Genomic DNA, 121,896 nt, shown 5'->3' with positions numbered 1-121,896 from the left:
ATTGCTCACATTCACTGCAAAGATCTACTGTGACAAGATATGATCCAGTTCACCTGGAGGACTCCACCTTCATGTAAAACCCCAAAGGGCTTTCAGGTTATGTTCAAATTGATTCTGCACCCCGATTACTAGTTTGCTGATGGGAAAAGTCATTTGCTTGAGGAAAGCACCTGTATTTCTTCAGCTCCTGCTCTCCTGCCTCAAGTCACAATGCTGTTCTTGATACTGCCTCTAGTGCAGGGGCGGGCAATTATTTTGGGCAGAGGGCCACTTACTGAGTTTTGGCAAGCCATCAAGGGCTACATGACAGGCAGCCCAGGGCAGATAAATATTAATTTTCTAAAATTTTTAGGGGCCCTGTGGGCCGGATAGAATGGCCTGGTGGGCCACATTCGGCCCCTGGGCCGCATTTTGCCCACCCCTGCTCTAGTGGGTTTCACAGAAAAAGGGGCTTGCGCTTCCATGGAGGTAGAAGGGAATTGGGACAAATCTGCTAGGCACATCACCCTTTAACCTTGCCTTTGATAAGCTAAATCCATTGAAGCCGTTGAGTTGTTTATAAGGTATGGTTTCCAATCCTATTGCTCATTATCCTGGCTCTTCTTTGAATGTTACCCTAATTTTCAACATCCTTCTTGAAGTGTGGGTACCAAACTGGACACGATATTCCAGCAGTGGTTGCATTAGTGCCAAATAATGAGGTAATATACTATTTGTAGCTGATATTCCCTTGATCACATATCCAGAGAATATCCCCTATAATCACCAGTTCTTTTTCAGTCACTGCTCCCAGGATAGTCTCCCATCCTGTAGGTACAGCCTACATTCTTCCTAGATATATGATCACATTTAGCTCTGTTGGAACATACTGTTCCTTGTGCCCGGCTCACCAAGAGGTCCGAGTGATGCTGCTTTACTGACTTGTCTTCTTCATTATTCACCATCGCCCTGTCTCAGTTTCAACTATATCAATAACAATTTTATGTTTTCAGCCACGTCACTGATAATATGCTAAGTAGCAAAGGGCCAAGAACCCAACTTCATGGCACCAAACTAGAAATACATTGATTGGTTCAAGAATGAGTCCATGTTTGCAATTATTCTGAGACCTGTCAGCCAGTTTTTCATCCATGTAATGTGAACTGTGTTGGTTTTGTACCATTCCAGTCCCTTAATCAGAATGTCATGTGGTGCCAAATCAAATGCTTTCTATCAATACTATTAACTGTATTAACCAAATATGTAATCCCATTATAAAAAAGTTGAGATCTATTTTTCATAAACTCATCTTGATTGGCATTTATTATATTGTCCTCTAGTCTTCATAATTTGAGCCTACTACTCCATTCTGTGGCTCAGGAAAACTGTCTGGTTGAAAGGCCAGTAATTATTTAAATCATCCCATTTTTCATTTTAAGATATTGTCATGTTGGTTCTGTTCTCAGGAACTGTCCCAATGCTCCAAGATTTATTGAAATTCAACACTTCAAAGAGCTCCTCATCTAGTTCTTTTAAAACTCTTTGATGAAGATATCTAGCTCCACTGATGAAATAACTGTACTTGTGAGGAAGATGTAAATATTAAGCAAAGAGTCAAGACTTTTTCCTGTTAGAAAGAGCACATTATACAAGGAGAGACTTAAAATTCCTTTATTCTATAATGAGAAACTCTGAAACAATTATGAAATGGATGATCTTATCTTGAAAGAAAGGGTTGGTGCTGTGTTAAAGAATTAAAAGGACATCGCCCAACTTGGTGTTGTATCAACTTCAGAATAAGGTGGAAGCTTTTGCAGGTATTATACATGCCATAGAGTCTACCTGGGATTTTTGTGAGTTTACAGCCTTGTGTTTCCCCATCGAAACAGAAAAGATAGATTTCCTCTCCTCTGAGGCTGTGTGAAAAGGGCCTCACAAGCAGGCAATATATTGAAGAGAAATGCAAAAAAGACTGCTTGTACAAAAGGATGTAGGTACCTTTAAGTTAGACATTGTCTACCTATTAGATGCCCTGCTTCTGGAGTGGAACCCAAAATTCAGAGTCACTCACCCAGGCTGCCTAGACATTGCATGGAGAGAGAGAAGCGGGGGTTTCAAAAACTCATGTGCTAAGTGAGGAATTGCTTCGAGGTAGACAACAGGAAATGCTCCACTTCCCAGAGCTAACATACCCGACCCGGGGCAGCAGGGAAATAGCTCTATCAAGATCCACAGTATTGCGTCTTTCCAGAGAATGGGTATTTACAGGTATTCATTGAGAAAACTCAGCCAGGGTCACTTTTCTCAAAACATGGTTGATATTGGAGTCCCTATCTTCTATGTAAGTGCCTAATGGTTATTGCACTTGCCCAGGAAGTGGGACAGTTGGTTGCTATGAACTCCTCATCCTGAGGACAGTCAAACTCACATATACTCGCTCTCAGGACAGCATGCTAAACACCAGATCATAGGAATTGCTGGGGGCACCCTCCATTCCTCCAGAAGAAGATGCATAGCCACAGTACAACCAAGAATACAAGAGCCCAGGAAATCAGAGTGAGCCAACAAGCAAGTAATTATGTTGCCTAGTGATTAGGACACTCACCTGGTAGGGAGGAGTTACAGGTTTCATTCCCTTAGCTCAAGATACTTGCTCATCTTTGCCAAATGACTGGATTGGATTATTGCTGATTGGATACAAAACAGCATGAATGGTGAGCTAAGGGAATGAAACCCAGAACTCTTCCTTACTACCTGAGTTTATTGAAATGTAACAATGCAGGGAGCAGACCCCTTCCAGCTGAATACCCTCACATCAGCCATGTACAAAGGCATGCTCCTCCTCCTCACTTTCCTCCAGGCTGTGAATCTTGCATCCTTTGCTGCACAGGGGCCCCGCTTCAAACAGAAGAATAGACTTCCCCAGGACCTAACCTATACCCAGCCAGGTGGCAGATGTGAACCTGAACTCTTGAGGAGGGCCTAGCTCCAGGTCTTTTATCTCTTGGATGAGCGCTCTAACTTACTAGGCTACTATATAAAAGGTGGGCAGTGGCACCACAGGCAACATTTTTTAATGGAAGTGGCCAACGTGATTGTGTTTTATGCTGAACTCAATGCTGTTGGGGGGTGTTGAGATGGGTTTGAGCATACCTATGAGACTGGGTCCCATAGGAGCCTTACACAAAGCCCTGCCTTGCTTCTGGATCCCTGTGGGATGCTGCCAGAGACTAGGCACCTACATGTTTAGTCAGGGAAGTTCTGGGCATGGGCAGAAGCAGAACTGTAGGAACTTTAAAGTCCAACAGGAAGGCATCGAGTTTGCTTTGGCAACTGGGACACCTTCCAACCCCCTCCAGAATGCCCCATATCCTGGTGATTGGTGCATTGTCCTGGGGATACCCCTACGTTCTGGGTGGATTGTTGGATTTTTTTGGGGGCGGGGGGGAGGGGGGGAAGTTACCTCTTCTCCAGCTATGTTTTGAATGAAAGGACTAAGCCCTCCGCAGTTTTTGAATAAAAGGCTTGGGGATTCCTTTCTCCAGGAGGGAAGTGTCTCTGCAGCTCAGAGTGAAATGCCTAAATACTTTGAGATATACTCCCCGCTGTAACATTGCTTGTGGACTAGCTTAGGCACCACCCAGCTCAACATGCTGATAGCTGTGGATCCCATTCTCAGGCATCATGCATTGTATAGAGCCAAGGGGATTCTACTGTAGCGGCAATGGCTGCCTATACATGTGCTTGGAAGTGCTGGAGGGGAGGGCATCTTAGAGTGGCTCCTGGGCAGCTGCTTTAATTAAGACGGCTAACCGTCGTGTGTATTAAGCCTTTCATGTTTCAAAATCATGGTGGGGACACTTTAACTTAAGCCCAAACAATGAGGTTTAGGTAATGCAGCCCTGCAGCCATTTTGAAGTGCACGGAGGCTTAATACACATGACAGCGAGGTGACTTGTTCACGTTCTAATTAGAACGTGGAGCAGACTTGGTGAATGGAGTATGCTCTGACGTGTTCCAGTTAGAACATGAATGAGCACGTCTATAGGCAGCCATGTCCTTTGGTGGAGTTAGTCCAAGTAGAAAAATAGGCCAAGCCCAGATAAGCGTGGCTGTGCGTGTTCAGTTGTTGTCTGTGCTGCAAGAGAGCAGCATGGAGAGGTTTTTTGACCCCTGGATATCCAGGGATCAAAAAAACCTACAGGAAAAGAAAAAGCAGAGTGGTGCACACAGTGGCAGCATGCGCTGCCCAAAGCTGGAGCCTGGCTGGCCAGGGCCGCATTCCACTAATGGCCAGGATCTGTGCAGCAGAATTTCCACTGCTGCAGCCCAGGAGGACCCCCATGACCCCAGGTAAGGCTGCTGGGGCCAGCCCAGTGCCGGGGCCAGCCTCCCCTACCCCACCTGGGGTAAACTGCCGCATGCCAGAGCATGTGTGGCACAGGCGTTCCTTGGGGACAACTAGCAGCGGCACAAGGTGCACTGTTGCTATTTGTGCCTGGGGGACGAAACATCCACATTCATCTGGACGCAGCTGTAGAGAAAATACCACTCCCTCCCCACAATCTCCCTTAAATAATCTCTGTTGTAATCAGAAGGTTTCAGATAGAATTGTCTCAAGAGGGACATGGTTATAATGGGTGGCTTGTATCCTGACCCAATAACCACACTGATGAAGGCATGCTGTTATTGCACATAGCTGTTTGACTCAGGTGTTGGAGAGTCTACCATATCATTAATCTGTGGTTCACTAGTTCATACTCACTTTTGGTGGGCTGGAAGTTTCCCATTAAAGGCCCAAAACATTTTGTCAAAAGCAGAACTGAGCCTGATGAATCTCACTTTCCTGCCCACCGACAATACAGCCCTTTCTGCGCACCTGAGTGTCCACCCTTCCAGATGAGACTTGTGAGGCTGCTTCTGATGAGGAGACAGACATCCACCGACCCTATCATCCTCCTACAACCCTGCACCAAGATCCCACCGTGGATCAATCCTGGCAATTGACCTCCTCTCATATATGGAAATATTCCTTACACAGGAAGCTTTACAAACACAAACGGGAGGAGAACCAAAAGAATGGCTTCTGAGGATGGCCTGCTGCCATAGGCAAAGGGATTCCTTGAGCAATACAGAACGAATTCCTCACGCTGTTGGGCCAACGGATTTCCCTGGAGATCTTTGGCATCTGTGGATTAAAAAGGCCTGCTGTGCAAGCTGGAAAAATCCCATTTTTCCCCTTCTCATGGGAGGTTGCAAAGTAAATGCCAAACGTTTCATAGGGTTTCACAAGTTTTTGTAATGCTCTTGCAAATGGGATAAGGTCTGCTCCTTTTTTAAAAATAATTCTCTAACCTGATCTGAACATGGCACCAGTTTGTACGTATGTTAGGGTATTCTCAGTGGACTGGATCCAGGGGAATTTATGAATGCGGTCTTTTCCAGCAGTCAAAGTGAATACAGCCTCCTTATGAAATGGGTCATTTTAACTCCAAGGCACTGTAGCTATCCCTTAGAAGTATGCATAGCAGTTTCAGCTAAGCTGCATGGTTCACATGAATTAATCTACTCTTCAGAACGTTTAACCAACCAATTAGATTACTATCTCAATCTAAGCATTTTTTAAATTATAGCTTAAAACTTTTCTCCTTACATAATCACTAATCTTATTTATCACACAGCGTACAGTTAAACAAGAGGTACTGTAGCAGCAGCCCTTGTGCTCAGTTATTAGACGGCATTCTTCTTTTCTTTTGTGCTGCTCTCCAGGTTCTCAGGGTTTTTGTTTTTTTTTTAACCTGCCTTTCACAATTTGCTCATTTCCGATAACTCTCTTAAAGTCCATTTCCTGTATTCCTGCAGATACCAATTTTCTTCTCAAAATAAGAGGTTTGCCTCTGTAAACCCAGACTCCCTTTCCTACAGGCCTAGATTTATGATGAAAATAGCTTAGTGATACTTTTTTTCAAACTCACTTACAAACTTAGATACTTTGGTTTGCTGGCTTTTAGTTAATAACCTGTGACTTTTTTATTTTATTTTTAAAGCTGGACTTAAACTGCTGTAAAATCTTTGAGGCTGCTTCCCATAACAGCGCCCTTTGGAGATGAGTATGAAAAGTGAAGTTTCAGATGACTTCTGCTGGAGGTAGAGATATTAATATTAGTTACATAGTTATGCCTCACACATTTCATGACACAATTGATGTCATATTGCTGTTCCTAACATCATTTAAATGAGTATTCATCTTCTTTTGCCCATAACTATAAACAAAATAATTATGTTAAAACAAAATGAGAAGAGCAGCGGTAGGTTAAAGAATATAGACACCGATTATTTGCTATTATATTTTTCTGTGACTAAGGACCAATCTGACTTTATTAGAGTAAAAAGCGGGGTAGAGATGCACCTTGTAAACCAGGGGTGGCCAACGTGTGGCACAAGTGACAAAAGTGACACAAGCTTTCTTTTTGCGTGGCAGCTGGCAGATCAGGGAGGGGATAGGTGGCACAGCAGCTGATAGGGCAGAAAGCAGAGGAACACACTGGGCAGGGAGCACAGAACATGGAGCACAAAGCAGAGCAACAGATTGGGCAGAGGAAGGAGATCAGAGTGGCCCTCAGGGCAGGTGTGGGACTAATTTGTGGCATGCCTACAAAAAAGGTTACGCCCCACTGTTACAGACTCACTCAGAGAGGCGGAAGTTTTTGCAAACTTGAGCTCCCTCATCCGATGCTCTATAGAAGTCAGAATGGGCTTTTTGTGGTCAAAACCTACATTTTTTTTTTTACATGAAGGTAGACTGTCTTTGCCCAGATTCCCACTCAAGTTTGGCGCTGGAACAGGTGTCCACCCATTCTAGCTTGCAGTATAGGATCCTTATTTTGTAAAAGTTAATTTTAGAGGGAAAATGTAAGTGAGGAGGGAAATCTGATTTTAAAAGCACGCTCTTTCAAACAGTATCTATGACTAAAATGTGTAAAGTAAACACATTTTAATTCAATTCATAAGTCTTCCAAAAAAACCAACAACAAACCACCCCTAGGAGCTTAACTACAAGTAGACAAATTAAAAATACTATAGCAAATTTATTTTTCACTGTGTTAACATTACTTTCATTCACTGTCATTTCTGTTCTGATACAAAATCTTTCACTGGGAAATTAGAAAAATAAAGTCCTGTACACTACAGGTGCTGGTGCTTTGGAATTCCAGATGTAGTAATCTGAAGAAATCAATTCCCGGGCTAAAAAAAAAAGAAGACAGAAAATAAGCATCATGATGCAGCAGCTTACACTGCGACATTCCTTGAACCCAATTAAGAGACTACTAATCCATTCTGACAAATTTACAAAAAAGCGTAACAGTCTCTTTAAAATGTAATACCCATATTATTATTTTCAAACAATAATAATGAGTCATTTAAAGTCTCAGCTTCAATCACCTTTACTAATATATCAGTCATCAGTTGATCATTCAAACAGGGGTTAACTCAAAAGCAGGTATGTGGTTTGGATTTTGTTCAATGAATATAAATTGCATGCTCAACATAAGTACATGCAGTAGGAAAAATAAGATGCTGTGTTGCAATTTATGACTGAATTTGACTTGTCAGACCACAAACAGCAAGGCAGCAGAGTTTCCAGAAGGAATTCTCAAACTTCTGTGGATATAGTTGCAACAAGTTACAAAACTTCGAAAGCAGGCAAGGTAAGTGCCTTTATTAGCCACAGCTGCTCACACTTAACAGGAATCAAATATGTGCATTACAGTAGGACTTTGTTGGTGAAAATTCAGGAATCGTATGCGTTTGACTATTTGTGAAGAATGCTGCAGTGGTTAAAGCACTAGCCTTGAACTCAGCAGGCTCTGGTAATATATAGACTCCTGTGACCTTAGGCCAGTTTCACTGCCCCTCTTCCTTCAATTTCCTCATCCGTACAAAAAGCATAATGGCATTTTACTAACACAGTGGGGTATTGAGCGGATTTACATTCAAAAGTGCGAGATGCTCAATGCTATGATAATGGTGATCAAAGAGGTACCTAGAGAAAAGAAACCATTTAACAACCATTTAACTTCCTGTCCTGAAGCATTGTTTGGAGAAGGTGCATACTACAAAAAAGTTTTAAACAGATCTCATTTAAGGTAGGAGCTAAGTACAGCAGGTAGCCTAAGATCATGATGGATAAATATAGCCTGTAATAGGTCAGAAGACTATGATGTTTGCTGTAAGAGCAGGTAAAATATTTCTAATTACCATGTAAATCATAGAGTCGTAGAAAATGAGGGTTGGAAGGGACCTCAGGGGGTCATCTAGTCCAACCCCCTTCTCAAAACAGGACCAGCCCCAACTAGATCATCCCAGCCAAAGCTTTGTCTAGCTAGGTCTTAAAAACCTCCAAGGATGGAGATTCAACCTCTCTGGGTAACCTGTTCCAGTGCATTACTACCCTCCTAGCTAAAAAATTCTTCCTAATATCTAACCTAAACTTCTCTTGCTGCAACTTGAATCCACTGCTCCTTGTTCCGTCATCTGCCACCACTGAGAACAATCCAGCTCCATCCTCTTTGGAACTGCCCTTCGGGTAGTTGAAGGCTGCTATTAAATCTCCTCTCAGTCTTCTCTTCTCAAGACTAAATAAGTCCAGTTCTTTCAGCCTCTTCTCATAAGTCATGTCCCCCAGCCTTCTCACCATTTTTACTGCCCTCCACTGGACTCTCTCCAATTTGTCCACATCCTTTCTGTAGTGGGGGGTCCAAAACTGGGCACAGGACTCCAGATGTAGCCTCACCAGTGCTGAATAGAGGGGAGTAATCACTTCCCTTGAACTACTGGCAGCACTCCTACCAATGCAGCCCAGGATGATGTCAGCCTTCTTGGCAACTGGGGCACACTGTTGGCTCATATTCAGCTTATTGTCCACTGCCACCCCCAGGGCCTTTTCTGTAGAGCTGCTGCCCAGCCAGTCACCCCAAGCCTGTCCCGGTGCATGGGATTGCTCCATCCTAAGTGCAGGGCTTGCACTTGTCCTTGTTGAACCTCATTAGACTCTGTCACGGCGGGGTCCTCACGGAGGGCCGTGATCTCCTTGAGGCCCTCTCACCGCGCTGCTCTGGCCCGAGGGCACCCTCCATTCTCGCCCGCCACGTCTTGATGTAATATGTAATAGGGAGGCTGCCTTGTGTTTCCTCGGGCCTGTCAGCTCCTGGACCCCTCGTGGGTCTCCCCGTATAATGGGCGCTACCCAAGCGCCCTAGCCTTATGGGCTATGCGTGGCTCCTACCTCCCCTGATACCACGCCCCAAGCCTCGCAGATGTAAAGGACGTTGTTCGGTCTATACGCCCGCTTCCCGGGCCTCCTCTCTAATGTGGCCCACTCTGGGCTCCCTGTCTCGTGCCCAGCCTCTTGCTGGGACTCCTGTCTAGCCCACTCTGGGCCTCCCCTGCCGGTGTGGTTCTGCTTCGGGACTCTCCAGCGGGCCTCCGGTCCTATGGGCCAACCGCACGGACACCCTCCCTGACTCTGGCTCCCCGCGCTGCTACTCCCTGTCTTCTCAGGGGCAACCGCAGCGCCCTGCCTTGGTCTGAGGGGGACTGCCGCACTAGCCTGCAGCCGGGCTCGCTATGCCCGTGCGCCCACACTGGGCTACTCAACAAAGCACAATGGCGTTCCCCCTTTCTGGGGCTCGCCGCGCCCACACTGGGCTACTCAATAATGTACAAGGGCGTTCCCCCTTTCTGGGGCTCGCCGCGCCCACACTGGGTTACTCAATAACGTACAAGGGCGTTCCCCCTCTCTGGGGGCTCGCCGCGCCCACACTGGGCTACTCAATAAAACACAATGGCGTTCCCCCTCTCTGGGGGCTCGCTGCGCCCACGCTGGGCTACTCAATAAAACACAATGGCGTTCCCCCTCTCTGGGGCTCGCCGCGCCCACACTGGGCTACTCAATAACGTACAAGGGCGTTCCCCTTCTCTGGGGGCTCGCCGCGCCCACACTGGGCTACTCAGTATGGCCCCGCTCTCTAGGGCTGCTCAGTATGGCGCTCCCCCATTCTCTGGGGCTCGCCGTGCCCACACTGGGCTACTCAGTAATACCGCCCCTTTCCTGGGGCCGGGGGCTATGTTCCCCCCACACGCAATCCGGGGTCTCGGTCCCCGTCCGCAACCTACGGGTTGCGCCCGCGACCCACTGGCCACGCTCCTTGCCGCCAGCTGCTCGCGCAGTGGCGTGCAAGCTGCGCCTTCGGGGTCTATGTTCCCCCACATGCAATCCGGGGTCTAGGTCCCCGTCTGCAACCTACGGGTTGCGCCCGCGACCTACTGGCCGCGCTCCTCGCCGCCAGTTGCTCATACACTGGCGTGCGAGCTGCGCCTTCCCTGGCGCTATGTAGATAATGCGCCCTCTTGGCGCTAGGGCACCCCACACTCTCTGGGGTCCCTATAGTTGAGGCCTCCTCCAACCCCTACAGCCTCACCCAAGCCTCCGGGTGTAATAGCACAAACACAAAGCAAAACCACAAGCCCCTAGGCTGTAACACAAATGCAAGCCGCCTGGCCATAACTCATCATCATAGCTCAAGCCTCCAGGGCTATCATGAGCGGTACTTGCCACATCCTCACTCTCAGAGCTCCTGCCTCCCAGGCTGCTGGCAGAGAACTGCCAGCCTGGCCTCAGCCCTGGGCTTTATAAGGGCCAGGCTCTGCCCCCTACAGGCAGCTGGCTCCGCTTGGTTGCTCCGGCAACCCGCAGCTGTGCTCACTTGGTTCTGCCAGGGCTCTCTCCCTGGCAGTTTCTCCTCTCTTAGGAGCAGGCACTAAGGTGCCCTGTGACAGACTCCTTTTGGCCTAATTCTCCAATTTGTCTAGGTCACTGAATCCTAGCCCTACCCTCCAGTATATCTACTACTCCCCCCAGCGTGGTGTCATCTGCAGACTTACTGAGGGTGCGCTCTATGCCATCATCCAGGTCACTGATGAAGATATTGAACAAAACTGGCCCCAGGACTGACCCTGGGCACTCCACTTGATACCAGCTGCCAATAGCTATTGAATCACTGATTACTACCCTCCGAGCCTGATGCTTCAGCCAGTTTTTTATCCACCTTATAGTCCATTCATCTAGCCTGTGCGCCCTTAGCTTACCTGTGAGAATGCTGTGGGAGACAATATGAAGAACCTTCCTAAAAATCAAGATACACCACATCCACTCATTTCCCTACATCCACAGCCAGTCACCTCGTCATAGAAGGCAATCAGGTTGGTCAGGCATGACTTGCCCTTGGTGAATCCCTGCTGACTGCCCCTAATCACCTTCTCCTCGAAATGCTTAGAAATGGATTCCTTGAGGACCTGCTCCATGATTTTTCCAGGGAGTGAGGTAAGGCTGACTGGTCTCTAGTTCCCTGGATCCTCCTTTTTCCCCTTTCTTAAATATGGGCACTATGTTTGCCCTTTTCCAATCATCCAGGACCTCTCCTGATTACTATGAGTTTTGAAAGATGATGGCTAACGGCTCTGCCATCACACCAGCCAACTCCCCCAGCACCGCTGGGTGCATCCCATCCAGCCCCATGGACTTGTACATGTCCAGCTTTTCTAAATAGTCCCTAACCTGTTCTTTCACCGCTGAGGGCTGCTCACCTCCTCCCCAAACTGTGCTGCCCAGTGCTGTACTCTGGGAGCTGACCTTGCCTGTGAAGACTGAGGTGAAAAAGGCATTAAGCACTTCAGCCTTTCCTGCATCCTCTGTCACAAGGCTGCCTCCCCCATTAAGAAAAGGACCTACATTTTCCCTGATTTTCCTCTTGTTGCTGACACACTTGTAGAACCCTACTCACTTCCCTTCATGTCCCTTGCTAGCTGCAACTCCAATTGTGCTTTGTCCTTCCTGACTTCATCCCTGCATGCCTGAGCAATGTATTTTCTACTCCTCCCTAGTTATTTGTCCAAGTTTCCACTTCTTATAAGCTTCCTTTTTGTGATTTAATTTAGTGAAGAGATCCCTGCTAAGCCAAGCTGGTCTTCTGCCATACTTGCTAGTCTTCCTGCACATCGGGATGGTTTGTCCCTGCACTCTCATTCAGGCTTCTTTGAAGTACAGCCGCTCTCCTGGACATCTTTCTCCCTCAGACTGGATTCCTAGGGGATCCTGCCCATGAGTTCCCTGAGTGAGTCAAAGTCTTTTTTTCTGAAGTCCAAGGTCCTTACTCTGCTGCTCTACATCTCTCCTTTCCTCAGGATCCTGAACACAATCATCTCATGGTTGCTGCTGCCCAAGTTACCATCTACCGGTATATTCCTCTAGTAAGTAATCTTGTCAGGCTCAACCAGGCTTACATTCTCAACCAGAACATTTGACTTAAAAGGTTATTTAATGTTTAAGTTTGCAGAAAAAAATGTTTTGCAAAACAATAAAAGTTTACATAGAAATTTTCTATAAACAATTGGAAACTATTCAATAAAACAAGATTTAACATTGGTCGTTTAAGCTTTCTACTTAAAGTTAAAGCCCCCCCCCCCCCAATACAATTTCAATTAAGTAATCAACAATTTTAACTAACTCACACGTATTAATCTTTGGTTTTCCTGATGAAAAGACCTGAACAGAATGCTGGTCTGTATAACATCCAGTGACGGTATAATCTGGGATCCTGAAATATAGCTATAGAAACAAAGAAAATGTGGTGAAATATATATTGTTTCTTTCATGGATAAGTGATGGATACTTACACAGTTCACCATGCCTGCTATACAAATGCTTGGTGTATAAATGGATAAGACTGATAGAAAGTAGTAGCCTGGAAAAAAGAATAAAGAAAAATGCACACAGAAAACAAAAGCATTAATAGCAGCAGATGATGCAAATCAATGTGGTTACCTTGCCAATTTAACTAAAAACCTGATTATTAATGCATCTTCTTGTAAAGACCAAAACTTACTTTTATGTATGCAGTGTTCCCAGTGCATATTGGATCAACTGAATGCTCTTTATTAATAGAACCAAAAGTCACTGTTCCAGAAAGGGAAATTTCCAAAGATTTGGGAAACTTTTGTCCTAAAAACAGAAACAGCCTCAATAAAACTTGAGTAAAATGAGTCAACAGTACACAAAACTAACTCTCAATAAAAAAGATACTGCATTCAGCTTACCTATAACCCAAACCAGCAAGCTTTTCTCCCGTGATAGATCCAGCTGTCCATAGCTAACTTTGTACTCCAAATGAGTGATTGGACCCCTATTGCACAAAACAGGATAAAATGCTACTGTAATTCACACTATACAGCAATTTGGTGACATTTGTTTTATTCAAAGAAGTATTTAATGAGTTGAAATTGAAGCCAATATTAAAGGTGTGCAAATCTGGATCATATTAAACTGAACATACCACCAGTTTATGGAAAGAAATTACAACCAAAGGGATCCTTGTAGTTTCAAAATCATAAATACAATAGGCCTTTTGGTGATTTTATTCCATCTAGTTCAAAGACAGCATTTTCCCAATGCTACGATCAATGTCATGGGCTCTCTCACTTTTTATTATTACATTTGAATAATTACTATATTACAATACAGCCAGAACAGTTGTCAGGCTTAACAACAAACACTGTAGTTTTAATTTTAAATAACTATATTTTTGATAAGTTGATCTGTAACTAGGATTAACAGTGTTTAGGAATGACAAAACCTGGGTGGGAATAAATCTTAAAACTTAATCCACCAGGTGGGTGGTTGCTAGATTTAACATGAAAAATGCTAGAGGGAAATGGCATATTCAAAACAAGTTATTCCAGTTATCCTTCCAGAGCAGCTGTACAGACCTAGATACAGAGTGTGGCTGTCTTGCTTGTTAGGCATGGCACTGACCAAAGTACCCAACATTATATTCCAGATGAAACTCTGGAGTACTTAATATGAGGTTATGTGAAGTTTAGCAGCCAGTGGCACATAATTCAGGGGGTGTGAACTCAGGTGCACTGATTCTTGAAGTTCCCATTCTAAGGTTATTGCACAGGTGGAGAAAATTATTTGGGATGTCTTCTTACCTATTAAAAAAGGGTATACGTGCTTCACAATACTCAAAAGCATTTTTCACGCTTTCATGAAGCTTTAAATTTATTGTTAATTTTAGTTGTGATTCTTCTTCCTTCATTTGGTAAAATCCCAAAATTGGTGGGACGGGCACCTGAGGAAGACAGATTCATTTTAGGAATAATTTTCTAGAGGTTTGCTATAAGCTACTTGAGCAGGAAGTAAATAATTTTAATTTAAATGATGTATTTATGTTGACGAGTATACATTTTAATAGCACTGCAAGGCAGCTTCTTCCTGTAACTTGAGCTACATGGAGCAGTGGTGTGCTAGAAATGGCTTTAGGCAGTGTATGCTTGTTCTACAGCCTAGAGAAAAGATTTTTTTTATTCCTAAGGAAGCTCATTCAGAAGCTCAAAGACTGCAGAGAGGGGAAGGTTATTACCTGGGAAGTATAGTAGCATAAGTCGAACACATCTGAAGGAGGAGTGAAAGGAAATTTGTAAGGCCCACTGAATGCAGAGTCATCCATTCCATCAACACTACTAGCAGTCAGAATTGCAGAGTCAAGGGAGGTCACACAGGGATGGACCAGGATATCTTGGAGCGGAGAGCCGTTGGCAGGGAGGTTCACGCTGATAGTTACATTTGATGCAGCTCCTTCTAAATCACACTGGGGAAAAAAACAAAAACCAGAAACTGTGTTGGCTAGGACCACTTCCAAAATCCAAACCAGATATTTGAAAATGAAAGAGGCGTTAAAAGCCTGTTGACAAATTTGAGGTAGCCTGAACTTGAGAAGCAACAGAAACATGGTCAAATGTGGGCCCTTTTCTCAGTTTCAGAGCTTTTGTTGATACTGCCCTAAGAATTATTAACAAAGATTTGTTAAACTGATATATAGTCCCTAGATGCAACAGCAAACACAGTAACTGATATTATATCACAAACTGCATATAAGCACATTCAATAGTTATTCATCCATTTAATTCAGCTACTCCTACATGTGCTTTATAGATCCAAACATGCTGTCAGTGGCTACAGAGATGTCTCATCAGCTACATCACAGAGAGAACCTGCTGTGCCACCTATTGTCTAGTTCACTTGTGCTAGCTCAGCAAAGCATGATTATACTAGTACTTTTCTTCTGTGTATCCGCTCTCAAAAGTGACCCACAAACCATCCCCATGGACAGCAGGAAGTTCTTTAGCAAGGGAAGACTCACCAGTACCACTGGTAGGAAAAAACCTCAACTCTTCAGGAGCAGTAGGTTTAGGTCAGGCCCCCTGCAAGATGAGCATACCACCAGCTACTGCTAATAATTAAATTATTGTCATGCACTTCACTGGAATTGCTCTCTCCTTATAAAACAATAGCAGCTAAAAACTTGTTCATGAAAGTAATGCCAGACAATTCCTCAGCACACTTTATAATGAAGAGAAGACAATACAACCACTAGATTCAGTTTTAAAAGGGCACATTGTAACATGCTTCATCGTACATTTTGATTGACCTACTTATGTTTCCCCATTATATTACTAATAAAAATCAAACACCTATGAAAGCTATTCAAAAGAATTCTAAACCTGTTTTCTTTTTCCAGATTCCCGATCTTGCTAAATCTAATAGCATCGCGTACGCTAAGAGGAGCAGAAGAACTTGGGGGTCTTTAGGAAGAGGCTAGACATGCATCTGGCTGGGGTATCTAACCTCAGTGCTCTTTCCTGCCCAGGACAGGGGTCAGACTTAATAATCTACTGAGGTCCCTTTCAACCCTAACATCTATGAATCTATGAAATGAGAAAGAGGTAAGATTTAATTAAAAAAACCCACAATTTTTAAAGTACTAAGGTTATTAAAATAACCTTTTAATATTAAAGAATTCTGATTCATTAACTATAATATGTATTAGTTGAAGTAAAGTTGGCTTATCAGCACAACTCCCCAGCCCTTATCCTTATATATGTATACTTTATGAAATTATTTCTTACGAAAATAATGTCTTGTGAAATAGGATGAGGTTCCTACTGGAAGAGAGCGCCAGTTTTAGATCCAAAAATAGTGACTGAAAAATGCACAATGCATGCTAGAAAGTAACAGTAAGCCAAACTCTTTACTCTGATCTAAAGCATTAATTTAATAAATATCTTCTCTGATACACTCTTAGACATTAACACTCTTTTATGTTTGACTGCCTGTATGCCAAGATAAAATGAGCTGAATTTCTACTTTTTTTCCCCTAGTGCATTCATGTGTTAAATAGGTCAGGCAGATTTGTCCTAGAAATATCCTCACCTTGCAAGTTACAGTTCCATAAACCTGCCACATGTCTGCAATATCCCTTTTGTCATATTGCATGGACTTGACTTTTTCAGTGATGCAAACATTAACCTGAGGTTTGCCTTTGTATGTGCTCACTCTCCACACCGGTTGCTTCTGCGTGTGGTTGGTGGAAGCAATCTGGGTGCTATCTAATAAGCCATTCAAATTGGTGTCTAATGGGGTGCCAAGAGGACAGGCTTGCATGAGCAAATTTGGAAGCTGGCCTACTTTCGCATTTATCTCAGCTTCGTTCTTCTGACTGGAGTTAATGAAGACCAGCAATCCTGACAAGACAGCGAATGCTTGTGAGATTCCACTAATGTTAATGAGGGGAGGGCGCGGCTTCAAGGACTGTTCAACCAGGGGAAGACAAACGTATAGCAAACCGCTTTTCTGAAAGGCAAGGACAGGCCAGAGATCTCCACCTCCCACGGGAAGTGCATACACTGAAGTCTTGTTGATTCGAGAACAGCTATCTCGATGGTCCACAAAGCTCTTGTCCTCATCCATCAGCCTAAGTTCAAAAAGCAACGCCTTCAGAAAGACGCTGTCCTCTGGCAAAGTTACGTAGCTTGCCCCATTGAAGGTTTTGGCTCGTTTTTCAACAGTGGGGTAACGCCTGCAATACAGAAGTAGAAATGAATTAGTTTTACTCCTGTTCCCCTGAGCAGAACTCAAAACAGGCTTGTTTTCTTATTTGTATAGGCTGAACTATAATATTGTGCAAATGTGGCCAGGTGCTGCTCCAGGGATGCAGGATTAGAGCCTACGTAATTGCAAATATTATTTTGTATATACCTGAGATTCTTAGAGACGGCTGGATCGTTACTGGAAGCTTGGAACAAAAGTAAAAACTGACTAGTGAATGTCATTTTGCATGTGTGTATGTATATATACATAATATACATTTAATATTCTAGGTATAATATTTTCTGCTACAAATATATATATAAACTATTAAAAAACAAGCATTAATAACTTTGATCCAGCAGATTTCAAAATCTGAACATTTCTAGGACACTAGATCTTACTGAAGACTAATATTCAGACAAGCTTAAGAAAAATCAACAGGGACTAAAGAAGCAAATCAAATAAAAGTGAATTTATACATGACCAGTGCGACATTTCTGTTACCATTACAGTTACAATATTTTGAAGATGGTAGAGGAACACTACTGCATAATATCAATGTCAGTTATAAAAATGTAGTTTTTGAACTGCTATGTCACTATGGAGTTATATAATTCTGTAATCCCAAAACTACAGTCAAATTAAAATCTACAGACCAGTGATTAATTCAATATTAATGTTAATTAGCAACTTTTGCCTTAATATACAAAGGTTTTGAAATACACACAGGTCCAGACTTTCCAATGAGACTGTGCTCATCTGTCAGCCTAAATTTAAAAAGCAATGCCTTCAGAAAGAACTCTTGGTTCAGAGATGATACCTTTTATTAGACCAACTAAAAAATTGCAAAAAAAAAAAAAAAAATGTTTTTCAGCAAGCTTTCGGGCACACATGCCCTTCCTCAGGGAAAATAAAAATGGTAAAAAAATCCCCATAGGTAGAAAATATTTATTTTCTAGCAAATATTTATTGTCTACATATGGGGACTTTTTACCATCTTTATTTTCCCTGACCCTGAGGAAGGGCATGTGAGCCTGAAAGCTTGCAGAAAAAGATGATTTTTTTGCAATTTCTTAGTTGGTTTAATGAAAGGTATCATCTCTGAACTGTACTGAATTAGTATAGCAGGCCTCCGCTTTCATTCACTCCCCTACTTCTTTTCTCCAGGTTCCACCATTTTCCCCTTCATCCCAAACCTGCAGTTTCCTCCTCTTATTTTTGGAGAACTTCAGTCTCCTCAAGTCAGAAAGGATACTAGGAAAGAGGCAAAATACTGTTCCACCAAAACAAGAGCAACTTGTCATATCTAATACTCTTCTATTTTTGATACCTTTCATCCATATATATTTAAGGTCCTACACAATTCTTCCAAGGAAAATGTCTTTGATTTAAAACCGCCCCATTCCTAAATACCTGAAAAACAGTTCCCGATACATACAAATCTTGAGAAATCATTTTTCTTAAAAAAAAAAAAATACTGTACAGTTACAGAAAGATGCTAAAGATAAAAGTGACATCTTAAAAATATATTTTTCAGTTCACTTAGCTCATTTGCCAGTGTGTTTGAGTCACTTTCAGACACCAGTTACTCTTTTACTGAAAAGACCCTCTTTCATATCAAACGGAAGAACAGGGAAAGTAACCTTTAAAAAAAAAATGAGATAAAAGCTTTTTCTTTTTTGACTACTTCATCAGAAACTGTAGATTTTCAGACTTAGTTTCTAAGATGTCAGGGTGACGGTCTCACTGAATAAAATCACCTAACTGGCATCATATTAGTTTGGTATCTGAACCTAGTATGGCTATAAATTTCATTTTTGATTTCTAGGTGAAAGACCTTAAGAGTTCTAGACAGTATTGCTCAAGCTGCTAGGTAAATATCAATGATAATGAAAAATTATGGGTTTTTTTCCTTGTAGAGGTTACTGCTTAAAAATAAAGGCTAGCAAATACTATAAAAATTATGACAAAGGACCAGAGGGACCCACAGACCATAAATATTCGCTATCCTGTCACTGATAATTAAAAGAAAAATCTTACTGACATAACTCTATCCAACCACGTCAATGTATCACATAACTAACTGTTAACTCTTTTTTTAACCATGTCCTTATATTGTTTGTTCCTTAAGCTTTGCTATGGAATTTAGCCATCGCGGTCAGATTCTCTGCCGTTGTGAAGAGCAGATAAGATCGTGTACGTGTAGCCTATTACCCAGCTGTAAATTAAACATAAAGCAGGAGTCTCATTTTCACACTCCCTTGCTTTTGTCTATTATCATTGAAACCGTTGTTTGAATTTCCACGCGCTTGAAATCAAAACCAACCTTTTTTTTTTCTTCTAAAGTTTCTAAAAACAGTGCGTCAAGAAAACAAACTTTCAGTTCTGCTGCCAGCGGCATTTGAGATTGAAAAAAGGATTTGTTCATTTGGTTATGACGGACAACCCAGACTTGCAACGAGCAACACGTGAGAAGCCTCGCAGACCTACACGAGACTGCCCGAGTCGGCAGGGCCCTACTCAGGTACGAGGGTCTGGCCTGCGGGACTGCAGCTTGTAAGACCGGGGCAGAAATGACTGCTCAGGATCGATCTTTTCCTCGTGTGAAGATGGACCGCCGAGGCAGCGTGTGCACATTGTGATGACTCCCTGGGGAAGGGAGGACACTGCTACATTTCAATGGGTTTGGCTTCACTGGCGTGTGACATAAGAACGGGGCCGACGGTTTTGGCAGGCGTGCCACAATCTAGCCCCGCGTCCTCTCCAAGTGCCACTCCCATCCCCTTCCCCTGCCTCATCTGCTGCTCTGCTTTCTGCCTTCCTCCCTGTGCTCTCTGCCCCATCTACTGCTCTGCTTTCTGCCTCTTGCCCTATCTGCCACTGTGCTGCTTGTCCCTCCCGCATCGGCTATAAGCCCCCCCCCGCGGGCTGCCCCGGCCAATGCAGCGTTTTTTCCACCCCGCCATTTCAGGCAGGGAAAAGTGACTGCAGTCACTTCACTTACTGTGGGTTAGGAGAGGGCAGACAGAAAGCTTACACCGGATCAGATGGTGCGTGCTCCCAAATGGGAGCACCTCCTTCCCCTGTATACCTGCGTAGGCGTTCGGTCTGTCCCAGCCCAGGTCTACCCAGGCGCGGCAGGCAGAGCCGCGTAACAGCTACCCCGTCTCTCTGCCGCCAGCCAACACTTCCACTTCCCCTTCCCCTTCCCCCTGGTCTTGCTACCGCACGGTCACGTTGAACACGCTGGGTTCGTTAACGGCGCTAGTAACCGCTAAACACGGTGCACGTTAACTCGGTTAGCTTACTGTCGAATTCGGTAACGCTTAACACGGCGTGAGCTAATCGTGGTAGTTAGCTGCTTAACACGGTGTTAGTTAATTCACACGATAACATGTTTACTATAATGAACCATTGAATACAGTAACACAATTAGTGGACTGCTTAACACAGTAACGTGTTCAACACGGCATCGCTCGCCCACACGAGCCACCACAGCTCTAGCTGCTGAGCGCCGCGCCGCGCCGCACACGGTGTCAACGGCGCTGGGTAACCGGTGACCCCCGTGCTGTAACCGTCTGGCACGTGACGCGGGGCTGGCTCCCCGTGTCGGGGCCCGGGAGCGGCCGGGACACCACTGCCCCCCCAACCCTCGCTTCACATGGCGGCAGCCAGGCACGAGTGACGCCGCCGCCGCCGCCACGGCGCGGGGGGAGCGCTGGCACCGCGCGCGGGAGCTGCCCCGGCGGCCTCACCTGGAGAAGAGCAGGGCGGCGGCGGCCCCGGGCTGGAGCCGGACGAGCCATAGCCCCCGCAGCGCCATGGCGGGGGGCGGGGCAGGGGGCGGGGCGAGGCTTGTTTCCGGCGCTGTCAACAGGCAGGGGGCGGGGCAGGGAAGTCCGTTTCCGGCGCTGTTAGCGGGCGGGGGGCGGGGCGAGGCTTGTTTCCGGCGCTGTCAGCGGCAGAGGGGCGTGGCCGTGCGCGGGCGCGGCTGCGTGAGGAGAGGGGCTGTCATGGCCGCCACGGCTGAGCTCTTCGAGGTGGGGCCGCGCGGGGCCGGGGGCTCTCCAGAAACACCCCGCTGTCGGCTGCGGGGCCACGACGGGGCTGGGGCTGGGCCCGGGGATGGGCGAGGGGCAGGAGGAGGGTCCTGCTCAGGCATAGTCGTCCCCTTGGAGGGGAGCAGCGACATGCCTCCCTTGGAGGCAGAGGCGGCGGGGGGGGGGGGGGGAGGAGCAGCTCGTCTGGTGGGACGAACGAAAGGCCGAAGGGGGACGGGGGTGAGGGCGAGGGGTTCAAAGCGAGCGCCTGGAGCAGAGCACAGCACAGCAGACAGCGCCCGCCGGCCCTCGGACGGGCCTAGGGAGCCCCTGGACATGTCCCGGAGTCGGGGTCGGGTCGGGCGAGGGACCAGCCTTTTTTAGGCCGCGTCACACGTGCCCGACGTGTCGTCGTGTCAAACGGTTAACGACCACGGTGGTCAACGGTTCGCTGGCGTGATTCATACCGTGTTATAGTTGTCACCAATGTGGTGAGCGGTCGCGGTGCTCGGCGGCTAAAGGCACCTCCACGATACCAGGAGGTTTACGGTTTTACTGGCGCCGTGTTTCAGCGCAGATGTTTAATTAAGTCTGTGAAATGGGGAGAGGTGGGAAATCCAGTATTGCCATAGTACGTAAGGTTAAACATTGGCAGTTGAACATACAAACTGGTGGTCTGTGGTTTAAGTTTGCAGTAAAAATAACGATGTAGCCAATTTTAGGAGCGACCGTAAGAAGGCTAGGAAGTGGAAGAGTGAAAGCAAATGCCTCTTACTTTACATGTTGGTCCATATTTTGCATGTCATCAATTCCCCCCACCTGCGTTTCTTTCACCAAGAACCGAAGAGAAGGAAATATAGTTGTAATACTACAGAAATTGTCAAGGAGATTCAAGGACTGTTGTAGTACATTGTTGCTCTTTTAACTGACTTGGGAAAATGTGATTAGATTTTTAGGGGGATACCCATTTCAAATATTACTCTTGCAAACAGCCTCCCATGTACAATAATGAACAATGTGATATACAGTATGATAGCACTGAGTCAAATAAATGTGTAACAGGGAGGGTTGTAGGTTTATAACAAGTACCATGGAGGGGGACACTAAGAGCACACCGGAGAGTGCCCGCTGGCCCTTGAATGAGGCCGTGGAGCCAGTGGACGCTGCTTGGTGAAACTGCCTGGAGACATGATCCGGTGAGTACAGGATAACAGCCCTGTGAGTCCTCCTACGAGATCCTCCTTCTGGGGCAGATATATGGCCAGCTTGGCTAGCACCAGGAGGAGGTTGACCAGGAGGTCCCGGTGCTTGAGGGGGCTGTGGATGGAGAGTGGATAAACAAAAAGGCATGGGGAGTCATGCAGCAGAGGAGGCGGTGAAGGGGTTGAGCCCAGGAAGGATCAGATTGGTACAGACTGGAGGGTTTTGCCTTCCTCAGCAGGGATGTGCCGCCTCTTGAGTGCACCTTAACAACCCTCGTGGTGCCGGGACACTGATGGCCTTGTCCTCCTGCTTTGCCTGTGGCAGGTGCGGGTGTTTTTTGGGCAGTGTGCTTTGTAGTTGTGCAGCAGGGTTGATTTTAGTTTTAGGAACAGGTTAGACAGGGATTTGGATGGCAAGACTTGGATAGGGGTGATCCTGCCTCAGGCAGGGGGTTGCATTTGACTTTTGGAGGTCCCTTCTCCCACCCTCCTTTATTATGATTCAGTGAAATGGTATAGCACAGCAAAAGAGGTCTGATGCAGACTGGACTCTATGGAGGCTGCTACAATGCTAATATTCTATTTTTTCACATGTTTCTTTAAGGGACACCTACAGGTCTCCTAACCATACTGGCTGAGCACCTCATGATCTTTAATTTGGTTATCTTCACAGTGCCACTCTGCCATAGGGAAGTATCATTATCCCCATTTTAATAGATACAAAACCAGTGCATAGAAAAGCTTAGTGACGTGCTCAGGGTAATACAGTAAGTCTGTAGCAGAGCAGGAAATCAAACCTAGGTGTCCAGTTTTCACTACTGCTGTAACCATTGAACCAATAAAGAAATAGTCTGTAGTGCACCTTACTTCGCTATTGCATGGACATGAACTAACATCAGCAGATGCACACATTGCCGTACTCACTGGTAGACCACAGAAATAGTCAATCTGTTATTTGACTCCAAGGTCCTACCTGTATTATTTAGTTTAAATATATTTGTAAATCCTTATTGTTTTGCGTCCATGTTATAACATTGGTTTTATAACATAGGTTTAATACTAACATAGGTTTTTTTGCCTGTGAGACTAAAAAAAAATGCAGTATTAAAAACAGCTCTGTAACTGCTTTCATGTTATAGCTGTTAAAGAGCCATATTTTGGCTCCCCTCATAGTCCATAGTTGTGCCTGGAGTAAATGGTTGTCCTGCAGTCTGGTGACGGTAAGGATCTATTTTGTAGGGTGGTTTGGCCACTAACTTAGGAATTATCTTAATGCTTTGAGTAAGAATAAAACAGGTCAGTCTCACGTTTTCTACACGGCACCACAGGTGTTTTCTACACTACAAGATGCAGTTGGTTGTTACATAGATTCATAGATTCATAGATGTTAGGGTCGGAAGGGACCTCAATAGATCATCAAGTCCGACCCCCTGCATAAGCAGGAAAGAGTGCTGGGTCTAGATGACCCCAGCTAGATACTCGTCTAACCTCCTCTTGAAGACCCCCAGGGTAGGGGAGAGCACCACCTCCCTTGGGAGCCCGTTCCAGACCTTGGCCACTCGAACTGTGAAGAAGTTCTTCCTTATGTCCAGTCTAAATCTGCTCTCTACTAGCTTGTGGCCATTGTTTCTTGTAACCCCCGGGGGCGCCTTGGTGAATAAATCCTCACCACTTCCCTTCTGTGCCCCCGTGATGAACTTATAGGCAGCCACAAGGTCGTCTCTCAACCTTCTCTTGCGGAGGCTGAAAAGGTCCAGTTTCTCTAGTCTCTCCTCGTAGGGCTTGGTCTGCAGGCCCTTGACCATACGAGTTGCCCTTCGCTGGACCCTCTCCAGGTTATCCGCATCCTTCTTGAAGTGCGGCGCCCAGAATTGCACGCAGTACTCCAACTGCGGTCTGACCAACGCCCTATAGAGGGGAAGTATCACCTCCCTGGACCTATTTGTCATGCATCTGCTGATGCACGATAAAGTGCCATTGGCTTTTCTGATGGCTTCGTCACACTGCCGGCTCATGTTCATCTGGGAGTCCACTAGGACTCCAAGATCCCTTTCCACCTCTGTGCCACCCAGCAGGTCATTCCCTAGGCTGTAGGTGTGCTGGACATTTTTCCTTCCTAGGTGCAGCACTTTGCATTTCTCCTTGTTGAACTGCATTCTGTTGTTTTCTGCCCACTTGTCCAACCTATCCAGGTCTGCCTGCAGCTGTTCCCTGCCCTCCGGTGTGTCCACTTCTCCCCATAGCTTTGTGTCATCTGCAAACTTGGACAGAGTACATTTGACTCCCACGTCCAAGTCGCTGATGAAGACATTAAAGAGTATCGGTCCAAGGACCGAACCCTGCGGGACCCCACTGCCCACACCCTTCCAGGTCGAGACCGACCTATCTACCACGACTCTTTGGGTGCGACCCTCTAGCCAATTCGCCACCCACCGGACTGTGCAGTCATCCACATCACAGCCTCTTAACTTGTTCACCAGTATGGGGTGGGATACCGTATCGAAGGCCTTCCTGAAGTCTAAATATACGACATCCACCCCTCCTCCTGTGTCCAGGCGTTTCGTAACCTGGTCATAGAAAGAGACTAGATTGGTCAGGCACGATCTGCCTGCCACAAACCCATGCTGGTTTCCCCTCAGCATAATTTGTCCTGCTGGGCTCTCACAAATGTGAGCCTTGATAATTTTTTCAAATACTTTACCAAGGATGGAGGTGAGACTGACTGGCCTATAGTTGCCCGGGTCCTCCTTCCTCCCCTTTTTGAAAATGGGGACCACGTTAGCCCTTTTCCAGTCCTCCGGGACTTGGCCCGTGCGCCACGAGCATTCGAATATTCCCGCCAGTGGCTCTGCAATGACGTCGGCCAGTGCCTTCAGCACCCTCGGATGGAGCCCATCTGGGCCTGCCGACTTAAAGGCATCCAGTTCTTCCAAGTGACTCTGCACCACCTCAGGGTCTACACATGGAAGTCTGGCGCCTTGCTGCTGCCTCTCTACAATCCCAGTGAGAGACTTGTCGTGCCCCTCGCTTAGGAACACTGAGGCAAAGAACTCGTTGAGGAGTTCAGCCTTGTCCCCCCTATCTGTCACCAATTGTTTCTGCCCATTTAGCAGGGGTCCTATTCCTCCCTGGGCCTTCCTTTTAGTCCCAATATATCTAAAAAACAATTTCTTGTTGTCCTTTACTTGGGTTGCCATCCTCAGCTCCATGGTAGCTTTGGCCCGCCTAACTGCCTCCCTACAAGCACGAGCAGAGGAGGTATACTCATCTTTAGTGATCTCACCCTGTTTCCACTTTTTATGTGCTCCCCTTTTGGCCCTTAGGCTGCCCTGGATTTCTCTGGTCAGCCATGGAAGCCTCCTGGCCCCTTTCCCTCTTTTGCCTCGCTCGGGGATCGTCTTGCTTTGTGCCCAAAGGATCGTTTCCTTTAGGCACAGCCACCCTTCTTGGGCACCCATCCCATCAAAACTCCTACTCTGCAGTGCTTCCTTGACTAATCGCCTGAGTGCATTGAGATCAGCTTTCCTAAAGTCTAGCACTTTCACCCTACTAGTTACCTTACCCACTCGCCGTCTTATGTTGAATTCTATTATAAGGTGATCACTGTCTCCCAGATAGCTACCGATCTGGAGGTCGATCACTGTCTCCCAGATAGCTACCGATCTGGAGCTACATGACCCTATGGGGAAGTAGTTGGAAATTTGTAGTGGAGTTGAGGCCTTTAGACTACATCCCAGGATCGAAACACTTGTTAATATACAATCTCTCTCTGTCTTTTTTGTTCATGAAGGCAAAAAAGTTATATTGGAATTTATGACATAAATGGTTGGTGGAGAAAATCCAGGAAAGACTTGAGGCTTGGCAAGAAAAAAACTGTTGTGGTGAATGTAGGTGGAGGAAGATGATTTGTTGCTAGGTTTGAGGGGGGAGCTACATTTTAACACCTGTTTTCTGTTTGATTATGTGCATTGTGTTGGGCAGGATGACATAGAAATTGATACACCAGGTATGTCTTACAGGTTCCATTCATTGTCAGAAAACAGATTTCAGCATTGGTTGTACTCAAGAAGGTTTTAATGCGAATTGCTTCAGTTTAGCCATTTACATGATGAGCCAGACCCAACGACAATATTACCTGCTTCAGCAGTATCTCGTTAAAATGTGGTTATGATTGAATAGATAGGGTCAAGTTTATTCCTCTCCTTTTGGAGGGAGGGAAGTTCAAAGGTGTGCAAAAATCAACCATTAGAGCTTATTTAAAAACACTAAAGGAGATTAGGTGTTTAAAAATTACTTTTCCAATAACTTATTTTCAGCAGTGTTTGCAGTATTGTAAGGTAAATTTAAATACAAATGTTTAAGTCTGTTAAATGGGGAAAGATTGCAAATAAATTATTGTAATATAGTACATAAGGTTAAACATTTGCAGTTGAATGTACAGATTTGTGGTCTGTGGTTTAGGTTTGCATTGTCAGTACAGTAAAATAACGATGTAGCAATTTTAGGAGCTACAGTAAGAATGCTAGAACTGGAAGAGTGAAAGAAAATGCTTGTTACTTTGTGTTGGTCAATATTTTGCACATAATCGATTTTCCCCACGTGTTTCTTTCACAAAGAACCAAGGAGAGGGAAATGTAGTTGTAATACTACAGAAATTGTCAAGGAGATTCAAGGACTGGTCTAGTACATTGTTGCTCTTTTAACTGACTTGGGAAAATCTGATTAGATTTTTAGGGTGATACCGTTTAAAATATTACTTGTGAAAACAGCCTTCCATGTGCAATAATGAACCTGAAGTCATTTGATAGTGTTTGTGGGCATGAATCATATGCTCTATACCAGGGTGGCTCAGCCCCTGGCCCATGGGCCAGATGTGGCCTGGGGCATTGTGTCACCTGGCCCATGGGGCTCCCTATGGGTCCAGAAATTTGGTGATGGTGGGGTGGGGCTTGCTTCCAAATGTCCAGACCTGTTGAGAGCCCTTGGACCTGTGGACTGACCAATACCAGCATGCAGAGTCAGGCAGGGGTGATGCTGGGCCCCAGGGACCAGTCCGCCTGTGGAGAGTTGGGAGAAGGGCTCAATCCTGGCAAGATGGGGGTGGTGCTAGGTCCCCCAGGACCCAATCCTAGTGGGAAGGGGTCGTCCCAGGGCCCAGTTCTGGCACGCAGGTGAGGGAGGGGGCGGTGCCGGGGCTCCTGGGGACCAGTCCCAGTAGGAGGAGGTGGTGTCAGGCCCTCCCAATGCCAAGGCCCAGTCCCAGTGCAGAGGGTTGGGAGAGGATGGTGCCTGGCTCCAGAATCTGATCCTGGCATGCAGTGCTTATCTAGTCGCTGACCGGCTGTGGGCTGTGCCCTTGGCCTGTGTACTCAAAAGGCTGAGCACCAGTGCTCTATACTGATGTTTATTATACACTGAAATACTCTTGGCAGGACAGATGTACTGAAGCCCAGGTATGCTGCAGTGAAACTGTAGCATTTACATTTTGTGCTCATGTGTCAGGCCACACACATTCTGTACAAAAAGCTTGTTTTAACAAAGTAGCATCCAGCCATATGGCTGGAAAAAACCCTTTAAAATGATTTGTCTGTCTTGTTTAGACTTTAAGATTTATTCGGAAAGGAGCTGCTTCTTTTGTGCACTGCCGAGTTAGTCAGTGCTTAACGAGTAGTATACACTTTTGATGTGAACAGCTCCATGAACACACCTCTATTCACGTTATTCTAACTTTTTTTAAATCCTTATTTTTTTCGGACACTAAATATTATAAGCTAATAAACTTGTGAAGGGAATCATTAATGCTGAGGGACACACGAAAGTGGTAGGATGAATTAAATAAACTGTCTCTGTTGCCACCTCATTGCTTTGCATATGCTGCCTGAAAGTCGCATTGCAAAGTCATTATACTAAAATGAAAAGAGGGAATAGTTCTAGGTGCACACAGACATAACATTTGAAGCAGGTCAAATTGTAGTGGAGTTTGTAACATTTTCTTTGACTGGTATGACTCATCTTGAATACCGTACCCCATTCTGGATGCCACATACCTTTAAGAGGTAGTGGTAACTGAACTGTAAGCTATTTAGGCAAAAGACCATGGCTTGTTATTTATTTTAGAAGTGCCTAGCGCACTTAAGTTCTCTCATTTTCCTTTAAACGAATGAAAAAAATAAGTGTAGAGAAGAGCAACAAGCATGGCTAGATGTTGGAGGTTTTAATTTAAAGAACAACGAAGAAAACTCGCTATGTTTAAAATGGAAAAATCTATACAAATATTTAGTATGAAAATGTAATATTACAATTTACAACCCATTGGATGAATGTAAGAGGAAAGTTAGTTTGCATATTAGGGTGAGCTTTGACAGTAAGATTAATTTTTGAAGGAGTTGTCTTAGGGATGTAAAATTCTAGTTACTAGTTGGAATTTTATAATTAGATTGGACAGAGCACTCATGTTTGCAATGGAAAAAAAACTATTAGGAAGGAAAGTACACTGGATGATTTGCTAGTACATCTCATTGCCACGTTCTGTGAAAAATCAGAGAAATTTGGAGATATGGAACAGTTTAGTTTCCTTGCTTTTGCTTAACTTAAACTAAATTTGAGTTGTTAGAGACCATTTTATTAGGGTAAAAACTGTATGGTGGAAATAACCTGCTAAGTTCTGGGAAAGAATCCAGGTTCTCACTTCAATTCAAACTTGCTTTACACAAAATTGGAAAGGTTAGACATTTACCTTGTAGTACAAGGGAACATCTTTTTATTGTCTGTCAGATGACAATTCAATATGTAAAGTATATTTGACAGTATATTAAAATATATGTTTAGATACCATCTTCTTTACCATTTCATTGATGGGTCTTATGGAACAGTGTAGCGGCCAGAGTTCTGGGTTTTGCCATTTGAAGTTTTGCGCTGGTGCCAGAATAGCTTTGATAGCGTGAACCACAGGAACCATTTTATTTCTTGTGAACTAGCAGATGAAAAGCAGGCTTTTCTAGCTGAAGGTATCAAATGTTTAAATTAGACTTTTTCTTTCTTTTTACTTCTGACTTAATTTTAGTGACTTTAAATCTCTTGGCAGTAGAACAATACAGTATATCAAGTGAGGGAATGGATTATCCACGTGTCCTTAAAGGGTAAAATTGTGCTCTTGAGTTTCAAGAGGCTATTGACTGTTAGTAGCAGTGAAGAGGAAATAATAACTAATGGAGTCATCAAACAAACTAATAATATTTTTTCTACATTTTGTTTTGTTTTGCTGGTAATGTAAAAAAATGCAAGCCAGGGTTCTTGATTTCACAATGAGGTCTCCATCATAAGAAAAACATTGCTGGGTGGAGAGACACCCTTTCCTCCTATTCATGGTTGCTTAACATCTCTGGCAGGTATGGCAGTTATGTGGGAACATGACATTAGTAAATTTTGTATTGGTAGCTGTCTTTGTGCTGTGTCTTTTCCTTTTATGACAGAGGTCACTGTAGTCTCTGGCCATGTGTAGGTGTTTGGTTTCTACCAGGAGAATCCCTTTCTCTCCCAGTAGAAACTGTGAGTGTTACAAGCATTTGTTAAATTTCTCCTGCAGGAAACACGCCTGATTCAAGAGCAAGATCTTCCCCGTTTAGTGTGGAAGAACTTGCTGGTGGGAAAATTTCTCCTGCAGGAAGGAATGCCCACATGCTTTCCCAGTCTTCTTTGCTTCGTTTTATTTTTACCATCCTTTTGCTTTCTTTTTTTCCTCTCTTCTGGAAAAAAGGACAAGAGTCAGTCTCTTTACTTACCATCAACAAGATTTTGGTAATCTGCAGACCATAGTTCAACAGTCTGAGCTAGTGGTTTGCTGTACTGTTCTTAGGATGGCTGACTTATAGCTTAATGTATAAACATGAAAGGTGACGGGGTTATTGTCAAGATTATACTTGGTCTTTATCATCTTACACAGTGCTTTCATAACAATGTGTAAACAGCAACTAAATAAATTGCCTGCTGTAAAGAATCTTTATTCTGTGGCTAGGAGCCTTTTGTGGCAGATGAGTACATAGAACGCCTGGCATGGAGAACTCCTGGAGGAGGTTCCAGAGGTGGAGTAGAAGCTTTCGATCCCAAAAGGTAAAATACAAATGCGTATAATAGGTGGGTTAGTATAACTGGAAATTGTTAAAAAGCTTTTCCATGTTTAACAAAAAGGCTACATGTAGTATCACTGTTTATTTAAGGAGGTCAGAAACTGGGAGAACTGCTAGTATATGACCACAAGCCAGGTCTTTAGTGAACTTCAGAACCCTCTTTTTTTTTTTTTTTTTTTTTAAGTTTAGCAGTGTATAAAGGGTGGGGAGGGAGGTACTAGTGGGGTCATTTTTTCTTTTGAGCTTTTTGAATAAAAATTTCTTAGCTTATTGCTAGAGGTGCACCAGTACATCAGTCCATATTGTATTGGCACCGATAAAAGAAAAATTGACATTATCAGCAATCGTCTTTTTTTGGCTGATGTGGCCAATAATGGTTCCATTAACTGTGGTGTGCGTGCGCGCGGACAGCCTGGCAGCTTGCAGAGCAGCGTCTGGCTGGTAAGTCTGTTGGGGGGGAAGGGGCATGGTGGGGGGGGCAGAAAGAGGCCCCTGCAATGAGGGAGTGGGGCTGGGGTGGCTCGTCCAGAGGGCATGGGGAAGGAGGGGGGTGATTTCTGCTGCTGCTGCACGCACCCCAGGAGGGCATGGGGGCCATGTGCCCCCTGCATCTGTGTGCAGGGCGAGAGCAGCCTGCTGCTGGGGGCTGGGGCCGGGGCCAGGGCCAGGGCCAGCACAGGGCTTTTTGTGGTGGGGAGGCCAGGCTGCGCTCAGGGCAGGCAGTGACAGTGCTGAGAGCAGAGCTACAGGGGGGGCTATAGCCACCCCAAAATTTGCCATAGCACTGCTCCCAGCACCGTTGCTGCCTCCCCCAGGAAGGGTGTGGTGGTGCCCCTAGCCCCAGCTGGTAGTGGCTTGCCCTGTTGCGCCTCCCATCCCCCTCCCCCTCCCCCCGCATCTCCTGGATGAGCCACAGCTCTGTCCTATGCCCCGCCCCAGCTGTGCAGTGCTTGCCCTAGCCTCAGTGCCAGCCTCACTCTCTCCCTCACCATGGGGGGCCTTGATCTGCCCCCTCACCCCTTCCCCCGCAGCAGACTTACCAGCTGGACGCTGTTCTCCATGCTGCTGGGCCACGTATCAGCAATCGGCTTGGTATCAGCCAATATGGGTCGTTAAAAATCGTCCATCAATATCGGTCCAAAAACTCTATCAGTGCACCCCTACCTATGGCCTTGATACCATTATTGATTGATGAAGGTGAAATGTTGGTTCAAGGCGTGATGTTGCCTAACTAGCCCAGCCATTTTTGCTATGTATTGATAGTTTTGGTAAAGATTTTATATCACATTTTCCGTGGAAGAAGCGTGAACGTATTAGTGTGGCAGCAGTATTGTAGCCTGTAAAGTTAGACCGAGGCATGATAATTGCTTGTTGAATACATCTGAGCTTTGATAGGTTGAATGACTCTTGTGCTATCCCAGAACCTCTTGCAAAATACACTTGTCACATTGATCAACATGAGGATGGCTGTGTTGTCTTAAGCAATCTAATTTCTAATATTTCAAAAAGAAATTGTGTTGGGGTTGGTCTTTCTGATTTGCATCTTAGAAATGCTGCTGTTCTTGGAGCCATAAAATTACCGCATATTTGCATCCTTCAGATGTGTGCAATTTGTGGGGGAGGGAGAAGGTGCGTTCTTCCTTTTTTTGTTAGACACCAGAATAATATAGTCTTAGGGTTGGAAGGGACCCCAAGGGTGATCTGATCCAGTGCCCTGCACAAATGAGGGATGCATTATTGCTAAACCATCCCAGACAAATATGTGTCTAGCCTCTTATGAAAACCTCCGATGAAGGAGATTCCGTAGCTTCCCTGGGCAGCTTGTTCCATTGATACACCATTCTCATGGTTGGGGATGTTCCCTGAGGTTTAACTTAGCTCTGTTTTGGTGCAGTTTAAACCCATTGCCCTGCTCTCTGTGACCAAGGGGATCTGATATTTTTCCTTTTTTCTTTGTGGCAGTATTTTGGTGGGGCAACCCCCTGCCCCATTCTCTCCCCCCCCCCACACACACACACTATTGTTCAGACTAAGCATACGTGGTTCTCTCAACCCTTCCTTGTATAGCTTGCTTTCTAACTCTTTATCACTTTTGCCACTTGCCTCTGGATCCTCTGCAGTTTCTTGTCATCTCTGGTTTCTCTAGTAGCTGGATGACTAACCTTGGAGCTTATCTAAACTAACTTTAAATATATACTAAGGTAGGACGTGAGTTTAAAATACACTTATTCTGGAATCAGAGTATCCACACATAGAATTATTCCTGTATAACTTAATTTGTAGACAAGCTTTTACTCTTCAGAGGTAGATGTGTAAGTCAATAGACTTGTCATTAACAAGAACACTCCTGTAACAAGGAGAGCAACACCAGAGGCATCTTCAGCCATTCTAAAAGCATATCGTTCTGAGGTTTGTAACAAGGTGCTATCCCTGGAATTTGCTTGGAATTCATCTTTTCATGCCAGCCTCTAGGTCAGAGGTGGTCAAAATGGCAGATCTTGTCAGTAGCCAGACTCTATTTCCCAGCAACCCCTGTCCACATCTCTGCTGTTGGTTTCCCTGGAGCCCCCGTAGCAGTGGCACCGTGACAGCGCAGGGCCAGTGTTTCCATGGAGACTGGTTCCAGCAGCAGTGGCAGGGCATGCAGCAGGGCGAGGAGCTGCTGTGGGGCTGGGATCTTGCAGTGGTGACAGTGTGGCCTGGAACTGGGGCAGAGCTGTGATCTGCTGCCTGGGTGCCCCTGCCCAGGATGTGCAAACAGTGGATTGCAGCTTTGCCCTGGCTGTGGACCACACTGCCGTCACAGCAAGATCCCAGCTCCGGAGCAGCTCCCTACCCTGCTGCATGCCCTGCCAGCACTGCTGGGGCTGATCTTCATGGAAACCGGACACTTCCCAGGGGCTGCTGGGAAATGGAGTCCGCCACAGGCCTGATCCAGCTCATGGGCCAGACTTTGCCTGCCCCTGCTTTAAGTAGTGGGCAAGGCTTTATGTCCTGTGTGAGTATTAGGTGTGAATTAAATTTGAGCAACTACAGAATTATACTGCATTCCCTCCCCTATGTCTATCTTTCTCATTGCCACTCCTCATTCCAGTCCAGTACAGTCACTACAGTATGCTGATATTAAATTCAGTTTAATTTACTCTGTCATGTATTTTAATGTATTGCTTTTTCTTTGTATTCCCTGATGCACTTCCATATTTATCAGGGTATTTTTGAGTGCAGCATTTGGTACTGTGGTGGTAGTTTTCTTTTATAGCAAAGGCCATTCTGATGGAGAATGGATGCATTTCATTTTTCCCTCCCTGTTTAGAACAGTAATGGTTGTAAATTTAAGTTTGGGAGAAAAGGTATTGTTTTTCTTCTTCATCCTGGAAACCCCGGAAATCAGCTGTATGTTTCACTCCAATCTGCCTGACTATATGACTATATTATCTTGTATCAATTAGTAAACATTAGCTTGATATTTTTTGTTAAAATAAAGACCATTATCGCACTTGTTTGATTTCTAGATTGAAGTGGCCCACTGAAATGAATGGAAGCCATTCAAACCTTCCTGAATTGTTGTTTGAAACTTGTCATTATGTCACTGGAAATTTACAGTCTGGTGAATGAGTGCTACTGCATGCATGACAAGCAGGAAACTTTTTTTATGTCTTAATATTGCAAAGATGGCTTTGATATGCAAGTAATGTTTAAACTTGTGTAGCTTGCAGAGAGATGGCTTCATTGCTGCCTTTTTATGGCTTTGCTAAGCTTTAGCAAAGTGAAAGCAGTTCAGTCCTAGCAGCAGTAAAGGTGCTGACTTTCAAAACCCTGTGGGTATTTGTGAGGCTGACAAAAAAAGTTTATTTAATTCAGTTGCTTCTTAGACTACCTCTAAGCATCAACAGAGGCAGGGACTGTCTCTTCCTGGTGGTTAGAGACTGGCTTGGAAAGGAGGACCAGGGAGAGTCCTCATTCCTTCTAGCAGCTTAGGCCAGTTGGAAGGGTTTCAGTTATAATGGGTACTTGATAGTTAAAGGCTGAAAAACTGGATCTCTAAATACAGTCTGGAATAGGGGTGGGCAAAATGGTGGATCCAGGTGGCAGCTGGCCTCCATTTCCCAGCAGCCCCTGCCCACAGGGCTGGGGCTGTTTTCCATGGAGACCGCAGCTGCTGCGCTGTGCCATGGAGACTGGCCCCAGCCATGCTGGCAGGGCAGGGGGCTGCTCTGGAGCCACTGCGATCTCGTGGTGGGGGCAGTTTGGTCCGGGGTCAGGGCAGAGCTGTGATTTTCTACATGCATGCTCTGGGCAGGGGTGTGCAGGTAGTGGATCATGGCTCTGCTGCAGCTTGGGACCATGCTGTCACTGCTGCAAGGAGCTGGGGCAGAGCCACAACCTGCTGCCTGCATGACCCTGCCTGGAGCGTGCAGGTGGCAGATCACAACTCTGTCCTGGCCCGAGCTACCCCCCGCAAGATCCCAGTGGCTCCAGAGCAGCCCCTTGCCCTGCTCTACCATGTGCCCTGCCAGTGCAGCTGGGGCCAGTCTCCATGACAACTCCAGCCTTGTGCTATCACAGCGCTGGGGTCTCCATGAAGACTGGCCTCAGCCATGCAGGCAGGAGCTGCTGGGAAATGGAGTCCACTGCTGGCTGGATCCGGCCCATGGGCCAGACTTTGCCCACTCCTGGTCTAGAAACAGTACCCTGGAAGGAATCCCAGTTCCCTCTGCTACTTTAACATTGCCTGTGGATGTGAGATCCCCTGAACTTTCATATATATTGATTTAGCTGGGTTAGTCATATGGCTATTCTAGTAACAATTTTATCTGCCTGGTATAACAGAGACTGGGTTCTTGGAAGTATATTGGCTGAAGAGATGGGTGGGATAGCTGAGAAGGGGGAAAATAGAGTAGTTGAGAGAGGGTTTTGAGAGGCAAGTGGAAGAAGAAAGGATAGACCAAATCCAAGGAAAGATTTAAAGTACACACTGTAGGGGGAAATGATATACGGGTGTGGAGGAAAAGTTGAAATGAGACAAAAGGCCATGCAGGAGAAAATCAGCATGCCTTCTTCTAGAAATGGAAAACAATCAAGCAAGGCAAATCCAGAAAGGGAAATAAGTTTTAACAAAAGCAAGATGAGAGAGATCGTAAGGTGTCTTTTGAAAAAAAAAATCCTTTAAAATAGGAAGTTTAATTTAAAATGTAACAGTGAAATATGGTATAATACACAGTAGATTTAGTCATTAAAGAGAAGGAACATAGTTGTGTGTGTGTGTGCGCGTGCGCGTGCATACTAGCCAGTTGCCCATCAAGAATGGGGGGGAGGGGCTGAGATGGAGTGCCGCCACCTGGTGGCCCATGCTGCCGCTGTTCTGCCTCTTGCAGGGAGCGGCGTGGGGGAGCCTCTGTCCGGCTCCCCCATCCCCTGTCCGGTCCTTGGTGCGGCTTCAGAATCATGGCGGCACTCCCCCACGCTTGGAGCAGCCCAGCTGTTTCCGTCAGCCAATCAGAGCGTGAACAAAGCGTTCTGGACAGACAGACAGACTTAGGTTTTTATAATTTTAGCAGCTGTAGATATACAATATTCACAACGTAAGCAAGGTCTAAGCCTCCTAGTCAGATTAATATAATATATATATATATATCTGACTAGGGGGCTTAGACCTCGCTTATGTTGTGAATTTTGGCACAGATATGCAAATCCCTGCTATAAACAGTTTCTTGTCCTATTGGGTATATGAGTTTTTTCCAAGTGGTCATTTCAGCAGGCCCATGATATACAGTATTACAAGGTTTGTACAAGCGTATGCATTTTTAACAAAGTTGAAATGCTATAGAGTTTGATATATTATGTTGATCACTAACCAGGGAAAGCTTCATGTTTCCAGCAGGAGAATAGATTTTTTAAGTCCTGTGTCTAAGGATCTCTCTCTTATAAGTTGCTGTTACCTTAAGGTAAAGCAGGTTTTAGTATGAAAATTATTCATCGTATCATCTTTTAAATCAGATTATTAGAAGAATTTGTAAACCATATCCAAGAACTACAGGTTATGGATGAAAGGATTCAAAGAAGGGTGGAGAAGCTAGAACAGCAATGCCAGAAAGAAGCTAAGGAGTTTGCCAAGAAAGTACAAGAGCTGCAGAAAAGCAATCAGGTAAGAAGGAAGGTGGATAGTAAATCTCAAATTATAAAAGTTACTGAAAAATGTCCCATCATACATAAAGACATTATTTCTCTTTCCACCCATTAGTATATGAATTTGTTGGAATCCACATTTTTCTATGGATAATGTACCCTTTGAAATAATGAAGTTATGGATAAACTGTCCAGAAACATCCAGTGTTTTGAGCACAGTTTTATCAACACGCTAGAATTGAAATGCTGTTGAGCTGCTGTGAAATGCACAAAATAGGAGTTGTGACTATTTTATTAGCTACTTTCTTATTAGTTCAACTTAGTGGTTCAGTCAGACCTTGCTAGGAGGTGGAGACAGAACACATGATTTTTTTTTGTGGCATCATCTTTTGTAGCTAAGGAACTTGCCAGTGTACAGACTTTGGTTTTGATTTGTTCAGGACCCCGGCAGTCATCAGTGCTGAGTTCACAGATCGGTACTGTGTGTTGATAAATGATCAGCTCTTACCTGTAAAGGAAAAAGCTGTATCAGAGTTGTTTTATGTACAAAGTTAACCTACCTGATGGTGCTTACAAGAGCTGTGTCGTCCTTTATTGGTATGAGACCTTTCCAGTAGATGACAGTCCTCTTCCACAGTAACTTTTATTACTTCACATTCCATGTTAGAATGAAAGGAGAACCATTCAGATGTTTTTGTGAAATGCATTTTGTGCTGAAATAGCAACTTTGGGATTGAAAATGTGAGTTTTTTTGATTTTTGGGGCTTCTTGTTTTCTCTCTGGTTCTCAAGAGCCTACAAAATAGAAACCTAAGCAAACGGTTAGGCTTTGAAATGTGTGTTTCCACACACATTTTTTGTCAAATGTTCCAAGCAGCTTTAATCAGGATGTTTATAAAACGCACTGTTCTGTATAGGGTTTTATATGTGCCATTTTCCAAAGTGATAAATGGCATGGTCCATATAGTTTGAGGCTATTAATAATTTTGGTGGGAAGAGGAGAAATGTAGGTCTTTTTTTCTTAATTTTCTAAAAGTAATTGCATAAATCCAGATTTCAGGTGTCAATGTGGGTGCGAGTGATCGGAGAATAAAATTACAAAATATACTTGCTTTTAATTTTAGGGTTTTAATGTGGAACCCTAAAATTTTCTATTTAAAGCATTAAAAATATAAAGTCTGGATGTATAGGGTTTTAGTATACGGCATCATGTCTTTTCATCCCTCTACAAGCAAGAAGTTGGCTCTAATATACAAAGGTAAATCCAAAACCAGACTTCATACCATATATAAATAGCTATGCTAAAAGATGGTCTAGTTGATATAAATGAATATTACTCCACTGGTTTCAATAGAACTGTCAACTGAGCATTAGGCCATTAATCTGTTTTATTAGTTGTGAGAACTCTTTTCAATTCTGATTATCATCAGTTGCCTTGAATCTTCAGTATTTACTATTCGTGAAGCAGCAGGGCTTTATGGCTTTACAGAAATGTGCATTGAACTTTGGCCAGTTAGGAATACTATCTGAAAGAAGTACACCTTTCACAGTCATGGCTCTCTAACTTGTAGAGAATAGAGCATGATTAATTTGGCACCCACATTCATTTGTTTGCCATCAAATCTGTGGTTTAATTTCCCTTTCTTTTTTTGAAAGTACAGTAAATGGAAAACTTGAGTTTTATGTCCTTGTCTGTTCTCCCAGGTTGCCTTCCAACATTTCCAGGAACTAGATGAGCACATCAGCTATGTAGCAACTAAGGTCTGTCACCTTGGCGACCAGCTGGAGGGGGTAAACACGCCACGGCAACGGGCAGTGGAGGCTCAGAAACTGATGAAATACTTTAATGAGTTTCTGGATGGAGAGCTGAAGTCTGATGTTTTTACAAACTCTGAAAAGGTAAGAGCTGTCAGCAGGATGAAAGCAGTTCAAAGCAATAAGTAGGACTGCCCTAATTACAAGCTGCTACCATGACTTACCATGGTCAGACTTCAAACCAGTGAGTGACTGACTTGTTAAAGTTTCATTGTTCTGAAATGTAAATTAACAACCCTAGTCTGCAGATTGCTGATAAAGCATTTGTATTCAGTGATTCTGAATGTGTCAATGTTGGCATTTTTTTTCCATTTATGAAATTATAAGAGATTTGAGAAATGCTGAAAGGGCAAGTTCAGATCATGCACAGAAATTTCTGTTCCTTCTTTTGAAGCCTTTGCACCAGTGCCATTTCATATGCACAATATTTTTTTTTTAAGCAACCTCTCTTTGAGAGTTTTCTGAATGGAGTTGGTCCCTTGGCACTGTGCATATAATCACAGCTTGTCTTTGGGTTCTGTGAAGTCTCACCTTGTCTTCTGATTTTGAGGGGGAACTAGGCATGAAGTCCAGAGCCTGCCAAGAAGGCAAGGTTCTTCTTAAATTGTTAAGAAGGAACTCTTTTTAGTTTTTCATCTTCCTTTTGAAGGTAGCTATGAAGCATAGGCCCTATATCAGCTGATCACTGGAGCTGAGAAGAACAAACTGGAGAAGTGGTGCCTAGATGAAGGAAATAGGGCACGCCCAAGATTTTCCCAGGCATTTTTAAAAAATAAATAAGTGATGTTTTGAGGGGTATCTCAGAATTTTTTTCACCAACCAAGGATTTCTTAGGCTGATATCTTTTTATTGGACCAACTATATAGTAGAGGTAGACAGGCTTCCAGATGCAAGAGATTCTTTATCAGTCTTGCCTTTGAAAGCTTGTCTACCTCTACTGCACAGTTGGTCCAATAAAAGGTGTTACTCTTAAAAAATCTTTGCCTCCCTCATGATTTTTGGACCCTCATGGCTACAACATCACTAACCAAACAGTTTTTCTCAGTGAAGAGGAATTTCAGCATTTGGAAAAAGTGAAAAATTATTTTGTAGGCCCACATAAAAACTCTAGTGCCACCTAAAATGCATTCCATGTAGGAACAATTCAGAGTTTTGTCATCCTTTTACTGCTTAGCTGAACATGTCTCTCAGGGAAATAAATCAATTATTTTGTATGCTTCTACTCTGTAACAGCCAGTTTTATGTTGGTGTTTGCACCTGGGTCTGTAAATATAATCACTGGTTGCTAGTCTGCCTTGGTCAAAATGTGCTAATAAGTAATTCTAGTTCCAAGAAAAATGAACAGTGCTTTAAACTTTAAAAGTTGCATCACAAGAAGACTGATGTTTTCAAGATCTTCTATAAAAGTTATTTGTCAAACTTTAGTGACTTTCTAAATTTGAGACCAGGAAAATGTATATTTTTTTTACTTGCTTACCATTTATTTCCATATACAAGACACCCTCGCTGTTCGCAGGTTTGGCATTTGTGGTTTCAAATATTCACAAATGCCGAACCTGCATATTAAATACATTTAAAGGAGCTCCTTGGGAGCACCACGCTTGCCGCTGCACTCCCGCCGTTGCCAGAGCAGCTGTGCCCCCCACCCAAGCTGCTGGGGGCATTGAGTTCATGAATGCAGACAGCGTTCATGAACGCAGTGCCGTATTTACAGATTTTGTCATTCGGGGAGGATACGAGACTGTTTCTCCCCACGAATGGCGAGGATCTCCAGTAAAGTACTGTTTAATCACTTGGAATTAAATGGTATAGCACTAGTTATGGAGAAATTACTCATGAATCTACTGCAGTGAGAACCAAGAAATTTGAAAGTTTCATGCCATTTATAACTAGAAGTTCTGGAGCACTTTCCATAGGAAAATCTCCAAATGCCAAAATAAATTTAGGCTACAGGTTATAGGCATATTGGGCCAAAGGCAAAAGGAATTGGAACTCTTGGTAGAGGTGATATCTTTTAATAGACCAACTAGATATTTGCAAAATATCATTTATAAGGTGAAGATGGGATGTTGCAAATGCAAATAAATTCTAACACCACTCTGTGAGTTAACAGTAAAACATTTTACAGATATATTGAGGGAAGAGAAATGAAGCAGAGGCCAAATGACTTGCCTTGGGCTGCAAAGGAAGCTGTGAGAGTAGAAACAAGATTTTCTGCTACAAACAATCCTACAGAGGTGCTACGTTACTTAACAGCTTTAATATTATGTATTGCATTTTAACATTGCTTCCAAATTTAAATCACAAATTGAAATAGTGTTTACAAAAATATAGGGAACCCTGTGCAGAACACATGCAGTTTAAGTTTTAATCTCTCTACCTGCAATAATTTCAGTGTCATCCTGTATTCTGTGCTGTACATGTAAAATAATGATGCTTTTTAAAGTTTTCTCATCTTGGAACCTTAACTGCTTTATTTTTGGCATAAGGAGAACACCTAGGTTTCTCTTGCTTTAACCCCCAACAACAATGCTTTGACTTCCTGGGTAATCTGTTTTGTTATCTTTATTGACTTTGGTGGTGGTAGATGATGCTGAGTTGGGTGGAGTAGCAGACATTTTACAGAGCAGAATTAGGATTCAAAGGGACCATAATAAACTAGAAAAAGGTCCAAAATAAACCAGCACTGGTACTGTGTCCAGTTCATAGGACCATAGGAAAGCAGGGCTGGGAGGGGTGACAGGAAGTCATCTGGTCCCACCCCCTACTCAAGGTAGGATCATCCCTGACTAAGCCATCCTAGTCGTGTCTGTCTAACCTGCTCTTGATAATTTCCAGGGATGGAGAATCCATACCTTCCCTGTTCCTTCCCAGTTCAGATGTTTAACTGTCCTAATCTCCAACCTAAATTTTCAGTTACGGGCATTAGTCTTCAAGAAAGATGTGGACAAGTTGGAAACAATCCAACAGAGAGTGACAAAAAGATTTAGAGGCCTAGAACACAGGATGTGAGGATGTTTGAAAGACCTGGGATGATGTAGTCTGGAGATTAGAAGACTGAGGTGGGGATTTGATGAGTCTTCAAATGCATAAATGTTCGTTAAAAGGGTAAGTTGGTCAGATGTCCTCTGTCTCCTGGGGACAGAATAAGTAGCAATGGATTTATATTTTAACAAGGGAGACCCTCGTTTGGATGTTAAAAGCACTTGCAAACCACGGAAGTGTTTAAACATTGGAGCAGATTCCCTTGAGAGGTTGTGAAAGTTTCTCAAGTCCATGCTGGGCTGCTGTTTGTATGACATGATGTAGATAGGCATAGTCCTGCCTTGAATAGGGTTTGGACTAGATAACCTCCTGAGGTCCTTCCAGCCCTGTTTTTCTATTCTCCTACAAAATTCTCCTCTAACTGGAATTTCCCTTGTCTCATTTTCTATTTTTGGGGTGTTAACTTGCCACCTTTCAGCTATCCTAGGTAACTCCCCTGTTTTTGTTTCTGTGATGTTGCATCCGTTTTGCTGGCCTTTTTTGAAACTCTGCATACTGATTATCCTCATCCCCTTCATTTATAACCCTTCTTTTCTGTTGTCTGGCTAGTTTAACAATTGCCTTTCTGTAAGTGAGTAAAACACTTCAATTGTGATTTTGTTTTTTTTTGAAGCTGGACAAAATAATCACCTCCTTAGTTTTACACATGTTGTCACAGATCAGTGTTTGCTTTTTATGCAAGAGTATTACAGTATGTGCTTCGGTTTAATATACTTGCAAGTATCCTTTAAATCCTTCTCTCCATTACTGTTCTCTTCTATTATCAGCATTGTCCTCTTTTTGTCTTTTTATTTATATGGGTAAGGATTTTATATTATCTTGAATTATCTGTTAAAATCACCTCTTGTTAGTCTTTTGCCTATAGTTTTCTAATTTATCTAGGTACTTTTATAGTCTTCAGCTTGTCTTTTATACAGCCCATATTTATTTTAATTTAACACAGTTTACTAAGACTGATTCAATTAAAAATGAAATTTGCCTAGATTTAAGCAGAAACCATGGAAAATCAATTTGTCATGGCTTCTGTCATACATAAGCAAAACCCTAGAATTCAATAAAACTTACAAGTTTCCAAGTTATTAACTAACTTTTAAGTTTACTTGTAAGACAAATGAACAGTTAATACTCAAATTAGACTAACCATACTGGAATAAACATGGATGGATCTAGGATTTTAAAAGGGAGGAAAGGGTGCAGATGGTTTATCATTGTATATTATATAACACCGTTTTCCTCCAGGAAAAGATATCAGAAACTTTACTAGCATGCAAGGGGTTTGCACTATGTTATCCAGGTCAAGATAGAAAGAAAGAATATAACTTCACTGGAATGTGAATGAATTTGCTGTATCATATATTGTGCATAAACATAAACAAATTAGGCAACAATGTTTCTTTAGTCCTGTTTTAATTAGAATTGCACATACATCTCTTTCAAATTCATAGAACAAAACCTAGCCTTCTTGGGCATCTTGAAAGTACATTCAATGATTCACTTCAAGTTCTGTCCACATTTGAGTTCATGTCTACCTGAGTTAATGGTTCCACGCCTCAGTTAATGTTTTTAGCTAGAGTTAAAAACAGTTTGCTTGGCTGTGAAATAGGAGCTTCCTTAGTAGGAGGAGCTAACACATGGCAGAGTTGCAGAATAAAGGGTAGCTTAATCAGCCATCAAGGCCATTAAAAAGGAGAGGGGGTCATTAACACCTGTAGAATGAGGAGCTTAGAAGGAATCAGGTAGATTATAATGAGCCATGAAGTCAATTTATTCCTCACTGCTGCTTCATTAGAAATGCTGTTGCCAGTGCCAGGTAGTTATTTTTAAACTTTTGGGTGGAGCAGGAATCAAGGGGATCTGCCCCTGGGTATCCGTTGTTAATATTGTTCAGTGGTTTAAGATGGCTAGAGGCTAATAGAAAAGAGGTTTCACTGCACATTTGTAGGATGGGGTCCTTTTCGTTTTAAAAGGCTGTTGTAAGGTGTTGCATCCAAGTGGGGATGTATCTTAAGTAAAATGCCATACTGCTATAATATTAAAATCCCACTTTCTTTGATAGGCAACCAAACTTGCATGGTGACTTTGCTGTCGATTCTCAGCATTGCATTGGGTTGGTTGATACAGCTCATTAGAAAACAGCTGCTGTAAGAATAGGATAACATGATGTTATAATGTTTTCAGGGTAGACTTCAGGAGGCACTACTTCACAGTCAGGGCGGCTAGGATCTGGAACCAACTTCCAAGGGAAGTGGTGCTCGCTCCTACACTGGGGGTCTTCAGAAGGAGGCTAGACATCCACCTAGCTGGGATCATTTGACCCCAGCACCCTTTCCTGCCCATGGCAGGGGGTCGGACTGGATGATCTGCTTAAGTCCCTTCCGACCCTACAAAGTATGAAACTATGTCATGTGTCCATACTCCTGTTAAAGCTACTATCATGGCTTTGTTTGTCCAATTCCTTACTTGCTGTCTGGTCCTCAACAATTAAAAAAAAATCCCACACCAACTTGAAGATGGGGCCTGACAAAATTAACTTTATTTCTTTAGCTTTTAAGACTTCAGTTACATTCTGCTCTGTTTTCAGTATTTGAAGAAGTTATGATCCTATAATGTTATAGAAGTTATAGTCCTATAATGTTTAACTAAGTCTAACAAAGCTGTCACTAGAAGATTCTTTGATACCTGTTACAATGATGACTAATAATAAAAAGAAAAAAAATCTTGTTTCACTGTCAGAAGTGACTGACTGCATTCTCTGTAAGGATATTTGTATTGTATAGGCGCAGGGTAAATTTCCTTCCTGTCAAAGTCTTTGTCAAAGTCTTCATCTTGGAGGCATTCATTTTTAGCTCAACTTCTTTTCCCAACACCTTGGGAGGGTTTTGGCAGCTCCAAGCATTCTGTTGTAGCTGCTCTTTCTACTTGAAGAAAACAGGGTGCAGATGTGCCTAGAACTTTTCAGCAGTGCTCTCGAATTGGCCGGGAGGTTTACAAATCACTTTACGCTTGGGTTTATAGTTAGGAGTGAAAGAAGAAGGCATTAATATTTTCTGCACAAGCCAGCTGTGATTATAGATTAAGATGTTACATTGTGATTCTGTGACAGAAAGAGGTTTGTTTTTACATGAAATTAGACTACTAATGATTGATTTTCAGTTTAATAAAACAATGGAAAGAGTCCTGACTTGAGTCCTCCTTTTTTTTTTTTTGTAGACATCAAACAACTTTTAAAAGAGGGAATGCATATCCCTGGGGGTAAAGCAAGGAGAAAGAGATAAACTTATGGTCATAACATTTTAGTAAAACTATAATGTTTTTCACATTAATAGATTAAAGAGGCAGCAGATATTATTCAGAAGCTGCATCTGATTGCACAGGAGCTACCTTTTGACAGGTATGTTGAGATTTAATCATTTTAATACTCTTTACGAGCTGTAACTTTGGTATTTCTCGTTTTCCTCTTTCTGCTTTTGCTTGACTCATATGATTCTTTAAATAATGTGTTGAGATGACTTGTTAGTGTGTTTGCATGTACACATATGTGTGTTTGAGCATGTTTATAACTAGCACAATCACTATTGAGCCTACATCTTAAAAGTTTTGTGCTGGAAAGTTTCTGTGTACATAAGCTTTTGTGCTGGAAACCATTGTAATTTCAGTATGCTAACTTTGATGGTAAGTAATTACCACCATATTTACTCTAATACAAGACAAGACTTTCCTCCCCAGCCAGCATGGGAGAAAATGTCCCTTGTCTTACACTTTCATACAAGGAAACCTTATTAAATACATTGTCTACCATTAAACTGCTGCCAAAAGCAGCAGTTGCTCAGTAATGGAAACCAACTATAAAGTTGATTAAATGTGGCCAATACCAAGTATGACTATAAACTACATGGCTCATATTGGGCAAATATGGGAACCTTTAAAAAAAAAAATCATTAATTTATTTATTTTTTGACCCCTCCCAGATGTATTTTCCCTGCTGTAACAGTGGGAGGGGGACAAATTCAAGACAAACCTCCAATCATTAGATTTTATACCTGGAAAATTATAACAATTTTATAAATTTTCCATTTATAGAATCTAATTATTGGCAGGATCATTTTATAGTCAAGTAAATGCGGTAATTGCTTATCGGTTTCTTACATATTAAGCTTGAATGCAGGTGTTTCATGGTTTGTTTTAATAGAATTAATTCTAAAATAACTTCAAAACAAACTTCTTCAGTTAGCAAGCTAATACTTCTAAATTTCTTATCATATGGGTACTAATAATGCTTTTTTGATTTGTTAACAGGTTTTCTGAAGTAAAATCAAAAATAGCAAGTAAGTTTCCTTCCTAGTGCACTGAAGAGTGAATCTTAACTTGAATTTGCTTGTTTCTTGAATCTAATTTTAATGTTGAATATTCAACTTTTTTTTTGGCCAACATGTTTACTGCATTGTCTGATGGACTGATGGTGCGTGATTTCCACCTTCTCTACCCCCACCCCCATTTTCCCTTCTCCTTATATAGGTAAGTACCATGATTTAGAGTGCCAGCTGATTCAGGAGTTTACAAATGCCCAAAGAAGGGGTGAAATCTCAAGAATGCGAGAAGTAGCAGCTGTCTTACTTCACTTTAAGGTAAAAACTGTGTGTTGTTTCCCCTGCCCCCATCCCCTTGCACCACAAGCTTTTGTGGTATATGTTTTCTTATTCAGACACTTTCTGAATAATCTGAACACACTTTGAATAAATAACTAGTGAAGCTCCCTCTAGACTTAAAAAGAAAATGGGACTCAGAGTTCATACAGTTCATGATTCTTACTACAACTAATCATTTTTTACAATAGATTATCTGCTTTTTATCATTTTTTGCTTCTACTTATTTGTTAATCCTTGGTTATTTTCCCCTGCTATAGGGCTATTCGCACTGTGTTGATGTGTACATAAAACAATGTCAAGAGGTAATATGTTTTATATTTTTCTCTCTCAATTCATTTTATTTATGACTATTTACTATTGCATTTTACTATGGATTTGGAAAAGTTATACTGTAATATTTTTCTAATCTCTAGGGTGCTTTCTTGAGGAATGATATATTTGAAGATGCAGCCATTCTTTGTCAGCGAGTGAACAAACAAGTTGGAGAGATTTTTAGCAGTCCAGAGACTGTATTGGCCAAACTTATTCAAAATATCTTTGAAGTCAAACTTCAGGTATTTTAAATTTTGGCATACTAAAATTTGGTCAAAGAAGGTGTTTACATCTCTGTCCGTCTGTCTGTCTGTCTGTCTGTCTTGTAATATACATTACATAAGAAATAATTTTTAAAAAACAGTAAGGGATCTTCTTAATCTAACGAATGAGATGATAAAGAAGCACAGTGTAGTTGACAATGGGAATAAACAATACAGGAAACCCTCAGCATTCGCGGTTTCAAATATTTGCGGCGCGCCGAATATTCCCTGCACACCGCGAATATTCACTTTGTTACAGTGCGAATGCCGAACCCGTATCTTAAATACACCTATAGGAAACCCTCGGGAGCTCTGTGCTTGCTACCACTAGGCTCCTGCTACTAGGCTCCTGCTGCTGGGCTCCTGTGGTCGCCAGCGCAGCCGTGCCCTGACCCTGCTGCCGGGGGCACGCGCCGTTCATGAGCGCAGTGCCGTATTCACAGGTTACACCATTTGCGGGGATGTCCAGAACGTATCCCCAGCAAATGGCAAGGGTCTCCTGTATACATATCTATAAGCTTCAGTGGGAATGAGTACGCTTACTAATAATTCCATTTCTGCTGAAAACACGTATGACCTACTTCTCCAGACCCATCACCACCTAAAATGTAGAGGGAAGAAGTTAAAGTTAAGTAAATATCTTTAATCTCTTTGCTCTTGGAGTTAGCTTCATGCACAAAACCTAACGTTCAATGTGCCAAAAAAACTTATGCTATGGAATGGAGTCCAGTGGCTAATGCACTATTACTGTGCACATCCCATGTAGCTGAAAATAATTCTTTCCCATTCCACAGATACTTATGTAAGTGAGTATTGTGAATGGGAGTGTTCATACCACTTCCCTATATGTACTGAACTTGCCTATCCTATATGTACCACCTCTGTATTGGTGGAGAAGGCTAAGCTATTCACTGAGTTTTTTGCCGTGGTGTTCCTGAACAGGGGTCAACATGAGTCTCCTAATGGGTTCTTAGATGGGCATCAGAGGGACACCAGCCAACCAACTGTCGACAATGACTTGGCGCAGATGCTTGGATGGATTGGATGTATTTTAGGTCATCAGGCCTGGATGAGCTCCATCCAAGGGTACTGAAGGAATTGGCCAGTGTCATAGCAGAACCACTGGCACACCTGTTTGAGCGCCCATGGGGCGTGGGTCAGGTCCCAGAGGACTGCAAAAGGGCCAATGTGGTTCCTATTTCAAGAAGGGGAGGAAGGAGGATCCGAGTAATTATAGGCCAGTCAATCTCGCCTCCATCCTTGGAAAGGTCTTTGAAAAGATTATGAAGGATCATATTTGTGGGAGTCCAGCAGGAAAAATAATGAAGCAGGGAAACCAGCATGGATTTGTAGCAGGTAGATCATGCCTGACCAGTCTGGTTTTGTTTTATGACATGGTCACAAAACGCTTAGACACAGGAGTAGAGGTGGATGTCGTTTTCTTGAATTTTAGCAAGGCTTGGATATGGTATTTCATCCCATTTTCATAAATAAATTACGAGACTGTGACACAGATGTTTACATGATCTGGTGGGTGGCAAATTGGCTTAGCGGTCGCACCCAGAAAGTGGTAGTAGACTGAACGGCATCGACCTGAAAGGATTTGGGTAGTGGGGTCCCACAGGGTTTGGTCCTTGGACCAGTACTCATCAATATCTTCATCAGTGACTTGGATGTGGATGTGAAGTGTACTCTGTCCAAGTTTGCGGATGATACTAAATTGTGGGGTGAAGTGCACACTCTGGAGGGTAGGGAACGATTGCAGGCAGACCTGGACAGGTTATAGAAGTGGGCAGTACACAATAGGATGCAGTACAACAAGAACAAGTGCAGAGTGCTGCATCTTGTATAAAAATATCCAGCACATCTACAGGCTGGAAAGTGACCCTCAGCAGCACAGAAGCAGAAAGGGATCTCGGAGTCATAGCAGACTCCAAGATTGAACATGAGTCGTCAGTGTGACAAAATCATCAGCAAAGCTAACTGTACTTTATTGTGCATCAGCAGATGCATGACAAACAGAACCAAGGAGGTGATACTTCCCCTCTGTGTGGCACTGGTCAGACTGCAGTTGGAGTACTGCGTCCAGTTTTTGGCGCCGTACTTCAAGAAGGATGTTGATAGACTCGAGAGGGTCCAGAGGTGGGCCACTCGTATGGTTAGGGGCTTACAGGACAAGCCCTATGTGGAGAGACTGAGGGACCTGGACCTCTTCAGCCTCCGGAAGGGAAGGCTGAGAGGTGATCTTGTGGCTGCCTACAAATTCATTAGTGGGACACAGAAAGGGATCGGAGATGCTCTGCTCACCAGGTCGCCTCTTGGGGTAACAAGGAACAATGGTCACAAACTAACAGAGAGCAGATTTAGGCTAGATATCAGGAAAAACTTCTTCATGGTAAGGGTAGCCAAAACTTGGAATGGGCTTCCAAGGGAGGTGGTGTTCTCCCCTACCTTGGGAGTCTTCAAGGGAAGGCTGGATAGGCATCTGGCTGGGGTCGTGTGACCCCAGCACGCTTTCCTGCCAGGGGCAGGGGGTCGGACTCGATGATCTGTTGAGGTCCCTTCCGACCCTAGCATCTAAGAATCTTTTATAAGCATTTTGGCAAGCAAGTATGTGTCTAAAACCTCTATCTTTTCATTTGCTGTGTTTCGTACACACAAGAATGCACGAAGGACCTCTAGGCTTTTTTCTTTTTGACCATCAGACCCGTTGACTCTGCTGTCTTGGGTCTTGTGCAAAACAGTTCAAGAATGTTTCAAGTGCAAGTCATCTGCAATTACTGCAAGATGGTCAAGTCTGTTTCCAAATTAGCCCCTTAAAAAGTTGTATTGATCTAAAACCATTGAGCTAAATGAAAGATCTCTGTATATTTTAGATAAAAACGGCGTATGAATACTTTATGTTGTATGTGAAATGTTCCTGAAAGGACTTATTGTAGAAATGATTAAATGCTGTTGATATTCTTCAAAACTGAAATTATTCCTCCAATTATGCTTCTGATTTATAGAGTTATGTAAAGGACCAGTTAGAAGAACACAAGAAATCAGATGCAGAGCAATATCTTAAGAATCTCTATGAGCTGTACACAAGGTAGCTATAACTTGACCGTCAATATCTTGTTGTAAGTAGCATCTTGTAATAGGTTTGCTTGTTACTGAAACTTTGGGGAGGTCAGACTTTTAAGGTTCCTCAATAATTGAAATATTTTAATGTTTTTCAGTCTCGACAGGCATCCCTTTTTCAACTGAGTCCCTTAGAGAAACTGATAATATACTTCATAGAAATGCCGACTGGAACTTCTTTCCCCCCCACCCCCAAAGAATCAGAGACTGAAATAGTTGTTAAAGTCCATTCTCTTACTGTGAAAAGTGTACCTGTCACTATTTCAGTGCTACCAATTTGAATGTAGTTGTTCTATACATAATCTAATACGAATTATACAAAATGCTTTCATTTTGGTAGTGGCCAGAGGTTCAAATTGGCATCGGGACCTCATTGTTCATTGCAAATATGTAATAATAGAACTTGTATGAATACAACTTTTTTTTCCTGTTTCTTTTGCATAAAGAACTACTAATCTTTCAAGCAAATTGATGGAGTTCAACTTGGGTACTGATAAGCAGACTTTCTTGTCTAAGCTTATCAAATCCATTTTCATTTCCTACTTGGAAAATTACATTGAGGTAGAAATTGGTTATTTGAAAAGTAGGAGCGCTGTGATTCTGCAACGCTATTACGACTCTAAAAACCACCAGAAGAGGTCCATTGGAACTGGCGGGTGAGTTTTTCTTTTTTTTAAGAGAGAGAAGATTTACTGTAACTTAGAGGGGGAAAAAAACAGTAACTGTCATTCTAGTTTATATGATGAGCTGGTTAAAATGTGTTGAGAAAACCATTTTGTTGTTGTTGTTGTATTGTCACTTAATGTCTCCCTACACTAAAGTTTATTCCCTTAAATAAAAATGAAACCTGATGCATCTTTTCATTAAATGATTACATGAGATGAAAGAACCATGTGTTGAATGTCTTGATCAAGTTGAGAGGTTGCCAGGCTGTTGCTTGTGAAAGCTTATGCATTTCTGATTAACTAAATCTATGAAGTACAAACCTACCATGCCTTCTGCCTGACTTCAGACTAATATACCTGGTGACTTCTCTTAAGCTCAGAGCCGCACCAAGGTTTTAGGTGTTTAATTGCTGGAATTTTTGGCATCCAAGTCTGAGTGTCAACCTCAAAATTCCTGCCAAATCCTGTAGTGCCTACATTTTTGCAAACAAAATTACCTAGGCACCTACAATTCTGCTTCAGTACATGGTACGACCTGTTTCCATCTTGTCAGATGCCCACACGCTCAGCCCTCTCTCTCACTTCTGAGTTGTTATTCAACTTCTCAAATATCTAAAACAATAATTGCTCTTGTTCTTTAAGATACTAGCAGTAGAGCTTTATCAGGGCTGGCCCACCATTTTTGGGGGCCCCTTACCCCAAAGAAGCCGGTGGCATCAGTGGGCGGGGGGGGAGGGGGGTGAGCTGTCAGAGAATCCAGCAGCAGTGACGTACCCGGGGTGGGGAGGGTGGCGAGTGGCCAGACGTGAAGCCAGCGGGGGCAAGTGACAAGTGGCCAGACGCAGGGGGCCCCACAGCTAAGGGGCCCCCTGCAGCCGCAGGTTTCACAGGATAGGATGGGCCGGCCCTAAGCCTTATGTAAGAGCCTAAAGTCTATGAATCTGGACATTTCTGTTGGTATCCTTAAAAAAAAAAAAGTATTAAATTGGTTAGGGTAAGCATGTGTTGTTCAGTTTCTCTACCACTCAGGGTTTTGGGAGGGCGGGGGGTGTCCCTCCCATATACCAAAGACATACTCATCTAGGGCAGGTGGGAAGTTACCTATAGATGAATAGGACCAAATTGTAGACACTGTGCTTTCAAGGAAACGTTAGCCCTTGTTAGGAGGAAAAAACCCTTTTTTACACGAGGAGAAAACCTTACACCTGGTTTGGATATAGCTGATGTTCCAACATCCATGTTCTGAATTCTGGATATGAAGAGGGAGCTGGCAGCAGAACAAGTGGCGGAGCAGCTGCAATAGACCCACTTTGAATCTTTTGGCCTTTCTTTTCTCTGAAGACATGCGAGAGAAGGAAGGCAGCTTGGCTTACTCGTCCCTGTCTGTGGCGGTCTTGTTCTTTCCTTCATCTGTGCTGACTGGTATTAGATGGAGGCCTCTTGCTGTTCTGTGCCATACTCTTCTGCTCAATTCTTTCCTTTCTGAGACCTAGTAGTTGCTTCTCTCTCCTCCTTCCTATACAATAATTCCCTAAGACCGCAGAAGCTGCCATGGTGGGAGTAGAACCGAACTCAGGGCCCTCACGGATAGTAAAGTCCTAGAGCAGCTAGGCGGAGAGAAGAGTACAAACTTGACCACCAGAGAGAGGTTCAGATTTGTCTGTTTGAAGAACTGCTGTTGGGGTATAGATTTGATGGATCACAGAAAAGAGATGATTGAGGGAAGAGGAGGAAGAGAACAATTATGAGTTGAGGGGAAGGACGAGTAAATCTGATTTTTTTTTTTTTTTTTTTTTTTGGCGGCGGGGTAGGGGAGGTGCATTTGAGAGTAGATGTATTGAGGTTACTGGAGTGGCGACTCACCACGAAGGTGAATCAGGACATGTTTGGGTCGGGCTGCTTTATAAATGCAGGATTATAGAACTGTTTCTCTCTCTGGCCTCTGACAATCTTGTAAAGAGTAAAAGACTCCAGGAAGCTAAACTCCCACTGTAGCATATGAATTCCATTAAATTTGGTGGAAGCTTCTTATAGTCTGAAGTGGGAAATATCTGGAGCGATTATGGGGCAAGACTGCATGCATCATCAGAGGGGAAATGCATGTTCTTTTACTTGTGCTGTTAAGTTTTTGGGGTTTTTTTATTCCCCTTTGGCAACTTTGAAAAGCTTCACTAAAGTTATATTTTAAGCTTCTAGTTTTATCAGGTTAACTGCTAAAATATTACAAATGCACTGTTAAACTTGAACATTAAAATTGCTTTCATTAGTGTGTTGTATTCCTAGTATTCAAGATCTCAAGGAAAGAATAAGACAACGCACAAATTTGCCTTTGGGTCCAAGTATTGATACCCATGGAGAAACCTTCCTCTCCCAAGAAGTGGTGGTTAACCTTTTACAAGAAACCAAGCAAGCCTTTGAAAGATGTCACAGGGTAAGTGAGTCTTCTCTGGTCTCTGGAAGCAGGTATAGTTTGAACGACATGCATGAACACGGGCACGCACACTTGTACAAACAAATATGTATACCTGTATCTTCAAAGTATTTCATGTTTAGCCAGTAGTGGGATTCTAAAAAGGGGCAAAGACGTAATTGGGCTAAACAAAATGAACTATTGATCATGGAGTTTTTTGTTTTATTAATCAATTGGATCATGCTGACTTGGTTTGAGACTGCATTAAAGATTTTATTTCTTGAACATAAACAAGTCCCAAAATGCCTGACCTAATCTTCCCCCCACCCCCCAAAAAAAATAAATGGAAAAATAAGTCTGCTTTAACCAATTGGTATGGAAGTAGGCTTTTTTTTAATATTTCTGTATTTTTTTTATTATCCATTTTTATCAAAATAGATACTTTCCTTACAAACATTCAGCTGCAGTCATCTTTGACTCTGTTTAAATGCTCTTGCCTTCTACCACAACTGAGTCTTACTGCTTATTAAATCACCAGTTTTACTGCTGTTAATTTTCTGCTTTGCTCTACTGCTCTAAGAGTTTAATAAAAGCTCTTAAAATTGAATTGCAAAGTAAAAAAAGTAAAATGAATCTTTCAGCTAAACGTATTCATTTTTGGAATGCATCTTTACCTTACAGTGTATTTTGCTAAATCATCTCAGTGTGTTAAAAATTATTTAAATATTTTTGCTATTAGGAGAGCACACATGTAAGTAGAAACATCTACAACATTGGTCTGTTGATGTTCAGATAATTACTTACCAGAATTGATATCAGTAGAGATTCCTTGACATTGCCACATCATGATATCATATAAGGAGTATCTTGTCTAGTCTTTTGGGATAAAATTTACAAAATCTCTTCTTGTGAGTTAAAAGCCAAGGTCTCAATTTTCAGAAAAGAGGATAGCTCTTAGGAGCCCAATTCCCACTGATTCAGACACTTTTGAAAATGTTACCCTTGCCCTTAGAAAGGACTTGGATGCACGTTGTCTGTAGTGGTCATTTTTAATTATCTTAGTGAAATGTTTCTGCCATAGGCATTCCTTCTTCCGATTCTAAGCGTGCAAACCTTTTATTTCCTTGATGTTGTACAACAAACCAATACTATTTTTTTTTTTTTACTTAGCTCGGGTTGTGTGTCAGTGACAGCAGATTGTACAGCCAGATTTGGGATTTTGTCATTAACGGTGGGCATTGGCAGGATCTGGTCTAATTGTGGCCGAGTTGTAACCTTCCCTTTTCAGTTGTGTGCAACGTTTTGTCGAACCATTCTTCTGGGATGACATTTTCCAGCTGTTTCAATCCTATTTGTGTGCATGCACAGGTGTATGTAAAGTTACAGCAAATACGTTCAGCGTTGGGCAAGCATTAACCAAGTTGCACATTCATAACTAAAAAAAACTGGAAACTTTAAAGCACATGTTATCAATGAGAATTCAAGTCGAAACTTGCAAACTATCACTTGTTTCAAAGTTTTTGAAGAAACTTTATGAATATGAGTTTGAAGTATTGACTTGTCTACTGTGATGGTACGCAAGGTTGTTTGACCAATGGCTAGCTATCAACTGACCTGTTTCTTGCACACCTCTGTCAACTGACCTGTTGATTCCATGCCACTATTAACTGACCTACTTCGAAGTCCAACTTTTCATTGAAAAGGGGCGGGAGCCTGGTATAATCTACTGATTATCTGTGAACTTCTTACCATGACCTTGGGAACCACTGGGCTAATATATTTTGTTATTCAGGACACCTGAATGAAATACATGTTTGTTAATTAGCTCCAGATTCCAGATCTTCCTTGATGTGCAGGACTAGAGCTTTATTTTTACAGATAGTCTAATTTACAGAGGACCAGCATTCAGCTGCTGTGCAAAGAACCTTAAGAGTCACTGGGGAAATCGTTAAACTGTATAAGTCTAGCGTATGTCAGATAACATATCTAGGCCAAGGTTTTTAGAATTGTATGCAGGCATAATGTACATAGGCAATTGTACAATCCTAGTGACTGTGTACATGTGCTCAGGGTAATGGACCATGCAAAAGAACTGTTAGATGTCCACTGTGCCCCCCGCTAGTTTATGCACAGTTACCATACTGTGCATGCAAACTGTGCGTCTGTCCTCGCAGATATACATCAGGTATTCTGTGCACCACTGCCTGCTGGCACATGCACGTGTATTTTAAGTAACATTTTCTCCATTAAGACAAATGTCTACAAACCTGCCTTATTTTGAGAGTGTTTAATGTTAAGGAAACACTAGTGTCAGAGAAAGTGTGAGGACTAGCTTGGCTTTTTAAAGGCAGGATTGTCTTTTATTCAATTGTATGACAGTTTCTCACATACAGTTTTAAACACTAAAGGGATGTCTTTGGTACCCATGTTGGTCTGAGACAAAAAGAAATGCAAAACTCTCTAGAACTCTTGGTTCAGAGATGATACCTCTTTGTAGATCAGCTAAGAAATATTTTTAAAGGAGAATGTACCTTTTTAAAAGTTTTTTTTTTTGTTTTTTTTTGGTTTTTTTTTTGCGATTTCTTAGATGGTCTAATAAAAGGTATCATCTCTGAATCAAGAGCTCTAAAGTTTTGTGTTTTTAAACACTAAAGCATAGTCTCCAGGTTGCAGAAGGCCTGTCAGAGTAGAAGTTTATCCCAGAGTTCTTGGCTGAAGACCTATGAGGGTTTGGAGCTGCACTTTATTTCCGGTAGGTTCAGTGGTAGCGACTTTATGGATGCTCAGTTTCCTGATGTAAATGTTCCCACTCCATTGAGTTAATTGGAACTGTTCTAATATTAAACTAGCTGGGGTCTGTCCCGTGATGTTTTCTAAAGTGACGTGAATTTTCTGTTTGGAATCATTTAAAGTAAAGTAGCTTCAGTTCTTTTTTAAACATTTAATTTAAAAAAAAAATTTTGTTTTTAAAGCTCTCAGATCCTTCTGATTTACCGAAGAATGCATTCAGAATTTTTTCTATGCTTGTGGAATTTTTGTGTATTGAGCATATTGATTATGCCCTGGAAACAGGACTTGCTGGTAAGCATAATTGTGTAAGAATATGTACAAATGTACTTTTTAACTTTGTTTTAAAAGGCCTGCTTTGCCCTGCTTTAAAGGGCAGGGGACCTGCTACTCAGGAGAACCTGTCAGCTGTTATGCAGCAATTGAATTAAATTGCCCTTTGCTTTGCAATTAGATGTGATTAAAATTGCAACAATTTTCCTACACTTACTGCTACAGAAGCACACAGAGGTACCAATTATATCCCAGCAGCTTATATTGGTATCCTTTGACATCAGTGCTATTGTGCCATCTATCTGTACCTGATGATTCCATTGTGAAGTGGTGTACATCCATGTTTTTGAGCACTTGAATAATTTATTTTTAATCTCATTAGTTTGTGTTCAGACTTGCTACAGAGAACTTCTTATGAATTTGACTGACTGGCCTGGTGCAAAGATGTTTATTTAAAGCAGGACTATCCCACTGGCAGCATACAGGCTGCATGCAGCCCAGCAGGGGTTAAATTGTGCAAACCCCCCCCCCGGCCGCTGCACCCACCATCACTCTGGCTATAACAACAGCCAGTCTCTTAGCCGCCTCCTCTCTCCTCCAGTTGCTGCTTCCTGCCCCATCTTGAGGGGCAGGGGAGTGCAGCAGGATGAGCCCATGGCACATGATGCAGCAGGGGAGAAGGGTGGGTGGGTCACAGGAGTGCAGAACAGAGGTGGAGGTTACAGGTGTGCAGTGCAGCAGGGGTGAAAGTGGGGGGTTATGAGCAGGCAGTTGCAGTGGTGGGGTGCTCATGTAGTACAGGGGTTGGGAGATCGATGTGAGTGGATGGTACAGTGGTGGTAGGGGATGTGGCTCACCCTGGTGCAACCCCCGGGGTGTGTGGCCCCTACTGGATTGGCCTGTGAGGCATGCGGCCCCCAACTGCTTGGAAGTTGGATGGCCTCGAGTGAAAGGGAATTAGTTGGTTTCATGCATCTGGAAGGCGAAGTTCAATATCTTCTGAAGCGTAACTTTCATATGAGAAAACAATGCAGAGATTAAAAGAAAGTGATAAATTCAAAAATACTTTTTTTTTGCATCATAAGAATCAGAATGAACATTTCTTTCTGATCTGTTTCATTTTTCTCCTTTTAACGAAAGGATAAATTTCATATTTACACTCATGGTGGTAGTGTAGCCAAGCTGGTCCAGAAATTGTGGGAGGCAAGGATTTTTGTGAGTGTTTAACTCTACTACACAGTTGGTTGAATAAGAAATACCACCTTGCCTCTTGCAAGTTTACATTCAGTGATTTTTACATAATGAAGACTTTGTAGTGTGTGCATTGTGTATATGTAGACACTGAACTCAGGTAGCTCTTAGGAGCCCAATTCCCACTGATTCAGGCACTTTAATAATGTTACCCTTGCCTTTACTTTGCACATTGTCTGTAGTGTCATTTTTAATGATCTTTTTTAATGATCTTAATGAAATGTTTCTGCCATAGGCATTCCTTCTTCTGATTCTAAGAGTGCAAACCTTTATTTCCTTGATGTTGTACACCAAGCCAATACTATTTTCCACTTGTTTGACAAGCAGTTTAATGATCACCTAATGCCATTAATAAGGTAAGTCTGCTGGGGGCAGGAGAATGGAAGTTATTTAGTTTTTATTTTTATATGAATACTTTCTCTCCCTGTCTTAATTGAGGGAGAGAGAGAATTTCATGTGTTGTTTACTTAGTACAAGATGCGTATTAAAGTACATTTCCCTTAACCACAATTGCTCAGGATTTTGGAGCTGGGAGCAGTAGATAGTGTGGTGTTTAACTTGCATTTTTTATCAATAGCGTAAAAGTGATGATGTAGCTGTGATGGTCCAGAAGTTAGGCAAAAGGCAAGGATTTCTTAGGGTGATATCTTTTATTGGACCAACTGCGTAGTTGGGATAGAGTTAGACAAGCTTTTGAATGCAGGGCATTCTTCATATCTTGCATTCGAAAGGCCCTTAGAAATCATTGCCTTCTTTTTTTTAATGAGCAAATTTGAAAAGGCGCTCCTCTTAGAGATACTACAGCATGTTGATGAAGAGAGCATTGCAGTGGCCAGTAAACTTATTTTGTTCACTGACTCATCAGTCTGGCAGCGATATAAAAGTAGCATCACCCATTCAGGAACAACTCTGTCTGAACTGCAGCAGGGTATTTTCTGTCTCTGCTTCACCAAATCCATGCACAGGGTCAGTCAGCTTTTGAGGTAGGGCATCATGTAGTTGTTGACTTCTAGGACAGGTCATTTCAATCTAGGCTGGTCCTTTCAGGGTGGGGATTAATGGGGAATCCTGAAACTCCTGTTTTCAGGAGCTCCCAGAATAAATAAAATTTGCATTATGCTTGACTACTTATTTTTTTCTGATATTACCATAGCTCTTCTCCCAAGTTATCTGAATGCCTTCAGAAGAAAAAGGATATAATAGAACAAATGGAGGTGAAACTGGACATGGGCATTGACAGGCAAGTCAGATTTTAAATATGGCTTTGATCATTTTTCTTACGTTTTATTTATAAAAGAAATGTTTCTTCCTATGAGGCTGTTGTTAAAATTGTTGAATGCATTTCTTTTTGTAATCCAGGTAGTGGATTGGAGATCACATTGAACTTTTGCCAAAAAGTGCTAATTTGGGGAGGCTGAAACTTTTCATGCTTAGTTTCTTATCTCTTACTGCATCAGTTGCTTTCTTCTTTAAGCAATCTCTTGATCAGCTTTGGAACAGATCATAAAATAAGCTATTTATTTGACCTTAGATAATAATTAAATGAGGAAGAAAGAGGGAATATGAGCTAGTTAAACTAGAAAGATGTAATGCAAAACAAGAGAAACTTCCATTTACCAGTACTGGACCAGCTTCTTACTTTTTGTTTTGCGAGTGTTTTGGGATGTGTTCCAAGGAATACTATACAGTGCAATTTTACTAAACTACATCCGGAACGTTCACTTTAGAGTCTTCTGTCTGCTTTCTACAGCAGCTTTCTGAACAGTTAGATTTAAATAGGCTGCTTTCTAATTGAATGTACCGTTACTGTGCTCAGGGAGGAAGAGAAGTTGGAACAGAAGTCTTTTTACTGACTCATTTCCGAACCACCCTCAGAAAATCAGACTTGTCTTGCATAGAAAATTTAATTGCAGAGTCACTTTCAAAGAGTGTTTATTTTAATGCACCCAAGTTGTACATTTTTTAGCATCCCTGCTTTTTATATTTAGGTGTTCTACCATTTAACGGTAATGATGAATATTAGTGTTTAGTTCTTCATTATGCAATTGCCATTGTAATACAGGATTGCAGTAGAATTTGTAAATGTAAAAGCCAAATAAATGAAAATGTTCACTTTGAATATACTGTTTTTCAATGTAAAGGACACTGAATTGTATGATTGGACAGATGAAGCACATCTTGGCTGCTGAACAAAAGAAGACTGATTTTAAACCAGAAGATGAAAATAATGTTTTGATTCAGTACACTAATGTGAGTAAACCAACTGCAAATGTGGTCTGTTATATACAAGGCCACTTTGAAAATAATTTGAATGATATTAGCATCTTGATTCACTCTATCAAATATTTACATTTGAATACATATGAACTTGATTCATTTTTCAGAGTTGTTTTCACTCGAGAATTCTCAAACTTTTTGATGTGGATTCTGAAACATGGTGGGAGCACCAGCAAGTTTGTTGCAGGATGCTAAGCAGACCCAATCAAATTTGACTAAACACAGTGAAAACAGAGTTAGGTCCATTTCTGTGAGGAGTACGCACTATGAATTGGTATTGACCATAACGTAAGGAAAATCTCTGACACTTTTTTTTTTTTCTATTCCCATTTGGAATTGTTGAGCTCTTCTCTATGGCAGTGACAGTTACTTTAGTCAGAAAAGTAACATTTGGAATAGTACTTTAAATGTCTCAATTCAATTTTGTTACTGAAAATAAAAAGAGCCAGAAGCAGGTGAAGAGCTAGTCATTCTGTGGGAGCCACCATTATATTTTGCTGTTGATTTAATCTGAGAATTTGCTCTTAATCACTTTTAAAGAGGAAACCATCTTTAAACTAGTTAACTTTCTTTTTTTTTAAGGCCTGTGTTAAGGTTTGTGGCTATGTCAGAAAGCAGGTAGAAAAGATCAGAAAGTCTATGGATGGTAAGAACGTGGACACAGTTCTGATGGAGCTAGGAGTTCGCTTTCATCGACTTATTTATGAACATCTACAGCAATATTCCTATAGTTGCATGGGAGGCATGCTGGCAATTTGTGATGTGGCTGAATACAGGAAGTGTGCCAAAGACTTCAAGGTAAGTGCATTTAAGTTGTGTATGGTGAATATTAGGTATACATAAAATGCATGGGTAGTGAAACCATTTTTAATCAAAAATGGTCTTTTGCATGTAGTCAGTGGTTCTCGAACTTTTTTTATTTATAGTTTGACTTATATTAACCACTTATCAGTCCAGTAGTTGATCATTTAATATCAGTTATAATAGCAAAATTTTATTTCCTTAGTACACGTTAGAATATCTTTCCATTAATATCATTTGCATCGTCTCTTCCAATTATGTACAAACACTGAATATTTCAATGTCTTTTTGTGTGGATATGGAATTGTATGTTGAAATAAAAGTTAGGAGTTCCATACCGGCTCAGACTCGCGTAGCACAAAATTGTGTCCAGTAGCGGCAAGCACCGGAAGCTTCCAAAGTGCAGGAAACCCTAGCAAACATAACCCCACATCTATTCCCCATATTAGAGCTCCTCCCAGTACCTTGAGTTAGAGGTTGCTTTAAGATCTCAAGCATATGCGAGTTAAGATGTCTCCCAAAATTTGTTAGCATTTGCTATTATACTTCCAAGATATCCTTCCTATCCTTGTAAATGTTCTATTCTTGTCTTAATTTTGCAAATAGCATCTCGTGGCTATGAGTTCCATAGTTTAATTACATATTCCTGCAGATATTTCCTTTTTATTGCTTGGAAATTTGCCACCTTTTAATTAAGTGATCTTGTTATGAGATTAGCTCCTGATTTGCATATTAAATCCTTCATTAATTGATATACTTTTATCAATTTTGATATACTTTTAATGTGCTAGGTGGCGGTTGCTGCTGCTGCTATGGAGTGATGCATATGCCCCATCTTTGTAATGTATGCAGTAAAAATGTAGTTGTATTGGATAGGATATAACTTAATTTTTCACACTTCCACACTTTCTCATTTAGCTGCTTTCAGATGACAAATGAGCCTTTTGAGTAGAAGATAGCATCATGGCATGTTGAATTTACCTGTTTAGTTGTAAAAATACAGTTCACTTGAATATTTTGACTTGTATTCTCTCTCATTCTTTTAATGCAGATCCCACTGGTATTACAGCTATTTGATACCCTGCATGCACTTTGCAACCTTCTGGTCGTAGCCCCAGATAATTTAAAGCAGGTCTGCTCAGGAGAGCAACTTGCTAATCTGGATAAGAACATCCTTCACTCCTTTGTTCAGCTGCGTGCTGATTATAGATCTGCTCGCCTTGCTCGCCACTTCAGCTGAGAGTATGGAAGAACCGTATACCTTTGCCCAGGCCTTGGTTATTCGAAAGCACAGGGAATGATTTCTTATCAAATAGCAGTTGTAAGTTTTGCAGGACAATGACTGTTCAGAGTAATGCAGCAGCCATATTTAAACTTGACTTTTTATTTGAAGAATGTCAGCAAATGTAAGCTAATGATTAGTTCAGGTTCCTTGCAAGCTAAAGTTTCCCCAGAGAGAAATTTCTGCAAAACTACTTGGTAGTAATTTTGCATTGGAAAAATGTTGGTGTAGGGGGGCAAGTGGTGTATTGAAAGTATTTTAGTCTTCAATCCTGAATTAACAGATACCATTTATTAGATGTTAACTGCAGAGCATAGCGTAGGTAATGGATTACATAGAACAGAACTATGTAAAAACCATCATCAATTTTAATGACTTGGACTTCAGCACAGCTAATCATAATCGAATTATCTTTGATTGGTGTTTCTAAGTCATTTCATTCTTTCAAAATGTTATCCCACTCAATGTAATTTCTTGCTTTAATTAGCTTGGAATTTCTTTGAGATAGAGGAGTAACAGTATCCCAAGAAAGATGTAATTTATTCATTGTATAGAACTTTAAGTGAAACTGAAATGGGTAAAGGTTTTTGCACCTAACTGTAAGAAGCCTGCCGGAATGTATTAGTTTTGTATGAACTCCTGACACTCTTGTTTTACTGTTTGACACTGGCACATTTAACTCGATATGTTCCTGACTGAATACCACCCTGTTGATTGTAGACTTCATTACTGCAGAGGTGAAGGTGCCCATTGTCAACCAAAAAAGAACCTTGTATGTTGTTTTGTATATTAGCGAGATTGTAACAGAAGTCAGAGGAGGAAATATTCGTCGGTTCATTCTAGCCAAAATCCAGAACTGAAATGTTCCGCTCCAGACAGAATTCATCTTCAGTTGCTGAATGATGTGGTATTGCTGAAAGTGCAGAAACTGCACCCCTCCGCCTTAAGACTGGGGACTGCTACTTCTGTGTGCTCTCTTTAGACCATAGAAATCTACTCAAGGTGCCTCTGAAATGATGGATCCATGGTGGGTGCAGTATTTGAAATGAAGCAATGGGGATAATGAAGCCCTTGGGGTGATTTTTCCCAGTGGTTGACAGTTCTGTAGTAAGCAAAGGTATTTTCCAGAGTGAAGCCCTGTGGAAACCAGGTAGGAACTGCGCTGCTTCAGTGTCCTCCCCAACTGCACTCATCTCATCCCTCGGCAAATCATCTGCAGCCCTCTGTCTTAATTCTTTGTGGATTCAGCATAGTTATTTAGACTTTCTCCTGTCCTTCAGAGCAGGTTTTCTGAAAATCTGTCTTTTCTTCTCACAAGCATAAGAATCTTTTGAAATTTTTATGACTTCCCATCTCTAGTTAAAATTGACCAACCTTGTTTTTTTGCTTTGGTTTATATTTAGCAGAGTAGTCTTGGTAAGCAAGAGAAATATTCTGCCAAGTTTTCTCAAAGGATTCTGGGAAACTTTGGCAGCTTTGTTTGGCTGCGGAGCTCTCTTTCTTGGCCATGGCAGCACCACAAAGAGTTGTGGACACCGGAGGAGGCACTTGCTTGTACTGTTGCCATTTTTTTTGAAAGCTCTGATGTGAATTCCAATTATACCTCTGTTACCTCTGTAACTTAAAGCCAACAATTTTCAAGGCTGTGGTTTTACTAACCAATATGAAATCTTTGTACAAAAAGTGTCAATTTGTAAACACTTCTAGAACAGTAAACATCATTTTAAGACTGCATATCACAGAAGTGCTTCAAAATGTCTTGTAAGTTTGTTGTGAGTTATTTTAAAGATGTATAAAATGTACTCACCATGTTCTTGCATTGTTAGCTGTATTTTCCATGCATAAATTCAGTGCAATATTCTCCATTTTTAGCCTATTTAAAGTAATGAGGCAGCAAGCAGTAGGCAAATACTTTAAAACTTAGACATGTAAACACTTCCTCAATAAAAAAAAAAATTCTCTCCAGATGCCTTTTTTCCATTTCATTCCATTTCCACTTTGTTTAAAAAAAATCTTTATACGCAATTGTATAGACCCCTTCTATTGAAAAATCAATAAAAGTAATTTCACTGATTAAATCCATCAGTAGTGTGGGCCTTCCCTTCCCACCCCTTGGGGAAAAAAAACCCCATAGAAAACAAACCATTTATATAAGAGACTAGTTATCAGGAAGTTTACTTTGAAATAAAATTTGAGTTGGGGTGGGGAAGCTATAATCTTTATACATTTTTCCGTTTATAGCTATTATAGCATGTAATTTAGGAAAATATTTCCAGTAGCTTTTGAATACAATAGAAGTACTATCCAAAATTCAAATATGCCCTTTTATGCTCATGTAATGAGTTAAAGTGCTACCTTTCTAATGCTCTCTCTTAGAACATTGGCATTTAACAGGCCAGCTGCCAATTGAATGCTTGAGAGGAGGTGCGTGTATGTGTGTGTAATTATGCTGTCTCCAATGGGTAAAAATGGTTTTGCACTAAATTATCATAGGTTGGAAATAAGCTGCGTGTGTGTTTTTTGTTTTGTTTTATTTTACAAGTCCTATAATTTATTAACATGACTTGGTATTGTATTCTGTTTGCATTTTCATGGAGGGTAAAAAAAATGAGCAGCCACTGTCTAACCACATGACTCAACCAATAGAAAATATAGGAACATTGAGAAATAGAGGAGGCGGAGAAAGGGAAGACCTAGGTATTTGGAAACAGAGGGTTTTAAAAAGACTGTGAAGATGACATGGACTAAAAGGATCTACAGGATAAGCTATTGTAAGTGAGGAAGCCCAGTATGTGGATGGGGAAATCTGGCGACCTTAAAATATGATTAATAGGAGCTTGGCACATATATCAGCATTAGAGGAGAATAAACAGGATTGTGAGCAGCGTTCTGTCTGATCCTATCCTTGTTTTAAATGAGCCTCTAGAGATGGGGAAAATGGTTAAAGTGACTCACTTTGGAACTACTGATTGACCTTGAAATCTTTTAAATTCAATTGTAAAGGGCTTTCCCTATTCAAGCATAAATCTGCTCTGAAGGACAGAGCTATGCTGTAAATGTTGGGTCCACCTCTTTCCCTGCCAGGGCTACAGCCCTCTAGGTAAATGGTAAGTGGTGGTTTGACTTGAGATCTGCAGCATGTCAAATTAGTGCCTGCTTAAGAACCAAGGTACACCGCTGGTTTTTGTCGTTACCCTTATGAAGCATCGCTAGGCTGCTTAAGTGTTGTAGGTAACCGAAAAGTGTAATTAGAGTTGGCTGTGGGGCAATCCTCCATCTTTTGAATGGAACCAGGGTCTCAAAGATGGCCAGTGTGCTCACTCTCCACTCTGTGCTAGGGAAGGAGCTTTAATTTCCTATGACTTGTTGTATATTGTCAAAAGTATTTCTCCTCCATTTGTGTGGGAAATGCAAGGAGAAATGTTCCTTCCTTTCTTTGGAAGTGTGCGCCAAAGCCCTCTGCTTGCTGCTCAGCAGCCTGGGATCTTCCCTTCACCTCCTCCTACTGCCTGTGGTCATCCTTTGCAGCCTCTGCTCTCCATGGTGCATCGTGGAGGTGAGCAGAGTGGAAGAGCCAGTGCTTTTTGTCCCCAGTTTTTAGCTTTTTTTCAGGGACTAGGGAGCCAGATTTCTTGCTTTTGAGGTGGTTGTTGCTATGTCTTATCATCATCATCATTATTATTATTATTATTATTATTATTATTATTATTATTCATATATTGGGGACAGAAGGGCCATGTTTGCCTCTTCCACTCATAGCAGTTAAGAGAGCACCAGTACTATCCCCCTTTCTTCCCATGCTAATCCAGCTCCCTTGGACTTGGAAGACAACTCTTTACCCACCTCTAGCCCCACTACCCAGATGGGAATCCTTGTTGCTACTCTACATCTGCCGAAGAGCTTCAGCAGAACTGTCTGCCTCTGCTGTGACATCCAAAAGGAGCCCTGTACCTGAACAGCAGGGCTTCCAAGAGGCCTCAGAAGACTAGTATTTCAGTGGATTCATAAGAAATAGTGTTTCTCTTTATTTAACATTAACATTTCCCACGTCCTCTGCAATGTTTTGGGCTTTTCAGTGGACATACCTCCCGTAATGCAGTGCATATTTTCCCCTTTCATGGCTGCATGATGTAACCCGAGTACTTGTAGCCTGGCCTACAAAGGGAAAATGCTGGTACCAGGTTTCTGAACTGCACTGCCCAGGAGTTGCTGCACCACCACTGTGGAAGGAGATTTCACAGCCAACTTTCTCCACATCTGAACACTTTTTCAGGTCAGTTTAATAAACCACAATGAAACATTTTGGGTTCAGAGGGGTGGGGAAGTTCTGCCTTGGTTGCAAAGGTCCATGTGATATTTGAGAATCAAAATCTTGGAAGTTTCTGTTCAAAACATCAACTTAAAAGAAATATTGCGACGTTGCTGTTTCCATTAGGAAGGATTCTGAATTCCATTCAGGTGGAGTCTTAGCCCCCTTGCAAAGAGTGGGTAGGCGGAGGCCCAGGGGCTAAATAACTTAGTCTCGTAACTGCTGGTTAGAATAGAGGCTCCTGATTCTCAGCCCTGTGTTCAAGGTTGGACCCCATGTCCTCCACGCAAGAGGAATTCATCCATCCCTGGTGTGGAAGGGAGGATGCGGAGAGGCTGCATGGTGGGGAGGGAGGGATGGTCTTTAAAATAATTTTCCCAGTGGTGCCTATGTACCACCTCTGCTGTGGACAGTTTCTTGCTTATCATAGGCAGATGTATAAGGGCATGGGCCAAGCAATTGCCAGAAGATCCACCCTCCACAAACTGCTGACGAGAGGAATTTTGCAGGACTCCAGTGATGCCCCTGGCCGGCATTGCCAACCCTGGCATCCCAAAAGAATGAGGTCCTCAAAACATGGGAATTTGCAATGATAAATGGGGATCTTTTTACTCACTCTCTGATATCTGAGCCTTTTAAGGTTTACATTTTCAAGCTTTTCTTCACAGCCTCAAAGGCTGAGCCCCTTACTTGATGTTTTTCAAGTGAACGCTGAGGTTCTCACGTAAGGCAATTACTTGAGGAGCTGGCAAGTTAAGAAATAACCCCAATATTGTGGGACGGACTGTCAGAATATAGCAAGCGCATATGCAGAGAGTTTCTACAGGAGGAACGGACAGAGGCTGCTGATGTAGTCGGGCTTTCCCACCTTCTGGCTGGTTGGTACAGTTCTTCACCTCAACCTTGCTTTGTCTGATCTCAGTGGTCCCCAACCCTACCCCCTTTCCTCACCTCTATTTTTGTTGCCCCCACCTACCCAAACCCCAGCCAAGAATTATTTTTTAACCAAAATCATAGCATTTGCAGACCTGCCCCCTGTTCAAATCTGCTTACAGTGTTTCCTTCTCAACATGTATCAGCGTTGCCTATTTGGATAGTAAGCTATTGAGAGGAGAAACTGTCTAAGGGGTCAAGCACCAGTGAACTGCATCCTTGACTTGGTGTGCCTATATTGATGGGATGAGAAATGGACTTCCCTTTCCAAACTGTTTTTGCTCATTCATGCAACTCAATCGCTCAGGTTTTTTATGGCTTGGATAGGTTTCATCCTGTGCCTTTTGGATATCTCCAGACCTGGTTCTGAAGCAGCAAGCAAAGTTGCTTGTTTCCAAACTTTATTGCATCCTAACAAGTTCGGTGGAAAATCTGTGCTTCTACTGAAATGAGCCATTTTGCATGTCTCTGGAAACATCCAAAAAGAGGTAGACAAATCTGAGTGAAGGTATGCTCAGAAGCCTTTTACTAGTGCATAGCTATGGCGTGGTGCATATAATAAGCAACCAACTTTGCCTAGAAAAGAGGATACACTAATGAGCTCAATTGAACTAGTGTGTTAGAAAGTGTGTTGTCAATTTAAGTGCAGTAATACTGAACTTTGCACTATGATTCCCCCCCCCCACCCCATACCTTGCTGCCATTGAGAAGCCAGATAATATGAGGTTTTTATTTGAAATATTTTTATAACATTCATTTTATTGTAAGCAGTTCATTAAAATAACTTGCTAAGTCTAAGTGGCTTTTTGAAGGTTGCTCATTCTACTTATCCAACCAAAGTCAATTTGAGTATGAATATATAACATTTTACTTATGATAGCAAACAACTTCAGAGAAGGCACATTTATTCTGGAAGCATAGATTCAAACTAGACAGCAATGATGCATTACAAATATATAATTATTTGCACTAATATTTGAGCAGGTGGAATGGATTAGTACATGGTCAACATTATATTGCTGATAACATGTATTTTTCTATATTAATATGTACTGTGCAACATGTATTAAAATTGTCAATAATTCATTTTAGCAGAGATAGTAATATTTATATTGCTGTGTTCTACAGACAGCAGAGCGAATTGTTAAAATGTTTAAAGCTGGGCTACATTTTAACTTAGGAGAAAGTTAACTTTGGTTCTTCTGACATTTCAAAAGGAAAGACCGTAAATAGATAACAGACAAGTTTTAGGGCACCCAATACCCTTCCTCAAGTCCCTTGAAATGTTATTCCAGAAATGTTCCTTGGGCCCCGAGTAGGATTTCTGGTCCAACCCATGTCCTCTCACAATGTCTGCAATCTGGTGATCAGGGTGGGAAGACCCGAGACTCCATCATGAATGTTCTGAACAACATTTTATTGCCTATTCTGGAGTGAGTGGATTCCTTTTTTAAATGTACTTTTGGAAATGTTGCCTACCCAAAAACTACAAGCCACTCCTGGAAAATCGTGCCCTGTCTCATACTGTTAACTTTATTCTGGTTCTCTAGGACATCTTTCCATAAGTCTTCCAGTGAAAGTTTATAAGCCAGTAGACAGTTCTCCCTTCCTGAAGGAGTCTATTAGAGATGCAGACTTACCATTCTATCCCAGTCTAGTATCCCAGGGAAAATAGACAAAGATGGGTTGTCCTTCTACCCTAGTAGTTCTCAGCTGCTAGAATGGCAATTTGTAGGAATAGAAAGTCAATGCAGTTTAGAGAAGCCTTTGGGCTGCTGTAATCTATTCCAAGATTCCCCTAAAGCACCTTCCCTCCTTCCCTGTCCTGGGCTAGTTTTTCCTAGTTGGTAGTTTCAGTGCTAAAATTCTTAGTGTCTGCCTTGAGGGTGTCCTTGAAGCGTTTCGTCTGGGCCTTGCACATCCTTTGTCCTTGGCTGAGTTGGGAGTATAGCAGTTATTTTGGTAAACGTGTGTCAGGCATGTGCACACAGTGCCCTGTCCAGCACAGCTGATATTGAATAATCAACACTTCCATGCTGGAGGTGTTAGCGTTGGTGAGGACACTGGCATTTATGCAACTATCTTCCTACTTTATGCCAAGGATCTTCCAGAGGTGGTGCTGGTGCTGGCGTTCTAGCATTTTCAGGTGTCCCTGTAGGTCACCCAAGTTTCACAATCATAGAGTAGAGTTGGGATTGCCCCAGCCTTATATAGCAGGAGCTTTGTTTGAGTCCTGATGTTGTGTTCAGTGATCGCTTGATTCGGTCTTCTGAAGGCTGAGCTGGCACATCAGGTCCTATACTGGATCTCCTCATAGATGTTGGAAAGCATTATCCCACAGTGGAGTTAGTTAATTTACTGCGCCCTAATACAGGTGCACGTGTAGATGGTGACATTTTACTGTGGAGCTCATAAGTCAACTCTGCAGTAAAATGCATGTGCAAATCCACCTAGTTTGAGCATCTTACAATTGGTTTCTCTACTTATGTAATGTGAAGCTTGTCATTTTGGCTGGAGGGCTGCTTAATGAGTTTTGGTGAGCTGTCGAGAGCTGCATAGGTAGCCCTGTCCCTTGTTAGCTGCCCTGCCCCCTGGTTGCCATATTGGGACAGGAAGTCCCGCCCCTAAGCTTGGCCACCAGAAGTCCCACCCCTTGCCCTGGAAGTACTCCTTTTGGGACAGGAGGGGGCTGCCATCTTGGAACAAGAAAAAAACCCCAAATCGTATACTAAAAAATCAAACCGTTACTATAACATTTTAATCTTATTTAACATTTTTTTTTAATCTTGATTTATGTGGGTTTGCATAATGTATATAGAGGCAATTGCATAATAGCTCAAAATACAGCCTTACTCGAATACTGTGTGTAGCGGGGACCTGCCTGCTGCCGGGACGGGACGGGCAAGGCTGGCTCTGCTGCGCTGTGCGCTTCCCAACTGCAAGGGCAAGACCTGTGTGGTACGGAGCCAGCCTGGACCATCCCTGCAACACATGGTTTTGGGCCGCAAGGCCAGGACCCATGCGCTGCAGCATGGAGCCAGCTGGGCCCAACCCATCTCCTCCTGGCAGTACATGGTTCCTGGCTGCAAGGCCAGGACCCACACGGCATGGTTTAGGACTGGCTTGGCCCAGTAGTGCGCTACAGTGCCAGGAGCCTCAGAAAGTCCCACGCCATCGGGCTGGACCGGCTCTGTGCCTCCACATGGTGCTTCTGGCACTCTAGCCATGAGCGGCACATGGAGGCGCAGAGCCAGAGTCCCATGAGCCTCAGGGAGTGGGGTGATCGCTGGTGGTCCTCCCCCCCCACCCTGGCCTGTTCTTGTCTGAAATTCAGATCTCGGACAAGGGAGGGCTGGGGAATGGGCACAGGGGCACCAGGGGCGGAAGCATCCGCTAGCCAGAAGCTTCTGGTGGTGGGGGCAGAGTGGGGTGGAAAGGGTCAGGTTGGGGTTGGGTTGATTGCCTTGCAACTAGAGCCTGAGCTGCTTGCTGCTGCAGCTGGTGGCTCCTGCCACCGACGCTTCGTCGGCTTTCAGACAGGCAGCCATCGGCAGGTAATTATTATCCAAATTCTAGAGGGGCCCCATGAGCCGGATAGCATGGCTTGGTGGGCCGGATCTGATCTGTGGGCCATGTTTTGCCCGCCCCTGCCATAGAGCCTAACACCTGCAAAATGAAGCTGTTGCCACATTTGAGATAAACCCCATTTCAGCCAAGCAGTCTGCTTATTTTATCAGAAGAGAGTAGCTATTTTCGAATGTGTCTATGCAGATTTTATGTTGTTTAAATAAGTTTGATATCTGAAGGTCTAAATTATTTAAAGTGGCACTTGGGAGCAGCTACATAGAAATAATAATGGCAATCAAACCAAACTATATGCTCATTTGCTAGATACATTTTAAGTTGGTAAACTTAAGCTAGGAACAGACATTGGCTTTGTCCCAGGACAAGTTGTGCCTATGTTTGTCCTGGGATTGGCATGTATACTCATCTCCCTTCTTTGGGTTTTAGTGAGCAATTGAATGCACTGCTGTCTTTCTGCCATTGATGCAATCCAAGGACAACCATTCAGATGCACTTTGTGATGTCCTGGAATGAACTTTTTTTTTTTTATCCCATTAACTGTTTTAGGGTTTGTCCCAGAACAACAGATGTGGATGTCTGAAGGACCATACTTTATTCAAGGAGAAAACGATTTCTTCCAGGACAAATGTGATGTTTGTTTGTAGACTTAAAGCTAACGTTAGGGCAGGCATATATCTTGTATGGATTGCCTTTTTTGGGAGATCAGACACTATCATTCGTTAAATTGAAAACGATCCTTTTCTGCAAATTAAATTCAAGTTCCTTTCGGGGACACGATGTCCAAACCCCTCAGATATGAAGTACGCTGGATGACCCTCTCTACAAAGATGATGGAGGAACTTCGAAGCACTTAGCCTAACTAAAAGAAATGACTTATTCCAGGCCAAATGATAAAAACAAGGAATAAAAAATCCTGAGGGAATAGAGAGGAAAGATTTGTGTGAGAAGGAGGAAAGCTGGGGGATTCTCTGTCGGAAACCATTCCAAAGTGTACACACAGATTATACCACCAGGGGGAGAATCTTTTACAGGAGTGATGCAATCCAAAAGTTAGTTACTCATTTAAGACCCCACAAATGTATTGAGAGAACCCGAGCTATTCTTTGTGCAACTAATAATGCAATCCATGTTGCTGCGTTCAATTCAGACCCACCGTATGAGGTAGAGTACATGAAGGTGGGCAGCGATGTGTTTTGTTTCATACAAAAATGGCACATTTAGAAACATTAGGAGCCTAGCTCTAAAGAAGGCGGCAAAAAACCCTAAGTGAATGCTTAATGCTCAGCTGTTAACTCATGCTGGGAGGGCAGAAATGAACAGCAGCATCAGCTAAGGAAGAGAGTTCATCTTGACTCCTTATTTCCAGGTTTGAATCAGATCATTAAATAAAGCTTAAAATGGTTCCCCCTTCCTTTCCCCCTTTCTTACAAATTCTTAAGAGACTGTAAAGCAAGGCTTAGAAAATTGTGTTCGAGTTGCACAATGTAGTATCAGTGCAGTATTTAAAACCCGTATGCAAGCGTAGATCTGAAGGTGCGTGTGTAGTGGCTGACAATCTGCTCTGTGCTGGACAATATGCAAAATATAGTCCTTGCCCTGAAAAGCGTATAGCATATAAAAATAGACCAAGAAAAGACTGGCTGTACTGGAGAACCCAGAAGAGGAGATAACGTAATGGGATTATTCTAATGTTCCTTTATTTTATTTTTTGACACAGAGCCATGTGCATTCTTGGAGATGGAGCGTCGCTGGGGTGGGTGAAACGTGGGTGCTGAAAAGAACTGATATGCTCTCCGGCACGGTAGATGACAGAAATGGAAGAGCAGGGAAACTATAATTAGCTATGCTCGGAGACAAATTATTAAGGCCTGTTCTTGCTAAACCCCCCCCCCCAACAAAACTGTTGTCATCTAAATCCTCCTCGGCCTCAGTGGGGGGTAGTGGTCCTTAGACCACGAAGGGCATCAGTTTAATGTGTATGCAGTGCAGAATGCCATCTATTGTATTTTAGATAAATATACTGCACATATAGGAATTCATATCTGCACAGCCAGAGTAAAAAGTTTTCTTGACTTCCAACAAGAAAGGAAGCAGAAAGAGACTCTTGCGTTCCCTTGCCTAGCCCATGTCCACAGAAGCTGTTAGAATTTCATTTACTTTTGCATGATGATCCCTATGATCCTGCAATACAGATGGTGAGAGGATAGCGCTCATATGAAAGCGGGATGCTCAATTTGCCTTCTCCCTGTCTGTCATCGAGAGTTTGGCCAGGGTTTCTCTTTGCTTTTATGTGGCAATGCCTGTGAGCAGTGAAGTGTCCTGGGCTGATTTTGAAAACTCAGCTCCTTTCTATAGGACAGGCAGGAACCTGGGAAGAGTGACTGTCTGATTGGCAGGTAAAGAAGCAAAGTTGAGTTAAGGCTTATTTAATACCATTTGAAATCCTGTGGAGTAATCAGAGCTGTAAGGTTCCCATTAGCTCCTGGAAACTAAGTAGTGCTTGACCCTCTGTGGTATCAAGTTAGACTTGGATCCTAAATTTCACCAGTGCCCCAGTGAAGAAAGTGGCCAGTCATTAACTTGTGGCATGGGAAGCCTGTGTATGTGGCACCTGGGTAATTGGGGAGGAGTCGGGCAGATAGGGCAGAAAGCAGAGCAGCAAATCAGGCAGGAAGCACAAGGCTGGAAGCAGAAGGCAGAACAGCAGGTTGGGCACTGGAAGGGGATTGGAGTGGCACTTGGGAAGGGCGTAGGGCTAACTTGTGGTGCACCTACCAAAAACGGTTGGTTCCACTGCTTGAACTACTGGTAGTTTACAAGTCAACAAAATCACTTGGGGCCCTGCAACTCATTCAAATAAAGTTAGCTAGAAACAAGCTATAGAGGTCTTAAACACTTTCAAGCACTAACTTTGTAGCTGGTTGTCTCTTTGTATAATTGAATAGCCATTTTTACGTTGTGATAATAACAGTGCATGTGTGTCCAGCCTAAATGTATTGCCCGATTAACCAGTTACTGACATAATATATGTAAAGTGTAGCAGGGGCCTCAAAAACAGCTGCACTTCATAACTTGACACCTGGTCTTTGCCCATAGAGTGGTGTCTCCGAGGTGGATAGCTAGGTTTCATTTCTCCCCTGTCAAAGGCAGTACAACTGGCATGATTTTGTTCGAAAGTGTAATGAAGCAAAGAAGGATTAGATTGAACACCCTTAGAAAGTAGCAGCAAGGGAGCCTTTGGACCCCTTTGTCATTGCTGCAGGCCTATGTGGTTAGGTTGGCATTGCACAGCTTCTGGGTTTATCACCTAGGAGAGTGATGTGCAGAGAGTTGGCTCAAAATGTGGAATGATGCAGGCACAGAAGTGTAAGGCCAGATCCTATTCCATGTTTTAGGTATCTAAATGAGATCCTATCCCACCCTGCTTGAGTTGCTGGAAAAATATCGGTGCCAGAAGTGGGTGGGCCCTCTCCCTGCACCTCCTCACTATGTTTTATGACTTAACCTTAAGGCTAAATGAAGGCACATTGCAAAAATAACAGGAAGCTGGCTGGAAAAGGATCAGAAGTCATTTCTTTTAGTTGGGTTAAGTGCTTCGAAGCTCCTCCATCATCTTTGTAGAGAGGGTCATTCAGTGTACTTCATATCTGAGGGGTTTGGACATAGTGTCCCCAAAAGGAACTTGAATTTACTTTTTAATTTGCAGAAAATGATCATTTTCAATTTAATGAATGATAGTGTCTAATTGCCCAAAAAAGGCAATACATACAAGATATATGCCTGTCCTAACGTTAGCTTTAAGTCTACAAACAAACATCACATTTGTCCTGGAAGAAACCATTTTCTCCTTGAATAAAGTATGGTGCTTCAGACATGCACATCTGTTGTCCAGGGAGCTGGGTGGAAAAGGATCACGCATTAGATGCCTAATAGGTAGAATCATAGAAAATGAGGGTTGGAAGGGACCTCGGGAGGTCACATGTAGTCCAACCCCCTGCTCAAAGAAGGACCATCCCCAACTAGATCATCCCAGCCAGGGCTTTGTCTAGTTGGGTCTTAAAAACCACCAGGGATGGAGAGTCCACAACCTCTCCAGGTAATCTGTTCCAGTCCCTTACTACCCTCCTGGTGAGAGAGTTTTTCCTGATATCTAACCTAAACTTCCCTTGCTGTCACTTGAGCCCATTGCTCCTTGTTCTGTCATCTGCCACCACTGAGAACAGTCCAGCTCCATCCTCTTTGAAACCACCCTTCAAGGATTTGAAGGCTGCTGTTAAATCCCCTCTAAGTCTTCTCTTCTCCAGATTAAACAAGCCCAGCTCCCTCAGCCTCTCCTCATAAATCAAGTTCCCCAGCCCCTGAACCATTTTTGTTGCCCTCTGCTGGATTCTTCTCCAATTTGTCCACATCCTTTCTTTAGTGGGGGCTCCAAAAGTGGATACAGTACTTCAACTATGGCCTAACCAGTGCTGAATAGAGGAGAACAATCATTTCCCTTCATCTTCTGCCAACACTCCTACTAACCAGACATGTCCCATTGTGTTTCCCAAGTTACTTTTGTAGTTTGTAGCCTGCAGGCATAGGAATGAGTTGGAGAAGGAGAATGACTGTGGGCAATGGTGATCAGTGCATGAAGCCGTGTCAGCGGTGGGCCTATTTCAGTCCAGGTATGTGGAAGGCTTCCATTTGAGTGTATTCCTCAGCAGTTGGAAATTTCTACAAGTTAAGAAGCAGTTTGGGGTAGAAAAAACTGTTTCCACTCACAGCATGGGACTTGAAATGATCCAGGTGGCAGATGAGCCTGGTCATCACTCTACCTTTTAAAGATGGCTTCAGGATCCTAGGCTCTCCCGCCATCCTTTTGTGGAAGAGGTAGTATGGGTGGTAGTGTCAGGAGCTTAGCTGGTGATTGATTGACTGGTTCTTCTTTGCATGGAGAAGAATCAGCCACTTGCTCACCAGTATATTGTGATGCTAAAGTGAGCTTCATCTTTATGAGTCTGAGACCAATTCAGAAGCCTGTCCACACGTTTAGCACCTGGTGTAACCAGCTCAGCTACAAATATACTTGCCATGTGCCTGGGGAGCGTTTTAAGCAAACAGAGGCCTTGCTGCCTTTATTTCTCTATGTACCAAGAGGAATTAAGCAAGCATCGCCAAGAAGGAGATTGGGGGAGTTCAAGGGGTGGCTTTGCTTAACCCGAGAATCATTGATTCCAGGTCTTAATGTTCTGAATTCCCCTCTGTAGTTTGGATTTGTATCTTAAACGTCATATTCTGGGCAAAAATGGGGTGGACCATGAAAATGTAGGATAACTTTCCTCTGAAGAGGGATCTCTTAAGCATATATTTCCTCTCCTCCTGGGATATCTTGAGCATATATTAATAACGTTTATAACAGCAAGATGTTGGCCACCGTAGTCCCCCTGCTTCACTGGGGGTGGGTTGGGGTGCTATGTCTTGAGGTCCATCAGGGTTGATTGTGTCTTTTTTCTAAGAGGTTAGAAAATTTGATTTGTCTGGGATGGTTTGGATAGGGATGATCCTGCCTCAGGCAGGGGGTTGGACTAAATGACCTCTCGAGGTCCCTTCCAGCCTGACTGCTCTATGAGTCCACTTACCTCGATCCTGGGGAAGCTTTTTGAGAGAATTATCCCGGCGCATGTCTGTGAGGGCCAGCAGGGGAGGTTATGCTCAGGGGCAACCAACAAGGGTTCATTAGAGGCAGGTCCCGTCAGACCAACCTGGTGGCCTTCTATGACCAGGTCACAAAATCCTTAGACGCAGGTGTCGTGGTGGACGTAGTCTTTCTGGACTTCAGGAAGGCCATCGACACTGTATCTCACCCCAGTCTCATTAAAAAACTAAGGGACTGTGATGTTGACACCTACACAGTCAAATGGGTCACTAACTGGCTGGAGGGCTGCATCCAGAGCGTGGTGGTGGACGGGTCATTTTTGACCTGGAGGGATGTGGGCAGTGGGGTCCCCCAGGGCTCAGTCCTCAGGCCCGCACGGTTCAACATCTTCATCAGCGACTTGGACAAGGGGGTAAAAAGCACCCTGTTCAAATTTGCAGACAACACTAAGATGTGGGGAGAAGTGGGCACGCCAGAAGGGAGGAATTGGCTGCAATCAAACCTAGACAGGTTACAGGGGTGAGCAGATGAAACCCATCCTGTTCTCAACACTGACAAGTGCAAGGTGCTGCACCTGGGGAGGAAGAACCAGCAGCAGGCCTACAGGCTGGGGAACTCCCTTCTTGTCAGTGCAGAGACAGAAAAGGATCTTGGAGTCATTATTGATTCCAAGATGAACACGGGCCGACAGTGTGGGGACGCGGTCAGGAAGGCCAACCGCACCTCGTCATGCATCCACAGATGCATCTCGACCAGATCCAAGGAGGTGATCCTCCCCCTCTATGCAACACTGGTCAGCTCCGCGCTTCAGGAGGGATGTGGACAGCATGGAGCGGGTCCAGAGGAGGGCCACTCGCATGGTCCAAGGACAGCGGGGCAGGCCCTATGAGGAGAGGCTAAGGGACCTGAACCTGTTCAGCCTCCACAAGAGAAGGCTGAGGGGGGATCTAGTGGCCATTTACAAACTAGTCAGGGGGGACCAGCAGGCACTGGGGGAGTCTCTGTTCCCCTGAGCACTACCAGGAGTGACAAGGAATAACAGCCACAAGCTGGCAGAGGGTAGATTCAGACTAGACATCAGGAGGCAATACTTCACTGCCAGGGCGCCCGGGATCTGGAACCAACTTCCAAGAGAAGTGGTGCTGGCTCCTGCCCTGGGGGTCTTTAAGAGGAGGCTGGATGAACACCTTGCCAGGGTCGTTTGACCCCAGTACTCTTTCCTGCCATGGCAGGGGGTCGGACTTGATGATCTGTTCAGGTCCCTTCTGACCCTGCCACCTATGAAACAATGAGACTCTGGAGGTTCAGTGCCTGGCTTTGTCTGGAGCTGTCAGAGCATTTGGGCATGTTTTAGTAACAACTTGCTGTAATACACTTCACTAGGTATAGAAGGTGGTGTCCAGAGCAAGTTTTAAATATATGCCTGAAAGGGTAGGGGGGGGGGGGGGTTGGAGAAAGGGGGAGAAAGATAGATAATTTATTGAGGAATTCAGGGCTTTGTTTTCTCATGTGAATCTTGATCAGATCTGGCTGCTGAAGTCTGGGGGCATAAATAACTCCTTGTGATCCAGCATGCTTCTTCAAAGGTGGAGAGAGATGTAGCTGGTCTCATCTAGAGTTCAGTAAGTCTTACAAGTACCAAATGCCTCAAGGGATCCAGTTCATCATCCTCTAGCACTTCAAACCCTCAAGTGCCCATTAATTAAAAGGAAGAAGAAAATCTTTTAATGCCATTTCAGTAGTACAGTGATTCCTGGGAAAATGCATTTCTGCTCCAATGTGAGTGTTATTTTGGAAAAGGGACTAGGAATGCAAAATGATCAAGTCCTAGCCAGTTTGAATAAGTTCTGCCTCTTGCTATGCCTGCATATTTTATAATTACAAATAATGTGTTTGGTACATAAACTTACAAATTATTAACTTATTTATAAATGAACATCTCCAGCTCTCGTGCTGGAGATAATTGTTGGATATGTTGCTAACAATTTATTCCAGTCAGTTGGCTGATACTTTTCCTGTCAGTAGGTTTTTAATATGCAGGGGGTGTGTGTGTGTGTACATATGCGCGTACCTGTGTATGTACCTGCACAAACATGGGCAGTCTCTCAACTTAAGGTTTCTGCCAAGTAGGCCCCACTGCTGCTGTCATTGGAGAAGGTGAATTCATGAGAGTAACTGTGAGAGCTCAAATATAGAAGAGGAGTAAGGCAGCCACCAGCATTTTCACAACCATGTCATCTAATGCCTTTCAGAGCAGTGTTGCCTGCTTTCAAATGCCCAGAAGAGAAGAGCTCAGGTTAAGTGTGCTCTGAAGGCTGTTGGTGGGGTCAATTTTGCATCAAGGGAAGAAACATTCAGAGAGTTGAGACTGCCGCACAACATGCATTGCCAGGAGCCCCTTCCCATACCAATGGGGTTGCACTTCAGGTCCATCTCCTGGTGTCAGCTGGGCTGGGGTGCCATGGGGAGGAAGATGACCTCTCAGGTGGGTATGTCCTAAGCTGTTCAGCGCCTTGTAGGACAAGATCAGCATCTTAATATTCAGAGACCTAGAAGCAGCCAGGGTTCAAATTACGGGGGAGCTCAGGGGGGCTGAGCACCCTTAGAAGAGATGAGAGTCCCCCGGCCCATCCTGCATCCAAGCAGCAGCTCTTTCCAGCTACCACAGCTGCAGACCCCACTCAACAGTCGGAAAGTAATTCGAACCCTGGAGGTAGCACTCATTGAATGTGCTCTTGGAGAGATGCTTTGCTTATGAAGGGGGTGTCTACATGTACACCAGCGTTGGTTTCTGAATGAGTTTTAGGTGTAGCCCAATATAGAGTGCATGCTTATTTAGTTTGGAAATGGCCTGCATAGCAGCTGCAGATGCTGAAAAGCCAAATTAGTTTCTGCTTTTTAGTCTCCTAATAGAAGCCGGGTGTCCCAATCAGACTGCTGGCCCATCAGCTCTCTTCCATGTGTCACGCTTGCTCAGACACTGAGTACAATGATTGTTTGCTTTGGCCAAGTTAGGTAAAACAGATAGGCATCTGTCTACAAAAACTGATTGGGGCATGTCTATGCTGTGTTCCCAGGATGTGACCTTGTGCAAACATGTCTTAGACCCCTAAATACCTAGCTTGGGTACCAATAACAATATAATCACGGCAGCGCAGATTTTGGCATGAGCTAGTCCACCATGTATGGTCCCAGGATTCTGCAAAGAACCCCTTTCTACCATTCAGGTCCATGTATGTCTATATGGACTGGTATCATCCTTTTGCAGAGGTGAGTGGTCATACCTGTATCTTTGAGATATGGTGATTGTTCTCTTGGACCTGAATTGAGACCATTGCACTTTGTCATTTGAGACATGGGGCAAGGCTTGCGAGCAAGCTGTGTATGAACAGGTTTTTGCACTTGTGTGGACTGAATTGCAGGATCAAACTAAGTGATCTAACGAATGCAGCCCGGCTCTCTATTGTGTCTTGAGGCGCGCGTAAGCACAGAAAGGAATACGTATTTCCCGTTCGTGAAACATGCACGATTGTTCGTAATTTGCCCGTAACCCAGACAGCGAAACAGTTAAACATCTTAAGCTGCGTAAGCAAAAAAGGAACAACAAAAAAAAAAGTTGCCAACATATTTTTGACAAAAGACAGGAAAATGACAGGCTGTTCTGGGTATGCAAAAAATGTTCCTTTTCATACATATTGACAGCCAGAGGGGGGTTGTTATTGAGAATATGGGTAAACTTACTGCCAGTTTCTGCTGGTACTCATGTTTAAAAAGAAACTATGGAAACCAGGAGTAGGAATATTAATTAAGTTCAAATTTGGAATGCCTTTGCCAGAGGTGGCTGCATGAATTCAATGAAGCAACCTGTTGGGTTGTAATTCACTACGTTGTTTGCAATTTAATAGAATGCTGAACTTTTCATAAATTAACATGTTGTTTCAATAATCTGATTAAAAGGTTATACGTTGATAAGATTAGCCTTCCTTGTTTTTTTTTTCTTTCTGTTGCTTAAAGACCCAGGGTATATTTTCTTTCTGTTCATCTCTGGGCAGCCATAAACTATACCTTAGGATCAAGGCCATTCACTCGTGCAAATCACTTTAGTTTTGTTTAAGTCAGTGAAGCTCTAATAACGTATCTCGACCAAAGATATGTCCTTTAATTCTCAGTTTTTGGATGGAATCTTATTAAGCCAAGCTATTCCAAAAAAGTTTTCGACCAGTTACATCTCTATACAATAGGTACTATAATGTAACATCAAGCACTGAAAGTATTATGATCTCGCATGTGTCTTGACTGCACCAGCAGATCTGGTGTGTGTGCGTGTGTGTGTGTCACTCCTAAATATATATACTAACAAATATGTAGACTGGGTCAGCCTCTGTGACATGCTGAATGCCCACTACCTACATTCAATTGAGAAGACTCAGCAGTCTGCTGTATCTGGCACATCTGGCACGGGTTATGATTTCAGTGGCCATGAGATTGCCTGCATAAGAGTTGCAGTTCTGGCTCATAATGCATGACATCTTTCAAGCATCATACAACCAGATAATAAGACTACAGGTATCAGCAATGACAGCTGGATAAGTATGGCTATCTCTAGGTAATGGATAAGGAAACAAGCAGAGAAGCACCGAAGACCATTTATCAGACAAGTTAGGCATGTGGTTTTTCATAGTGAAGACCCACTTCCTCCAGTTTTACAACAAGCAAGCTCGTTGGCTTCCAGGATATGCATGTGCCAATCACGGACATGGTTGCGACAAGTTTGTCCCAAGCATGGACACTTAACTTGGGTGTGCTGTTCTTTTAACTTTGTGTGCGTATCACGAGCAGAATGAGCTCTGTGTACATGGACTGATCTGACTTTCTGCACATAAGGAGGACGTGTAGCTGATTTGTTTGGAAAAGCCAGCCCTAGATGTAGCATTGTTTAAGGCCAGGCAGAATACCCAGGGTCATAGCTCAACTGTGTGTGGTCTCTGAATCTCAGAGTACTGGACTAGATAAGGGACTACACAAATTCATGATGATAGATCTATTAATAGCTCTTAAACAGAACAGATGTTAAACATGTATCCTCTGGCGTCTTTAAACCAATGATGGTAGATGACAGCTATAACCTTGCAGGTTAGACCAGGAGTGGTAGAGGGGATGATTTGCTACCAGGAGGCTTCATGTGCTTGGGGAGTTATGTAAGAGGTCTGAGCACACAACGCGCCACATGGCTGCAAGTATCAGCCCTGAATACAGGGCACTGAAATAAAAGATCCAAGTTGCTACAGTCCAAGTGGATTCCTTTTATTACACAGAGTTTTGTGCCTGAAACACCAGGGACGGTAATGACCAGGGGAGAGGTTACTTTGGTCATTTTTCTCCCTCTAAGGCATCCACTCCTGCCATTGTTGGAGACCTGATACTAGGCTAGATAAGCCATTGGTCTGATCCAGTATGGCACTCCATATATTCTAATGATCACGCTGCCACCCAAAAGGTATTTGTACACTTAACATTAATACCCGTTAATTGTCATCAGCTTTATATTTTTCAAGGGAAGTAGAAGAGATAAAAATTAAATGATGTGATGCTTTTCCCCGAACAGTTTTGCCACTTGAGATGCACATAAAATCTATCAGAAGCATTAAAGAAAAGGTAGGGGGGAAAATGGAAAAACACATTGTTTCAGTGCATTGCATTCATCAAACTGGGGGTGGGGGGGAGTATTTGTGGGATGCTGTTTGATATAAGAAATGTAATGCAGCAGATTCCAAGCATTTCCCTCAAAACCCTCAATGTAAAATCCAGTGCTCGAGGAAGGTTTGCCAGTTTTGTATGAGAATAGGGTTTCTGCTTTGGTTTTTAACTGCCTTACGTCTTTGTGATAAGAGCAGCTCCTGTGTTCAGAAAGCACTTATTAAGCAAAAAATACACCCCCCCCATTTTTACATGAAAAGCAAATCATAAATATAATCGTGGTCCGTAATAGATCTCACCTCTAAATTGCACGGCTTGCTGATTTTTATTCCAACTAGAGGGTAGCAGATGGTAACAATGCATTTCCCTCAGATGGTAGAGGGGAGGCAGTCTTGTTTCAAGTAATGCGACTTCTGGGCGATAATCCAAAATGCACAGTAGGCACAAGTTAAAAGGAAGTGCTTGCTTTTAGGTTTTTAAACTATATCCCTTAATCCTGGGTGATGATTGACAATCATGATTTAGAGTACGAGGTGCCCCTCTCTAATCCGGCAAGTTTGATGTTATTTGCGTATCTAGTGTGGCTTTATTCAACTAAAACTAAATGGGAGCTTCTGCAATTGATGCCACGTTTCTGAGATGAGTCCTGGACTAGGAGTCTATTTACAGATTAGTGGCTACAAAGTATCCATAGTCGTCATCTTTTTTGTGTGTGCGCAATTTAAAGACTCCAAAAGGCAAATTTACAATTAAAATATTCAAGCAAGAATACAAGGGGGGAGTCTTTAGGTAATATAAATCACTGTGAAGGGTAGCTGTATACATGGGTATAATAATAAATTAAGAACTCATCTTTATTTACTAAAGGTTAAACAAATCTGTCGTGTATTGGTTTTGTTTATTCTCATATCCTACGTGTTTGATCTTAGCTTCCGCCAAATGACCCTCTCTTCTTGACAGTATTTCCAGTGAGCAAATGCAAAATAAATAGAGCAAAACAACAATTAGCTCCTCACCTTTCTTCCTAATGATGAGGTGATACTTGCTTGTTTTATGCCATCAGCAGCTTCTTAAATGGATATTGCTTAAAGAGAACAGAAGGGTCGTAATGTATTCCAAAAAATATTTTTGTCTTGTTTTTGGGTTTGGGTTTTTGCATGCTTTACTGCAAAGCTTTGCATGCCTGTCTGTTGTAAGGATGGTGCATTTGACAGGGATTACTGTTGATTTACTAAATGCAGAACGCCTAAGATGCACAGTTCTGCAGCTCAAAGGCTGGCGTGTATATTTGAGCATTACTCGCAGGCAGCTCCAGTGTGGGGCGACCTCCTTTTTAGCCAGCCAGATTATATTAGATTAAAATGATCCATATGTAAGGTGTTGAGATACCTACTACTGGGGCATGGGGGAAATCACATTATACTTGCAACTAGATTAACACAGGGACTGAGCTGAAAAATAATTCCTTTCCTACCTTTTCCATTGCTATGTGGGAGAAATAAAACCGCTACACAAGTGAACTGCCAGGTATGCTTCTGTGATGGCTTTGGATACGCATACTGTCTCCTTGTCAACAGAAGATGCTGACAGAGTTGGATGCCATAGGATACGAGTGTGTGAACCCCAGTTACATAATTGTATCTGTCTAGAGTATATCCTGTATGTACTGCATTGTATCACAGCACTGATATATATTCGGTATCTCCTAACTATGGAACCCAGATAGTTGGCAAAGTCAATTTGCTTTGAGGCTATACTACTTTAGGCCAGTAAGGGGGTTACCGCATACTAGAATGCAAACCAGTGCTCTGGTCAATATTATAATATTATGGCATTGCAACATAAGAATAAATCAATGTTATGGCATTGCAACACAAGCATAAATCACACTGCAAAATGTGCTAAGGAGCTGAGTTGAGGCATAGTTTTCTTCTGCACTTGTTATCGACGGTATGGGACGAGACATGCTATTCCATGCTGAGTTAAACGAACTCCAGCATAATCAAATATTTTGTCGAGGGGTTGGGGTTAAACTCATTTTGCATAGCTCCAGCGTTGGAATTCAGCTGCCAAAAGGGCAAGGCGAATATTGAATTCATTCTTTTTATCGTGAGCTGCACTTGGGGGCTTCTTCTTGAACTGCTGGGGCCGAGTCCTGGGGAGCCTGGGCATTGTTCCAGAGAGCATTGTTGCAGTGGAAATTCCCCACTTGAATCACTCTGCCTGAGGAAGGAGTGCAGGATCAGCATCCACGGGATTTTGATCCTTTTCTAAGGTTCCTGATTTTATTTCCACTCTGGTCTTGCTGGTGCTTGGCTGCTTTACATGTGGCTTCGCTCTAATTCGGGACTCCATCAGGTTCTTTCTATGCAAGGTCTCAGGCCGCAATACCCTGGACCTGCAAAAGTACAGGACCTGCAAAGCCAGGGAATCTTCTTACCAAGGCATGTGACTTCACTGAATGGGGTGACAAAGTGTGTGGTCACAGCCCAGAATCAGGGTGCTTGTTTGGTGCGCTGCTCCTCCAACTTTACCTGCCTGCAGCCAGGCAATTTTTAGCTTCTGGCTTTCTCTGTTGGTTGATCCAAGGGTTCCCCGCCTCTTCCAATGATGGGTGTTTTGTTTTGTTTTTTAACTTTTTTTTGGTTTTTAAAATTGTGTGTGTGTCTGTGTGTGTGTGTGTGTGTGGAATTTCTGCGTTTCTGTCCTATTGTGCTCTTTTCTAACTACTCTGTCTTCTCTTAGGCCCCTCTGGTGGATGCCCCACATCCAAGTGAATACAAAGCTTGTATCGCATCCCACCATCACGTGACTTAAAATATTAATCTGTACCTGTATTAATGTAAGAGGATACATCATGTTGCAGCACAGCATAAAGCTACTGATTAAATCGCACAACACTGTGAAACCAAATGCTTTTGCGCCATGAGTATGATGCAGGGATCTATGTAAAGACACCAATGTGATAACCAACCAATTTAAGAAACCCCTAATAATGATCTTGCACAGCTTTCCCACAGGACCTTCGACCAGTGTAATAAAGAACAGATTTTTTTTTCCCCCTGAAGTGTTTTGATGGTGTTTGCTTAAGGAATTGAGCTCTTTCGAAGTTGATTTGTTCTGTACATCTCAAAAATTAGCAAAGCCTGGAAACTATATGCTGTGGAGCTCAACACATGAACTCCATGCTGGATGTGACAGAACCACAGGTAACTGGAGATGTCTCCAGCAGAGAAGGAAAGCCACCATTGCCAGGCCAGCGAAAGAGTAAAATCTGGAAACAGAAATAGGTCTCGCTAATGAAATTGTGGTACGTTATTATTACCATCTTTACTCAAATCCAAGAGAAGACCCCTTTTCCCCTCCAACATTCAATATGGGGGGGGAAACCCCATCATTTTAGATTCAAGTTCAAGGTAGGGGGGCAGCTGCTGCATCTCTGACTTGGACCCTGAGGTTGGTGTTGGAACTGCAGCTGGTTTCCCCTCTCCCTCTGCCATCTGCCTTTCTCAGCCTCTGCTCCCCCCTGCCTTTGCTCCCTGCCACCCTCTTGCCATGCACCTTGCTGCCAATGCCTACCCTTCCCTTGCAGCTTCAGCTCTGGCTGGAGCCCTGCTCTGGCAAGGGGCAGGGAGCATGGACCACATGCTGCCTCTGGTCTCAGCTTGGCCATGCAGTGTCGGCTCTGGCCCTGGCCCTGGCTCCAAGGCCAGGGCTGAAGCTGCTGCTGCAACAGCTGATGTATGGCTGCACTGGGCCCGGAGGCAGCATGTCCTCCACGCACCCTGTCTCTGGCTGAACGGAGGCCCAGCTGGGGCCAGAGCTGCAAGGGGAGGGCAAGAAGTGGCAGTGGAGGTGGACGAGGGGGGGTGGGGAGGAAAGGGGAGCGGGACAGGTGCCAGGGGGTGCAGGCACCATGAAGAGGGGCAAAGTTGGAAGGCAGGCAGGAGGGGACAGGTGCCAGGTTGTACAGGCATGGGTCTTGCAGGCACTGGAGGGGCAGACAGCAAGGGGTGGTGGTGGTAAGTGGTGGGGAGGACAGGCTGCAAGGGGCGGGGGTCAAGCCTCTTGACTCACCACTGCTTGTCCCCCTGCTGCTGCTGCTGCTTTCCCCACTGTGGGGGCGGGGGGGGGGGGGAAGAAAAGTGAAAGACGAGCTTCCAATAATGAGATTCTAGACATGGAGAATTATAACAAATTTATAAATTTTCCATGTCTAGAATCTAATTAAGGGGGGGTGGGGGTTGTCTTAAATGCAAAGCCAACTTGGATTTGGGTAAATCCGGTAGTTTCTACAAATGAAGTAAATCGGAACCCAGTGAAAGTCCTTCCAAAATGACACTTGTAAGTTTAAGACCTGGAGCTTACCGTTGTGTGCAACTTTTAGTGCTTGAGCAGTGCTGTGGCGTACAACCGATGGTCACAGAATGTGGCACATGTAGCACATGAGGATGGAAAAGATGATTGATTTTTAGTTGGCCAAACTCTCTGTGTGTGCTGGGAATTCCCTGTCAAGGCAGGACTAGGTCAAACCTGGGCACAGGATGATGAAATAGAGCCTGTTTGTGTCTAAGGGCTTAGTGATCTGTTTAAGTGGCCATGCTGACATCAGGGTAGCATGCAGATATGTAGATGGGGCCTAAGTGTGTGGGGGTCTAAGTCTGGGGGGTGGTCCACCTTAAGACTCCTTAAAATAAAGTACTCTTTAATGGATGCATGCTCAGCTCTTTCTGCTAGTCGAGCCTTTGCAAGGTGCTTTGCTAGGCCTCCGGATACTGAGGCATTGAAAATAACTAATTGCTTTTGAAAATGCAAGTCTTAGAGGTGTGTATGCACTTACCGCTTATGCTAGGGATCAGCAGCATTTTCTGGCATGGGGGTGCAATGACCCAGCTTGGGTGGGAGGGGATGGGCATTAGGACCTGCTGCCTAGCAGTAGCCTTTGCTGAAGCCCCGGGGGCCAGATGGCTGCATAGTGCAGGGAACCCCTTCCCCTCCGCCCGCCTCAGCCACCAAATGCTACTGAAGCCACAGCTCTGCAGGCTGGATCCAAAGGCTCCACAGGCCAGATCCAGTCTGCAGGCCCCTGCCTTAGACTCAAAAGAGAAACACATGGGGAACAAAGCTGCTCCTGTTCACATCAGCGATGACCCTTTCATTGACTCCAGTCGGTCATTCTGTAGCCATTGCACAAGCATAACATCGGTGTAAGAGGAATTGCAGCTTTCAGGTAGTCTGGAGGAGCTCACAAGCATGCTTCCCCAGCCAACAGAGGCCAAGTGACTTGCTCAGGGTCTCTCAGGATGTCAGAGGCAGGGCAAGGAACAGAAACAGAGTATCCTTGGTTCTAGGCTGGCACCTTTCCCACTAGGCCACCCTTCCCTTCCCTCCATTGACTTCAACCACCTGGACTGGTTCCATGAATTTGATCTGTCCTGTTAGCAAATATGAAAACATTTATAGCAAGTTCAGCTCTCACGATGGCTCTTCCCCTTCCCCAGAAAGCTTGTGTGCATGTACCTTTTCTGGCTTGGCACCATGTTACAATACTTGCAGAAAGAAAGAAAAGAAAGCAAAATCCTGACAGCCATGCTTTCCCCTGTAGGTTGGCATCCTCACATCGGCTTTCATCAGCGGGCCAGTGTGCCAAGCTCATGCCGGCACAAACAGATGTGACTCTAGAGCTTTAAGTGTCCAATGAAAGAGGCAGTGCTTGCTGAACTGCATGCTGAAAGCAGCCAAATTCACCAGCCCTAGGATTTTCCACTGAGACAGACAGTTTCTCTGAGGTTTGCTTCAAGGTTCCTGGATTTTCTTTCTCTGTTTTTCTTTATGGACTGACATTATTCCAACATCCAGCGTACGGTTTCTACTTCAGAAGAATGTTATCGGATTGATGGAAGTGCTAAGAAGGCCATTTGCTCCCCTGGGAAAATGACTTTATATACGATGCATGCACTGGTGCATGTGTGTGTGCACATGTGCACTGAAATGTATTCCACAGGTACTGGGAGTTCACAAGTATTGAGAATTGCTGTAACATTATAAAATGTATTTTAATTTCCATCAAACCAGCCAGTTCCTGTGCAGTTTGAAATATATGAAGCAGTAAGCGTATACAATTCAGAGCGCTCTGCTGAATCAGAAAGTGGAGGTGCTTAGTTGGCAAAACCACTTAACCCAGACATCTACAAGGGAAATTAGGTAAGGCTGAGGATGCTTAGTGGCAATGAGTGTCACTGAATGGGGATTTGTAATTCTGCCCAACTGGGACACCTCTAGGGAATTTACCTGGGCTTAGTGGAACAAGGTAAACAATTTGCAGAGCCCGTTCTTCACAATTTAGCCCTTTTTTCTGCTTTACAAATTGTCAGCAGGTTGTAATAGTTGGAAATATATTTGCTCTACAAAGTGGTGTGCAGGTCAAATTGTAACTGGTTCTTTCATGGCGTGCAGGCGTATGTGTGGGGGAAGAGCTATGATAGCTCCACTTCCTGATGTATTCTGGGCTAAAGCCCATCTGAATAGATGATTAGATGATTATAGCTGAAGGAGGGACTCGTGATAATCTAGTGTGATATCTTGTAAAATGCCTGTGTCAAGTCCGATCACTTGTGGCTGAACCTTAATATGCCTTTCAGGAAGGTTTCTAGTGTTGAGTTAGAAGCTCAAGTGATGGAGAACTTGCTACATCCATTGGTGACCTCTTTCTGTTCTGGTCCTCTTGCTGCTGCTAGTTACTGTTACTGTTGAAAATGCGTGCCTGATTTCCAAAGTGAATTTTCCGGCCATTGGCTTTTTCTATGCCCTGGTTTGATTACGTCAAGAAGCCCTTTGCAATCAGAACTCTGCTCCCCAGAAGGTGCTGGTGGTTTGTGATCAAGTCACCTTTGAACTTTCCCTTGGGGAAGCTCAGGGTGAGATCCCCTGAATTTAATTGTAGTGCCCCGAGACTGTCTTTCCTCACGAGATAAAAGATTAAAGAATGTAGTACACAAGCATCAACATTTGGGGGGTGAGTGGGAGAGGAGTTTAATGGAGAGCAGCACAGAAAGATGTTCTTATGAATATTTAATGCCTGGGCCTGAATAACACGTTGAGTAAAAGGCAATAACCTGAGGAAATCTGTCCTACATTTTGCTAATTGTTTGTTGTAGTTTTGCAGCTCTTGGAAGGAGTCTCGAATGAAAAATCTGTTCTGCAGCACATTCCATATGAATTTCCCTCAAGATAAAGCATCTTGTCAACTCACGGCTGTGTTCTTCCAAGAATTTGTCTTTGGAACCAGTTTAGATCTTGCTATTTGGCTGGAGAAAAATCTCCTTTGGGAAAGAATGGGATGGCCTAAGCGGGTCACAAACTGGTAACTGTTTCTTCATTAGATAAATTAATTTTCCCAAAGTTTCTTACCGGAAAGATATTCTGGGAAACAAAGTGTCTTTTACAGAATAGGTTTGAACTGCATAACTGCTAATTAAAGACTCACCCTTCCATATTTGCATCAAATGTTCACCATCACCAATGGTAGAAATATTGCTCTGTGGAGAATTAGAAAATTCCTTAATGGTTAAGATGGAGGTCAAAAATGGTTTTGAAAAGTACTACTGCATCTTGCCTAAACCATGAGACCTTAAGTCCATCAGGCCAATAATCCATCTAGCCCAATATCCTGTCTTGGACAGTGGCAGGAGTGGATCAATACAGAGAGAGCATTGATTTGGATTTTTCTAGAGCAGTGGTCACCAACCAGCAAATCTTGATCCACCGGTAGATCTCGGAGCCTCTTGGAGTTGATCCAAGGCTGGGGTGGGGAGGCTGAGTGCCCAGGTGCATGCACGCACATACCCCAGCCCAGCCGTTCAGTCTATGGGGGAGGGAAGGGGCAGAGGCTAGATCGAGGCCCCTGCAGTGAGAGACAGTGCCACAGAGGCAGGAGCAGGGTAAGTTGAGCGGGGCCCCAGCCAGGTGGGACTTACCTGCTGGGGAGGCGCACCTCCAAATTATTTTTTCTCCCTCTGCCTCGATCTGCTCCCCCGTTCCCTTCCCACGGACTTACCAGCTGGGCGGGGAGGGGGAGGAGTGATGGTAATGCACTGTAGATCTTGGGTTGCTTTTAAATGCCAAAGGTGATCTCCTACTTACAATGGTTGGAGACCACTGCTCTAGAGCAGCGGTTCCCAACCTCGGGTTGCGACCCAAATGAGGGTCAGAGGGCAATGTCACCCGCGCCACACACACAAGACAAGCTGTACTTCATGCTGGGGGCTCCCCCATTGCCACTGCCACTGCACTCTGCTCCCAGCAGCGGGTTGTGGCCAAAAAAGGTTGGGAACCACTGCTCTAGTGTGATCTATCCCCTATTCATTACCCTCCCTGGCATCCAGAAACATGCAAATCTGGTGAATGTAGGGTGGGAAATGTATTGAAATGAAAGTAGTGGTAGGGCTCAGATTGAACAAAGCTTTTATGCTTAACTTTATGTTGGTGAATGACCTCTTTGGACCCTTTGGGCATGTCAAGACAAGCGCTCTTGTGTGTTTCTCTGGGGACAAATGCCTGTGCACATGTGTTCTGGTGCCCAGCAAGTTGCCGCAGGTGGGGTAGGAGAAGCTGATGCCAGCACCTAGACTGGTCCCAGCAGCCTTACCTGGGGTCCTCCCAGGGCTACAGCAGCAGCGATCCTGGTGCATGGCTGGCAGCCTTTAGCAGTGCAGCAAATGCATGCATATCTGGCACGTGTGGTTTGCAGCGCCACAAACGGGTCTGCAGCACTGCAAACCACATGTGTGCTCTCATCTGGACATGCCCTTTAAGTGCTTTGTTGTATAAAGCTCTAAAGGGTTGTTACTGAGCCCACCGAAGCCAAAGGACGTCCTCCCTTCGACTTCACTGTGTTTCAGAACAGGCCCAAAAATGAGTTTACACTGATCTGTAGGGTTGTCCTTTGTGATCACCCTCAATCAGCCCACGTCATGGGACCTTTCCTGCTTCTACAATATCATGGAGCCTTCATCAAAGGTGTCCTCGTTGGCCTCCTTATTTCTTATTTATTCTGCCTGACTTCAAACTAACACTCCTAACTACCTCTCCTTATTTCTTGACCATGGCACTAAGCTCTGTCTGAGATGCCCTTGCAGAGTCCTTCTAGGAATTCGTCTGCAGACTAGGAGTCTCTCTTTCCAGGCTTGTCTGTATTTACAGGCGGCAGAGAGAGGTAGTTGGGTACAGAAGGACTTGAAGTCAGGAACGGGCAATTGTTGATTTGGTGCTGGTGGATTTTCTGTATCCAGGGAAGTTGAGGGTCTTTCAACAATGTTTATGGGCATTAAGGTGACTTGTATCTAACTCATAAGGCCCTGCCTTATATTCAAATTAATGCTGGATAAAAACCAACAATATAATTGTTATACATTTTCAACCACTACCTTTGTACCTGGTTGACTCTTTTTATAGCTGTATGGATATGTTTATGACATGATAATTACTTTGCACGTGTGGCTGGTTTAAATTTGTTGTGTGATTTAATCAGTTAATTGCATATATGTAACGTGTGGCAGGGGCCTCAGTGTAGACATAGCTGAAGAACAAAGGGTGAGATTTTCAAAAGCACCTAAATGACTTACGACTTCAAGTACCATTGACCTTCAGTGCTTTAACTTTTATCTGAGGCTAATTGGCACAAAGCAAACTTTTCCAACCAGGAGATCTTACAACACCTCCAGCTCTCCTGTGAAATATGAATTTTCATTTCCACCTAGGAGAAATTTTACAATCTTTGGATTCTCCTATGCCTGAAGAAGGGTACCCTAGCAGGGTACACTGCTAGGACTCTGAATGGCAAACCAGTTAAGCATCTCTCAGAAGTACTCCATAAGATGTCTGATCCTGAGGCTAGACCAAGGAGAGGACAGCCGCATACTTCCTTTGCAGAAAGAGGTGGAGGAAATTTGTCAGAGCAACCAAGAACACGCAGGATACATAAAGGCAGCAAATAGTAGTTTCAGCGGCGGTCACCATTTAGAAAGATGTCAGTTTTATTCAGAGATTTGCCTGTAGCCAACCACGTATTCTTCAATCTCCGCTGAAGAAGAAACTTTCAGTTATAAATAATCACAGAGAAACATCATTTGTGTGTGTGTGTGTAAAACTATAGTGTGTGTGCATGTGTGTATACACAGAGACATGTATACACACACACACAAATGCAAAAGATTTCACCAAGTTTTCGATTTTGAGATATTTGAAGTGTTATTCTGTTCCTGAGATTATTAAAGAAAGAAAACACAAGACGTTTCATGCTGGTTTTCTTACTTTCTTAAACAAACCAATTTTAATTTCCCAGCTAATTAATAGGTTTTCTGGTAACAGCTAAGAAAATTATTCTGTACTGAAAGAGAAAGTGCTTTAACTTGGGGGGGAGGTTCCTTATCTGAGACGGACATAAATTGTTTGAATCTCTACTTCAAGTGCAAATCCCAATTTATTTTCAGCTATGGAGTTATGACCGATGCTTCCTCCCTAATAAGGCAGATATTCATAAATCACACAATGAGAATTAGATACACAATTGTAATAACTGCCAATGGGATTTGCACATCTAAAAGTTCTAGGGGGCTGTGAAAATCTCAGCCTAATGTGCTTCTTATTCCTTGCATGGTTTCAAAAGTTCATTAGACAAAGTACTAGCAAAGAAAACCAAGCAGAGAGGTCAGTGCATGCTGTCAGAGTGACAAACGTTAGCATGAGAAAACCAGGGGGACTAGCTTAACACACTGACATAACCTAACGCTGTTAAAATTGCCCAGGACACCTGTCCTGTGTAGGCACCTCCAACCCATCAGATCATTTTGGTAACAGTGAAAAGCCCTGTTTAAAAAAGATTCAAATACCTGTGCTGCTTGGCCAGAGATGAAAAGGCTGTAGAAAGGCTGTAAATTAATTGAATCTGAATCAAGAAAGATAGGTTTTAAAAAAATAGATGAAGAAAGGAAAAAAATTCATCCTGTTTCAATTAACTGGAAGGCTGAATGGAAATATTTACTCCAAAACAGCACTATCAACATCAAGTCTGACTCTCCTTTAGGGGATGTAAAGTTTGATAAAATGCGACACCCTGGTGCTGGTGCGTCCAAAAGCTTGCAAAATATATATATATTTCTGGAAATATCTAGTTGGTTTAATAAAAGATATCACCTCTACCATGAGTTCTGATTGACTTTCAGTGGCACTTGTGCTTCTATGTCAGTGAGTCACTTTTTGCAAATCACATCCTAAAAGGACTAAGTCCAGTCCACATTGAATTTAAAGACTTCAGTGGACTTCAGCAGGTTTTGAATTGGACTCACAGCAAAGAATAATACGTGTGTCCAACAGATTTACCTGGGTTGTTTAAAAATGATTGTAAAACAGGCAAACCATTCTGCCGCATCCTTTATCGTGTCCTGAATCATTAACAGAAAGACTTGAGCTTCTATAAGGTAGGACAGGAGTAGGAGGAAAAACTACCAGTTCATGTTTTTCTTATGATTTCTGGAATGAACTCCAGTGGTCATTCCATAATTAGGTGTTTTGTTTCATGTTTGAAATATCCCTTACTCACAGCATCTGTGATAGTATTTTAAAGGCCATATCTTTTGCCTTGGCCTCTAACTTTCCTTGCATACGTTGGTGTATATATCAAAGGCTGTGCTGGCAAAATTAACTCTTATCATGCCATTACCTTTAGTGCACACACCTGAGGCAGCTGAACCTGTCACTTTTCAGCTGGCACACACAAAAGCTGTGTGCAGCTATTTTGGGGGATACATTAGTTCCATGTGCCTCTTCAGAAGTGGAAGCTGACATATGGTCCTTAAAACTGTTATGAGTGTTAAGTCCAAGTGAAATTACTTCTCAGTTCAGAGAATGATTGCTGACACAAACTCTTTCATTAAGTTTTCTGTAAAGGGATGGGTTTAAGGTGTGTTTCCATAATATTAATATACTCTCTAAATTTGGTCCATTGGGCTAAGTACAGACAGTTAAAAATCTGGAGGCTGAATTGATTCTGTGCAGGTTAGTCTAAATTGCATAGATTGAACCGATAAGCAAGTGAACAGATATTCACATTTGATTCTGAAAATGCAGCCACGTGCCTGCAGTGGCCCAGGCCAGAAACCAGGGGTGCTAAAGCACACTTCCCTGCTCAGCTAGAGCAGATGCCTTGGGCAAAGGCTAGCACAGCCACCTTGCGAGGGGATGGTTCCAGAGGCTGTGCAAAGCATCCGGGGATGCTGGGGAGCTGTGAGTTAACTTGAATCTGGAGGGATCTGGACAGAATTTTCATAGTTTCATAGTTGGTAGGGTCAGAAGGGACCTTGACAGATCATCAAGTCCGACCTCCTGCCATGGCAGGAAAGAGCACAGGGGTCAAACAAAGTTCAATAAACCAGTCTAACCTAAATCAGTTAAGTCTGATTCTGCATCCATCCAAGTTTATCTTAAACCAGTTTTGGCCATTTTGAAAGTGGTTTACGTGCACTGAACTGCTGTGTTACAGATTGGAACCAATTTCTGATCAATTATACTGGTTTGTGTGTAATTTCTGTCCCCAGCCTGGATTGTGTGCAAAGTCACGCTGAATGCCCATATATAACAGCAAGTGAGGCACAGTAAATGTGATCTATTTTTAAAGCTTATAATTACAGTGTGTAACAGGGCACCAATCCTGGGTTCTGTTACAGTCCAGAGAACCTCACCAGACCCAGACTTGCCAGGGGACCTACATGGAGGTGAAGGGCTGGTGGTAGGGCAGGGTCAGAGGAAAAGGCACTGTCTGGGGCAGACAAAGCAGCCTCCATATCTTCCACATGGAAGAACCAAGTCAGAGGACGCTGGAGCTGGCTCCTATTGGCTGAAGGGAATGCAGCTGGAAGATAAGGTTGTGCCAGCTCTAGGGAAGATTTTCTGGAGAAGGGAACATGAGTGAGAGAAAGCTTGTCAAGTCGTGCAGAGACACGGGAATAATGTTAGAAGCTGGACCAGTGGATAGTGCTGGAGTCAAAGCTGGTTGTCAAGGGCTGGATATTCCCCATAATAGAGAGACCCATAAAGCCGTGGCAGAAGGGAAGCACCACTGGAGACCAGTAAGATGGAACTGTAAAGGGTTCCTTTACAGAGATATTGTGCCTGGGTAGGTGGATGATGGGTGCCAATTAGAAAAGGGGCTTTTCACCCAGTGGACTTAAACAAACAAGATATTGGCTCTGTGGGACTTAATGAATAGAAGGCAATTGAGAAAAGCTAATTAATTGTATAAGGCTAAAGCTGTCAATTGATTGGCTGGTTAAGAAATTGATTAATTGGACCTTGATAGACTTAATCTCTGTTCATCAAAAGACAATTGATGAAGTGGGGTAGAGTTCATGAAATGAATGAGAGATGAGTTAATTCATGCGATGCAAGTGAGAAAGTGAGATGGGTGCTTATAAGAGAGATAAATTACTGCATTATTAAAATAAGAATGAGATTGATCAATTGATAAGAGACAAGTGACAACTAGCTATATTGTGGAAAATTTATCAGACAGCACGGTATTAAAGGCTGTCCTAGACCCAGTGGCAAAGGACTGCTGAAGGAGGACTCTTGGGAGGGGGTCAAAGGCCCGTCCCTATACAGGTGTGGTAAAGACAGGGTGTAGGGGAGGTGGAGTCCTGTGGAAGAACATTGCAAAACATCCTACTTGATCTCAGTAATGAACATCTCACCTCTCTTTATTCTCCTTGTTTTGAACTGCAAGGCATGACAGGAAAGCATCATGAGAGGCAACCTGGAGCGAGGGGGTGGCAGCGGATCACGTACCTTCATGTACAAAACCTTACACAATGTATGAAAGGGGTGTGTGTGCATGCACGTGTGTGTGTATATATATATATATATATATATATATATATATATATATATATATATATATACGTATAATATATAAAACCATGAGATAATTATAAAGAACTTTAGGAATTATCCTGAATTAAATAATAGTTGAAAATATATGTAGATAAGAATAAGGCAAATGGAAATTGGAAAAAAAAAATGAAGTGTGTGATATTGAGTTCTAAATTAAATACACCCTTTCCAGAAATGGATTTTCAGGTCATTATTGTGAAAAAAAAAAAAAAAAATCTCAGTTGAAAGCAACACTGTTTAAAGTGGTAATGTGGAATAAATTCTCCACCCTCTAGACTTTCACACCAGTGTAAAGCTATTCCTCTTTACTGGTGTTGAACCTGATTTCAATTCTTATACATTAGAGGAGAATGTATATACGTGTAGGTGTGTGTGGGGCTACATATGCACATGGGTGTATATGTATGTAATAACAAATGGTGAGGTAGGTCTAATGAATATAATCATTGTTTTGTAACAGAATCTTAATCTGAATAATGTGGGCAATGATTTCTGCAGTGATGGTTGTGGGCTGCACTGATATTTCACAAGTCTTTTCATGCAGAAGGCCGGGTACAGACGCACCTTAAAAACTAACTGAATCAGAGATGTATAAGCTTTCTTTTCATGCTCAAGAGACCTCTATGTTGAAATTACTTTTTTCCTCTCCGCCTCTTAAAATGAGGATGACACAAACCAAGCAGTTGAATCATGTGAACTATAAACTGCTCGAGAGTGGATGCGTCTGAAAGCCAACTACTTCGTAAGCTGTGTCAGCTAAGGTCTCCTGATTAGTCCAGAGAAGTTTTTTTTGCTGTCATTTCTGTCCTGTTAATTTGAGCAGAAACTGTAATTAGATGTAAGTGGTCCTGTTCCCACAGAAATGAATGACAGCATCTGGAGAGAGGCAATCGTTCCAAATACTTTTGGCTACCAGCTCTCTACAAGTTAGCAGTATGGAGCAAGGGCCTGAATCCAGACTTCTGTCGGCCTAATTTTATATCTGTGGAAGCACAATGCTAAATCCAGTATTCTAACGCCTTGCTGCGATGGGTGTGGAGGACAGCTGAGTATATTCCAGACTTCAAAGCTGCCTGCTCTTCCTGGCAGGCCAACGCTGCCTGTCTCTATGTGTGATTCATGTGAATCACCTGGGCTAGGAATAGGAAGGGTAAGGAGACAAGGCATTTTTTTACATTTCTTTATCAAACTTGACAATGTCTCAGCTCTGTTTTCCCTGATGGGAGCAAGGCTGTGTTTGTAAAGCATTTAACTGAGTTAAAATATGTTTTGGTGTCTACTCCGAGCTCTTTTCTTCCTTTGCTTTCCCGGCAGAAGGGCTGAACTGCTTCCAAAGGAAGGTGTGGATTCTGGCACCGCAAGTGTGTGCCTTTGAGCATCGGGTCGCCACAAGGTCACGCAGCTCCTTATCGCCACCAAAATACGTCTCTGATGAGCATTTATCGTAATCAGCACCAGGGTGTCGCATTTTATCAAACTTTACATCCCCTAAAGGAGAGTCAGACTTGATGTTGATAGTGCTGTTTTGGAGTAAATATTTCCATTCAGCCTTCCAGTTAATTGAAACAGGATGAATTTTTTCCTTTCTTCATCTATTTTTTTAAAACCTATCTTTCTTGATTCAGATTCAATTAATTTACAGCCTTTCTGCAGCCTTTTCATCTCTGGCCAAGCAGCACAGGTATTTGAATCTTTTTTAAACAGGGCTTTTCACTGTTACCAAAATGATCTGATGGGTTGGAGGTGCCTACACAGGACAGGTGTCCTGGGCAATTTTAACAGCGTTAGGTTATGTCAGTGTGTTAAGCTAGTCCCCCTGGTTTTCTCATGCTAACGTTTGTCACTCTGACAGCATGCACTGACCTCTCTGCTTGGTTTTCTTTGCTAGTACTTTGTCTAATGAACTTTTGAAACCATGCAAGGAATAAGAAGCACATTAGGCTGAGATTTTCACAGCCCCCTAGAACTTTTAGATGTGCAAATCCCATTGGCAGTTATTACATTTGTGTATCTAATTCTCATTGTGTGATTTATGAATATCTGCCTTATTAGGGAGGAAGCATCGGTCATAACTCCATAGCTGAAAATAAATTGGGATTTGCACTTGAAGTAGAGATTCAAACAATTTATGTCCGTCTCAGATAAGGAACCTCCCCCCCAAGTTAAAGCACTTTCTCTTTCAGTACAGAATAATTTTCTTAGCTGTTACCAGAAAACCTATTAATTAGCTGGGAAATTAAAATTGGTTTGTTTAAGAAAGTAAGAAAACCAGCATGAAACGTCTTGTGTTTTCTTTCTTTAATAATCTCAGGAACAGACTAACACTTCAAATATCTCAAAATCGAAAACTTGGTGAAATCTTTTGCATTTGTGTCTGTGTGTATACATGTCTCTGTGTATACACACATGCACACACACAATAGTTTTACACACACACACACAAATGATGTTTCTCTGTGATTATTTATAACTGAAAGTTTCTTCTTCAGCGGAGATTGAAGAATACGTGGTTGGCTACAGGCAAATCTCTGAATAAAACTGACATCTTTCTAAATGGTGACCGCCGCTGAAACTGCTATTTGCTGCCTTTATGTATCCTGCGTGTTCTTGGTTGCTCTGACAAATTTCCTCCACCTCTTTCTGCAAAGGAAGTATGCGGCTGTCCTCTCCTTGGTCTAGCCTCAGGATCAGACATCTTATGGAGTACTTCTGAGAGATGCTTAACTGGTTTGCCGTTCAGAGTCCTAGCGGTGTGCCCTGCCAATTGAAGCTATTGGGATTACAGTTTTTTCTTATACTCGTGTTTATTTCTTCATTGATTTTTCCCACAGGTCCATGGTAGATCTTCATCTTCTCCTCACATTCTTTCCTGTTGGCCTAAAACATTGGCCCTCAACATTTTTAGACTCAAGGCACCCCTCAGAAAATGCCAGCGTTTAGTTTTCACCTGGTTTTTGATCTCGGAAAGTAAAAGAAAGCAAATCTTCTGTTGCAAAGAACTAAGAAATACCATAGGAGAGAAGAATGTTTTTAAGGACTCCTATTTGAAATCTCTGGGTTTATCATGTGATTCATGCTTGTACACCTAGTAGTGTTAACATTATGTGGAACCTCATGGCACCCTTGAAAGGCTCTCAAGGCACCCTAGGGTGCCACAGCACCCTTGTTGAGCGCCACTGGCCTAAAAACTCATCTCAGTACTTTGAAAACGAAGATACTTCCCTGTTTTATTTTTTCCATTCTTTGTAAATGTCCAGGTCTCTTCATTGATATAAAACAATAGGCTGTATAACAGGCCAGTTTTTTGGACTTTTCCTGCAATTTTTTGGATCTAAAAATTCTCTGATGAGGAAAATAGCCAGCATTCTTGTTCCATACCCATGCTTTAATTTCGTTTGTCACCAATTAAATTAATTCAACTATACAGTTATTGCCTACTATCTAGGCTTGACCACAATCTTCAGCTTGACTTCAGATACATTTGATTTGTGTCTTCGTTCTTCTTTCATAGATTCATAGATGTTAGGGCCAGAAGGGACCTCAATAGATCATTGAGTCTGACCCCCTGCATAGGCAGGAAAGAGAGCTGGGTCAGATGATCCCAGCCATATGCCTATCTAACCTCCTCTTGAAGATCCCCAGGGTAGGGGAGGGCACCACCTCCCTTGGGAGACCATTCCAGATTTTGGCCACTCTAACTGTGAAGAAGTTCCTCCTAATGTCTAGTCTAAATCTGCTCTCTGCTAGCTTGTGGCCATTATTTCTTGTGACCCCCAGGGACGCCTTGTTGAGTAGAGCCTCACCAATTCCCTTCTGCACCCCCATGATGAATTTATAGGCAGCCACAAGGTTGCCTCTCAACCTTCTCTTGTGGAGGCTGAAGAGGTCCAGGTGCCCCAGTCTCTCCTCGTAGGGCTTGGCCTGCAGGCCCTTAACCATACGAGTGGCCCTTCTCTGGACCCTCTCCAGGTTATCCACATCCCTCTTGAAGTACGGCGCCCAGAATTGCACGCAGTACTCCAACTGCGGTTTGACCAGCGCCCAATAGAGGGGAAGTATCACCTCCTTGGACCTGTTCATCATGTCTGCTGATGCACGATAAAGTGCCATTAGCTTTTCTGATGGCTTCGTCACAGTGACGACTCATGTTCATCTTGGAGTCCACTAGGACTCCAAGATCCCTTTCCACTTCCATGCCACCAAGCAGGTCATTCCCTAGGCTGTAGGTGTGCTGGACATTTTTCCTCCCTAGGTGCAGCACTTTGCATTTCTCCTTTGTTGCCTCTTCTTTCAAGTCTCCAGTCAACCTTTCCGCCATAACTATGGTATTACTTACGATAGTAAATAATCATCATATTCCTACAAATAAAGAGTGTAGGCCATTTAACTTCCCGCTATCATGAGATATCCATATGGACTACACAATTTTTCTACAGGCCCCTTGATGATGCATGTTCCTGACTTAAGCCCACAACAGTATCTGATGGAGCAGTTTCCACTCCTTGCTGCTACTCTGCCTTTTGAACTGCAAGCACACGGTTGTGACATTCTTATTTATTTTGGGGGAAGATTTCAAGCTCTTTCATTGTGGCCTAGGGGCTTCCTTGCCATATACTATCACACGATTTCTTAAAATCTGTCAAAACTATGTTTTTATGTGCCTATGTAGATACAGAATATTGATGACAAAGTCTGATCATATTGCCATCCGTTCTTGAGCAGCTGACCAGCTGAAAATATTTGATCCCCACTGGACCTGTTTTTCTGGAATCCAGGCAGATTTCTATCAAGGTTTCCTTCTCTTTAAGGAATAAGTCTGTATAATAGCATGAAAGATGGGATTTTGTAGAGCATAACGAAGAAGATGCCAAAATAATTCTCGTATTCCCTTTTGTTTCCCTTCTTTCAAAACTCAGCATATGACCATCTCCTTTCATTCCTTTTGAATATTTCCCTATCAACAAAACTAGGCTGCAAAGTCTTTGAATTAATCATCCCCTTCTGTTTTTAATAATTCAGCAGGAACATTATCAACACCTGGTGCTCTGTTGTTCCTCAGCGTTCCAATTGCCCCTTGGCCCTTTCCAAAATTTAGTTTGTCCACAAATGGCTCAGCTGTCTGGAAAATGGTTGTGCTTTGTTCACCTTTTATTAATCTCACCATTAAAGACCTCATTAAAGTGTATTCCCTACATTTTCCTTTAACTGTGTTCTTTGTAATTACATTTTTCCTTTTTGTGGTCTCTGTGATTTACTCACTGTGGACATCTTTTCTTTCAGTTAATAAACACAGGTTTTGAATCCCCTCCCATTATTAGTATTTCTGTGCTGCTCCCTTCCCTCTGAGCCCTGCTGGTGTTGTGTTGTGTGTTCTCGTATCAGTTGCAGAGTGTTTCTTGTGGCGTTATCATATTTCTGAAGGTGAGACTCATTTCATGAGACACATGATCTTTGCTACCAATCAGTCTTAAGTGGCACTCATAGGCTCACTAGGGCTGTAAGGGACTTCATAAGATCATCTAGTCCAGTCCCCTGCTCAAGGCAGGATCATCCCTGACTAAACCATCCCAGGCAAGTGTCTATCTAACCTGTCAGGATGTGCGAAGTGGGCCCTATTTGATTCAGATTTGGCTCGAATCAGGGACACTGATACGATTCGTTGATTCGGATTACTGTCCTTGATTCAATTCGGCCGAATCTGAATCTGAAGATTTGATGCTGATTCGGAGAATCAGTTATTGAGACAGACACAACTTTAAAAGTTTTTACTACATACCTTGAGGTACCAGCATGGCTCATGAACGCTGAGATGTTGGGGCACATGGAGCATCCCACAGGAGGGCGGGGGGCCCTCCACATGCTCGGTGGTGAACCTGGAAGTGGACCGGAAGTACTTCCAGGTCTGCCGGGGAGTGTGCTGACGCCCTCCCCTCCCCCCCCCCCCCCATGCCCTCCTGGCTCAGCGATTTGGCAGCGATTGGCTCTCCAGACCCAGGAGGCACCAGTTGCTGAGCCAAAAGGGCGCAGGGAGGCCTCCCAGTGCGCTTCCCAGTGGACCCAAAAGTGGCCTGGAAGTGCTTCAGGTCCACTTCTGGGTCTGCTGCTGAGCATGCTGGGAAGCCCCTCCATGCTTCTGTGGGATGCTCCATGCATCCCAGCATCACAGCACTCATGAGCCCCTGCTACCTAGAGATATGTAGAAAAAACATTTAGAGCCATGCCTTTGTCTGAATCTCCAAATGTTTCTGAATCTCTCTCAATTGATTCAATTTGGGGAGATTAAGGGATCCTCTGATTTGATTCGGATTCGGACATTCAGCCACCGAATCGGGCTGAATCTCCACTGAATTGAACCAGGGACCGACGTTTCACACAGCCTTACTAACCTGCTATTGAAACTTTCTGGGGATGGAGATGCCACAGCTGCTGTAGGTAGTCTGTTCCAAAGTTTAGCCGCCTTTATACTTAGAAAGTTCTCCTTCATCCTCAACATATCTTTCCCCATTACAGATTAAGGACATTGCTCCTACCCCTACAGCCACAGAGAAAAGCCCATCTCCATCCTCTTTATAATGTCCCTTCAGGTATTTGAGAATTGTTATCAAATCTCTGCTCTGTCTTCTCTTCTCCACACTAAATAACCTTAGTTCTTTCAGCCTTTCCTCATAAGTCATGTTTCCCAGGCCTCAACCTTTATTGTCGCTCTTCTGAACTCTTTTCAATCTGTCCACATCTTTCTTGAAGTGTGGGGCCCAAAACTGAACACAGTACTCCAGGTGAGGCCTCACCAGTGCTGAATAGAGGGGACGAATCACCTCCCTTGGTGTGCAAAACACAGTCCTGTTCATGCCTCCTTCCTCTTAATTTCTCAGATAGTTAATGACTCCTTCATCAAGCCATCCCTCACATTTTTTCCCCTCTAAGCCACTCCAGTAGTCTCTTCAATAGTCAGTACTCTCCATGGCATTCCCTAGTGGGTCTTGGATGCTCTTGCTAAGTATTAAGGTTGTCTGTAAGCTTCATGAAGTGATTTTTCAAATCCACTGCTCTGTTCTTAACTACTACGTGATATTCATGTCTATATTTTGATCGTGGACCAAAACATAGGCGACGTTTAGGGGGTACATGCAGATGCATGTGCACCCCATAAGAGTGCTGGTGCCCCCCCCCGAGAGTGAGCATGCTCAGCTTGGGCGGGGGGAGGGGGGGGCAGGCAGAGCGCTGATGCCCCCCTCCCCTCCCTGAGAAGTGCCGCCGGCACTTCCGGGCTCAGTATCTGGCCATGGGGGGATCCTCTCCTCCCCACCACTGACACCTCCGTGGCTGCCTGAAGATGGTCCCCTCTCAGTCCACCGTCACCACTGCCACCTGCATTGTTGCCTGTGGGTGGTCCCCACTTGCCACCGCTATGCCCCTGTTGCTGAGACTGCTGCCACTGCCTGCAGGCAGTCGCCGTGCCCCCGCCCCCCCCCAGCCTTGGGAGGCACGTGTTGCCTATGGACCACGATTAAGTAGTCTCATCACATTTAAGAATACAGTTGTGAACAGTGCTATGTTTCCTCCTTAAGGATATTTGTAAATAAACACAGGTCTAATAGAATCATAGAAAATGAGGGTTGGAAGGGACCTCAGGAGGTCACATCTAGTCCAACCCCCTGTTCAAAGCAGGACCATTCCCCATCTAGATCATCCAGCCAAAGCTTTGTCAAGCTGGATCTTAAACTTCCAAGGATGGAGCTTCCACCACCTCTCTGGGTAATCTGATTCAGTATTTTACTAGCCTCCTAGTGAGAGAGTTTTTCCTAGCATCTAACCTAAATGTCCCTTGTTGTAACTTGAGACAGTTGCTCCTTGTTCTGTCACCTGCCACCACTAAGAACAATCTAGCTCCATCCTTTTTTGAACCCTCCACCCTTCAGGTAGTTGAAGGCTGTTATTAAATTTCTTCTCAGTCTCCTTTTCTTTAGACTAAATAAGCCCAGTTCCCTCAACCTTACTCATAAGTCATGTCTCCCAGCCCCCTCACCATTTTTGTTGCCCTCTGCTGGACTCTTTCCAATTTGTCCACATCCTTTCTGTAGTGGGGGGGGGGGGGGGGGGCAAAACTGAACACAGGACTCCAGATGTAGCCTCACCAATGCTGAATAGAGGGGAATAATCACTTCCCTTGATCTGCTGGCAACACTGCTACCAATACAGCCCAGGATGCCATTAGCCTTCTTGGCAACAAAAGCACACTGCTGGCTCATATACAGTTTATTGTCCACTGTAACCCCCAGGTCCTTTTCTGTACCGGTGCATAGGATTGTTCTGTCCTAAGTACATAACTTTGCACTTGCCCTTCTTGAACCTCATAAGATTCCTTTTGGCCCAATACTTTAATTTTTCTAGGTCACTCTAAATCCTAGCCCTACCCTCCATCATATCTACTAATCCCCCCAGCTTGGTGTCATCTGCAAACCTGCTGAGGGTGCACTCTATGCCATCTCCCAGGTCGCTGATGAAGACATTGAACAAACCTGGCCCTAGGACTGACCTCTGGGGCACTCCACTTGATACAGACGGCCAACTAGACATTGAGCCATCAGCAACTGGTGCCACCGGGGGAGGGGGGGGCGGATGTGCTCCCCACAGTGACCAGTCATTGACGGGTCGATTTCACTGATGGTGGGGAGGGGCATCCTCCAGTGGCCAATCGGGAGCACCATTCCCTGGCTGACACTTGCAGGGCGGGCACTGGTGCTTTTGCTTGCCCCGCCTGCCCGTTGCCTAAGTGGCAAGTGCAGCCAGTCAGAGGGTGCACTGGTGCTCTCAGGGGGTGCACGTACGCCACCATGCATCTTCTGTGCATCACCACTGTATTGAACCACTGATTCCTACTCTCTGAGCCTGATGCTCCAGCCAGTTTTCTATCCACCTTACAGTCCATTCATCCAGCTGAGACTTCCTTAGTTTGCCTGTGAGAATGTTGTGGGAGACTGCATCAAAAGCCTTGCTAAAATCAAGGTATATCACTTCCACTGGTCTCCCCACATCCACACAGCCAGTCACCCTGTCATAGAAGGCAATCAGGTTGGTCAGGCATGACTTGCTGCTGGTGAATCCATGCTGACTGCTCCTAATCACCTCCTCCAAGAGCTTGGAAATGGATTCCTTGAGGATCTGCTCCATGATTTTTCTAGGGACTGAGGTAAGGCTGACTGGTCTGTAGTTCCCTGGATCCTCCTTTTTCCCTTTCTTAAATATGGGCACTATGTTTGCCCTTTTCCAATCAGCCAGTACCTCACCTCTCATGATGGCCAGTGGCTCTGCAATCTCATCACCCAACTTCCTCAGCGCCCTCTGGTGCATCCTGTCCAGCCAGAGAGGGGATTGCTATTAGTCAGTTTGGCCTCATACTTAGTGATTCAAAACAAGAGCACCAGCCAGATTATCAAAAGTGAAAGAGGTTCTGACTGTGACTCGCACGATTGTCTGTTAAAGAAGATGTAAGACCTTTTATCGACAAAGGAACAAAACAAAATGAAACAAGACAAAATGAACAGATGAGCTGCAGATGCAACACACTCTTTCTAAATAGGTGCCATCTTGTCTTTTTACAAGGACTGAAAGCACAGCTGCCCTCACTTTGTGGCCATTTTGAGAAGCGTCTCTTTCTCTTTTTCTTAAGATACAGGTCTTGTCGATGCCATGGTGGCAGTGTTTCCTGACCACAGTATTCCTGGGTCCATCCTGCCAACCTGTTCCCACAGAGACACTCCATACATGGCAGACTTTTGCGAGGTTACTCCCAGGTGTCTCTGGCAGTTGCTTTCAAGCATGCCAGAGACTGAGGTCCTTAGAGAGGCTGCAGGGAAACATCCTCGAGTGACCTAACTGGTATGCATTCATGTCTGAAGCATGTTGCCAAAAGCAGGAGGACAGGGCATGCACAGGAGAACATATTCTGGGACACGCTATCATTGTGGTGTAATGTTCCTGCCTGCTCACTGTGTAGAGGATGACCTCAGCTGCTTTCCTGAGGGCAGCTGTCGTTTCATAGATTCACAGAAGTAGGGTGGGAAGGGACCTTGTAGGTCATCAAGTCCGACCCCCTGCCCTGGGCAGGAGAGAAAAACCAGGCTCAAATGACCCCAGCCAGGTAGACGCCAAGCCTCCTCTTAAAGACCCCCAGGGTAGGAGCCAGCACCACTTCCCTTGGAAGTTGGTTCCAGATCCTAGCCGCCCTGACAGTGAAGTAGCGCCTCCTGATGTCTAGTCTAAACCTACTCTCTAACAATTTGTGGCTATTATTCCTTGTTACCCCGGGGGGGTGCTAGGGGGAACAGGGTATCTCCCAAACCCTGCTGGTCCCCCCTAGTGAGTTTTTATAGATGGCCACCAGGTCCCCCGTCAGCCTTCTCTTGTGAAGGCTGAACAGGTTAAGGTCCCATAGCCTCTCTTCATAGGGCTTGCCCTGCTGTCCCCAGATCATGTGAGTGGCCCTCCTCTGGACCCTCTCCATGTTGTCCTCATCCCTCCTGAAGTGCGGCGCCCAGAACTGGACGCACTACTCCAACTGTGGCCTGACCAGAGTTGCATAGAGGGGAATTATCACCTCCTTGCTCCTGCTTGAGATGCATCTGTGGATGCATGACAAGGTACGGTTATCCCTACTGCCCGTGACCTCGCACTGTCGGCCCATGTTCATCTTGGAGTCAATAATGACTCCAAGATCTCTTTCTGCCACTGTGTACTCGAGAAGGGAGTTTCCCAGCTTACAAGTGTGTTGCTGGTTCCCACTGCCCAAGTGCAGCACCCTGCACTTGTCAGTATTGAAACCTATCCTATTTTACAAATTATAGATTTGTTTCATTTGATTTGAGAACAATAGGAGCTGTTGGCCACTTTGAAAAGACGTTAGACTTCTTGAAAGAAAAGGAATGGGGGAGAGGAATTGCCATTAATCCTAAATATCTTTTAAAATATTCTCCATTCACTCAATACAGACCAGGAGAGAGGAAGAAACAAGGATGCGTGCTCATGTGAAGGGAGGTACAAGGTGAGGGGGGACGCCTACAGAACTGAGAAGGGGTAAACGTGGATGCATGTTTCTGGTTTTTTGTCCTGTGCTGGTAAAACGAAGCTAGTTAGACTGGCCCGTATCTTCTGGTTGTTTGTATTACTTGACGATGGGGTAAAGCAGCCCAAATGTACCAATAATTCTGGGCATAAAAATCAAATAAAAAAACCCAAACCCTTGAGGTGGACATTTCCAAAGCACTGCCATTCTGTTGGAGTTCTTTTGTACTGTTAATGTTTGAAATTAAAAATAATAATAAATATAGTTAATAATAAATATTATTAATAATAAATAATAATACCACCCCCCAAATTCCCACACAAAAGCTACGTTTGTTCACCAGGGTGCCCCAAGGGATGACGAGGTCAAACGGTTATAAACTACTGCAAGACCATTTCAGGCTGGACATAAGGACGAATTTCTTTACTGTCTGAGCCCCCAAGGTCTGGAATAGTCTGCCATCGGAGGTGGTTCAAGCACCTACATTGAACACCTTCAAGAGTATATTGGATGCTTATCTTGCTGGGATCCTATGACCCCAGCTGACTTCCTGCCCTTCAGGCAGGGGGCTGGACTCGATGATCTTCCCGTGTCCCTTCCAGTCCTAATGTCTATGAAATCTATGAAATCTACATTATGATGGAACGAAGGTTGGAAGTCCCTGTTAGTTATTTTGGGAAAGACTGAATTAAAGGCATGATGTCACTGTGCTAATAGCAAGGATTGTAAGCCTAGGAGGTTCTTGGTGAAGGCTAATCCTGCAGTTCAAAACTACAGGTTCCTCCTTGTCTCTGTCCCTTAGAGACACCATGCAAATACTCAATCTAGTGTCTGAGTATGGGCACTATTTCTTCCATGGGCAGAGAGGTGCAAGTTGGAGTTTGGACTCATCTCCTTCCCTCCAAGGGACACCTGGGTGTTGCAGGAAGTGAGGTTTGGGGTTGGGTTTGGGTCCTACCATCTCTCCAGGGAAAGAAGAAAGTGCTTTCCATTTGGAGAACTTGATGGGATTGGGAGGAGGTGTAGCTCTGTCCTTTTGCCTCTGTTTCTTTCACGGGGAAGGACACAAGGCATCTTCATAGGGGTGGCCTTGGCTAGCAATCCTACATGAGTTGATCGTGAGATTCATTCCTACATGAATCTTATTTTTTCTTGGTGGGGGAAAAAGGATGACATTTGGGGTGAGGAAAAAAGTGTGCATGTGGGGTTGTAGAGGGGAGCATCAGAAAGGTCAAGTGTTGAAGGCGTAGGTGAGTCTGTTGAACAATAATAGCACTTGTGAAAGGAAATTCTTAGAATTTAAAACTTTCTTAAAACCTTTCTTTTTCACTGACCAGAAAAGTGTGATGTGTGGAGAGGGCAGGAGGAACATTAGGCAAAAGACAGGTTACTGTGCTTTGTGTAGGTTTGGTTAAGGGCTACCAGACTTATGGTCCATCTAGACAAGGCAGAGGAAAAGGTGAACGGCTGAAGGGATTCGCTCAGAGATGGAAGCATTGATATCTGCCTGTTGGCAGAGTGGGGCTGCCAGCTTTTTGTGAGCCAGATGCACTATCTAGGCACTCTTGCCGAGTCCTCAGGTAGTCCTGGATGGCTCAGTCTCAGCAGGGGCTGTACGTGCCTTTTCTCATTTCTACTTGGCAAGAAGATTGCGACCTTGTCTCTTCACTGTGGGCCTCTCCACAGTTTCTCAGGCCTTGGTCCTATTTAAGGCCTTATCTACATCAGGCCAGAAGTCCTGCCAGCAGACAGCAGCTGTCACAGGGAAGCTGCCAGAGCACGTACATCTCCCTCCCCATCCCTATTATCTTCTGGCTTCGTTACCAAAATGTTCCATCTTGCCAGCTATTGAGTAGGTTGCTATAGACCGCTGGTGGCCTATGGCCCAAATCACCGATTTAAATCGGACTCTACAATCTGTCTGTGTGGTATGTGGCAGTCATGTTTGCACTCCCCAGGTCTTAATATAGAGGCACCTCTCTGGTGTGGAAGGTACCTGGTAAGCTCATGCTTCAGGGCTTTTAGTGGTTGCAAGCAAAGGTCAGGAAGGAATTTTATTTTTGCCTGTGACAAATGCTACTGGCTCCCTGGTGTTTTTTGTTTTTCTCTGAAGTACGGGGGTATTGGCCACAGAAAAGGCCGGGGAGGTGTTTTGGTGAGGTGTGCTGATGTTTCCACCAATACTTAGAAAACCCAGAGATAATCTGGTTGGAGGGTCTTGCTTTTCCACCCTGGCTCATACTAATTTGGGGTCAGGAAGGAATTTTTCTCCTAAGTCAAATCAATACTGACTATAGTTTATTTGGGTCTTTTTGTTTGTCTGTGTTTTGGTTTTTTACCTTCCTCTAGCGTGGCTCATGGTCCTCTTCCTAGGATCCTCCGTTCACATATTAACCAATTACTTCCTTGTAGATGTGGTTACAGGCTATTGGCGGTGTCTTTGCCTCCTCTGCTTTTACCTATGGCTTGTTGTAGGTTGTTCCCCATGGTTCAGGTACGATGCCTTGTGGTTGTGAGCAAGGGTTCAGAGTGTCAAGTTTGCTGGATTCAATAGCCCAGGTGGCCCCTTCCAGTCTGTATTCCTAAATAACTACCGAGGGATTGGACTACCTTTTGACATGCTTAAAAGGCAATAGTCAGTTAGCTTGTTGCCCTAATGGTTGACAATGTTTTAAATTCTCCAAGGTATTTATTTAGCTCGGAGATCCTATCTCTATCCACCCTGCTGCAGAGAGCCCACACATGAACTGTCCAAGACCCAGTAGTACTCCAGGTACGCTGAAATCCTCTGTGCTCTCCATACTCCTGACAAAGGCCCGGTGCTATAAAAATTAAATAAATACATTGAAATCCTGTAGCCATGGAAGCACAATTTAGATCAGATTTCTATTTGCATGCTTCATACATATACAGAAAAATATTTCATGTACTGAGTTAAATACTGCACAATACTTCAACTATTCTTACTTTTTATCCTTTGGTTATTGTAATTACAAGTAATTTTGTGAAGGATTTTCTATTTTTAAGAAATCACACTTTTGTACTGGATCCAGCTAACAGGATTTTCTTACATTACTTCATAAAGAGACCATCTTTAAACTTCTAATGTTATTTCTTATTCATTAGTACATATGCCTGTAGGGTATGTTCATAAATGGGTTAAAGTTACAAAGTTATGCTTATAAAAGCTCATGGTAATTTGGAGTATCAGGAGGATTTATTAATTTTGAAATCTTAAAAGAGCAAAAGCTAAAATGAGATTGGATTAAGTATATTCTTGCATGCAGTTATTCTAAACACCCTTAAGGACCGCAGACTAACTTACAGAGGACATTATGCAAATAGGAATATATCTCTAAGTGCCTCATAGGCTTGCTGATGTAATATTTTACATGGTTAGTTAAGTACATCAAGTAAAAGGTTTGACCTTCATATACTGTAAAAGTAACTTATCCCACAACACCCAATTGTTTTCTACGCCATTGTGAAATGTATCACAAAAACGTGCAAACAATTTTGTGCATAAATCTCATTAAATATGGCTCAGACAGCCAAGCAGCTGTCCACAATACCCGGTCTCTTAGAAGACCAAAGATCTGCTTTTATAATCTATCTTTATCAGGATGTTTGCATTTATCACCAGTAACAGACAGTGCTTATGTACCAAGATGACAGGTTTTATGACGACAATTATTGTTTCTGGGCATTTATTATAAGCACCTATTCTCATCATACTATTTCCTTTTTTAAGGGAATATAAAGGTGATGAAGGCTATGATGCCTTTAGGTCAAATGCGGTTTAGGGGAAGGTGGAATTTATTTCTCAGTGCAGAATCAGTCCAAATTTCCAGATTTACTCCCTGGGACATTATGCATCAATAAGCCTGACTATAGGGATTCTGGTGTTACTCTTTCCTCTATCTTCCTCCTCTTTCCTGTACCCCCTCTTATATATTTTTTCTCCCATTGAGATGGCAATAACACAGAATAGAAAGGTGGTTTGCTAAATATTGTGTGTTATCTTTTCTGTGCGCGTGTCTGAAGGGGAGATTGGTTGATGTGGCACCTACTGATTACTTTAGGGTAAATCCTTGTTTGTTCTGTTTTGCATTTCTGTGGTTATCGCTAACTGAACTGGAGGGAGAGAGTCTATAGCTGGACAGTGGTGTGCATGTGGTCTATAGTATTAATTAGATGGAAAAATAGATAGTCACTCCTGCACACCAAGATATCAAAACCTTTTTAAAGTCTGTATCGTATCCAATAGTTCCTGTGGGGCTCAATAAGTAATGAGTATAATCTCTCTCAAAGCCACTCCAAAGTGACCCAACTGCTCCAAAAGTATTATGGTACATTTCATTAGAGTATAAATATTCTATTGTGCGTAGGGTTTTGGGAGCAAATGAACGATTAGGAATATATCCAAATGTGACTGGAATGATGCATTTTCAGATGAGAAGGTGCAATGTGGTGATTATGTTGTGGTGCTTAATGTGAAATAATAGTGTTTTAGGCCTATCCTTTTATTAACTTCACAGAGGGTGCATCTACACGTGCACTAAATGCAATGTGATAAACTCTGGAGCAGTTCACGCCAGGGAAAACTGCTCCAGGTGCAGTGTCTACATGTGCGCCCAGGACAGCAGCACTTTGCGCTAGGGCAGAGCAGCCTCAGGCTGGCAGGAGCGACTGGGGTGTCAGCGCTGGGCTCCGGGCAGCAGCATCGGGTGATGGAGGGGCTAGCTGTGGCATGAAGGTGCTGACAGTGTGGAGTCATGTGGCTAGGCAGCAGGCAACCCCCTCACTTTGGCACCCTTGTGCCCCAACCAGCTCCTGTCACTGTCAACACATACATTTTAGTGTAATTCCTTACTCCGCCATTAGATAGTAATGTCCCTGACATTATTATCTTATGGAGGAGTTATTTAATTTACTGCGCCCTAATACTGGCACCGATGTAGATGGTGATGGTTTATTATGGAGCAAATCAGTCTACTCTGCAGTAAAGCGCATGTGTAGATGCACCCAGAATGTACTAATGACCTTTTCAGAGCTAACCAGGGATTGAGGCTATTTTACTATCAGGTGCATGCATCTATTTATGGGACTTCTTGAATTACTTGTATACCTGCTGAATATAGCATGCGTAGGTGTGTGTCCCTTAACATACCAACTGTGAACGGTGGTCTATTGCAGGAATGAGCTTGTCAGACTATTTCTATGACTTTCCCTGTATGTGACAGACATCCTGTGGCTTGAGCCAAAGCGCACCTTGACAATGGAAAGATATGTATTGCCTTCAACAGTTTTTTGCAGCAGGCTATGAATGAGTGCTTCCATATGCTTAATCTTTATCCTGATGGGAGGATACCACTCGGAAGCCAAGAAGCGCAATGCCTTCGCATCAACAGTGTTTGCACATATACCCCCAAAAGATGTAGATGTCCTTGGATTTGAGGATATTTGAGTATGTCTGGGGAATGCAGATATTTGCTCATTTGCTGTCTGAGAGTGACCTAGTTGTTTCAGTTCTTTTCTTCTGTAGTTCAAAATTTAAAGCAGTAGGCCAGGTCCTCATTCTTATAGATTGGCCTGTGCCCATTGAAATGATCACAGCTCTGCTGATTTAAACATGCTGAGAATCTTAGCAAGGATTTATTTATTGAGGAAATTATTTGGTATGTGTTAAAACATTTAATAGTAAGTGATTACTTCACATCTTGTAGAAGAGAAGACTCCGTAATAATGTAAATCATCAGTTCATGACAATGATATCAGGTTAGCACTTGGATGGGTGCCCATGAATGGTTTTGGATAGGAAGCTGTGTTAGTAACAGGGGATTGTTTTTGGTTTGTTTTTGGGGGGAGAAAAGGGGTTGGGTGTAGATTGGGTTTTTTGGGGGGAGGGCATTCTGGTAGTTTTGAACAATTGCATACATATTTTATATATGTTTTATACACACACTCATGTCCACATGTGCACACGCGCACACAGTTTTCATCAATCCAAAAAGAACAGAAACGTTTGCTTGGGTTGAACTAAACAGTTTGTTCCATTAGAGCCCAAATATTTTATGATGTTGTCAAGGTTTTAAAAATTTGTTTCTAATTTTTTTAAGCAAAATTGATATCAAGTTTGAAAAGGGAGATCATTTTTGGAAACAAAATGTTTTGGTTGTTTGATTCAATGTTGAAATATTTGCTTGCTTTTATTTTCTTGGGGTTCTTTTTTTAATGAATCAAAACTGGCTTTAGCTTGGGAAGCATTTCAGTTGAACGTATCTGCTTTTTTTCTGTTTTTTGTTGTGTTTGGCTAGTTTTTTCCCTTAGCTCTACCCCCTCTGTTCTGTTTTCCAGGTCTCTGAATACCTTAAGAGGTCTTCTTCCCCTCCCTTTCCCTGCCTGTGCTTTTCCCACTCTGCCACCAAACCCTCGTTTAAAAGCTAGTATCTTTTCAACTTCCAGGGTCCTTGTTGTTCTCATTTTCTAGATAATGTAGCTGCTGCTAGGCATAACTCACTCCTCTCTGCTGCCAGCAACTTTCCCTAGCAAATCTTCCAAGATACTCTTTTTCTTTCTCTCTTCCAGCATATTTCCCCATGTTTCCCTTGCCCAGGCTTGTATCCAAAGGTCTCTGCCATTCCTCCAAGGCTTCTCTCTGTGTCCAAAGAACTAACCATCTCCTCTTCGCTGCGCAACGTGCCCAGCACTCCTCTGGCTTAACTAGTGTTCATGTCTCTGTGCCACAGTTTCCACATCTACTTGCACCTGCCTGGGACACTGTTTGGCCTGTGGCGTTATGGAGCAGCTGGTGGTGATTTTGTCCATGAGGGCAAGGGCAGGGAGAGTTGCAGCAGAACTGTAATGTTCTCTCTTGGAAGCCAGCTTTGGAGCCCTTATTATTACAAAGAAGCCTCTACTGGGTCTTTCAGACTCATCCTCTCTCCTTCCCCTGCCAGTGAGCTTTGCAGGGAGAGCAGGGTGTATTGCAAAAGGACAATCCTGCTGTTTTAAGCAGAAGCTCATTCAATACATAATTCTCTGCTGATGCTAAACGGGCATGGTAGGCACACGGAGACTCCTTTAGCACATGTGGGCACTGCTAATGCCTGACTGCAGTGAGGCACAGGGGGTGGGAAGTCAGTAGCTGGTGGGGAGAGCTGGCAGGTGAAGAAGTGATATAGCAGCGCTGCTGAAATTTAATTTCCTATGCAGCCCTTCTCTGCAAGCTGTGCAAACTTTCTTGAGCTAAATAAATACACTTAAAGACAAAGATTTCTCATTTTTGTCGAAACACTCAGGGTAACAACTGCCTGTGCTGGTTCTCTGGGAGCCTCCTCAATCAGTCCAGGCGTTTGCATCTTTCTATGATAGTCCCAGTAATAAACTTCCCTCCAAAAGGGAAAGGGGGAGGGGGAAAAACTGGACACAGGATGAAATTATCCATTTTTCCCCCTCCCCTCCCTTAGCATGGTCTATCTTTGAAGTGCTGCTCAGATGGAGACTCAGTCCTGTTGGTAAACTCATGTTTCAGGAAATGAGCTCCTAGGAAGGCTGTGTCCCAAATGCCGTGTGGACAGTCTCAGTCAGATCCCCAGTAATGATCCCTGCTCTAAAATATTATACAGGCAAAGTGAGCAAATGGAAGAAGAGATAGGGTAGTACTCCATTTTGCAGTCAAGGGCTTTGGTCCAAGGTAGGTTAAGCATGTGCTTATGATCTTCCCCTTTTCATCATGCATTTACATACTGTGTTGAATAGGGGCTGGAATGATTAAGTGTTTTGACCAGGGTTACACAGGGACTTTGTCTCAGAGCCAGGAAAGCAACCTGAATCTCCTGAATCCTAGTTTATTGCTGTAGCTGCCATACCTTACCTTTCTGCTCAAAACACCAGGTAGTCAACGTAACCTGTGTCAACGGGTGCATTTCTAAGACACTCCTAAACCTGCTACAATGCAGGTAGTCTCTCTCTTGGAAATGGGTCACTGCTATTGGTTAACTCCTGCTAAGGTTTTGAGGAATCCTTACTCAGTCAAAGCTGTCATTGAAGCACATTTGCCTGAATTAGGACTTGAATAACAGCTGAACAAAAGTCCTGGGATTTGCTGTGTAATTATGAAATGGTTCCCATGGGCAAGGTGCTTCAGAAAGACCAATTTTCACTTAGCAAAATTTGCTCTGTCACAATTGAAATAGCTGAATATCTTGCAGGTAGTGCGTATTATTAATATTAATCATGGCAATGTTGTTGCTTTTGTTTAAAATACAAGCTGTTGGTCACATGATAATGATGTAGTAACCTTTTAGCCAGTCAGGACTTGACCTCCATTGTGCTGGACATTGCATAACTGCATAAAGTCATAGAGAAGTAGGGCTGGAAGGGATCTCCAGAGGTCATCTAGTCCAACCCCCGGCCTGAGACAGGATCATCCCTATCCAAACATCTCATACTCTACACAAATCCATTGTCTAACCTCTTAGCAAAGCTACAGTCGACTCTGACACAACACAAAACACAACACCCTAACCAGTCACAGGTAAAGCAGGGGGACCGCAGTGGCCAATGTCCTGCGTCTGTAAATGTTGTAAATATATGTGCAAGAGATCCCCAGAAACTAGCCATGCCCCGCCACTACAGAGGAAGGCAAAAAACCACAGAGTCCATTCAGTCTGACCAGGGAGTAAAATTCCTTCCTGACCCCAAAAATAGTGGACAGTCTGATTCTGGGTGGGGGGGTAAGACCCTCTAGCCAGCAATCTTCAGGTTTAAGTCCCCACAGAAGCATTGACACATCACAGTCAAAAGCCCAGCCCCATGCAGCAACCAGCAAGGCCCAGAAGCATGGGAAATATGCGTAGTAGGACATAGGAATAGCTACACCTAGACCATCCCCAACCAGTGGCTGTCCAGCCTCTCCTTGAGCCCTCCAGTGATGGAGAGTCCACACCCTGCCCCGGGGAGTCTATTCTACTGCCTCGCTGCTTTAATGAGGAAGAAGTTTTTCTTAATAGTCAGTCTAAACCTACTTTGCTGCAACTTCAAGCCATTGGTCCAGCATGGTAAACAGTGAAGTCCTTTCATTCCCAAGTTTTTCACGCATTTTCCTGCAACTGTTATCACTGAAATCCCACAGATTTGGTATCTTTTCCTTGCCTCATCTTTATTTGGCCACATCTGATTTTTTTCTCATAGGTGAGCTATTTTTCAACACTCAAAAGAGCATTTTGCACTAGTGACACAGTTCAAAGCTGAAGGTTTCACTTTCGTAAGTGTTCAAGGTCACTGAGAGCTAGCAAAAATGTGATTTCTATCCCCCTGTTTCTGCTGGTCTTTCCCAGAAGTATGAATTTGCTTTAAATTAAAGCAATACGGACTCATGGCAGAGGTGATATCTTTTAGTAGACCAACTAGATTTTTTGCAAAAAGATTTCGTTAATTAATTAATTCTTTGGGGCTTTAAAGAAAATGTAAAGATGTTTTTTTCAAAAATCTAGTTGGTCTAATAAAAGAGATCACCTCTACCATGAGTCCTGATTGCTTTTCCCTCTAGACCAATATGGCTACAACCTGGATACCTTAATTTAAAGGCCTTCATGTGGGGAGTATGGGCAAGAATGGGGCTTATGTCATTTGGGAGTAAAAATGTTATAGAACAAGGTTTGGCAACTTGCAGCCTGAGAGCTGGATCCAGGCTGCCAAGTGATTGCATCTGGCTTGTGGAGCTGGGACACTGGTGGCAATTCTGTGGCTGGGGGGAGAGGAATAGTAGCATGTCTTCGCTGCTGACCAGTGTCTCTGCACTGCCTCCTACTGTCACCCCAGCCTTCCCTGCTCCTTTGCTGCAGCTGCTGCCACTGAGTTCCTTGTTGGTGGGAATTGGTGGCAATGGGAATTAGTGGCAAGGGATAAAGGGCAGCACCGGTGGCAGCCGCCGTGGAGCCAGAGCAAGAGAGAGGAGCAGGGAGGGTAGAGGCAGCAGCACATGGCTCAGAGTGGTGGTGGCGGCAGCCGGGTCACAGATAGCACCTGGCCTTGGGACCCAGATACCTTCCTTTGACCAGCTGCTCCTGAAAGATTGTCAACCCATGTCATGGAGGAAGAAAGTCACCTGGAGTCTACGTATCTGATCCAACATCCACCATACAAAGTCTCCTACTGACTTTAGTGGGCAATGATCAGGTCCTTGCAGCTCTATAAAGCAGTGACAGACTAGAGGAGTGTGGCAGGTGTGAACCTCCACGAAGAACAAGCAGAAGCCACAAGAACAGAGCAACCCCATCTGTTTCCCAAACTGGTCTCTCATAAAACATGTTGGAGGTGGTGTAATTTACCACGATAAATAGAAATCGACCACGATCAAAAGACATCAACGTGTATTTTCAGACACGACTAACTAGCAAAACAGCAATTTTTGGTGCCATTTTGTGACGTGTATCTAAACAGCGCATAATGTGTACAAGCACTCTCCGACAGCATCGCACACCACTTGTAAGCAGTGCTGCCTGTGAATAGCTTGGGTGGGATTTGCAAAGTCAGTGAGGGCGTATTGGGCACAAAGGCTTCTTGGCACTGCTGTGATACAAATAGTAATAGTGGTAATAATTTTTAATGCAACTGAGCAAGGCTGAGTTGTTTGTTTGAATCCTAGTGGACTTCGAAAAACTCACCCCTCGTTTGTGCGCGCATAACCTGCAGTGTATTTTTACATTTTTACAAAGTAGGGCAGGAAGGCCGGAGCTACGTCTGCATTTGCTGGCTCCTGAACCAGACGAGGAAGACGGCAGGAGAACTGCATCAGAGAGACCAAATGGCGGCTTCGGCAGTGGTGTCTCGAGGCAGGCTTCGGCTTCCTGGACAATGACCCGAACATCACGATGAGGGACATGCTCAGCTGGGATGGGCTTCACCTGTCCCCCAAAGGTAAGCGTGTGTTTTCTTCTAGGTTGGCGGATCTCCTCCGGCGGGCTTTAAACTAGGCTCGTCGGGGGGAGGGGAGTACGAGGGCAGGGGAAGCTGTGGACCACCAAACCATGTGGCACCCACAAGGACAGCCCAGCCTGAAGAAGGAGAACCTGGGAACCTGAAGGCCATGGGGAGGCCAGCACTACAGAACAGGTAAGAAACAAGAAGGTAAGAAACAATGGGCCCCATGGGACTGGGAGCGGGGGGGCAGCAAAGGCGCCAGTCGCAGGGCTCAAGTGCCTATATACTAATGCTAGGAGCATGGGGAACAAGCAGGATGAACTAGTGCTCCTGCTTGCACTAAACACCTATGACTTAGTGGAGCTAACAGAGACCTGGTGGGATTCATCCCACGACTGGGCAGTACATATTGAGGGCTATAGATTGTATAGAAAGGACAGGTCGGGGAAGAAAGGTGGGGGGGGGGGGTTGCACTTTATGTCAGTGAGCAATATACATCAACCCTCATCAAGACAGAATCCGAGGCTGAGGAAGTAGAAGGATTGTGGGTTAGGCTACATGGGGGGCAAGGAGAAAGGGATTTGGTGGTAGAGGTCTGCTACAGACCCCCACACCAAGGGGAAGAAATAGATGCGGGGCTCCTGAGGCAACTCTCGGAGACCATAAAAGCTAAAGAGGCGGTAGTCATGGGGGACCTAAACTACCCGGACATCTGCTGGGAGACGCAGACAGCAAGGTCCCATCGCTCACGCAGGTTTCTAACTTGTGTACAGGACCTCCACCTGACACAGGAGGTACACGGTCCCACTAGGGGGAATGCCATACTGGATCTGGTATTGGCAACGGGAGATGACATGATAGGGGACCTCCAGATCGGTAGCTATCTGGGAGACAGTGATCACCTAATAATAGAATTCAACATAAGACGGCGAGTGGGTAAGGTAACTAGTAGGGTGAAAGTGCTAGACTTTAGGAAAGCTGATCTCATTGCACTCAGGCGATTAGTCAAGGAAGCACTGCAGAGTAGGAGTTTTGATGGGATGGGTGCCCAAGAAGGGTGGCTGTGCCTAAAGGAAACGATCCTTCGGGCACAAAGCAAGACGATCCCCGAGCGAGGCAAAAGAGGGAAAGGGGCCAGGATGCTTCCATGGCTGACCAGAGAAATCCAGGGCAGCCTAAGGGCCAAAAGGGGAGCGCACAAAAAGTGGAAATGGGGTGAGATCACTAAAGATGAATATACCTCCTCTGCTCGTGCTTGTAGGGAGGCAGTTAGGCGGGCCAAAGCTACCATGGAGCTGAGGATGGCAACCCAAGTAAAGGACAACAAGAAATTGTTTTTTAGATATATTGGGACTAAAAGGAAGACCCAGGGAGGAATAGGACCCCTGCTAAATGGGCAGAAACAATTGGTGACAGATAGGGGGGACAAGGCTGAACTCCTCAACGAGTTCTTTGCCTCAGCGTTCCTAAGCGAGGGGCAGGACAAGTCTCTCACTGGGGTTGTAGAGAGGCAGCAACAAGGCGCCAGACTTCCATACGTAGATCCTGAGATGGTGCAAAGTCACTTGGAAGAACTGGATGCCTTTAAGTTGGCAGGCCCGGATGGGCTCCATCCGAGGGTGCTGAAGGCACTGGCCGACATCACTGCAGAGCCACTGGCGGGAATATTCGAATGCTCGTGGCGCACGGGCCAAGTCCCGGAGGACTGGAAAAGGGCTAACGTGGTCCCCATTTTCAAAAAGGGGAGGAAGGAGGACCCGGGCAACTATAGGCCGGTCAGTCTCACCTCCATCCTTGGTAAAGTATTTGAAAAAATTATCAAGGCTCACATTTGTGAGAGCCCGGCAGGGCAAATTATGCTGAGGGGAAACCAGCACGGGTTTGTGGCGGGCAGATCGTGCCTGACCAACCTAGTCTCTTTCTATGACCAGGTTACGAAACGCCTGGACACAGGAGGAGGGGTGGATGTCGTATACTTAGACTTCAGGAAGGCCTTCGATACGGTATCCCACCCCATACTGGTGAACAAGTTAAGAGGCTGTGATGTGGATGACTGCACAGTCCGGTGGGTGGCGAATTGGCTAGAGGGTCGCACCCAGAGAGTGGTGGTAGATGGGTCGGTCTCGACCTGGAAGGGTGTGGGCAGTGGGGTCCCGCAGGGTTCGGTCCTTGGACCGATACTCTTTAATGTCTTCATCAGCGACCTGGACGTGGGAATGAAATGTACTCTGTCCAAGTTTGCAGATGACACAAAGCTATGGGGAGAAGTGGACACGCCGGAGGGCAGGGAACAGCTGCAGGCAGACCTGGATAGGTTGGACAAGTGGGCAGAAAACAACAGGATGCAGTTCAACAAGGAGAAATGCAAAGTGCTGCACCTAGGGAGGAAAAATGTCCAGCATACCTACAGCCTAGGGAATGACCTGCTGGGTGGCACAGAGGTGGAAAGGGATCTTGGAGTCCTAGTGGACTCCAAGATGAACATGAGCCGGCAGTGTGATGAAGCCATCAGAAAGGCCAATGGCACTTTATCGTGCATCAGCAGATGCATGACGAATAGGTCCAGGGAGGTGATACTTCCCCTCTATCGGGCGCTGGTCAGACCGCAGTTGGAGTACTGCGTGCAATTCTGGGCGCCACACTTCAAGAAGGATGCGGATAACCTGGAGAGGGTCCAGAGAAGGGCAACTCGTATGGTCAAGGGCCTGCAGACCAAGCCCTACGAGGAGAGACTAGAGAAACTGGACCTTTTCAGTCTCCGCAAGAGAAGGTTGAGAGGTGACCTTGTGGCTGCCTATAAGTTCATCACGGGGGCACAGAAGGGAATTGGTGAGTATTTATTCACCAAGGCGCCCCCGGGGGTCACAAGAAACAATGGCCACAAGCTAGCAGAGAGCAGATTTAGATTGGACATTAGGAAGAACTTCTTCACAGTTCGAGTGGCCAAGGTCTGGAACGGGCTCCCAAGGGAGGTGGTGCTCTCCCCTACCCTGGGGGTCTTCAAGAGGAGGTTAGACGAGTATCTAGCTGGGGTCATCTAGACCCAGCACTCTTTCCTGCTTATGCAGGGGGTCGGACTTGATGATCTATTGAGGTCCCTTCCGACCCTAACATCTATGAATCTATGAACCAGAAACAGTTGCACTGCATTTGCACAGTGTTAATTAGCTGTGCTGAGCAGTCATCTATTGAACCCGCCTGCTTATAGATAATTGTGGGCCTGCTTTGAAGAGAGGGCTAAAAACATTAATAAACAGACAATGAAGTGAATGCTTTTAAAAATGAAGAACTCGTAAAAAATAACCACTGTCAGTAGCAAGGCAGAGAATTTTATACTTCACCTTAGGGCCATATTCTAATCTCTAATGCACAGTGCACATTACCATATAGCTTAAAAAATCAGATATTTCCAAGATATTAGGTGGAATTGTGTGTGTCCATCCAACCAAAAACCCAACATTTTTCAAAGGTCTTTAAAGGCACTTAAAAGTGAACCCTAGCTGACAGTTCAGATGGACCCCATAAAAAATGAGGGGAAGGAACATTTGGATGAGGAAGGGAAATGGCAGCAAAAGCTAAAGGCAAAAGGAGAGATGGAGGAAAGCAAATAGGATATGACAGCATTAGAACTGACCATCAAGCTTACAGCTTTTTGCAGGTAGGTCTTGGGTCTGCCAACAGCCTGGTACATAGTGACCAAGAGTTGCAGATATTCGGTGGTGGCTCAGTGCAGTTCATGGGGTGTCGCCTGGTTGGTTCTGTGGTCTCAGTCCAGTTAGGATATAGAAAAGCAAACCATTTGCAAAGGGGGAAAAGAGCAGGCTTGCTGGTGGGTCAGCTGTTTTGTGTACCCATGTGTACATTTTTACCCTGTGGGAAGTGGAAGCCAAATTGCAGCAGCTTTTCTCTCTTTCATTTTGAATTGTTCTTTTGTCTATGCCCTTTGTATGCTGGTTTTTGTAGCCACAGAACAGCCAGATGGGTGCAGGTGTGGTAGATATTACCTAGATTTATAGTGCAACATCACCTGTGCCTTTGCTGATTATAAATCAGCTGCTTTATCTCTAAACTATAAGCCTATTTCTCACAGGCATGGGGGTAGCTGGGTTATGGTATGTGAGGGGAAAGAGAAGAGTTAGGTGTTGTCACTGTATGGCAGGGGCTATTAGCATCTCAAAATCTCTCCTGGAGAAAAGCGATGCTGAATAAACTATGGGGAGCCTTGGGGAAATGTACAGGTGAGAGTTTGTGGGGAAGAGGAATAGGGCCAAGTCGAGACCCTCGGGGATCTGTCTGACAGCAAAGCCATCTTAGCATGACTTTGTTTCTCCTAACCAGTCTGTGAGACGAATCAGTAGCACCTTGTAATCATCTGTATCAAAACTCTTGTCAA

At 43.7% G+C, this 121,896-nt stretch overlaps 2 protein-coding genes across 4 annotated transcripts; one reads left to right on the top strand and one right to left on the bottom strand.

The window, feature by feature from the left end:
• Window positions 1–7,047: 7,047 nt before the first annotated feature.
• On the bottom strand, window positions 7,048–20,832 carry AP5M1 (adaptor related protein complex 5 subunit mu 1). Of its 3 annotated transcripts, none has more exons than XM_059723346.1 (8): window positions 20,722–20,832; window positions 16,310–16,955; window positions 14,460–14,687; window positions 14,029–14,168; window positions 13,135–13,220; window positions 12,924–13,039; window positions 12,550–12,646; window positions 7,048–7,224 (listed from the first exon to the last, which is right to left on the bottom strand). In XM_059723346.1, exons 1-8 carry the CDS (start codon window positions 20,787–20,789, stop codon window positions 7,142–7,144), a joined length of 1,464 nt encoding a protein of 487 aa, XP_059579329.1. In that variant the 5' UTR covers window positions 20,790–20,832; the 3' UTR covers window positions 7,048–7,141. The 3 variants fall into 3 exon arrangements, with proteins under 3 accessions (XP_059579329.1, XP_059579331.1, XP_059579330.1); XM_059723348.1 differs by having other exon boundaries at window positions 16,565–16,955; XM_059723347.1 differs by lacking the exon at window positions 7,048–7,224 and having other exon boundaries at window positions 12,556–12,782.
• A 78-nt stretch (window positions 20,833–20,910) lies between these two features.
• Window positions 20,911–63,374, top strand: EXOC5 (exocyst complex component 5). The gene is made up of 18 exons (XM_014598816.3): window positions 20,911–21,006; window positions 30,223–30,317; window positions 36,332–36,479; window positions 38,164–38,358; window positions 44,646–44,710; window positions 45,616–45,644; window positions 45,835–45,944; window positions 46,223–46,267; window positions 46,379–46,519; window positions 49,549–49,631; window positions 50,110–50,319; window positions 52,612–52,759; window positions 55,711–55,819; window positions 57,285–57,405; window positions 58,203–58,289; window positions 59,191–59,299; window positions 59,909–60,124; window positions 61,179–63,374. The coding sequence occupies exons 1-18, from the start codon at window positions 20,980–20,982 to the stop codon at window positions 61,365–61,367; spliced, it is 2,127 nt and encodes a 708-aa protein (XP_014454302.1). The 5' UTR covers window positions 20,911–20,979; the 3' UTR covers window positions 61,368–63,374.
• Window positions 63,375–121,896: the final 58,522 nt, after the last annotated feature.

Source organism: Alligator mississippiensis, chromosome 2 (genome assembly GCF_030867095.1).
Source record: "Alligator mississippiensis isolate rAllMis1 chromosome 2, rAllMis1, whole genome shotgun sequence".
Classification (NCBI taxonomy): domain Eukaryota; kingdom Metazoa; phylum Chordata; order Crocodylia; family Alligatoridae; genus Alligator; species Alligator mississippiensis.
Note: the sequence above shows the minus strand (reverse complement) of the source record. Positions and strands in the feature narration are given on the sequence as shown.

Bases quoted from the DNA above. Each gene is read 5' to 3' on its own strand.
- AP5M1 (XM_059723346.1), bottom strand. From the start codon at position 20,789: ATGGCGCTGCGGGGGCTATGGCTCGTCCGGCTCCAGCCCGGGGCCGCC. The intron at 14,169-14,459 runs GTAATAACCTTC...TGTCTTCCTCAG, and splicing joins TATGCTACTATACTTCCCAG to GTGCCCGTCCCACCAATTTT. The intron at 12,647-12,923 runs GTAAGTTTTGGT...TTGTTTCTATAG, and splicing joins GGAACACTGCATACATAAAA to CTATATTTCAGGATCCCAGA.
- EXOC5 (XM_014598816.3), top strand. From the start codon at position 20,980: ATGGCCGCCACGGCTGAGCTCTTCGAG. The intron at 59,300-59,908 runs GTGAGTAAACCA...TTTTTTTTTAAG, and splicing joins TTTTGATTCAGTACACTAAT to GCCTGTGTTAAGGTTTGTGG. The intron at 60,125-61,178 runs GTAAGTGCATTT...CTTTTAATGCAG, and splicing joins AGTGTGCCAAAGACTTCAAG to ATCCCACTGGTATTACAGCT.